This window comes from Haliotis asinina, chromosome 8 (genome assembly GCF_037392515.1).
Source record: "Haliotis asinina isolate JCU_RB_2024 chromosome 8, JCU_Hal_asi_v2, whole genome shotgun sequence".
Classification (NCBI taxonomy): Eukaryota; Metazoa; Mollusca; class Gastropoda; order Lepetellida; family Haliotidae; genus Haliotis; species Haliotis asinina.
Window position 1 is genome coordinate 65123704 of NC_090287.1, and position 104507 is coordinate 65228210.

Genomic DNA, 104507 nt, shown 5'->3' on the forward strand with positions numbered 1-104507 from the left:
TCATGGCAGTGAGTTGGGTTTTAAGCTGCCTTTAGCAATATTCCAGCAATATCATGGTGGAGACACAAGACATGAGCTTCACACAGTATAGCCATAAAGGGAATTGAACATGGTCTTTGGCATGAGAAGCGAATACTTTAACCACTGAGCTACCCCTCCACCCCCTGCTCGTTCAGATACAAATAGACACACTAGCAAAACACTTGTTACTGTGGTTTGACAGATTCATGTTTTTGTTGAAGCAAGCAGATACTAAAGAGTTCCATCACTTTAACAAATAAAAACAAACACAAGCTGATTAGTTTGCAATGTATATTCACTCAAAATTGATTAAAGCATGACAATTGCGTCATAGTTTCCAATTCTGATATTGAAGATAAAACAGACCTAGACGACGATCACCTTAATGTCATCATTGATGACTGTGCAGAAACGTCTGTTGAAATATCACATTTTATCTTATGAAATAAAATCACTGAAAATAGTGTAAAGGAGTTTCTGCACATATACCAATTGATCAGACACAGAAACAGTAAAAAGACAAAATAAAACGTAAGACCGCCTGCTTTGGAGTCATCTTAAAATTATGATGCACACTGTATTCCCAGGACTATTCACCCATGTGAAGTTCAGACAGGGGATGTCAGTCAAAGGTTTTATAAAACAGTCACATTGGCCACAGCTATTCCGATCAGATGTAAATGGCAACGAGTATCTATATCAACACCTAGATATTTCTGGCAGTCACAGTATAATCTTAGATCAGTCTAAGTAAACTTACTCTCAGTGTATTTCGTTACACTCCACCACTGAGTCTAACAAAACCTTATGGGAGGTTGCGTCAGGTAACCTTTGAGATTGACCAATCAGAACACAGCTTACCAAATCGCGAAAGTGCACATTTGCACATACCTATTGAACTTTTCTATCTCAAAGAGGTTCGTCCCCGAACGATTCTGAATGCTATTTAGTGTACGCTCGCTTCCGGGTGATGCACATGCCGTACCTACAACCATGACAACGTTGAGTAAACAGTCGCTGAAAATAGTGTGTTTGGCAAAATTCAAGGATGTTATCTCGCGGAAATATTAGCTAATGGTAACCATGTCAACAGAAACCCCAACACATATATACTGCAGGTCAAATAACTGTGTTATATGCTGATTTTTGTTTGTAGAGAGATCAGTGTCAGTGACCTGAATATTTTGAAAGTCCCTCCTATCCCTAAATAGTAGCTGATTGGTTAAATCTATTTTACCGTCTCGTGTTTGATTGGACGGTCATTGGCCGCTCAGAGGTTATCTGATGCAACCTTCTAGTAGGTTTTGATAGACTCAGTGGTGGAGTGTAATGAAAAGTACTCAGGATAAGCTTACTTAGACTGATCTTAAATTAAACAAAAAATACTTGAAAGGGGCAAGTTCACCTTTCAGTATGTTTGATAGTCAATGGCAAATTTGCACAATTGGATCTGAGTTCTGAAACAAACAACCATTGAGAATGTGGTGAAGAAGTTGTCCTTTAACATATACTACTCAAAACAAGTATAGAACATGTAATTCTTTCAGGTACAGTTATTTTGTCAATCTGACAACAGTTGACGTCCTGACAGATCACCCTTGGTCAGTTGAAAATTAAGTAATAAATTCATGATAATCCAGACCTGTTGGAGATAGTTATGAGAACATTTCTCCTCTCTGGCTAGCCTTGCTTGATGCTGTTGACTGAGGGAGGGAGTTGGACAGAATGCCACTTTAAACACCATTTCTTCTCTGTATCAAACTTGCCTCACATGAAGTTTACCATGGTGGAGAAACAAAGTCTATATCAACAGCATATTTTTATGACCAATATCACATACCAGCAACAAACATTGTAATATCCAAGACATTTGGTGGGCTTATCACATATTTTTCATTCCTAATGTATAATAATGGCTAATAATCTCTTTACGTGAAATGCCATTCATGAGTCACTCAGCTGTTTACAAATTTAGAAAGTTTGTAGGACAACGGAGCAGACTGAGCCGCATGATCTATGATACAGCTCCAAATGATCTACACCCATGGCTGTTACAAAAGAACTTTAGATAAGGACAAAACTTTAAGGATGAGCATTCTTTAATCAGGTGCAATATCTCCCTCACACTTGCTTGACGATACCAGCTGTATGGAAACGTCACTCCACCTGATTAAAGAAGTTGCTCATCCTTAAAGTTTTGTCCTTATCTGATTCATCACCTTCTAAACATGCCTCCTAAAGAAAAATAAAGAACTTTAATATTACTATCCCCCTTACCTCGCTTTCTAGGGTAATTGGAGAATCTGACCAGCCTGATATTCAGTTTATAGAACATACTTCCAGCCAGGTGACCTCATTTTCTAGGGAAATTGGAGAATCTGACCAGCCTGATATTCAGTTTATAGAACATATTTCCAGCCAGGTGACCTCATTTCCTAGGGTAATTGGAGAATCTGACCAGCCTGATATTCAGTTTATAGAACATATTTCCAGCCAGGTGACCTCATTTTCTAGGGTAATTGGAGAATCTGACCAGCCTGATATTCAGTTTATAGAACATATTTCCAGCCAGGTGACCTCATTTTCTAGGGTAATTGGAGAATCTGACCAGCCTGATATTCAGTTTATAGAACATACTTCCAGCCAGGTGACCTCATTTTCTAGGGAAATTGGAGAATCTGACCAGCCTGATATTCAGTTTATAGAACATATTTCCAGCCAGGTGACCTCATTTTCTAGGGTAATTGGAGAATCTGACCAGCCTGATATTCAGTTTATAGAACATATTTCCAGCCAGGTGACCTCATTTTCTAGGGTAATTGGAGAATCTGACCAGCCTGATATTCAGTTTATAGAACATACTTCCAGCCAGGTGACCTCATTTTCTAGGGAAATTGGAGAATCTGACCAGCCTGATATTCAGTTTATAGAACATATTTCCAGCCAGGTGACCTCATTTTCTAGGGTAATTGGAGAATCTGACCAGCCTGATATTCAGTTTATAGAACATATTTCCAGCCAGGTGACCTCATTTTCTAGGGTAATTGGAGAATCTGACCAGCCTGATATTCAGTTTATAGAACATACTTCCAGCCAGGTGACCTCATTTTCTAGGGAAATTGGAGAATCTGACCAGCCTGATATTCAGTTTATAGAACATATTTCCAGCCAGGTGACCTCATTTGAATATTGAGAAGTTATGATACCAAAATTATCAGCTTGATTTACGGCACTGAAAACACTATCCATTTCATGACAAATCATAATATTAAAGTCAACTGAAACAGTCAATTCCATCCATGTACACATTCTCCACACCAAATCACTGCCTACCCGTGTTGGATATCTCGGATGAATGTTCACAGTAGACTGGACCAGCCTGCTTACAACTCCACTAACAACATTGCAATAAGACTTGCATCCTCGTTGTCATAATAATAAAACATACAAATCTGAAGAAAATACAGCTAAAGTTAGAAGTTCCTGCCATACGCAATTCCAGAAAGATACACAACCCAAAATGAAGATTAGTTGTCAAGATATTGAAATGAGGTGTGGAAACATCAGTCTCACACTGGTTCTCTCCTTCCCGAGAAGCAAAATCATCTTCAGTGGTCCACAGTAACTGGCTTTTACATTTGTCCTTCACAATGGTTTTCTAACATTGAAACAAACTTGACAAATCTTGAACAAAAAATACCAGTGTTGTATATTTGTTAGACGTATGGTACCGTATATTAATGTTTTAATACCCACTTCACCATACCGCTGGTCAATATGCTGAATGTGCAAAACTTGGAAACATCAAATCTTTGAAAACCTGGAGTGTGGACTTCCTCAGGAAAAAAAAAGTGAAATGAAAACCAGTAGTAAATTATTCTAAAGCAGATTAGTTTAATTTGAAAAATGGACATCTGAAATGTGCACATGCTGTGTGTAATGAAACATTACTTGTGTCATACATCACTGGGCATCCCGGTTGTCATAACAACCAGTATATATTGATGAAGATGTTGGTGGCCCTTTTATAGCCACAACAGGCAGACCATCTTTCTGGTACACATTAAGAACACTTTGGTATCTGATTATTTTATTTCTGTTTTACAAACATCCTAGGTCAAAATCTTAGGATGCCGGATGGCCCAAAAATAAATGAACAACATATTTTGAGGATTAAACAGAAGATGAGACAGCAGTATAGTTAAGGACATAGGAACTCATGATTATATTTGGGAAAGGATTTTAAATAAATATCTGGTGCAATTTTAATAACTTTTTGTCATAAGCATAGTTTAGTGCAACACAGTTTTTGGTCCTTTGCATGCTTCAAGGTCACTGCATTTGGACAACGTAAAAACTTCACAACCTAGGAAACCACTGCAATTTCACAAGAACCCATTCTAGTCTGTAGGTGAAAGATAAAATAGGGATCTACAAACATACTTTAGACTTTTTTATCACAATGTCAGACCCTGTCGTCATGAGGTCATGCAAGCCAGGTCGGTCTTCCAAGTTTAACTTCTTATATCTTGTAACTTATTTTGCAGAAAATGTAAGTCTGCCTTCAGAAAAACAAAACAAAATGCTTCAGATTCTCTTTTTCCTTACTTCTCACCGAAGTCTTTCCTTGCACAACAATTTTCATAAATACTATGTTACTATGGGTTTCTTTTGACACAATATCAGACAGTCTGATGTTTGATGTTGATGCTCTCAGCATCTGTGCGCCATGATGATGGCAGTCATTACATAACAGAGTCTGGACATAACAAGCCAGTTCTACAATGTCCCATACTTTCAGGGTACGTAGACATCAAGATCAACAGAGTCGCACCACCATGGACGATTTGGTTGCTGGGGACCTATCCACACAGACGAAGATGCATGAAGATCCTTAACTAAATAAACAGCACACTGATTTGATGAGCTGTTGTAGAGATATAATGGTCTGTAAGAGATCACAACAGGAACTGCTACACGATGCAGTACCATGATTAGTTGTCAGGGTAACACATGCAGCTTAATGGTGGAGTGATGACGACACAACAATGTATCAACATACAAAGGGGCTGACACAACACAATACCAATACTCACCAATAACCTTTCAAACTGATCATCCATCACTGGACCATAAGACTTACATGTGGTAATATTGTAATATGTACTGTATCAGCACCTCTGTGTATGTGATATGGATAACAACCCTTCCCTATGAGAGCACACCTCGATACGACCTCAGCTGCAGGTAATACAGGGTGCTATTCTCTGAAACAGGGAATTGTTTTCTAAACATAAAATCAATATTACTGTTGAGACTGTCCCTAGAGATACACAATGCAAAAATATTTACAATTATTAACAGATATCACAAAGATTCCACATGGAACCAGTGATCAATAGGTTCCCGGATGCTCACAAGGTTACCAGTGGAACTGGTTGCTTTGTTACACTTTGGTTACCAGAGCTAGTGGTTCCCATGGTTTCATTACATGGTCTTATATATGCACACTCCATTATGCAAAATACAGGGGCCCATTCTAGTCATTATACATCCAAGCAATATTTCAATGTCCTTTTGGAAGTAACGAGATCTTGATTTGAATGCTCTTGAAACATATTCACTTCCATGACTACAAGAATGCTGCTTGTACTGGTTTATGGTTTTCAGTGATGTCATGTGCCCTATTAATTGATCATCTTTTCATAGTTGCTGACAATATTAACTTGTTACAATATTAGTACATGTTTACATCATTATTCTTTGAATAACTTGAAACGAGAACTATATAAAACAAATTCTCAGGATGGTTAGTTAGTTTACCTTCACCATATTATGAGACTTCCTTGTAAACACAGATGTAAAGATAGAAAACAGTTGTGGATGTATTATCAAATTCGTCCTCATTATGTGCTAAAACTTGTACAAAGTTGTACACAGTTGTACAAACTCTACACAGTTTACCATAGAAGGAAGTTGGTTGTATTGGTCTTAAACCGACTGTCTACTAACCAGCAATTAGTGTTACAGCCTGACAGAGTAATTGCATCCTTTGCACCCCCAAAAGCCTACTTACATAATAACTATTGGGAATCAGTTCAATTAAATCAGACAAAGTGATTTTGGCTAAATTCATTATAAGCTGTAATGAAACCGTACAACTGGTCAGGACAAATCTATGCTTTCCAAGATAGTCATTGTAATGGATTAAACTGGACCAACTGGCATGGTAAGTAAAATCTCATTAGAAAACATGAACTCTTGATGTCCGAATAACGAGAAAGATGCTCACGAGAACCCGTGGGAATTTATCTTACCTCACACATGTGTCACTTTCTCACTGGCTAAAAGCACTTCTACTATTTTCAATGTACCCCACTTACAAGCACAGGTACATTGCAATGTACCCTGCTACCAATGGCAACTCATTCAGTGCTTTGTGGTAGTACTTTTGTCTCGAATAACACTGAATCACACATGATGCACAGAAATTAACTATGTTGAGTGAATGCAAATCGATGAAAGGAGATAACTTTAAATAGGTTTTTCCTGTTTCTTCTGCAAAATCTAGCAATGGCTATGAAAAGATTTGCCTCGCATTCCAATAAATAAATTTTGACAAAAGATTCAAATGTAGTCCCTATAAATATTAAGGTGATTTACACCGTGGCGACTTTAAGACAATACCTGTGAGAAAACAGCAAGATTCAAATCATTTGATTCACACAGGTTGGCTGAAGTGTGCAATCAAATACTCATGTTCCAAACAGTTAAAAAAACCATTGAGGTGTTTGGTAAGATAGATACGTTGTTCACTGGTCACTTGAGCTCAAGGAACATAAAATAATATTGAGGGTACATCAACCCATGCCCTTGTGGTTAAACAAAGGAGCTTTGCCCCTCAAGCCCTTGAGATACAGAGGAAGGCCTTGATGAAACTACAGTGTAGCAGCAGAGATGGCAAGATTATCTGCCCCTTCTTTCTGACTTGCACGACAGAATCACTGCACATCTGTTTTATTTGAGGATGCAGTTTCATCATGAAACGAAATATCATAAGTTAAGAGAAATGCTGGAAGCTGCTGAAATTCGACATTTATCAGATAATGAACTAATTCCACCAGCAGGCAGAAAAAGCGCCTAGCATATATGAATCTGAACCATGATAACAGAATGTGCCTTGATTCAACATATCAGGCACAATGACCACATAAACTTCAACACATGGTACTGTTGAACTAATGGGAAAAAATGGGAGAATTTGTGAGTTTATGTGTCATTATTTTGTTCATACTGCTTGCGTCTGATTGTCTTGGTTTCAGTAATGGTGTCTCTTTTCATGTTTTTTTTCTGTTATCAAATTCAGCAATGGCAAGATTTTTTAATTCCTAGTTTAGAAAATAGAACTGGTTCCTTGTAAGAAGCTTTCGACAACATAAAGCAGACGTTTCAGATGTTTTTTTTATCACTGAAAACCAATATTATCTAAATATATGTGATCAAGTGTGTAGTGTTAACAAAATTACCTTGCATTCGCCTACTGTATACAAAAATGTCTCCTGACTGGAGTTAAGCAGAAAAAGAGTCTTTCCAATAGTTTACATACTGTTATGTAAGCCTACTTAAGTCTAGTCTTGTGTCATTTAATTTAACACCAGTCGTAAACCTTGACAACTCAAACACTAATTTCCAAACCTTCATACACAGTAATATTTAAAACTTGCTGTGATGCAGTTTGCTATGGGATACATTTAGTGCTCTCAAACAATAAAAAGACACAAGAATTTATCATCAGGTATTTTTCTTAACTCTTGCACCAATACTACATGATATACTATCCGACAACAGCAAACCCCCCGACCGATGGTTTTCAGTGCATTTCATACAGAAAACTCAATCCATGGACACACAGTGATTTGTCGGAATACAAGATGTTATGATATATTTTGAAGTTTATGATTCACCAAAAGGCAGACAGAAATTAAGAGGATCTGAAAGGTCACTGCTCCAAGGTTTTCTGCGTCTATGAAACCATAAATCCTTTAATTCCTCAGTTTGTAATTCAAGGGGAGCAGGACCTTCGACCTTCTACTTAATTTCAAACACAGAAAGGTATTTCAAAAACAGAAACGTTTCACGTAATATCAACCTTACGCCCAGTAAGAACAGTAACCACTATAGATCTTCTTGTACAGGTAACCATAGCAACGAATATTAGATATCACATCAAAACTACACATAAACAGCTCATTTTATGTGGTCAAATTCTCCTTGCAAACTTCTTCCATCATTTTGATACCATGAACACTGAGGTTTTCTAGCATGCCCAAGAACACATTCTGAAGTCCGTGTTGGGTGTGTATACATGCTCAGTCACCTTCATCCACATTGTATGAAGGTAACTGCAGAGTGCAATAACCGACTCCGGTTAGACTCCTGGGCAGGGCCCCAACAGTCTCCCAGATGCCAGTGTATATGTCATACTTCGACACCAGCTTCTGTCCTGTCTTTGTTTGTACATTGTAGCCACCAAGAACATATATTTGGTCATTGTACACTACACAAGAAGCCTCTTTATGTGAAATAGACAGAGGTGCTATAATAGTCCATTGGTCTATGGCAGGGTCATAGCACTCAGACTGCATCACTGGTTGTGCTTGCTGATTAACATTTAAGTTGCATCCTCCAAACACAAATAATTTGTCGTGTGTTGCACACATGACATGCCAACCACGTGGTGTCAACATCGGCGCCATGTCTTCCCACTGGTTGGTCTGCGGATCATACCGCTGCATATCAGGTGTAAAATGGTTGCCACTGTATCCACCCGAAATATAAATATGGCCGCTGTATACTGCCCCTGCATGAGCATGATAAGACATCGGCATGGAGGATATCAATTCCCATGTATTCTCTGCAGGATCATAAGCTTCGGCTGTTGCAAGACTGCCATCTTTGAACTTTCCTCCTACAGAATATATTTTATTGTTCAAAGCTCCAGCAAAGAAGTATGCTCTCTTGTTCAACATGGGGCACACCTGAAACCAACTGTCAAACCGTGGATCATATCGTAAAACTGAGTTGACGGCAGATTCGCCATGGGCACACTGAGTGGTGCATCCCCCTAGAACGTACAGGAAATTGTTGTACACCACTACCTGCATATGACTAAGAGCACTAGGCAGGGTGGCAATTTCTTGACGGTTTAGTAAACTGTTGGAAGTAATTTTGGAATCAAAAACTAAAATCTCATCATGAAGACAAGGATTGGGGTGAATTTCTCTTCCACCTACACTGACAAGTCGCTCCACATAGGACCGTAGCTGTACAGTTGAAGCCATAACGAGGGGCTGAGAGTGTGGCACAACATGGTAGTTGAGGGCTCCAAGAACCATCTGCCTTAACTCGGGGTTGGTCATCATCGTCTCAACTCTCTGTACATGTTGTACTAGGTCGGCGGGATTGATGAGAGGAAATCGGATCAGCTTCATAAGAGCTGGAGAGTGGTCCTCCTGTGACTGTGCTGCTGCTGCCGACGCCTGTGACTGTTTCAACCACTCCCAGGTGATGTGGAATATGTCGATCTCACGCTGACACAACTTCTCACTGTTGAGACAGTTCAGCATTTGCTCATATGTCAGCAACTGTAGAGTTCCTTCTTTGGCTATCTGCATCAGATTTTTTGCTATAAACACATCAATCTGCTTCAGGGCATTGTTCATGCTGTACAGCTTAGCTGTGTTGATAAAATCATAAAAGTTGGTAGTGGTCATTCCACTCAGGAAGTTGCGTTCACAAAACTCAATGACTGGAGTCACCTGCAAATGGGTAGCAGCAGCAATAACATCGAAGATGTCATCCCCTTCCAGTGTGGTAGTTGAGGTGTAGATGACTTCAAGGACTTTCTCCAGGCCTTTTGCTGTGATTCCCTTAAGCTCAATCTCCTTCTGAGTGCTCTCTCGCATCCCGCTGGTGAACATAGATCGGAAATAATCCGAACACGACACCAGGATGACTCGGTGGACATCGAACTTGCGTCCTGAAACAATAGAGACCAACACTCCTAAAGACTATTCTAATCTGTATACACATGTCTATTTCAACGAACTGATGTGATATTTAAGGTCAAACATGACAGGGTTATGAATAAGCTCTTTCCTGAAGAAAATTCAGGAGGTTTAACTAATGAAGCTTGAAAAGAATATGAACTACTTGAAATTATCAACGTTTCTTTTAAATGATGTTATCGTTAAATGACCATTTCTTACATTAGAAAAGAAGTATTTGATAAAGAAGAAGAAGACTTTAGTAAAAGATAGAAAAAGAAACACAGATTTCAATCTCTGCCATCTTCACTTACTACAGTTCCCATTACCTTCTGCAATGAGAGTAACGTCACATAGTATCTTATCATTCTTCAGCTTGTTCAGGCCTTGTAGTATTTTCATGCCATGTTCTGGCCGTTCCTCAACACGGAAAATCTCTCCATTCGTGGTAGTAGTCCCTTCCTGACCCTCGGCCATTGTGGCGTGCAGTCTTCTTCTCTTGACCCCCTCAGCCTCATGCATTTAACATTTCCTAGTGAAACAAATCAAACAAGTGAATTACCACATTCACAAATCTATCAAGATCATGATCATAGGTACATACAAAAATTCTAAGACAGGAAATTACAAATCAGACCTGGCAGACAAGATATAAACAATATTCAACGATGAACCATCTAAAACTATATATTCAAACTATTTCTGTTTCCAAAGAAAAGAGGTATTTAGTTAAGAAGTAAGAGTGTTGTTAATAACTTTGGGGAGTCCAAAACCATTACATGAGTCTTTGTAGTACTGTGGTGTTTACTGGTGTCATTTTCATTCACGTCTATTTCCTGAATTGACATTATTCCTTCATGAATTCAATTATTATTCACCATAATTAGAATATAAAATCCATGATTCTTTTCATGATTTTTTTCTTTAGAGTTCACCAAATAAAGTAAACAAAACATCAGTTTCTGCCTCCTTGGCTTGTTGCAGCCCTGGTCTCTACACAACCACTAATACATTTGTAAATTGTTATTGTGAGGGACAATAGGTTTGCATGGGTTTTTTGTTAAAAAATATTCCAGTAGTATCATGAATAGGGGATACCAGGAATAGCCTTAACCTGGTCTTTCAGAATGATAAGCAGACACTTACTTCAAGATATTTCCTTTGCCTTTGATCACTAACGCACGGTATTGGCAATTAGTATAGTTTCAGTCCTATTGGTCCAGCCTACTAAGTATCATTAACAGAGTGAGTAAGCCTTCTACTTTAAATTTTATTGCTGGTTACTTCTATCTTCACATGCCAATGTGTTGCCCTGAATGTGTCACTTATATTACAAAAGCTTTTGACATCAATACATCATGATACATGCCAAAGTTATTTATGACATACGTAGAACCTTTTGGGCATTATTCACTGCAATCAAGTTTGTGTGAACATGATACTTGCATTCAGTAAGTAAGGAAGGATTTGCACACATGGTAAAGGACATAGGGACAAGTAGCACTAAAACTGCCATCAAGTCATATACTGTCACTGACGAGGTCCATTTACAAAAATACACATATTATCTGAAGCTCTGATCGTTCTACAAAAATGGTGTCATCAGGTTCTTGTGTATGTATGCAATTCTGAAGTGAAGGTTTTGACATGTTGACACTCTAAAGCCGAGGACGAGGTATATATTCCTTCCTTTACAGACAACACTAAGCAGAAAGTGTTGACTATTGCACTGTTACAAACAATTCAATGGTTTTCACCATTATTATATAGATCAATGTCAGAAAAAGGGGAATTTCCCCTAACAAATGGTCAGTCATGGGGGTTCCCCTTGTTTCACAAATATCTCTGTCGATAATGAGTCATCTAAACAACAAATGAAGTTATTAAGCATACAGTTCATTGCCAGAGTAGGGGGTAATAATCAGAAAGATTAACGTCCCAAATGAAGATTAGCAGGTGGAATGCACAAAAATCTTAGCTCGAGAAAGTACCATTTTGTTACATATCATTCTCAAAAGTAAAAATAGATATACTATGTCCTACGTATATAACCAGCAAAACACAATAGTATCTTAAAGTAACAATTTGAATACCATATAGTGTGACATCACTTGGGTTAGTAGCCACGCAAATCTGGATGAGGTCAGAGCAAGTTGGGACGGAAGCTATAGACTTGACGACAAAGCAGCAGGTGCCCCGAGATTCTTCGTCTCACCTGTCTATCACTTACCAAACCTTTATAGTGTCAGATTCGATGATCGCAATCTCAACAAAAACATTTCAACCAGAATCATGCACATTATTTTACGCGGTACATTTCCCTGGCTACAATATTACTTATGAGTTGCAGGAACGGCTTTTCCTGTACAAACCGGAAGTGATTTACTGTTAAAATTTGCACATGCGCACGCCGCCTTTCCTCTCGTCGTTGGTCGTCGATATATTTCTCATGACATAGTTGTGAAAGCGATGAAATATAAGTAGCAGTAGTTTTGACTCAATATCTTGATTCATTAATAGAGAAGAGGTTGGTATACGTGTTATTTCATAGCGTATGACTTGAGTTTAATGTTTCGGATAATTTACCCACATTTCTGTCACGCGTGGTCTGAGAACGATTTGTAGATATTGTTGACTGTATATTGTGGTTTCAGACATGTATGGCTAAATCAAATAATATGTCAGTTTAAGAACTTGTACGTCAATGACGATCATAGCCGAGTCACTCTTGTGAAAATGTACGCACGAGATAAAAATTGTATGTAAATTGTTTGGATGTTTTGCAGCGGCTGTAGCTCCGCGGTAGCGCGGCGGGGATTTCTTTCCCCTTGTGGTACGACAAATGTGAGTTCGAATCTTTGCTCCACGATATCGTTGTTTTGTTTTTAAGATAAATCTATTGATCGTTGTCTGTAAGATACGTCTATTAATCGTTGACTGTACGCGAAATTGAATTGTATTTGTAGCTTGACAAAATATATATATTATAATATACAGAGAAAGGTTTCAGTTCATTTTGGTTTTCATTCAGTCAGTCCCAGTATTTTTTTTACTTTTCAATGAAAACACTAAAATGAGACAAGTTATAAATATTATGTGGTGGGGAGTAGTGCACTTTACGGGGCACACTTTTTTTTATTTTGTTTGGGATGGATATATTCGCACCAAAGGTAAACCAACCCTAACCTCTACACACTAACCCTAAGGATTTAGAAAGGGGGTGCCCAAGCCGGCCAAGGGCTAAGGTTCTAGAAGGGGGTTGCCCAATGGTTGAGGATACAGGAGTGCGTTCATCAGCAAGCACTCAGCAGTCCTTTTGTAAGAGGTCCTTTTACAAACTACCGTTATTCAAAGCATACACTGTGATGATTTTTAATCTTTCTATGTTGTTGTCATACCTTATAAAATGTGAAAGGATATCCTTGTCATTTGTATATGTTTTCTTGGAATTTTCACAAGAAAGTACAATTGCAAAAAGATAATTGATTGGACTTTTGTCACAAACTGACAAACACATTGGATGAATATTATTCAACATTTCTTACGAATAGATGATGCTAGTGAAATTTGTTTTTCTTCATTATTTTTTTTGTCCACCATGTTGACTTGTTATTCTGTGGCATTCTGCTTTGTAAAAAATAAAGGAGTACTACTGCATAGAGATTCCTTCTGAAGGTTAATACCCACTCTGTTCCAATGCTTGTGTCAACTGAATTTGATAACAGTGGTTTATATACACATACTTGTGGTGGCACATGGTCCTGTGTATTGAGCTAAGGTCACAATCAGGAGAAGTTAAGTGAGGTTTGGCGAGTTCTTTGATGTCCATGACAGCATGAGTCCCGTGAGGTTCTAGGACTTGAGTCTTGCTTCATGACGAAGCATATTTGATACATGTGATGTCACTGTAGGCAAGTGAGTTTGTTCAGTGTCGCCTCTGTTCACCCATCAGAAAATGGGCATCTGAATCTGAGACTATTGATCTTCTAGTGCCTAAGAGACAGCTTGGGTTATCTGGGGTAGTAATGATCAGATTGTGTGCTTAGCAGGATATCTAGCCAGGAAAAGGCACTTTATGAATATTCTCATTATTATTATACTCATGGAAACAAATAAGGGAACACACGAAAGTACATGTGTTCCTTTATTCTTTTACAGGTTTTTTCACAAGGTATGTATTACAGAGTTTCAGTGAAATTCTGGAAATAAATAAAGGAACACTTGTACTTTCATGTGTTCCCTTATTCGTTTCCATGAGTATATTATTACTAGTCATATAGTCAGTATTGTACAATGGACTCAAATTGTTGATCTGTTTTCTGTGGCATTAATATATATAGTTCTTTGAGTTCTGTTATAAGACAGTGAGATAGCTATGCAATATTATGCTGAAAAAATGAATGTCAAAGAGTACTTGCTTGTCTCAAAATTTCCTTGTCCAAAGTGTTTAAGACATCCTGATTGCTTGAGCAATATACACTGTTGTATATAATATATACATTGCATATGCACCATCATGTATCAACAAATAACAATCATAATATGTATGATAAATATATAATTTTGACTGGCTGTTTAAACAGAATTACATCGATTGTCCCTTTCATATGCACTAAAGTATGTCATATCCTGCTATTCTTCCCCTGTTTATCGTTCTTTTTAAAGATATTAATTTACTGTTGTCTTTGGCCAGAATGTCGAGCAGAGCATGCACCCAGTGTGGGTGTACTGACATCGACATTGATCAGGCCCGAGGTGATGCAGTCTGTACCAACTGTGGATCTGTCCTGGAGGACCAGATCATTGTCTCTGAGGTGCAGTTCCAGGAAAACTCAGCTGGGGGTGCCTCAGTCATTGGCCAGTATGTGTCACAAGATGGTGAGTTCCACCCTACTTTGACTTATACCATGCGTTCCCAAATTATTTCAAGTGAACATTTGACTAGAGTTAGCATATGTGTATGGACGGGTGCCACCGGGGGGCCAGGATACACTCTCCTCCTCTCCTGAACTATTATATATCATCACTATTTCACAGTGATTCGTAAACACATGATAACCATATAGCTGGAATGTTGCAGCGGAAAACTAGAGTCACTCTTAAACACATGCTCTATCTTCATATCGCATAGTGACAGTCACTGGATTGTCTGGTCCAAGATTTGTTTACAACCAACATCGCATACTGCTGAAACAAATATATGTACATGAAAAGATCCCAGTTGTACAATGGGCTCTTTTTACACAGATTTCTTTTGGATGTGGAATGGGATTTGTCACTTCTATTGTGTAACAGTTGATTTGAAATGCATATTATGGATGATAAATAACCTCGTCAGTCGGTAACTCCAATCAACATTGTTAAGTTTGGATGATTACATCGAAACTCAAGCACTGAAACTACTCTACTGTGTGAGCTGAAATAGGTTTGTCTACACGTTGTGACAACACCGTTCTGATAGACTGTATACAGTTGATGTTGCAGGTTACAGAGTGTCTCAGTCTACTGATGCCCCTTTCCATCAGTTTACTTGTAGAGTTTGTCAGTGGGTTCTGCCATACACTTGTATACCCGTATACTTCAACTTGAGAAGTTGTGCAATAACTCAGGCTGTAGTATTTGAACTATTTCCTTACCACCTATCACTACACCTCTTGCTATACAACATGCTTGATCTCATTTTGTCAAACGAATCATTTGAACTGGATGTGATGTTGGCTAGTAGCGGCCTTCTTTGTCAGTAACTATGAATGGAAAGGTTGAATGATGAAACCTTGATGATTTTTAACAAATGTTTTTAATCTGTATAACCAGGAACCAAGTCCCAGGGTCTGGGAGGCTTTCATCATGGCTTTGCCCGGGAGTCTCGTACCATGACGCTGCAGAACGGTAACTAAACCTTCTTTCTTTGAAGTCATCATACATCGCTGTTGGTTCCAGCATTGATAATGTATGGAGCCTTTAAGGGTAATGAGATTTACTTCATTAATGACATGGACTTTACAACATGACCAACATGTTTTCTCGTGGGAAAGGGTGGATTAGTATAAAAACAAATCAGAGTTATCTCCCCTTACATATTACATTACTAGCTACTAAGAGGAATTAATTTTTAACTTACCTTACCATAGGTCTTATGCATATTACCTCAAGCTTCGCTAGTAGAGATCAGACAGACGTTGATTCGCCATTCCCTGAATGGCTACCTCGTATAATCTACGGATGTAGTCACGGAAGTGACGTGATCTCCCTACTCGCGGGAAAGCGAGCCATCCCAAAATTCACTTTTACTTCTAGCGTTCGTCTGATCAGACGTGTTTGTTTCGCTCGGAGTTTTCTATTGTGTTGAATAAAGTTGTCGTTCAACAGGTAGGTATGTCTTGTTTCCCTAGGTGTGTGGTTAGTTAAATTGAATTTAACTTCACTTACCTTGCTACCTCGTGTTGTAAATGTTTCTTTCTTTTTCTCACTTCGATGTGGGTTTGCCTGCGTTGTTTGTGAGGTGTCATGGCGGCCTTGGAGGTTCTTTATTCCGTCAGGAATACTTCCTCCATCTGTTCTGCTATTTTGTATGGTATTTCCTCCCGATTTTTGCCGTTTTCATGTGTTTTTTTTGTCCCACGTGGCATGTTTCACAGGTAGCCATGTTGGTTGCTAGCCGTCGCTGTCGCGAGCTTACAGGCGTACCCACTTTAGGTTGGGGGTGCGCTTTTGCTGCATTTTTTATGTAGGGGTGTTTTTCGTTTCTACCTCTAGCGTTATTGTTTTATTTCACGCTTCGGGTATGTTTTTATCTGTTGCAGTTAACTGTGTATGACTCGGCAGTTTTGTTCTGTCTGCAAGGGGCAGAAGTCAGCCAAGGATCCCCACCCCTGGTGTCCGGATTGTGCATCGCAGACCTGTTCCCTTGTCAGCCGCTGTCAGCATTGTACTAGTCTTTCTGTGGCGGATTTCAAGACCTTTTTAGCTGTCCGTAGAAAGAGGTTTACTCAGCGGAAGAGGAGAATGTCTTCCCCAGCTTCTTCTTTAGGTTCTTTACAGGACGACCCGGAGCTGCCTACCTTTACAGCACCAACGCCGACGTCTGGTTTGGAGCGCTCATCTACGACGCCGGTTCGATCGTCTCCGGAGCCACTTCGCTCGGACGCCTTTGTTGACTTATCCCGTCCGGACGCCTTAGCGCACCCAGAAGTTCAGAGGCTATTACGGTCTCTCCTGACGCCCAGCACTTCTACTAGAGAGCCAGCGCCGACCTCAGCTACTGTGCCAGCGCCCATGTCAGCGCCTGCCTTGATTCCCGAACTAATTTCAACGTCAACGCCTACGCCTATGCCAGCACCGACACCTACGTCAGCGCCTATGCTCACGTCAGCGTCTACAGCCTTGATGGGGACACCTTCACTGGTTCCAATACCAGCACCTATACCTACGCCAGCGCTTGTTCAGACGCCGGCTCCTGTGCCTCCGCCAGCGCCTTACCGGATCCCCAGGATCTCTCACACGCTATCTAGAGAAGAGGTGCTACAACGTCAGCTAGACGAGGAGCGCGCTCGGCGCTTAGAAGCTGAGCGCTCGAGACGCAGATCATGGTCCAGATCTCCAAGGAATCGGCGCTCCCGTTCTCCTCACCGTAGTCGGCGCCGGCGCTCGCGCTCATGCTCACGCTCTCCTAGACGACGGCGCTTCCGTTCGCGATCCAGATCTCCTCGGCACTCTTCCAGAACCCGGCGTTCACGTTCACCAGAGGCCTCGCGAGTTTCACTGAAGGATTCTTCTACTCGGACGCCTTCTACCTCTTCCACCCAGCGGCGGGAATCGACTTCAGTCTCTTGGGAAGATTTGGAGGAGCAACACTTCTGCCCTGACTATGAAGAAGAGGCAGGTGTAGGCGAGGATGATGGCACCTATCTACCACTATCGGCAGTGTTTGAGTGGATTGCTGACAGGCTACCGATCCTAATAATCCGGCGTCCATCCGTTTGTCCCCGGAACTACTAATTCCACCTCATCCTATGGTGGCGGAGGCAGTGTCTCTCCTGGACGAGGATTTTGCCAAGCTGTCTCTGAATCCTACGATCAAGGCGTCTAAGTCAAGGAAGTCGGATTACAAGATCCACAGCCTAGACTTCACAGATAATGGTGCAGCCCAGGACGACTCACTCAAGCGCTTGTCAAGTTCTTCACTCTCAGCTTATAAAGTGCAGGACTCCAAATTAGCAGCTATTGACACGGAACTCAAGCGTATGCTTAAACCCATTTCGGCGTTAGCCTCAGCTACTTCAGCGGCTGCAGCAGACCTATCAGAAGACAACGCCTCCAGGGTGGATCATCTCACGACGATCTTCCAGTGGCAGGGCAAAGTTCTTCATGACTTACTCGGTCACTTACGTGCAGCGTTGGCTATGACAACTTCGGTTCGCCGTTCCGGCTTCCTGGATACATGTAATTGGCAGGAGGAATTTAAGCGCCAATTACTTCGGGCTCCCTTCACTTCCAAGTTTTTGTTCGCCGACAAGATTCCAGATATTTACAAGTCGCACGCGGAATTAACGAACACTGAAGTCGCGCTGTCTACCTTTGAGGCGCTTGGTTCTGCCTTTCGTGGCAGAGCCAGAGGAAGTGGAAAGAAGCGCTATATTCCCAGGAGGGAATCCATCCGCTCCTCCTTTGGGAGGGGACGGGGCCGCACCAAGGATAATGACACTCAGCGGAAGCCCCAGGAGCGCAGCCGGGACACCCCCTCGATGCCAGGGCGAGGCAGAGGCAAGCGCCCCTACTCTGGTCGCTGAAGCCGTGGATGTCTCCGACTGGGACCTCCCACCCCCAGTCGTACCTGTCCATCCGACTCCAGTAGGTGGGAGACTAGGGATCTTCTGGCCCAACTGGTCATTCCTAGAGGATCCGTTTGTAAGCAAGATTCTGAAGTCCGGCTACAAACTACCATTGGTCGAGACTCCACCGCTGACATCTACTCCCCAGTCGCGGATATATCCTCAACACCAACTAGCTCTCCTAGAGTCCAATATCGACATTCTGTTATCCAAGAGAGCCATAGAGACAGTGCTGGAACCCCACCGCTCCCCGGGGTTCTACTCACCCATCTTCCTGGTGCCAAAGAAAGATTCCGACAAGATGCGCATGATTCACAACATGGCGGTCTTCAACAGACAGTATCTGGCCGACCCTCCTCATTTCCGAATGACGTCCCTAGAGCAGATTCGAGCCAAATTGTCTCCCGGGGCTTGGCTAGCCAGTCTGGACCTACAGGACGCTTACCTACATGTTCCCATACATCCGCGTCACAGGAAGTACCTGAGGTTCGTCTTCAACGGAATACATTACCAGTGGAGGGTGCTTCCGTTTGGCATTTCTACGGCCCCGTGGCTTTTCACACGCATCACGCTTCCGGTTACCAGGTTTCTTCATCTAAGGGGAGTGGACTTCGATCCATACATAGACGACTGCCTTCTCAACCACGGCAGTCCTCTACTGCTACGCAAACACTTGGACTTCTCCACCCGCCTGCTGCATCAACTGGGTTGGATGGTCAACACCAACAAGTCACATCTGGAACCAACTCAAGAACTGACCTTCATCGGGGGATTATTTTTAACAAAAGACAATCTTGTCAGGGTCCCTCCAGATCGATGGCTAAAGATTCTGGCGTTTGCGGATCGAGGTCTCTCTCAACCCATGACCCTCAGAGAGTGGCAGTCTCTGTTGGGTCTTTTGACATCGGCGCAGGATCTTACTCTCAGAGGGCGCCTTATGCTACGGCCCTTACAGAGGTTTCTGTCACCATTCATCCAGATGAACGACCTCAAGTCACGGGTTCTTCTACCTCCACATCTACATCAGTATCTCCGGTGGTGGATGGTAGAATCGAATGTCTGCGTCGGCGTCTGTTTGGAAGACTCCAGTCACGACCACGAGTTGTTCGTGGATGCGTCTCTACTAGGGTGGGGCGCCCATCTGGCGGGCCGAACGACCTCAGGGCTGTGGTCCGACGCCGAAAGGTTGTGGCACATCAACAACCTGGAATTGCAAGCCGTCATTCTAGCAGTTCGCCGCTGGCTACCGATTTTGTCCAACACCAAGCTCCTGGTGGCGTCGGACAACTCCACAGTCGTCTGGGTTATCCGGAATCAGGGCACGACCAGGTCCAAGCAACTTCTAGACCAGATGTTCGTGTTAGCAGATCTGCTAGACAGCAACAGGATCACAATCAGGGTTCGACACATACCCGGCTGCAAGAACATTCTGGCAGACGCGTTGTCGCGCCCAGGCAGACCTTCACCGACGGAATGGATGCTTCATCCAGACGTGTTTCGTCAGATTTGCCTTCGCCACGGGAGACCCTTGGTGGACCTCTTCGCCACCAGCTTCAACCATCAGCTACCAACTTACGTGTCTCCCGTACCGGATCCACAGGCTTGGGCAGTCGACGCTCTATCTCTGTCGTGGGAGGGTCTAGACGCGTACGCTTTTCCACCACCCGTTCTTCTCCCAGAAGTGATTGGCAAGATCAAGCAGACACAGAACCTGAGACTGCTTTTTGTCGCGCCCTGGTGGCCAGCCAGACCGTGGTTCCCCGATCTGCGACGCCTCGTCAGCGGAGATCCGGTTCAGCTTCCAGATTGGCCACACCTCCTTCGTCATCCGCACAGCCAACAACTCCATCCAGATCCGCTGAGATTCCATCTGCACGGCTGGACCATTTACAGAAGGCATTAAGGGCGAAAGGCTATTCCTTGCATGTGGCGAATGCCATAACCCGAGCTCATCGGACATCCACCAGATCCCTCTATGATGACAAGTGGCGCTCATTTGAAAGCTTTTGTGCTCAGAGATCACAGGATCCCATGACAGCTTCCCCACAGTTCGTGGCGAATTTTTTGATGTTTCTACGTAATTCCAAGCATCTCAAAGGGAGTACGTTGGGTACCTACTTGTCAGCGTTGAACTCCGTCTTGGCGGTCAAGACGGATCGTCAGATTTCTAAAGTTCCAGAACTGGTTGCCCTGCTGAAGGCGTTCAAGTTGGAGGACCAGAAGGTCAAGTTCCGCCCTCCAGCTTGGGATCTGAATGTTGTTTTGCAACACTTGAGAGGCTCCCCATATGAGCCCCTAGAGGATGCTTCCTTCGAGCTGTTGTCCAGGAAGACGGTCTTCTTACTTGCCCTAGCTACGGCAGCTAGAGTTAGTGAGATTCATGCCCTGGATGTCACACAAGTGCGTTTTGAACAAGCTAGGCATGGTCGAGTCCACTTGGGATTGCTGTGGGACTTCATTGCCAAGAATCAGCTTCCCGGGCAACCAGATAGACGGTTCTCCATCCCGCCTTTATCGACCATCCTCGGACGACATGATACGGAGGAGGAGTTCCTGTGTCCAGTCAGGGCCCTTAGATATTACATCCAAAGGTCTGCCTTGAAGAGACATTCCCGAAAGAGACTGTTTATCCCTTTTTCTTCATCGTGCAAGGGGGAAGTTAATAGAAACACTATTGCTCTGTGGCTTCGTGCGACTATCCTGGCGGCGTACGATGCCAAGAAACTCCCCCATCCGACGGCGAACAACCCCCATGAAATTAGAGCCCTGGCGTCCACTATGGCCCTCCACAGGAACTGTACGGTGCCACGGATTATGGAGGGTTGTTTTTGGAAGTCGTCCACCGTTTTTGCCTCACACTACCTGAGGGACTTGGCTGTCGAGGACATGGAGGGGCTTCAGTCTTTTGGCCCGTTGGTGGTTGCACAGCAACTTACCCAGCCTTCCGCCCATTAGGTAATTGTGTTGTTCTTACCTTTGGTCTTAAGATTAACCTCACCCTCTGGGTGCGTCGGTTTCTCTTTGGAGTTCCCTTGGGTTATCCTTTGTCCTGTTTCCAGGTTTGCCCTGTGACGTTGGCATTGGTCTCCCGGGTCTCCTGTGCATGTGCTTGGTCTGCTGAAGATGTGAAGGTCCTCCGGAGTCCACACCACCGTCCTCTCTGTCGAAGCCATATGCATAAGACCTATGGTAAGGTAAGTTAAAAATTTATTAAAATCTAAATATTTTAGATATTTAAATACTTACCTTACCATAGGGCGGTGACTCCCTCCCAACGCTGGATGCTCCTCCCCACTTTGGACTCATCGGACCTTTCTTTCCTGCTGCCAGTAAAAGTGAATTTTGGGATGGCTCGCTTTCCCGCGAGTAGGGAGATCACGTCACTTCCGTGACTACATCCGTAGATTATACGAGGTAGCCATTCAGGGAATGGCGAATCAACGTCTGTCTGATCTCTACTAGCGAAGCTTGAGGTAATATGCATAAGACCTATGGTAAGGTAAGTATTTAAATATCTAAAATATTTAGATTTTAATAATTTCCACTTGGCCAGGTTTGTAGATAAACGATGTACTGGTACTCCACATTCTATTACCAGATCCTACCCAGATACCTGTTATGTGAATTCCTTACATCAAATTTGTAAGATATGGCAATATATTCTTCAGCTTGGAGGCTTCAATTACGACTTTTTCAATATCCTTACCATGTATTGTATCCAAAAGAGATGACTGCATAATTATATCTAAATCTTCAAAGACAGTACAACCTTTTAATCATGAAAGAATAACATATTTCATTGTTTATTTTATTAGTCACATGATCTTAGTGGGTCTGGGTATTGAGGTCTAACCTGGGTCCAACTCATTATACAGCAGGCCTCAGGTATCAGGGTAACCTGTCCCAGCCCTAATATGTGTATAATGTGATTTTTCCTCCAGATATACTTTGTGAAAGACAGTGAAATAGTTTTGTAACAGAAGAAACTTGGAGGAGTAGCCATTTGAACAAATAAATTAGTTTCCAGTAAATCTAGGTTTTGAGATGATTTTGATTTTGTGTTTAGATATCATTCCTTATGTGAAAGGGGCCTTCTCCCCTGGATAACAGCAGTGTTAGCAGAGTGTGGCATTATAAACTCTAACTCCATTGTACAAGTATATCTACAAGACAACACTTTTTTGTGTGAACATAACTCTGTATCACACACAGACATTTATAGTATGACCATTAATTATTGTGAATTTTAGGAGTATGTTTTATTGAATCTTTAGTATAAGCAACCAAGTGAGTGAGTGAGTTGAGTTTTACGCTGCACTTAGCAATATTCCAGGTATATGGCAGCAGTCTGTAAATAATCGAGTCTGGACCAGACAATCCAGTGATTAACAACATGAGCATCAATCTGCGCACTTTTTGAACCGATGCCATGTGTCAACCAAGTGAGCAAGCCTGACCACCCGATCCCATTAGTCGCCTCTTACGACAAGCTGAGTCGCTTTTAATGGCAAGCATGGGTTGCTGAAGGCTATTCTACCCCAAGACCTTCACGGGTCTGCACTTTTGAACCGCTCTTAGAATGGATGATTTAGAGAAGAGGAAGTTGATTTTAGAATATTGTAACAAGGTCATCAGATCAGCTAAAGTGATTTCTAGTAGAACAAGCATCCCTTTGTCCACTGTTTATCATGTGGCTGTCTGTAAGGAAACAGTTTGAACTGGGCTGAATTCCATCACCAATCATGAAACTTCAACAAAAGGAGCAAATGTTGAACTTGTGCTTACAGCATAGAAATTTTAACTGGGACAATGTGATTTTCTCAGATAAAAGTTGTGTGGCTGGTTTCCAATACATTGAAATTCTGGACCAAACAAACTGAAAAAACCATTGTGTCAGTGCCCATAGTACAGTCCGAAATTTAACATATGGGGTGGTACATCTGTGTTAAGGGCAACACCCCTCAGTATGTTTGAAGGGAATATGAACTGTGAGCGGTACACAGATATTCTTGAGGGACATTTACTTCCATCTGCTCATGTGTTCTATGGATTTTTGGATTTGCCAACAGAGCAACAACCCAAAACATTGTTAAGAGCATTCACAGGCCTGGTTTCAGACCCAAAATATGACGTTATTTGATTGGCCAAGCTATATCCCTGACCTGAATCCAATGAAAAATAATTTGGGACTTATGATGGAAAGTGCCAATAAGAAAAATCTGACACATATTGCTGAAATGAAAGAAGAGGTGGTCTGATATTGGGACAGTATGGATCACAACTTTCTAACTTCTTTGATCAGTAGTATGCCCTACCCCATTGAAGCCTGCTTTGCTGCCCATGGTGACTTGAAAAAAATACTAACTGTTCACCTGTCCTTCAATCTGGAGTTATGTTCTGCTTATATTCACATATAATACATGAGTAATGAGTGAAAAAATTAAAGATGTACAATTTTTAAATTCTCAGTAATTAGTGGTCATACTATAGAATAATCAGCCCACTTGTATGAAGATAGTACGTCCCTTTATCACACATAGACACAGTATGTCACTCCTCTGTCAAGATATCAAAACTTTTATCACACATGTACCTTTACAATATGTTGCATCTCTGTGTGCAGGTAAGAAGAAAATCCAGCAACTCGGTTCACAGATGAAGCTGAACCAACACTGCATTGACACTGCCTTTAACTTCTTCAAAATGGCTGTCACTAAAAGACTGACACGGGGACGAAAGACCAACAATGTCATTGCTGCATGCCTGTATTTGGTGTGCAGGACAGAAGGAACACCTCATATCCTTTGTACTTATATCTAGCTGATGTGTGAAAAAGAGTGTTGAGAAGACTACTGTACTTGTTTCTTTAGATGTGTGTGTTTGTGTAACAGGGATGAAACTGCTCACCTGCCAGTCTTTGGGCACATGCTCTGTCCAGTCTACCAGGACAATGCAGCTTGTGACTGTTTCCTGGATGAGACAGTGTATCTGTATTGTTCTGCCATTATCTTCCTTATCCACAGTACATATGTTGCTGGACTTCAGTGATTTGTTACAGGTTAGTGCAATGTTCTTATTGAAGAATCTCACAAAGTTCATGAGGGGTTGTAGATATGTCTCCTCAAGGGAAGAGCGAACACACAGATAACATTCAACCCTTGTAATGAGTTTTCTGTGTTATTGGTACATGTAGAATTTAGCTTAAGTCCTGTGTTTTTGGATTGTGCGTGTTACCAGTGCCTATGATTCTTAACAAATTTTAATCATGGCTATCACAATTCAAAATTTGTTTTAACCAGTCCTCAAGTCTTTGTTTTGTGTTAGTGTGTGCATGACAGAGAAGAATGTGTGTCTTTAGCTCACAGTGAAATCATTTCTTCCAAAGACTTTGTCAGACAATCAGTCTGTGTATGACCCAGCTTCCCTCAGAATCTGGAGCTGGTGTAGACATATCACATTCATATTACTATATACTGCTGTGTCCCATCATCATCAACCGCACAGTCCTGTGCAAGTTCCAATCATGTCTTTTCTCATAATGTGCAATAGGATCACTGTGTTGATCACAAGGGTGGCATGTCCAGCACTCAGTGGGAACCACAGTAGAAAGCTTATGTTGGAGATATGTGTTACATACACTTTACATTGAAAGTTGGTCCCAGTTATAATTTCAAATCATTCATAATTTGCAATATTTTGGAAATAAACATCATGACCAATTTCTGGGTGTTATGGAGTATTTGAAGCACGGGAATATTTCCTTTGAAACCTTCAGCGTCTAAGGAAATATTCCCGTGCTTCAAATACTCCATAACACCCAGAAATTGGCCAACACATGATGTTTATCGACATTGTAAACAAACAAGTAAACCAAAGGGTTTTACTGTCTGCACTCGTTTACATCGAGTACGGGTACACCAGTGAAGTGTCATCAGCTGGCCGTTTCAGCTGGTTCCCATTGTAGCATCTGGAGTCGCTCATTTGTGATGTCATTCGAACTTTACCTCACAATATGATTTGACTGACATCACCACTGTTGATGACACAACAAAACAATTGTTAACTATGTTTTACGTGTCAATATGCAGCGAATAGTCTTGCAGTTTCCGAGAATTGAATACCGTTTGATCAAGGTTTTCAACCAATCAGATTACAGACTTTTGGTGTACAATGTGTAATAACACTATGTACTCTTTTCCCCACAGATAAATGTGTACTCCCTCGGTAGGACTTATCTTGCCATTTCAAAAGAATTGTGCATCAACATTCCAGCCATAGGTGAGTGTGCTTTCATACATTCATACAGGTGGGCAATGACCGCTTTGATGGTCAGCATTAAAACAGCTGACATATCAAGACATCACGTAAACAACATGTTTTCTCTCCATAGCCCCACTGTATATCAGTGGTGGTCCAGTTGTATAAAGCAGTTTGATATGCAGTGGAGAGTACCAGAAACCTCTCAATCTGGTTAGGTCGCTTGACACATGGATCATGGAGTTAAATCTCCATTGCCATATTTTCTGATAGAGCTTCAGCTTGTCAGAACCATACCTGTACTCATTGCTTTTACCAAAAAGAATTCAACTTGAGGCCTTGTCCTAATCATCCTTGATATCTCCAGGGTATACGTTCCGATAAGTCTCCACTTTACCCTGGATGCATCTACGGCTCTGCCCGATAAATGTATTACCTCCCTTTGCTGACTCCGCCTTCTCACAGTAGCCAATCAGCTAGGCCACCGTTATAACTGAGCTTGCCAGTGTCAACAAAGGTAGCGGTCAGAACTGCAAAGGTTTGCTCGCAGTGCGCCCCAGATTTTAGGGAAGTCATACAAACAAATTGACAGGTCCGAAACTTAAAAACAACATATGCAAGAAAGCCTTCTACCTCTTCCAGAGAACCTCTGTATGGTTTCTGTTGACAAGTATAATCGGTTAGATAATTCAAAAAACGAAAGTGATTTGTGATTGATTCGCTCAACTTCCCAGCGTAGACACCTGACTGGATCAAAAGACAGTTAAGGGAGGTAATAAATTTATCAGGCAGAGCCGTAGATGCGTCCAGGGTATAGTGGAGACTTATCGGAACGTATACCCTGGAGATATCGAGGATGTGTCCTAATATGCAGGGGTGAAATTTGTGCTCTGCCCGTGGCAGCATAAAACTCATCTTGCTCATTCATTGTTTTGTAGCACTCGGGTCAACTCCCCTGGTTCAGTATATACTGCTCAAGAAAACAATAAACATTTTCAATAAAACAATCTTTATTTCCAATTTACTAACAAATCAATATTACAGTATATGAGGGTTTTAACTTTTACTATTAAGGATAAATGAGACTTCTAGTGATATTTTCGTTGGACGTATGAAGCAACTTCAAAATGATTGTCATTTCAAAAAATAATTATAGGCTTTTGAAGGACTAGGTAGGTTGGTTGAAATCTGAGGGCTATTATGATAAAACAAATATGAAGATTGGTTGATTTTCTCTTGGCTACCAACATGACAAATCTGAGGCAAGAAATACCAGTAAGCTCTACAGCATGTACACATACATGATACAGTCACTCATATCATTAGAACTTAGGGTGGGACCCAAACACCCTAAGGACTGTGGTCATTTTGACTGAACATGGCTTAGCAGTATTCAGTATTATCTAAGGCTGCAACGATTCGGTTTGATTCATTGAAAGTTAATGACACCTTGGTTTCAATAGCCATTATCACTTTATCAATTTAATATTTGAATACCTAAGTGAAATCAGATTTTTAACAGTATGAAGAATCAAATTGAATACAGAAAAATGAATATGATCAAGGTCTGGGTGAGTTGTTGCAGCCCTAGTATTATCCTACCAAAATATATTTTACTGGACTCAGACCTTTGAGCTAGTCGCCCTAGTTGCAGGCTAACAACATCAGTTCATTATACCTGATGTACCTCAAGTAAAGGATGAAATATATCATGTACACAAACGCAATATTTAAATTTTCAGGTCGACCACCGATTGGTTGAGATCCTCTTCTTAGAATGCAATATTCATGATTTGTGACAATCAATATATCAAAGTAATTATGGCACTGTTTGAAACATATCTTCTTCATTCAGTAACATTCATATGTAATATTGAGTTCGGTGGTCTAATGGCCAGCACTAGGCTACCTATAAATGTGTCCAGACTCTTGAGACAAGGAAGCAGGTTCGAGTAAAGTCTCCAACCATCAGAAACAAGTCTGCCTCAAGCCATTTCAACAGTCTATTAATAGATGAGACATCACGGCAATGTTTGACACCACCACCAACCTTGGAGCAACACTGGAGTGGGACCAGCACAAAAAATTTGTACGTTTCCAATTGGAGCATTTAGGAGCTGATGTGAAGGGTGCTGACTCCTCCTCATTGTTTCAAATAGAGCATGACAGTCAAGGGTTTTATACTCTAATAACAAAACAACCTAGAATCAAATGCTGAGTGCAAAAATAAATTTCAACACTGTTAACCATCACAATGCTGGTTTGTTTCTACTCTTAAATTCACTTCAGCATATCCAGCATATAAAGACACCATTAGTCCTTGCAGCTAAAAACGGTCCACAGAGCAGCATTGACGTCTGTGGATATTTGGTCTTTAGTTATGATAGTCAGTGATGCTTCTAATGACACTCAATGGTCAGCAGTAGAATATCAGCTCTGGTATCTGTCCCCCCTGTACCCCAGTACCATTTGTGCTGTCAGACGAACACTGGAACTGAAATGTGACCTTGCCACACTGCATTTCTGCAAGTCCCTCTTGACCAAAGTAGCTGAGCTCGGCACCGTCCAACACTGCACTGGCTGTATAGTATACATCTGGTTCAATCTGAATTGGGTTATCAAATATCACAGGAAATGTGTTACTCGATCCATCAGATTTAAATCGGGTTAAATTTTGCCCAAGAATTAGACCATTTTTTTTCAGTTCTATTTTCACCTGATACTCAGAAGCCCCATTGCTGGAGCCGTACAGTCCAAATCCAGCTACAAAGACTCTACGATCGACTGCAAACTGGATGCTGTCGCAGCGCCCCCTGTACCTCCACTGATTGCTGCGATAAGCGGAAGACTGGAACCTATGAACCCTGTACTGCTCAAGTCCTTTGCGGTGTTTTCTGTTGAAGGGTAATTTAGGTTTCACACGGGCAGTGAAATGAAGAAAAACGTCATTGGTTTCCTCCAGTGTGAGTATTCTGGACTGTGCTGGTCCATTTGCAAACTCTTCAATTGTCATAGCTGGCATGCGGATCAGATTGAGACATGACCCCAACACTGACCGACAGTTCTCAGGAGTTACATCAAGCTCTTGACGTCGACATTCAGCTTCAGCCCAGCGGGACACAGCAGAGAAGATATGTATTTCTTGAGCATTTAGGGTTTCACGACTGAGTATTGTTTCAAGTGTCTTGTAATCAATGTCTGTAAAGCCATCAGATTTTAAAGCCTCCTCTGCCTGTGCATCTATTACCTCCCAACACCTCTGCATAAGTTCCACCTCTTCAAACAGGCGACCTTGGCTGAGAAGGACACAAGCATTACGAGCACTGAGACTGGTCTCAAGGAAACGGACACAAGCCTTGGCAAGATGAGGAACAATATACTTTTTTGCAGCATACAGAGTTGACAGAACAATGTCAGCTTCAAGCTTAATTTCATCACAGTACAGATACCTGCAATAAGAGGAAATCATTTGTAGACATTCATGTTCATCAATACTACTCCCTACAATTTGTATGAATCATCATTTGAGCAACACATTCTTCTTAACAATGTCATGCAACTTAGTGTATTAAATAAAGAATATGATATGGTACAGTAGTGAACATAGACAGTAAACATTCAAGGCAACATATGACCGGGTGTATGCTGTGCAGGTAACACTGCCTTAAACCAGGATTTGTGAGTGATCTAGAATTGTCCATGGCGCTTGCTTCCCTCATTCAAGAATTATTAATTTCCAATGACAGAAAAAAACATGCCTTGTCTGCTTTAAACGTAACTTCTAAAAATGTGATAAAATCTGGAACACCCTTCAATTAACTTCAACCTGTGAAGGCCCTGGTGAGAATGTATCTTCAACAACCCATACATGTCATAAGAGGCGACAAACAGGATTGAGTGTTTTTAGGCTCGCCAACTTGGTTGACACATCATCGGTTCCCAGTCATGCAAGTCAATGCTCATGATGTTGATCAATGGACTGTCTGATCCAGACTCAATTATTTACAGACCACTGCCATACAGCTGAAATATTGCTGAGTGCAGTGTAAAACTCAACTCAACTCACTCATTTAACTTCAATTTTTAGGTGTCTTGCTATATCTAAACACCACTGAAGTGTTCCTGAACTGGAACATTGACTAGTGTAATTATTTTGACTTTTTTTTACATGGATCTTACTACATCAAATACTCCTATTCATTGATAAATGACACACGATTAGAAAATTTTGATAATGTATGAAATCTGGGATTTTACTAATAATAATCAACAAGAGAGATTCAATGCAAACTCACCTACCACCTCACAACTTATACTATGCATACCTACATCAGGAAATATAAATAAATGGTCCATAACAGAGACAGATTAAAGGCCCTGGCCAGATCATATCTATACTTAATATTTATGAGCCCTAATTTGAAGTTATTGGTCATGAAGCGACCAGGGTCATGACAAATGATACCGAAGAAAAGTCTACTACATTAATATGATTAGGATATAATAGGATTATAAGGTCAAGTTAGCTAACTTAGTTGACATGTCACTGCATCTCAACGTGCTCATGCTGTTGATCACTGGATTCTCCTGTCCAGGTTTGATTAATACAGACCACCGTCATACAGTTGGAATATTGCTGAGAGTGACATGAAACCAAACTCCCACACACATAGATATACAAGCTCTCATTTTCCTATTATTTGCACCAGCTTTCAGTATTCAACTAAGGCTGCAAAATGAGACAACCACATCTTTGACTCTTGGTTTGAGCTGTAGTCTGGATTTCTCCAGCTATCACCTTACCTGAGCAGGTTCCTAAATGCTACTGGCTCTACATCAGGGATGATTATTTCCTCAGTCTTGTCAGCAAGACCTCCATAGAACATTGCGAAAAACACTGAACTTCCTGTCGCAAGTACATACTTATGGGCAGGAATTTTCTCAACCCCTGGCTCAGTTCCCACTAAAAAGTAGATGTCAGCCATGAGAGGATTATTGAACATGACTGCATTTCTTTCTCGCACTGTGGTCTGCGTGGCTTGCCAGTTATGTTCCTCGCTCTGTTTGGATGTTGGGAGAGGTGGGGGTGGCGGTGGTGGGGTGCGACGACTATTGGATACTGGTTGCCAGGAGATGGGAGGAAGACAGTCAGGGGACCGGGTTTCAACAGACACTGGGGGTTGGGAAACAAAGTTTGGTGGAACTTCCTGATTTATTTCATCATCATCCTTGAGACGTGAGGCAATGCAGGACTTCATGGCCATTATGAGTAGCTGTCAATCCAGCCGAGCTGAAACACGATCAATATACTTCAGCTGAATAAGAATACAACATTGTGTTTCAAGTAAAGACTATGTCCTGATCTGCTGTCTGTTTAGCATTGTGCAGACATTTAGATTCAGGCTTAGTATGGTTAAACTCAATCACTGTCAGTTGTATTTGGACATGCAACATACCTGCTACATATTTATATAAGCAGATCAGAACAAACACACAAGGTTTGGTCGTTATGCTATGTATACAAAAATACATTCCTTCCGTTTTTTCAAATTTACATGTTACTTTTTTTTCATTTCGTCTGTAAATGCCACGTAGCGTGAAATCTTATCTACATCTGTGATCACTACTTCTCTTTTATAAAGAAGCAAAGACCTTGATCTGTCCCATTTGAAACTGGAAAAGCTGTTCTTCACAAAAACTTCACACAATTATCAGCTCGCTGTAATGAATCAGATTTATTTCAAATGCGTCCACTTAAATGCCATAAGGTGTCACTAACAATTCTCATAACTTGAGTGTCTGACGTTCTCACTACGTTGATCAACTCCAAAGATTCTGTTGTTTGGATGTAGCACGGTACCTGTCAAGTTCCAGCCACTTTCAGCGTCATAGACAGTACTACTAATTTTATAAGAAGTATAAGAAAACACATACTTGCGTTTTAGTGAATGTAGTTTAACCTCTTTTTCTGTGGTTGTGAAAGGCTTCTAAACAATCAAGATGTTATTCCCCCACAACTTTCCTCCTTACGTCTTTCACATCCCCCGACTGCGCATCCCATAATGTAGTCCAAAGGGAGGCAACCACGGAATCGCGTTCAATACCACTAGTGGTTTTACGTGATTTCTTGCCCGACCTGTGATTGTGTATATTATCTTTGGTACGCGATGGTATCATGTGATACTTGTCAAAACGTATTCAGGTTTCTTAAGATTCCCATTCTGGCGAAGAACAAACCTTTTTGAAAGAAAGAAATGTAGACATGTGGAGAAGCAGTTAGACTTAATCCATACGGGTGTTAATAAAGTAATGTCTGTGATATCAGAGACCATATAATATCTCTGGTGATATCTACTATGAATATGGCATACGCCTGGCTTATTAAGAAACCCTTCAGTGTGTTTTATATTGGCGTGTATCACAGCTCCTCTTGTGGAAATCCTTGGACAGTGAGAATAAATAGGCAGGACGTTGATCATTTGGTGTGTCAGTGTAAACTGTAATGGTAACTGCGTGTACACTACTGTAGTAGTATGTAACTATCCCCCACGGTCATGTATCACTGTGAAGTAGAAACCCATTTCTGGTGGTGAAGACTCATGAAAGAAGCTCCGGTGACGTCACAATGACTGTAGAAACGTAACACTATAAACGCACGTGCGATCGAAGCGTTCGTAATATATACCAACGGATCCCAAGCTGTGAGCTGGAGTCACTCTGCGGCTATAGTGTCGTGGTGGCGTTTTCATGCTTCGTGTGTCCAACTTATGCTCGGTCTCACAGGCGAGAACAAGTCAATGTTTTAGTCTCATTTCATCAATGACCGGGCAATGAAAGACTTCGGAATGCCATAATGGTGTAGGGGACACATGGGTGGTCTTCGTGTAATTTACAAATTAAAATAACTTTTGGTCGATATTCCGCATACTACCAAGAATATTTAGAGAAATAGTACACACGTGGTCATGTGTTTCTTTAGGTCAATACTTATGAAAAGTAACACGATGTTGTGTACACGTACTCCCATGGTTTCAGACTTTAACGATAATACTAACATTAATGGAGCGGCTGAGAATATTGTGACTAAATAATCGTAGTTCGGATGCCCTAAGGTTTTAACTTGTTTCCTTTCTCGACTAACAGATTTTTGTCGGCAATATTCAGGTGCAGGTAGGTTGAAGAATTTAAAAAAATCACACCCAATTTGAATATTTTTTCCCCATTCACATTACAGCTAATCTAAGTCTGTGGATTCCTGAACCAAATTTCATAGTGTCAGCAAACTGCGTTGGAATTGAAATGCATGTGTAAGGCAAATGGGCTTGTGTAGTTGTGGTAAGTGCTGACTTGTCTTGAGTGTAATATATGTAGCCCATGGTTGACAGGTAATGATGGACTTGTGAAAACGGACTTAGTATACCCACTCATGCAAGAGGTAGTCAAGGCCGATTCGGGAGTATAATCATCAACTCATCAATAAACTGTTTCTGACTTTCAACTAGACCATCAGCCATTCTTTTTACAGATCCATGTTTGTACGTGAGCCGGTTTGCCCACAAGCTGGAGTTCGGTGACAAGACCCACGACGTGTCCATGACAGCCCTGAGGCTGGTGCAGAGGATGAAGAGGGACTGGATGCACACAGGGAGACGCCCCTCGGGGCTGTGTGGGGCAGGTAAGCACTGCTGGTCCTGATATGCTGAAAATCATCTGTATGGTTAGTATTGCCAACATCGTTAGGCGCCAGTAAATGTATACTTCTCACAGAAATAGGCAACTGGAAATAAATTGATTATGAGTCCAAGTGAGGTGGGAGATGCCAGAACCTCGGGTGTGTGTGGGGAGTGGGGGTTGGGGACTTTTGCAGTGTGGAAAGGGCTTGGGGGAAGGGAAGCAGCAGTCCTGTTGTCCCCTTACTCTCTGTTACTGGTTTGTCTAGCTATGCAGAGCTATGTCCCTATACATACAACGGTCCTCTGATTGTGGGTTCGAGTTCTACATTCAACCCAGTCATGATTTCTGTCCCGTTGACACATGTCCATGCTTCCAGTTGATTGGAATCCTCTGGATTATATGAGGTTTGGGTTTTTATCGGTTTGGTCTTAACATTCCTGAAGCAAGATAGTTATCTTTTGAGAAAATTCATTTGCAGAACATTCTGGATTACCTGGTGTATCATATTTCTTTGAGCATACTTTCTGCAAAGTCCTGACATTGATGGAATGGACTGCAGTCCTCAACCTAAGTGGTTGGGTTGGGGTAGCTCTGTGCATTACAATGGCTTGTCTTGCCAAAGACCTATGTAGCATTTCCAATATTGATACAATGTATGAAGGTTATTTCTGGTGAACCCTGCCCAGATATTGCTTAAACATTTCTAAAAGCAGAGTACAACCAGTCTTACACCTATTCCCCAAAAGGCGGACACATCATACAAAATGTTTTATTTTGAATATTTTTCAGCTATCCTTGTGGCAGCCAGAATGCACAATTTCAGCCGCACTGTTCGCGATTTGATCAGAGTTGTCAAAGTTTGTGAAACAACAATTAGGAAACGGTAACTATTAGTTTAAAAACTTGCTTTTCAAAATGTGCCCTGGAAGACGTTTGTTTATTTCAGTTTACAAGTTGATTACGGACACATTTTTATTCTGTGTTCTTCAGAAAAGAGCCATAATGTCCACACTGCTCTAATATCCTGAGGTAGTCCGACATTTTATTACACTGATGTTTGGGAACATGGTAAAGTGCCCTGTAATTAATCCAATGTAGATGTTCACAGACTGACAGAATTCTCGGACACAGCATCGAGTCAACTGACCATTGATGAGTTTATCAAGATAGACCTGGAGGAGGAGCATGACCCACCATGCTTCACAGAGAGCAAGCGGAAGGCCAAACTGGCCCAGGTATAATTCAGATACATTGGGAAGGGCGTGAGCTGATATGATTGAGGATCATAACCATACAACATAATAAAGACTGATCAGAGTTGGCTCAAGCTTGAAAAGGCCTAAAATTTCAATGTAAGGCTTTAAAATTGTTGAATTTGATTGAGCCATGAAAATGCCCTAAAGGGACATAATTTACATGGCGGATATTCGTATATTTTCGTGTATGAACGTTGGTGTTGCATCATGTCTTTAATGTCACCGTGTTTTCTGGGTGGTGACACTGACCCATGTTTCCCTTCCAGCTAGAGGAGCAGAACAAGTTCAGTGACCTCACAGCAGAGGTGAGCAGCCTTCAGACTGAAATTGAGAAGTCCTTGGAGCCGAGAAAACCAAGAGGAATATTTGCCTCATACTCAAGTGAGATACCTCGTTATTTTAGATACCGCTATTAGATATTAAACATATCAAAAACTGTGTTTAAAAGTATTTTCTGAGAAATTTGTTTGCTCCTTTATTTATGTCAGTCAAACTCTATCAGAGAACACAGCCGTGATATGGCTGAAAGAGTGGTGACATTTGGCTATGTCCTGAAACCTGATATACACAAAGAAAATAGGGATTGAAACCCTTTTGTCTTCATTACAAACTAGCATCATCAATTCATACTGACCCAGATTCATTTCACATTTAGAAATAGGAGATGATTGTCAAGAGAATGATGAAATAGTGGCTGCTAGTAACTACCTTGCTGAAGAGGCTGTGAAAGAGGCAACTGTGGGTCTACTGGGTGATGAAGAAGCTGGTGACATGAAGGACATGACTGTTAAGACGGAGGGATGCCGTTTAGAAGTGGAAGAGGAACTGGATGTAGTCAAGCTCGAGTCCAAAGAGAGCCTGACTCGTCGAGAAGCATTGACAGCAAAAGGGTTAACACCGTCTGCAGCCAGTCTGGGCATCAAGGAGGTGGTGGAGGAATGTATGAAGGAGGACAGTGATTCAGGTAGGTGGGGATCACAGGTGAAATATTGATGACAAGACTTTGTAAAAATTTGTTCAACTAAGCCAGATATATGATCTGTTGGTGACGTCAACATAACCAATGGATGTCATCTCTTCCAAGATACTTCATGCTTGAAAAGTATTTTACCTCTCTTCAGAGTCAGTGGTTGTGGGCGTTGATGGGGAATTGGACTTAGAGGGCATCAATGATGAAGAACTTGACTGGGTGAGTTTTCCTTATTTCTTTGTGGAGTGGCACTCAGCAATATACCAGCTATGTGACAGCTCTCTGTAACTAATCGAGTCTGGACCAGACAATTCAGTGATCAACAGTGTGAGCATCGATCTGTGCAACTGGGAACTGATGCGATGTGTCAACCAAACAGAAAGTATAACCACCCAATCCTGTTAGTCACCTTTTGTGGCAACCATGGGTTGCTGAAGATCTATTCTTCCAATGCATTTAACAGAGGTGCCCACCAATACAATTTTGTTTAAATTTGTTATGATTATACAATAAAGATTATGTTATTATGATCTCGATCAAAGTTTGAAGTTTTTAAGTTTTGTACATATGAGTTATAGATACCGGTATTATGAAGGCCCAAATGTTGGTGATTCTATTGTGTAAATGTCATGAATAACACTTCAGCCTGTCACACTATTGGTTAAAAGGCAGAAATATCCAAGGAAATCCCCCTTTGGAAGTTAATCAGCAAAACGAATGCTTGTGATGCAGTAATTGTGTAACTGTTAGAAGAAACATATTCATTGCAAATGGATCAATTAACGTGCTACAGTTTTTACTGATGTATTGGTAGGGGCGGTCACTCGTCATGCCGAAGACCCGGGTTCGATTCCCCACATGGGTATAATGTGTGAAGCCCATTTTCTGGTGTCCCCTGCCGTGATATTGCTGGAATATTGCTTAAAAGCGGTGTTAAACTAAACTCACTCACTCACTCACTCACCCACTGATGTTTTGATATATAATTTAGTCAGCATGTTGTTACTGATAAAAACATATTGACCTTGATGTTTAATACTATCAGGTTTCTGAAAACTGTATGCATGGTAAGAAAAGTTACTGTCTGGAGCTGAACAGGGTTGGTACCTGTTGGTTGATTCTGTTGTTCATACTAAAGCAGACATCTCAGATACTTAAATTGCATGTTACGTTTGTCAGTATGTACATTATCTTACTTATATGCTCAAGCTCTGCAAAGTTTTGTCCCTTTTTTGCCCTGTGTGTCTATGTTAATTTGGATGTAGATATAAGATGCTGTTGTGTATCTGACTAATACTAACAAAGGAGGAAGATTGAGTGATTCTGTGAAATATTAATACACTGACATGTTGTTTTCAGATGATTCTGACCGAGGAGGAGGTGCGAGTGAAGACCATGGTGTGGACCAAGGCCAATGAAGACTACCTGCAGGAGCAGAAAGGTGGGCCAGTCTGCTGTAGTTACTGTTGATTACACTGATCATAATAATCATCTCTGTGGAGCAGAGGGGTGTAGGTAGCCATGTGGCTGAAACATTAGCTGTCACACTGAAAACCCCGGTTTGATTTCCCACATTGGTACAATGTGCAGAGCCCATTTCTGGTTCCCCCACTGTTATATTGCTGGAATGTTGCTGAAAGCAATGTAAAACCCAACTCACTCACACACTCACTCACTGTGGAGCTGAGGGTGAGTAAGTGAGTTTAGTTTTACACCGCACTTGGCAGTCTTCCAGCTATATGGCAGCGGTCTGTAAATAATCGAGTCTGGACCAGACAATCCAGTGATCAACAACATGAGCATCAATCTGCGCAATTTGAAACCGATGACATGTGTCAACCAAGTCAGCAAGTCTGGCCACCTGATCCTGGTAGTTGTCAACAGCACAGTCACCTTTTATGGCAAGCATGGGTTGCTGAAGGCCTATTCTACCCCGGGACCTTCACGGGTTGTGGAACTGAGGAGGCATGGCACGATCACACTAGAATCCGAGTTCTCTCTTTTTGTGACTTCCAGCATTTTATGTTTCATTTGAAAGAGGAGAGAAACAACACATTATAGCTGACATGCATACTATGGTGCATGATTAAAATCCCTGTAAATATATAGAAGGAATATTTCTCTTGTCTTCTTAAAAAATGTGCTGTTAGAAGTGTTAGTAGAACTGGTTGGTCATATGAGGTTATGTTGTAGGCCGAGATGTGTATATTCAGGCTGCTTGATCTCAGATGTATCCATGAGTGGCTTTGATCTGTTGCAGAGAAGGCAGAGAGGAAGAAGAGGGAGGAAGAGGAGGAGGCACTGAAACCGGAGAAGAAGGTCAGTTATGTGACACACTTACAGATTACAGGCAAGTCAATGACATGACGTCAGCCTGTGTCAGTCAAGTCTGGTCCAGACAGACCCATGTTTGATACAACTTATGGATGTGTTCAGTCTGTCCTGTAACCACACGGCAAAGTTTGGTATATGCTGTTGTTACACATGAAATTTGGACTATTCTCATATATGGGTCTGAGATGGTATGACACACAGGATATATGTTGACAGGACAAGATACTTGAAAAGTAATCTGGTCGTCTCAGGTGACAACAATTGTGTATATGGAAATACTGTACCAAGATGTATTTGATCAACAAACAGTTTATTTTTCATGATATCTTTATTTTGTTTTAATTATACACAGTTGCACATGTATATCATTGCTTATTAAATAGCTAGTAAATAGATTAAGATGTCTGTACATTTTTGCTTTGTACAGTGTATTTCGTAAAGCAATAAAAACGTGCAAGTTGTTCCTGGATCATTTCAAAATTTATTGGGTTTTTTTATATGTTCCATTTTTGAAAATAAATTGTTTACATAATATCATTAAAAGATTTATTGGTCCAAAATTGGGTAGCAGAGAGCCAAGAAGTATATTTTTCTTTTTAAGTTTAATGGATAAGTCGGCTTTCTGGTTGACCCATTTTTCTAAATGCATACAGATGGAGCTCACATGGCCACAATACCAAAACAGATGATCCACTTATTCCTGTTGGTTATTACAGTAACCACATAAATTGCTGTCTGCATATCCCATAGACAAACAGTTTATCATTGATGATCTTTATGGTAGTATACATCTTCTGTTTTAGAGGCATTTTGGTCTTAAAATCTTTTAATATTCCAGAAAAAGCGTACCTACAAGAAACGTGTCCAACAGACAGGTGAAGCATCAAGTGCTAGAGAAGCATTGGCTAAGATGTTATTGGAAAAGAAACTTTCAAACAAGATTAACTACGATGTTCTTAATGATCTCAACTGTAAGGCCATGAAGAATGAGACCTTGACTAAGCCAGGTTTGGAGATGGAGCCCCCTCCCACTACAGATGTTCTCACTCCTCCAGAAGTGAAGGTTTCCAAGTCAATACTCAATAGGTAGGAGGGATAAAAATGTTTTTCTCTCCACATTTTCTTTCCACTGTGAGCTAATATTCAAGAATCTCAGTCTTGCATCTTTGATGAAAAAGACATCACTACTTTTCAATAAACATTTGAAACTTCTGGCTTGTGGAGGAGTTGTGAATTGTGTTTGAAAGTTGTTAATACTTTTAGTATTAAAAGAGATTCTGAGATTTTGTTTATCATGCACAGTATTTGAAGTCATGGTATGACGGTGATACTGATCAGCTCCATGTATGAACAGTCCTGCAGTTTGATCCTGTTTCCCTTGCAATGTTCATGGTCTTGTCTCTGTTTGTTACAGATTTAAGAGGTCAAGTATGAACATTGATGTGAAACGAGAAGTTCAAGAGGTAAGAACATTACAGTCTGTCTCCATCATAAAGTTGCAATATTGCTGACAACAAACTTTACATTTCAGTTTTAGAGGAAGTAAATTAGTCTAACTGTCGGCATAAATTTCATCTGCAGCAACCACGTTTTCGAGTCCAGATAGGGATATCGTCTAACCAGAAATATGTATCACTCACTTGATAGCATGAGTTAGAGACTGAACTAGAGGAATTCTTGTTTATCTGGTATCTGAAAAAAAATTGGGGAGTCTGCTTCAGTTTTTGCATATTGATACAGTGTGTTTTTCCAGTATTATTTCTTGGTTTTGAAATGATTTTTTTTATGAGTTTTGTTTCACTGCAGGACAAGGACTCAAAGCGGGTGAAGTTCTCAGTAGATGCAGATGTCAAGCCGGAGGTTGTCATAGAGAGCGGACCTATACAATACGAGACAAAAGGTGAGATGGTTTGGGGGACTGGCCTCGCTGTGGATGACGATCCTGTTGTGATGTTGTGACTGATGCTGTTGTGGAGGTTCTGACTGATCCTGTTGTGGAGGTTGTTTTAACTGATCCTGTTGTGGACGTTGTTGACTGATCCTGTTGTGGACGTTGTTGACTGACCCTGTTATGGATGTTGTTGACTGATCCTGCTGTGGCTGTTGCCTTGATTGATCCTGTTGTGATGATGACTGATCCTGTTATGGTAGTTGTTGACTCATCCTTTTGTGGATGTTGTTGACTGATTCTGTCGAGGAGGTTGTTGTGACTGATCCTGTTCACTGATCCTGTTGTGGATGTTGTTGACTGATTCTGTCGAGGAGGTTGTTGCGACTGATCCTGTTCACTGATCCTGTTGTGGATGTTGTTGACTGATTCTGTTGAGGAGGTTGTTGTGACTGATCCTGTTCACTGATCCTGTTGTGGATGTTGTTGACTGATTCTGTTGAGGAAGTTGTTGTGACTGATCCTGTTCACTGATCCTGTTGTGGATGTTGTTGACTGATTCTGTTGAGGTTGTTGTGACTGATCCTGTTCACTGATCCTGTTGTGGATGTTGTTGACTGATTCTGTTGAGGAGGTTGTGACTGATCCTGTTCACTGATCCTGTTGTGGATGTTGTTGACTGATTCTGTTGAGGAGGTTGTTGTGACTGATCCTGTTCACTGATCCTGTTGTGGATGTTGTCATGACTGATGATTCCATTATGGACGTGGTTTCAGACTCTGATGGGGTGTACATAGTTGATGAAGAGGAGGAAGGGGATTATGAGGAAGATGACTATGGCGATGAAGAAAATGTCAGTGCAGCTAAGCTCCTTGGACATGATGCAGGTAACAGGACCTACAGATGTCCTTATCAGGTGTCATTAAACAGGGGACGCCATACGTGCATACAACACTTTAAGAGTTGTGTAAACACCAGACATGTCCTGGTTACAAGTTTGCAAAGTAAGATGTATTCACATCAGATATTACAAAGTCCCATCATACTGTTGGATGTTCTTCAGTGCCCAATAACACAAATAGTATAGTGAATAACTTCAAGGAAAACTTGGAAATTACAACCTCTTATATTTTTAACATATCAATATTTATTGTGAAGTACTTAAAAAGGAATTAAATTGGAAGATTAAGCACCATGTCTCCCTCAACAGGTGTCCTCACAGACTGGTATTACCTTTTGTTTCAGTCGGGGGCTACGAGGAGGATCAAGATGAATACTATTTGGATGATGACTGACATCAAGGGACTAGTTCTCTTCTTATTTCTGTGATATGAACAAAGTGTTGTCTGGTCAGCTGTGTCTGACCTGAACAAGCAAGAGAGAACCTGTTCTCAGTTGTGGCCCACATCATGGGACTAGCTTGCCTACTTCACACTCCAGGGTGTGAATACTGTCATTGATGTCACCATTACAGGCATCATCTGACAAGTGTTGTCACCAAGGATCTGTGCAGCTAACACACCATGCCTGTGGACTGACACTTGGGATGTGTATCTGCTAGATGCATGCTGAGTGTTGGGTTACAAAACTACCTCACTCTTCCGCACTCAACATGATGCCAGGAAATAATCTGCAGATGGATTGGTTGGACAACAAAACTACCACTGCCTATCCTTACCATATCACCATAACATTTCAATATCCTGTCACACCATAACATGTCACTTGTCCATACCATACTATACCATACCATGTCAATTTCTTGTTAATACCATACTACCATACCATTGTCACTAACCTATCATATCAGACCATCACTCCATGCCAATACCCTGTCAATACCAGTATACCATAACATTTCCTTGTCCATACCATATCATGTCACTATGATGTCAACACGAAACATTTTCACTACCCTTTGAATACCACATCAGTACAGCATCACTACCATTCCACTACCACATTGGTACCACCACCAAGTCATCACCATAACACAAAGGTAAAGGTAACAGTAAAGCAGGTTGTGGAGTCGTTTCCTCCAAACCAGGACCTCTCAAGACATAGGTCATCCAAGAACAGAGAGGGCGTCACGTCACGTGAGACTGCCTCCTGAAACCGTGCCTCCATGGACCAGACTTCCTGGTTATCTGTCAGCAGGGATAGATCAAGAGACAAATCTTGGACAAAATCAGTACTTGAAATAAGTAATCACATTGGCCTGATAGGTGATAGTTTCCAAATTCAGGGACTGAGAATGTATTGTATATTTAGCAAGAGGAACAGGTGTTGATAAATCTCTCAGATATAGCCAGAATTTTATGGCTTGTTTGTGGTTGTAAGTAAAGTATTTAAACTGATGTTATGAAATGGAACCGCTTTTGTGTAGGACAGGCAGTTTCTCTGTGGTAATGGACTTGTGATAAATTTTTATTTTAGTTTTAAGCATGATTATAAAATAGATTTACCAGGAGACACTGCAACATGGATCCATCTGTGGGCATCATAAAGGTGATGCAACACAAGAACTGCCAAGAACCAGTCTGTTAAGATGGGAACTAATGACATGGGAGGGATGTATAATAGAGGTTAGGTAGAGAGACGGTAGCAGGCATAAACATACAAAGATATAATTTACTGAAAACCATCCCACTGCTGTAAAGGGATTTGCCTCAAAAGCTAAAGTGGTCCAAATACATGTATGTAGAACAGGTGACCCATTCATGGCAATGAAGTAACCTAGATTAACAAATCCATGTGTTAATGCATGTCATACTTCAGGATGCCTGGATATTGTTATAGGCAGCATGGAGACTTCCAGTCAAGTGGGTAATGACTACACAGTTACTATGATGAAGACACATTATGAAATGATAGGTATAACAGGCAATTGTATGATTTGTATACAAAATATGTAAGGAATGTTTTTTGAGAATGTTTTGAAGTAAAGAAATATTGCAGTGTCATGAATGAAGATATGATCTCACTACCAAAGAATCATGAATTTGTTTTAGACACCACAGTGATATTGTCATGTGCGCATTGTTTACTGTTCACTGAAGTTGTGAACATGATTAAATGAACATGAGTAAGACCACATGGTTTGTTGTCTGTTCTGTGTACTCATGTAAGTGAGACAACCGACACTTCCAGGTGAGGCGGCTGGGATTAGCCCATGCAGTGTCTGTCCATCAAACTAGAAGCATACACACCTATTCTATGTTAGTAGGTGTACAAACAGGTAGCAGTTACAACTCCTTGTGAAAGGCCAGCTGTGAAGGTAGACATACAAACAGGTAGCAGTGACAACTCCTTGTGAAAGGCCAGCTGTGAAGGTAGACATACAAACAGGTAGCAGTGACAACTCCTTGTGAAAGGCCAGCTGTGAAGGTAGACATACAAACAGGTAGCAGGTACAACTCCTTGTGAAAGGCCAGGTGTGAAGGTAGATGTACAAACAGGTAGCAGTTGCAACTCCTTGTGACAGGCCAGCTGTAAAGGTAGACGTACAAACAGGTAGCAGTTACAACTCCTTGTGAAAGGCCAGCTGTAAAGGTAAACATACAAACAGGTAGCAGTGACAACTCCTTGTGAAAGGCCAGCTGTAAAGGTAGACATACAAACAGGTAGCAGTGACAACTCCTTGTGAAAGGCCAGCTGTAAAGGTAGACATACAAACAGGTAGCAGTTACAACTCCTTGTGAAAGGCCAGCTGTAAAGGTAGACATACAAACAGGTAGCAGTTACAACTCCTTGTGAAAGGCCAGCTGTAAAGGTAGACGTACAAACAGGTAGCAGTTACAACTCCTTGTGAAAGGCCAGCTGTAAAGGTAGACGTACAAACAGGTAGCAGTTACAACTCCTTGTGAAAGGCCAGCTGTAAAGGTAGACATACAAACAGGTAGCAGTGACAACTCCTTGTGAAAGGCCAGCTGTAAAGGTAGACATACAAACAGGTAGCAGTGACAACTCCTTGTGAAAGGCCAGCTGTAAAGGTAGACATACAAACAGGTAGCAGTTACAACTCCTTGTGAAAGGCCAGCTGTAAAGGTAGACATACAAACAGGTAGCAGTTACAACTCCTTGTGAAAGGCCAGCTGTAAAGGTAGATGTACAAGCCTGCAGAAATCATGCTGAAAGGCCACATAGGTTATCAAAAGGAAATGTACACATAGCCTCGTGAAGGGATTGCATAGTTCAACTATAGAGATTGATGGAGAAACATATTGGTAAGACCAGCATATCGCTGACTTATAAGGCGCTGATTTACAAATGCTCACGACAGTGGTGAATACTTTCAAAAATGAAAGCGTGATTACATGACGACACACAAACATAATGTGGGCATGGTGGGCGAGCTGTCAAAGGGGCCAGTGATCCAGTGAACTCGAGGTATGGGGATCGGGCCCTCCAGAGACCGGTTGTAAAAGCCTTGAGTAAAGTCTGTGTGCAGACTGTTTAGGGTGTTGCCACTACCCCCAGTGTACAGTACACACCCTGTGCAGCACCGTGCTCGAAACGTGGACAAAGTACTGTGACCATGTGCCCGAGTCCGCCCAGTTGTGAATGGGTACCTCGGAAGGATAAGAAAACTGCAATGACTCAGTACTCCTAGTGGATGCAAGAATGTTATGATCCCCAGGGAGTTGAGATTGATAACAGGATGTGCTGTTGAGATTAAGACTGATATCTAGTGGCCGAGGGGGACATTCTCAGCACATCAACATGAACTAGTTACAGGATACGTGCGCTATATAAATATGCTGTTTTAAAAGAAGACCGACCTTACCGTTGTCGAGCCGTTAACGCTCATCTGCCCCGCATGATCAAGCACTGCAGGAAGTGACGCAGGCTGTTCGCCAGGAAGAGGTATTGGATGCTTAGGATTCGATAACTGAAGAACATTGCCGTCATTGGTAGGTATAGCCACGTTCTATAGATAGTCAACTTCTTTGTTGCAATGAGTGCGACGTTTCGGTGTAGGTGCTGACAAAATACAAACACTATTTAAACTTTGGAATTTGTAGGACAACTTCTTGGTTGTTTTAGAGCATTTTCAAGTACACTTATATATAGTTTACGGAATTTCCACCGATATAATTTATATAATTAATAGAATCGGCCTGCATGGTCATGCACACCAGGGCAGCTGATCAACATGAAGTTATATCCCCGAAGGTTTAACCTCGCTTTCCCCACACTTGAATGTTTGGGTAAGGGATTAGGAAGTCTGTGGATGTGGACTATTGTCTGTTCTAATTAGTGTCACTGGTGAAGGGCGCTAAGGCCAGTTGTTGAAATCAGTTTACTTATAAATTGTGTACGGTTTCGATAGGTCTTGAAGTAATAATTACTTTGATTTGACTGAAATTCTATCATAGCATATCGTTTTGAAATAATAATTTAACTCCTCTGGATCACGTATGGTCATTCCTGTGCCCAGGTTCGCCCACCTGATATAGAAGGTACCTGGTTTTATGTCATAGAACAATCTAAGTCAGAAGATCCCCGAATCAAGCAGACCATGTGACAGAGCAGTGGATCAATGGCGATAGGGAGCTCTGGAATAACCGGTCATCTGGAAGAGTGGCACTGCAAAACGAAAGAAGCTTGGTCCGGCCATCCAAACATACAGGTTCCTTAACTTTATCAAGACTTAACAAGAAGACATTAAACACATCAGACAACTCGAACCGGGGTGCAGACTTCATGAGGGAGTCATAGAAGAGATCGAAGAACTCGTTGCTCACTACTACTGCCGTGTTAGGAGCTAGACTCATCGACTACTTCAAAACTGTAATGGATTTTGTTGGACTGTAAACTGTCGTACTGTATGTGAAGTGCCACGAATATCATCTGCACCGACTTCGGTTACTATCAGACTGCATATAAATATTTATACAGTTATTACCTCCTGTTACCTTATTTATTGCTACAGATTTTACCTTATCCCGCTTTGTTATCTGATTGGTCATGGCCTGGTGGACCCAGACTTTAAACAACAGATGTGGGGAATATGAGGTGTCCCCTTCCCGAAGCGTTCCGTTTCAGCACAGACCATAATAATAATTCCTGATTTATGTTTGTTGTTAAGTGCCGCACTCAGCAATATTCTTGTTACTTGGAAGATGTCCCGACAAGACAACCCATTCATCAACAGTACGCACGCACTCACTAACACTTTCGTAGTTTTAGATATTATTTAACTTAGGAACTGTACTTTTCCTTGAAAGTACCATCAGAAATATTTGTTTGTTTGTTTGTTTGTAAAGACACAGTAACAATGAAACGATGTTCATAACCGAGGTGGATTCGCCTAAACGCACCAGTTGTCAAACGCGCGGACTTCCGGCAACAACAAAGACACGTGCGTAACACCAGCTCCTGTGCAATGGACTCAAGTCACCTCCATGGGCGAGGACGCCTCAATATAACAGATGAATCGGCTCGAGACGTGGACGAAGATGATTCAAGACACACGTCCTACACAGGCGTCATGTTACAGCTTGCGACTGGGGCAGTTTGTGGCGGGTGTTTTGGGTATGCAGCCGAGAAGGGTAAAGGTACGTATGTCCTACATTGAATACACGATACAGACACAGACTTAGATACACATTGCGCTCATGTTCTCCCCACCACCAGCATGTTAGCCAATGTAGTTGCTGCTGTTACCAACTGCAAGACACAGCAACCGCTACTGTTGTTATCATCACCTTCATTCCCAACAACGCTCCTCATTGTGGTCAGGTCACTATTTTTCAGATCCATGATGATGTTAAAGAAAGATTTATGTCATGTTTTGTTGTAGTGTTTGAACCCGCTGCCGTCACGGCTCAGCTCTTCTTGGAGAGAGTCCTGCTTCTGAAAATGTTGCTTGCTGCCACAGCAACAAGTGAGTCTGCATCTCTCTCAGTGATGTTCCGAAAGAGGATTCTAGAGAAGGGTCCTCTCTTTCTGCAGTTGTACAGTACAATGTGTTTTGCTCAAAAGCTGACCGATGAATTGCAATCAGACTCAAAAGCTAATACACATAAAGTGCTAAAACAAAACCCCAGCTTGGTGTTCGAGAAGCATGAGCACAAGTGCTGACAAAGTTATTGCTTCATTAGCCTGTGCTCTGCTGCCTACATTCCTTTCTTGCACACCTGGCCGTTCCTCTCTTTACACACCTCTCTCTTAACAAATAGTGAACTGTGTCAATGTTTTGATAATAGTTTGTTACACGTTTTCATTTTTAGGGCTTAAATTCTGCCAAAGCCTCAAAGAGTTGGTCTGATGTTTTGATTATGATCATTGTTCTATTGAGCCACTTTTGAGCCAAACAGACGGTACATATTAAGAATGTAGCTGAACTGACTATGTGGATATGTAGAATTTGCACAGGACCGTCTGAAAACATACATACTACTGACATTTAAAATTGAAAAATGAAAATATTTTCATTGTTCTTGTTACTTTTGTTATCCTTTACCTACCATCCTGAATTTTGTGCCCCCAAATCTGTTAAACAAAGGAGGTGCACTCTATGGCCTGTTGATGATGTGGGCTTGGACGGTCATGGAGTTTTCTGTTATCCGTGTCTACTGGATGTAGAGACAGCTATAATTATGTTGCCAAGGACTGCATGATGTCTGATCCTGTAGCTCACCTTCCCTTCCTTTGTGCCAGGTATGTTCTGTCTGTCCTTGTTGGCCATGATCCCAGCTACAAGCGAACACTTCCAGCGATCACGTCATCACTTCCAGCTGCACTTCCTTGACAAGGGCATGGTTACTAGCATCATCGGTGGAGGAATTCTTGGAGCAGGGATGACAGTATCAGGGGCCGTAAGATGGTATTTCAGTATCTGTTCGTGCTAGTCTGAATGGATTTTGGTCGCATGAAGAACAATTAGAACTGGCTTCCAAAAACCCAGGCTTGTTATAAGTAGCAATTATGTTGTTAGAGGACACAACTAGAAGGGGCGGGTAGTCACACTGTATTACTCAGTTAATGTATGACGTCAGGGAGGTTTTGTTTTTTGGAGCCAGAACTACCTGAGCCTCTGATGACATTGATTGTTGAAGCTCATTGGAGACCCTCATCAGTACATTCTGTTGTAGGCCCCAGCCATGGTGGCAGTACAGCTTGGAGCAGGAGTCACATCGGCAGGTGAGATATGGGTGGGGGTTGTGGACTGAGGGTGGGGTGCCGTGTATAATACCCTTGTTGCGGCAGTACAGTTTGGAGTAGGTGAGGTGGGGGTAAATGATCATAGACTACATACAGATAGCTCAATCTGTGAGAGATGACAGGCCGAGATAGTATGCTGGTTGAAACTCATACTCTATAGAGATAATGTCTTTTGGTATCATTGCCAGCAATAATATATCTGTATGTAAGTGCAGTGTTGATGGGGGGGGGGGGGGACCTGTCAATGTACTGTTTACAGGTTCCATTTTCAAAGATGAGTTTGTTTTTTATGCCACTTTTAGCAATATTCCAATGAAGAATTTAACTACTTGGATACCCCACTGCCCCTTCTAAGATGATGTGGGATATCTGTCTTGTTCCTGTCGACACATGGTGTCCAGTCTATTGTGTGTTGTCAGGTTTCACATTGGCTGGATGTTTGGTGGGAGTTGTGCTGTATGGGATTCTGGAGCCGTTTCTCAATAACATGCTGAAGCCAAGACAAGTATACATGCAATATTTGTGGGTGTTTTAACTCGGAATCTGTGTGACATTTCTTGGGGAATGGTATCTCAGTGGATTAGCACCAAAATTCTGGTGTGAATACAGAAGAGTACAGCCCTACCCACTCATGACCAAGCATTAATTAGTGATGTATTTAAGTCATTTGTTAGATAAAAGTACTAAATAAGACATATTTGACCTGTAGTTGTATATTTTCAGCATTACTCTATGACTTAAATTCCTGGGCATGCTTCACTTAAAACTTCGCTCAAAGATGATTACAAAGCCAGTTTAACATATCATTCCTGTAAGCTCAGTAAGGCATGGTGACTTGGTGGTACCCTAGACCAGCGTGTGTTGATGATACTCTAGACTGGTGTGTGTTGGTGATACTCTAGACATGTGTGTGTTAGTGATGCTCTAGACTAGCGTGTATTGTTTTCCAGCCTCCAGGACACACAGGGTGCCCCGTACTTCACGCTGTCACTTCCCCTGGCGGCCATGGTCTCCATGATGGCCTTTGCCCTGGAGCTGCTGGACCCCTGGGACAGGGAGGTGGATGTGTGTAACTTGACCATGTTGTTTATGTTGGCACAACTGGGCAAAATGAATACCAATGTTCAGTGCTTATTGTAGAGTGGAGATGTATGATAAAACTGAAATGCTGTCTCTATTTTCATCATTTGTAAATGATGTAAATAATATATTTCAAAGAAATGCACGAACAAAGAGACGTGTTCTCCAACAGAAATTGAATTGCTTGTTTTATGTTCAGGGTTCATAATGATGGTGTTACTTTGTTGTAGCCCAAGACTGGGTCTGTCAGTGTGGAACTGATGTGGTCCCCCCACCTTTGTGGTGTAGTGATAGGGTTGCTGCAGGTGCCCCTCGTGGTGATACTTCAGGACACTCTAGGTAGGTCTGTCAATGTTAAACTGATGTGGTTCCCCCACCTGTGTGGTATAGTGATACGGATGCTGCAGGTGCCCCTCATGGTGATGCTACAGAACACTCTAGGTAGGTCTGTCAATGTGGAACTGATGTGGTCCCCCCCACCTGTGTGGTGTAGTGATAGGGATGCTGCAGGTGCCCCTTGTGGTGATGCTACAGGACTCTCTAGGTAGGTCTGTCAGTGTTGAGCTGATTTCCCCCACTTGTGTGGTGTAGTGATATAGATGCTGCAGGTACCACTGGTGATGATGCAGCAGGACGCTCTAGGTGGGAATGATAGTGTCTACTAAACTTTAGGATCGGCAGAGCCTGTTAAGAAGAGATACATTGTTTTGATATAATAGCATGTTTATTCTTGTATTGACAGATTGGACGATACATTATATATTTCATTACTGAACAGTCAAATTGAATTTCTTTGCCTGATAATTATCAATATGCAGTTCATTATTCAGCAGTTCCAAGACTTCATTAGTTCAATGGGCATGTTTTCTTCTCCTAGGGGGATCCACCAGCTTCTGTACTGTGATGTCCCAGGTGCTGATGTCAAGATGGATGCGGAAGAAACTGCCGTATCTTGCCAGGTTCCGATCAGGAGTACCACACTGGTGGCAGGTGGGGTGGAAGGTCAACAAGTTGTGACCTCTAAATTATAGTCTATAATGTGTGAGGTACATCCTTGAGGGCATAACATATTCGGATAGACAATAATATTTTCAACAGTGTTTCTTGTCTGCATAGATCACACACTTTTAAATAATAATACAAGGTATTGGTTCTGTGCTGAGTGCTGCATAAAACTTAACTCACTCACTCACTCACGGTTCCAGTTACAGTATGTATATTTGCTATGGTAATAAGTTACAGGTACTTGTAATGAAACACCACTGGACAGAACAAGTCTTATTATTACTTGGTGTAGCCTTGTGGGTGAGGGGTTTGCTCATCACACAAAATACCTGGGTTCGAGTCCCCACATGGGTGAAATGTGTGAAGTCCATTTCTGATGTCCCTTACCGTGTAATTGCTGGAATATTGCTAAAAGTGGTGAAAAGATAAATTCACTCACTCACTCATGATTTTGTCACATGTTTTAACCGAACATTTCTCTTTAATACAGTTTGAATGAGTTCATTTGGGAAGTTAAAAAAAGTTTTACAGTTGCCTGATTTTACATCATGATCATATGTGAGAGACTGACCACGGACTACCTCACCCCAGGAAATAGTGACATGGTCTAAAGTAGGCTTCATAATCAGTGTACAAAAGTTTTTGAGGATGTGGTGAAAATATTCATCTTTCTGATTCTTCTGTCCAGGTCCTGTTTATGTTGTCTGCTGTGATTGGAGCATACACGTCAGCATCAGCCAGTCAGGATGTGCCAACAGGTGTCAGTAAATTGTCAGGATTCATCGGAGGACTGCTAATCATATTCGGGGCAAGACTTGCTTCTGGATGCTCAAGGTTAACACATTTTGAACTAACTGTGAACTCAGGTCGATATGTGGAGGGGCTTTAGCAGTGTATGAAATAAGCCCCAAACCCAGTCAGACATCAGGGCTGGTAACATCAAAATGAAAACATGAAATGCATTCAACCAGACCAGACACCAAGACATTACAAATTTACTCATATGTATTTAACATATAATTTGTTTACCAGACCATCTGATTGGCAAGCTGTTTTGGCTAGTTGAAGGTTTGGATTTACTTATCTTTACTTAACAAGTGCTTCTGGTATTGGCACCCAACCTGCAATGCATCTTGATACTAAATGTTTAGCTAAAACAATATAGTGCCAAGGTTTTGTGCCCTTAAGCTATGAAGCAATACAAATCCTGATACAAGGGCACCAAGAATTTCCAAGACACTTATGAAGGGAAAATTCAAAGCAAAACATGGATGAATCATAACCTATTTGAAGTACTGTATCAGGATATACAACAATGTAAAAGTTTGTATCAGGTCACTGTATTGGCAGCCCATTAATTGATGCGTACCATTGAATCGTCACACCACTGTTACAAGTGAGAGTTTAGTCATCATCACAGATCTTAGCTTACCAATCTGAAGGTTGGTTTTGATTGAGTTATTTCTGTTTCAGTGATCATATAATCTCTGGAATAGGATTTTTGTCTCTCCACTCTCTCGTGTGTGTCCCGGCTATCATCGTTGGTGGTGTTTCTACAGGGTTGATGTTGTCATAGGACACAGGAACATGAATGGGTGGGAATGGAAACTGTTGTGGTGAAGAAGGTTCTTGGTTGTCACAGTGATGACAGAATACATGTCAGAGTAGGTGGTCCTGTTAGTGCTGCTGCTGATGGTGATGATGGACGGGATGTACTGGTGTTAATGTGTGCACACAGTTGTGGACCCAAGTCCTGCCGCTTTTGGTGTCAAGGTCATCGGAGTAGGACAGTGGATGAGAGTGCTTGCTACTCATGTCTGTACACAGATACTCTGAAGGACAGATGGTTCTGTATCTGCTGGTGTCAAGGTCGTCTGTGTGAATGAGCAATCATGCTGATTTGTCTTGCAACTAGTTTCTTGATGATGTTGTTCAAAGATTGTTGTGCAAGTTACTTGCATAATGTAAGCCTTGTTTGTTCTACTTCACAAACATAAGACAAGACAGAAATGCTGCAGAAGCTGTTTTATTGATGTTGGGGAATGACATGATCACTAGTGAACACATGAAATTGAGTAAGATACTATTAAAATGTTAAAACCAAGTAAATTGCACCAATGTTTTATTATCAGCAGAATACCTATGCTACAACTATCTACTGCTTCATTTCAGTATCATGTTTGCATTACCCTGTCCAAGGCTAGCCAAGATCTACAGCACACTGTTTGCTTCTCTCACCACTACAAAGCCTGGGACGATACAGGATTGCATGCAGTGCATTGTGCAGACACAAACTACAATACATAAGAATGAATAAATGCAAATCACACAAGGTACCAATTAGGTAATTAGCAAATGAAATGTGTTTTGCTTTACTTTTGCATGTACTGACAGAGTCTTCATGTAATCTCATTCATCCCTTGTGGTATTTAAGACAAACATGTCTGTGTAGAATTAAGCTATGCTATCCTTCCTTGACCCATATTCATATGCTTGTGAACTGGTCCAGCACTTTCAGTCAACAGTACACACTAATTCAAAGGAGAAAGACATGTTTAAAACTTGCATTTTCCAATTAAACAGTGTATAAAATAGCTGCCTTCCTTCTACACTTCTGTGTAGTTATGAGAAACAAGTGTGATGTGTGAAACTTCAGATGCTTAAAAACCATGGGAGTAAAATACAAAATAACATGGGTATAACAACACGACAATTTTCTCAAAGAATCATAGATCAGAACATGATATATTTGATTATTAACTTGGCTCTACAGAAATGGTTAAACAATGTTACACACTGTCATATAAAGTTTTCTAAACTTCTGTCTCACATACTATTGAATATGTGTAAAAGGAACTGACAAAATCAGAAAAGCATCCATTAATATGTATAGTGATGTAAAACCTACTGCCAAACTGTCCTTGGATACAGGTGTACACATACGGCCGGTAGCTAGGATATGTTCTGGTCCCATAACATGACAAATGCTACAGATGATTCATGAGTAACAGATGGTGCATGACACCCTTATCATACCTTGTCCTTTGATGATGAACAAAGCAGAGGAGAAATTAATTTCATACCACATGTATATGAAATAGTCTGAGGTAAATGAACAGGTAATCTTCAATCAGGTGTCAGTCGTAATTTAAGCAGATGTGTCATTTTGAGTACCTACACAAATAATCCAGAAAAACAATGGATCCACACTGTGTTGTAAGACTGCAGAGGCCCTGTAACAAGTTGTATTAGATGGTAGACAGATGGAGAGAATTGTTCCCTTGTCCGCTTTCCCTTCTACAGAGGGTGAACTACCCAGTACAGTATTTACACAAACATGTGAGCAAACGGACAGCAAATAAGAAATGATTACAGAAATGTTTGAAGGGTCAATGTAGTTACATCTGTTGACAACTTCATACATTCAGATGTCAATACAGCAATTATGTAAAAGATGTCAAAATTGCGTGTTCACTTTATTCAGCTGTCTACCAGGAAGAGAAACCCACTTTTCCTGCATGTCCACACATAACCCTCGCCACCAAACGAAAAGTAAAAAAAAATGTGCAGATGTCTCACTTAAATGACACACTGACAAAGTTCACCACTAAATATAACTGGTCACAGACTATACTGATTTGTAAGCACTATGATAAAAACTTGATGTTTATTGATGGCAATATTTCTTGAAAAGCATGTTCTGGAGGTAAGAAGTTGCATGCTTACCTGGAAATCAAGTCAGCACATCATACATCAGATGACTAATGCATACATAGCACATCTCTAGGTATCTTCTGGTACAGTGAGCATGCTGATAACAAACACATGACATTCTAGTACTTCAAGCAGCCTCTTTCTGCTAACAGCAATAATACTGATGTTTTGTAATGAAGAGGTTATTGCTCAATGCCATTGGATGAATGGACCAACGGCTGGGCCCTGACCCCCCTGACCAACAACAATGACCTTGTCAGGTGACCAAAAACTGTCCAATCAATGTATTGATAACATTTAATGTCAGACTTTAGAAGTAAGTGTGCAGGCTTGTTTGACTTGGTTATTTTTCACCATCGGATCCCACTTGTTGTTCCATAACCTGCTTGTTGTATACTTGGACATGACACAGTGCAAGGATACACATGACAGTTATGTTGTTATTCATTCTGTGTGGAACTATAGGTCCTGGTGCTGGTTGGCAGTGAAGGTAGTTGGTGATGGTGATGCAGTTTTTGTAATGGAGTAACCAATATCACTTTATGATACACATGAATAAACATGATTCAGTCAATGCCCAGGGTTACAATGTCAGATGTGTATGGTGTGTACATCAGGGGTGTATGTAATGTATGTCAGCCATTTATGCTCTGTATGCCAGACATGTATGGTGTGTATGCCAGGCATATATGGGGTGTATGCCAAATGTGTAGGTGTGTATGTCAGAAGTCTATGGGTCAGGGGTGTATGGTGTGTACCTCAGGTGTATGGTGTGTGCATCAGGGGTGTACAGTGTGTACGTCAGGTGAATGGTGTGTACATCAGGTGTGTATGTCAGGTGTGTATGGTGTGAACATCAGGTGTTTATGTCAGGGGTGTATGGTGTCTACGTCAGGGGTGTATGGTGTCTACATCAGGTGTGTATGGTGTGTGTGCCAGACATATATGTCAGGCGTGTAAGGTGAATGTATAGGAACACAAATTTAGGAAAGTCACACGATTTAACTTTTCTCTTTTTACATAGTTTCATGACAAGCACCATTAATTCATCAGTTGACTGATGTTGAATGATGTTACAGAACTCTGATATAATCATAGATATATGAATCTAGGATGCTTGTGAAACAGTCTTTTGTGTAGTTACAGACTGCCAACACATGTACAAACTGAATTCTATTACTGTCATAGAGTTGGCACAATGCTGCTCCCAAAATAACAAGAACCAGATTTTTACTCGGAATTACGGGTTGTTATGGCACTGAAGCAGAAATGTGAAAAAGGGAGCCAAAATGATGCAAACCTTCATCAAAAGGACTCTATTAACAACACTAAATGTGAAATTACTCTTCTAAAATCATCAGTTACGATAAAAACAGTCGACTTGGCCAGTTGCTTCCCCAAGTCTCTGTAATATTGGAACTTTTGTTAAATCACAAACATCGCTGCTCTCTGCTATTGACGTACATGTATTATTGTAATCCAGTATTTTCAGAGCAAACGATCCTTGTCCTTGATGTTCACGAAGGCCCATGTTAGATCAAGTCTTCACCAACTATTGTTTGCCAAAAGAGGAGAATAACCGAATCAGACTTGCTGATATGTTTGATGTTTGTCATTGTATAGCCAACAGTGTAGATGGATGCTGATGGTGTCAATCACTGGATTGTCCTGGTCAGTCTTGATTATTACATTTTGCAGCCACAGAGCTGAAATATTGCTGAGTCCAGCATTTAACAACAAACAATTCTCACAATACTGGTTCTACAGCCCACAAAGCAGTGTGGTGACATGACCCTGCCCATTGCATCCACATCGCCTGCATCCTATGGTGGATTCACTAACATTATCAAAATATATATTCCTTAGTGTCTTAGCAAAGAACTGTTTTATCTTCAAAAATAGATCTACATACATGCATTTTGGAGTGAAGTTAAAGTGATGTTGCTTCAAAAGTCTACATATGCAGGTGACTTAGATGAGCTTGAGCTGTAAGTTCACGTATCTGACAGTCCATTGGATTCATATCCCAGTCCCTTCCTGCCAGGGTGAAGGTAGGCTTGAATGGGATCTTGGATGCCATCTTGGTTTGGTCCAAGACCTGAGCCTGGGTTCCAACCCATACTCTGAAGCATCAAGTTACCAATGTTGTGGTCAGGAATTGGCTCTGCATTCTCACCAACATACCCTGCAAAAGAGTTAGTTTTTCTGCTATTCCATAGTAAATCCAAATTGAACGTGTCAATAGTCTCACTCACCCTCATCCTGGGGTCTAAATGGGGGTGTTTCATGTGTCATTAGTCTCACTCACCCTCATCCTGGGGTCTAGGCAGGGGTGTTTTATGTGTCATTAGTCTCAATCACCCTCTTCCTGCAGACTAGATGAGGGTGTTGTACATGTCAGCAGTTACTCTCATCCTGGGGACTAGATGGGGCTGTTTTATGTGTCATTAGCCTCACACCACCCTCATTCTACGGACAAGATGGGGGTGTTTTATGTGTAAATAGTCTAACTCGCCCTCATCTTGGTGACTAGATGAGTGTGTTTTACGTGTCATTAGTCTCACTCACCCTCATCCTGGAACTAGATGAGGGTGTTGTACATGTCAATAGTCACCCTCATTCTAGGGACAAGATGGGGGTGTTTTATGTGTAAATAGTCTAACTTGCTCTCATCTTGGTGACTAGATGAGTGTGTTTTACGTGTCAGTAGTCTCACTCACCCTCATCCTGGGGACTAGACGGGGGCGTTTTACGCTGCCTCTTGAAGTCTCCTGAGTGAGTGGAGGCTGAGCCTGATGGGCGGGGAGGGAAATAACGACCTTGCATCTGGTTCCACTTTTGTCGATCTTGCAGGAACCTGGTCATTGTGTAGCTTGGCATCTAAGAGACAAATTGTCAACAAAATCAGCATCCTTTCAAATAGCGAACTTATTGTAGATAAAACAATGCAGTAATCTGGTAAAACAGCTGTACATAAAAACAATTTCTCTTAATTCACTGCTCTGATAATGCAGTGATATCTGGGCACCATACAGAAAGAAATGAAGGGATGATAATCTTTGATAAGATTTAATATGAACATGACTTTATATCTCTGAAAAATATATCATAAAGATGTAGAAGAACACAAGTCATATAATACCTTCCCTTTCAGCTTTCTTCTTCCAAGACGTATTTCTCTCCCACTCTGCAAAGCAAAAATACCATCAAAGTGTGTATCCTCTCTATGGAATGAAATGTAAGAGCAAGTTGATCAAAAATAAGGGCCTGAAAAGCTGCACATGCAGAATCTGTTATGTTACATATAGATTTCGTCTTCTCCTTCTTATCCTCAATACTATCATAGTAATTGTTCACCCTAAAACAGGTCCCTGTTCTGTAACAGCATCTAGTCTGCTACACTGTGCTAATTAGATTAATTAGATTAATAAGACTACTTTGAACAGTTGCAGACATCTAATACCCATGGTATGATAAAAACATGTTTGGAACAATATACTAAATGTCTTCAAGACTTCCAGCAAGCAATGACAAAGATTGTTCACATGTCTATCCCAATATTTTCAAACAACAAGGCATGCATGCCACCTTCACAGTTATCATGGTCAAATTTCCAATCCTGCCAAAGGCTAGCACATGATTCACTCCTGCGTCTAACCAAGGCACTCCACTGACACTCAACTTGAGATATCACTCCTGCATACTCCAAACAAGGCACTCCACTGACACTCAACTTAAGACATCACTCCTACATACTCCAGCCAAGGCACTCCACTGATGCTCAACTCAAGACTCACGCCTGCATACACCAACCAAGGCACTCCACTGAAACTCAGCTTCAGACATCAATCCTTCATACTCCAAACAAGGCACTCCATTGATGCTCAACTTAAGATATCACCCCTGCATACTCCAAACAAGGCACTCCACTGATGCTCAACTTAAGACATCACTCCTGCATACTCCAACCAAAGCACTCCACTGAAACTCAACTTAAGATATCACTCCTGCATACTCCAAACAAGGAGTGATTATGTCAAGTCACCAGGTGGAGTGCCTTGATAACAAGGCACTACAATGACTCTGAACTCAACAGAAGTAACATGCTTACCGATGCCATGAGCCTGCTGACACGGGTTTTGAAACTCTGTCTGGAGGATTCTGGCATATGTTCAAAGGATCCTGTGAGGATGCTTCCCAACTGTTTGTCCATGAGCACCTCGCTGTCCGTGACACGCTCGTTCTCCCACCAGGGGATAATGCCAGCGATGCCACATGATGGGCCGGGCTCCAGGAAAAAGTCACTCTGCTCATCATCCGCTGGAGAATTATAGATATTTAAAACATTAGTCATAGTGTAAGTGTTACAAAAGAAATAATAATCACACCATTAGAAATAGTGCAAAACCTTGACATTTACTCGGTTCAGTTTAAGTAACAATCAGAAAGACGACTATACACATTGTTTACACTGGATTCTTATAGGTTTTAAGAATGGGAATCTTGTTTCCTTAGATAATACTGTTTATTCTTCTTATATCAAATGTGAAACGATCTCGCACCTTCTCTCCCTTCATCATTTGTAATCAGCCCCTCACTTTCACTGCTACTTAGAGAACTGCTCTCTCTGCAAGACAAAAGGACATGAGATTTAGTTCATGTCATGATACAGTTACTGTGGTCCTAAATCATGTGTATCATGTTGAACAAACCACAGCCATAGCCAATACACTGGTGTTTTATATCTTGATTGTTTGGCACTTTCTTCATAATAAACACATTCTTGTCTTTTTGTCATTTAACCCTTTTAATGCCTCTCTCAGCAATATTCTGGAATATCCCTTCTGATCTAAATCCCCTCTAGGAATATGTTCTGTCAGAGAGGCTCATGCAAGTTGCAGCATGGTTTGTTATACCAGTACTTTACAACATGACAACACACACCCTAAAGTAGATGTAATTTAGTACTGTTGGTGACAACTAACTGTGAGTATGAAGTGATGTCCATGCCATCGGTGTCCCCTTCTTGACTAGCTCCTCCTCCACCTGGTGACTTGACATAATCACTTCGACTCTTTGTGCTCCTTTTTCGCTTCCCCGGGACGCTTCCATCTGGAATTGTACTTGCTCCGGGCACTTCCCCAGCTGCATCATCCTGAACCACCATATTTGTACTTGTATCTTGGAGAGTTTTGTGTTTGATGGTTTTATGACGTTCAAAGATGGGCTCCACAAAATTCAAATCATCTGCACTTGGAGAATCAAGGGCCATAGTCTTGAATTTCCTTCTTCTTCTCTGAGGCCGAATAGGGGAGACATTCTCAGTGACAGAGTCCGACTCCACAGGAGGTGTTGGATCTGTTAGTGGGACTGTGAGCCGATGGATTCTTCTTGGGGAAATGTCGTCTGAGTCACTGAGTAAAGCTACTGTGTCTATGTAATCTTTCAGTGCTTCATCAATACTGCTTTCAGAGGCTTCACTGATTGTTCCACATTTCCAAAGAGGGCTTGGATCTGATCTGCGGCGTTTTCCTCGTCTTTTTTTGTGCATTCTGCGAGCAAATATTCCTGGTGCGAGGTTTTCCGTTTGAGACTTGTGACCTTTGGAACTTTCCTCCAGCGCATTGGTGAGGTCCTGGACAAGCTCATCCATCCTGATGATATTACGGTTGGAAAACACACGCAAATTCTGAAAATCTTTCACTATGCTGTGATCCATCTGATTAACTTATGTGTCAAATCCTGAAACAAACCCTGAAACATTTTACAAAACCATATAAAGTTAAGTTTGATTACATAAATCATGTAAACCTGGTAAACATTACCTTTGAAATGTAAAACACTGATATACATGTACATCACAAAGAAACACTTTGTTCAGAAACTAACGAAAAATATGAAAATCTTCTAAACCTTTCACCATGCTTACAGGTTTTCCAAGCTGGGTGTTGCAAGATCAGTACATTTTGGGTAAACATGCAAAAATGTAGAAATTTATTACAGATTAATTAACTGTAACTTGTAACTTAAATGAGCACGAAACAGGATATCATGGTCGTTTGTTTGCCTGATATGTTTTATTCTTGTTACTTTTCCATATTTATTCTGCAGTTGTGTTACTGGAGGGAGTGAGTGAGTGAGTGTGTGAGTTTTATGACTCACTCCGCAATATTCCAGCTATATGACAGTGGTCTGTAACTGAGTCTCAACCAGACAATCCAATGATCAACAGTATGAGCACTGATCTGCACAAATGGCCAGGATACTGATGACATGTATCAACCAAGTCAGTGATCCTGACCACATGATCGTGCTTGTCACTTCTTCTAACAAGCATAGTCGCCTTTCAATGAGTTTTATGGCAACCCTGGGTTGCTGAAGGACTATTCTACCCAGACCATCATGGGTCTGTGTTACGGGAATTGTCACTGGCATTAGTAAAAAAATATATCACACTTTCAAGTTTTGAGTTTATACTGGAGGAAATGTGTTATGTTAAACAAACAGAAATAAAGGTTTTTTTTTACATAATATAAAATGTAAAAATAAAATCTACTTGCCCAAGCCATATTGTTTTGAAAAAGTGATGGGAAAAGTGAATACTTTGTTATGTGGCCTAACATTCATGAATTAGTACATTTCATGCTTAACATTCTTAAATGTACACAATAATGAAATATTTGTTTACTCAAATTGCTTTCCTGTAAAATACATCCTTAATGGGGTGCAGAAAACATTCCCAGCATTATGACAGATGTGCTTGGCAGTTGGAGGTGCATCTACACCGTTCTTAACACAGAAAACCATACGTCACTCCACAAACATATGATATATTTCAAAACATCATGTATAAATCGTTGTGGTACATAATGTCACGGGCCAGTGTGGAAGTTTATGGATGTGGTGCTGTGTTTGTATCAACTATCAGCGCAAGCACTTACACTATCACAGTTTAGTAAGAAAACACTAACACTATCACAGTTTAGTAAGAAAGAAAATTAAGCCATAAATCCCATATCAAAACGCTACTGTCTACCTTTCTTAAGAGGTTTATCATCCTCGGCTAACACAAAGATTGACCAGATGTTATCAGAACGATCTGTTGTCAGTGTTTATCCAGATCATGTTCTGACACTGACTGACAGGTCAAGTTCTTCAACTGGTGGCAGACTGACGGGATTTTCACAACCTCATACCTTCTGATTCGTAGTTTATCAAATATTACTTTATACTTACGGTATGCATAATTAAGAAAAACAGAAGATCGGTGTCCGATTGCATTACTTGCGTGAACAATCACTGTCGAAAGAGAGTGACAATGAACGCAGGCAACACACGCACGCCATGATTGTTTTGGTATAACATCTCGTGAGATCTCGTTTTCGCATGTGACGACAGATTACCACGTGACCTCGTCTGTTGTTATATGCTGTGCACTGTGAGGCTTGGTTCACAGTGCAACACGACCATGTCTAAGACAATCGAAACCAACTTTGCCAAGAACTGTTTCACCCACAGTCGGGTGCGGTGAGTGATTTTGTCAGATACAATTTCATTATCCTATTGACAGTATACAATTAATCAAAATATGATTTACGTCCAAGTTCAGCAAACATAAGACCCGTTGCTAAGGACAACCACGATGCTTTAACTAGACTACGTGTGTGTTATGAATTGTTAGACGTAACGTGTTTTTGGGTCTGTTAGTCTGGTTCGGTAACCAGGCTGTGTATCATATGGGTGTCTCAAAACAATGAAATTTAAAATAAGTAGGAAAATGATTAATGCCCCAGTAGTTACTTGATCACAAAATAATTCCAAAGAAGTATGCTCCACCCACTGGGGACCCAGTCTCATTCACTTCAGACGCCTACGACAACTAAGAATACCCCAACGTGCAAAATCCCCATGCTTTCCGAGAAGGATACTGTTTATTTTGAGATTATATTTGCAGTTAGAAACATTTCCTTGGAAATAATGATCAAATGGGTGAATGCCGACATTCCCAGATACTTGGACGATGGTACGAATGCGTCTGTTAATGCAATGGAAAAGTAAATATGGACTGGCGTGCTATCTAACTTATTGCAAGTGTTAACCCGACCTGTGCCGAAACGAAAATCATGAGAGGGGTGGTACATTAATTTGCAATAGGTGTTGTTTTTGTGATAAGAATCTTATCAATGAAGACCGCGAAAGGGCTGGTCGAGGATATTTCATAAAGATAGGGAAACCATTATCTGTAATAGTTCGCAACCTATTTTGAAACACCAGATGTATTTTGCATGGTAACGATGACGTCATCGTTGCCATGGTAGTAAAATAGGTGACACTTAGCCACCCATGCGTCAGTGCTTACCCCAGTGATGTGCCAATATATACAATTTGCTGTGGTATTTTGTATTATTGCCTCCGACGGGCCTTTTGTTATACCGTAGTATTGCTCTGATGGGGTTCTGTGATTTACTGTTCGACTGAATGCAATAGGTAACCGGAGGCAAATGTGATATAATACTGTTGCATTACTCTAAGGAGCATTTGTAATATACTGTAATATTGCCTGCAGTAGGTTGTTGCAATAAATGACTATTACGTTGTATACTGGAGGTTTCATATTGTTTACTACTGACACTCACGTCTCTGTGATGAACCAAGTACAGTTCTAGTTGTCAGGGCTACAGCAGCTATGGTTACCTATGGTTGCTATTTCATTTCGTATGGGTGGCCTATTGAAACGTCTGCTACAGTAGGAGGTAAAGCGGGCAGCTTCAGTTGTCCACATTCTCTAACTGAAGGGCGACTCGGAAACTGACCGGACATTGTTTCTTGCAGGGTGCCCGACTACTCCCGTGCCCACCCGATGGTGCCTCGCCTGTACACACAGGAATGGAAGACCGACATGAAGAACCGGGAACTCATCCTCAAGGTATGACGTCACAGTTACCCACCTCAGATTATGTACCCCGGGTTCGTTCCACAAAGCCATCCAGCTATAATGCTGCAAACATTTCCCATGCTGTACATCAGTTTAGAACAGTCATTAGAGCTGAGGTCGTGTTTAGGAAGGCGAACCAGGACTGACTGAGGTGTCGCTATCAGTCACTACAACACCAAGGCGAATAACGGGATCGCACTGGCTTGTTTTATATCAGTCACCATGTCCAGATTGTCTGGAAGTTTCTTCGGTTAAGCACCCGACTCCATTATTGTAGTGACCACCATAATGTAACGGGGATATTGCCGACTGAGGCGTTAACCACCAAAGAGGCTCAACAGAACGATCAGATTGAACTTGATATCATTATTCCGTAGTGTCTCCCAAAACATAGCCCTTTTTCACAAACATACATAGCTCTAAAATCACCTCTGGGCCCAGAACGTATGACAGAACAGTGAACTCGATAAAGAACGTCCTTGCATGGAATCCCGCGTGCTTGAATACCGTCAACTCTATCGGCGTTTAGTAATGTAGTTGCAATACTCCTGTACGTTAAACAAATTTTACACTCAATCACCCTTTAATATTTACTGTATATGCAGGTACTCCCTTGTGCTGGAATCACTGTATATCATATTTGTATTATATTGTGTTTCAGAATTCTGACTTGGGAGGCATCCCACACTACGAGCACGACGAGAACATGTTCCTGGAGAAACGAGAACAGATGGCCTACAACGTGGAGGTGAGGAACCGCGTGGAGCGCAAGTGCCCGATGCCAGACAGAGCAGAGCTTCTCCGTCCTCACTTCCACCACGAGACCTCCAAGTACCAGAGCTCGCTCATGTATAGAAGCGATAATAAAGACTTCGCCTGATTTGTAGCATGGTGCCCAGAAAATGCGAAACTGCTTTGGATGTATATTGTACTGAATTACGTCATGCCATCCAGGTTCTGGTGTGTATGTTTAAGGCTGTATTGAGGAGTGTGATGGACGAATATGTGAAATGCAGGAGATGCATTTGGAATTCGGTGATCATTCGTTTGTGGAATATATCGTGTGTATATGAACACTTCATGTTTCTCAAATGTTTTGTTTGTTTATGCGTGCCGTTGTGTTTTGTTTATTATTCACGATTTAGTCATCAAGCGTTTGCCCACGTCAGTATTATGACTGCATTGCAGTATAATGTTTTGTTTTAGGAGAGATTGACTGTCTGTCCTGAACAGATCTATGTAACACAATCATGTTTATTTAAATCAAAATACGTTATGCGTTATGTTTAATATTATTTGGATATAAACACATTTCCAGAGTTTCCATTTGTTTGTTTTAAATAATTTATGGACAAATAATAAATAATAGTGTGCTATATTTACACAGTTCTGGAAGGTAGGTACTACAAACTACAACCAATCCTTTTCTGTCCCAGGGATTTGGGGAATTTAATAACATCTTTCTCTTCGGTATATACGCCGATATAACTCTTGCCTCTCACTTGACATCTCAAGTGACCAGAAAATCAGCGTTGTATGTGGGCAAAGTTTGTAAATGTCTGTGATCCAAAGTACACAAAGTTCACTGTTCAGTCCTAAGCCAACAGTAATGGTGACATCAGTATTTGGTGTATCCTCCCCTCGCACGGATAACTGCTGCAACCCTTCATGGAAATCAAACGCCGAATCCGCATCATTGGAATCCTCTGCCATTCCTCACGAAGAGCCCCGGCTAATTCCTGTAGATTTTGGACAGGTGTATTCCTTACTTGAACTTGAGGCCCCAGACGGTCCCATAAATGCTCAGTCAGGTTGAGATCAGGGCTTCTCGCAAGCCAAGGTAATCTGCTAACTGCGTTGTTCTGCAAGTATGTGATAACCGCTCTGGAACGATGGGGCCTAGCATTATCGTCCATAAATACTGGGCGACTGGCGAGGGGGTGGGTATCAAAATGCGGGACAGCAGCAGCTTGCAGTACTTCCTGTTGGTATCTCTGACCATTGAGTGTCCCTTGAAAGGAGATACGATTCAGCTTACAGTCATAGGATATACACCCCTACACCATTACAGGGGCACCACCAAAGGGTTCAGCTGCAGGGATCATCCACTGTTGATAAGCCTCATTACTCCTTCTCCAAACTCACCAACGACCGTCAGTAACACCGCAGAGACTCGTATCGCTTAGAAACAGCGCTCGAAAGACATATGTGTATAGACCCTATCCCTGTACTATATAAAAGGAAAGAGATGTAACGAAGAAACCACCCCATGTTCGATCAAAGTTACATGTCACCGCGTAAACTATTTTAAGGTAACGTCGACGCCAACGGATCGAAAGCCAAATGATTTCCCTACAAAATGACCTATAAATGGTCACAGTCGGATCATTATTTAAAACGTTATACGCCACGAATCATCGATAACAGCTACCTCCGCAATTTCACGCCAAAATCACGGATCACCAAATACGGCGAAAACTCACCTTTCAAATTTGTTTATTAATTCCAGCCACGTTAACAGCACCAGCGTTGGGCTGGATTCGATCGGCTGCGGCATTCTGCTGTCCGGAAAACTTATTGCAACATCTACATATCAGTAGTCTTGTACACAACCTAGCTCGTCGAGGCCCATGACTCAACTCTACACTTGGAAGTCATCGCATTTTAGCTTGTTGCCAGGAACCAGTATAGATACGCATTCGGAGGAACTGTTTGGCGTCAGTTGCTGTACACATATCAGTGTCATGCTCAAACTCGGAAATCTGAATCACTGTTTGGATAATAATTTAAAAATGTCTAGACTTTTGAAATCGTATAAAATATTGTATTTTAATGTCGGTCGGTTAAGCTTCCTGTAGCTTAGACTCATTGCTTTTTAGGCAGTATGTTGTTCGAACATGAACAGAAAACTGATTTGCAACATGTCTTGCTCTCTAGCCACTATTCAGTCTACTAAAAGGTTTCTCACTTTGTTCCCTTGATAATCGTGGCATGCCGAACAGTGAATGAATGATTCTGTGCATGTTCGGCGGCTATTCTGTTAGGGGTGACACCTCGGAATGCACGTGCATTGTCATTTTCATGAAATATGCACAAACATCTCGTCCCGTCATTACTTTAGTAACTGCGTTTTGACATGTTTTTTGTATCAATTACAGAATCTGAAACCAGATTTTCTTGAACATTGGCTACGAACCAGGTCTAGCTAACATATAAAGAGGGAAATAATAACAAATGAAACATATCTGGCACAAAAATAAAATTGGTACGGTGACGTTTCTTTTGCGGTTCAGTACAGAAATGCTCACGTTTCATCACGGACACCAGAAATGGGCTTCATGCAGAGTACCCATGTAGGGAATCGAACCCGGGTCTTCGGCGTGACCCAATCTCAATACAATGACACTAGCTGTGTAGCCATAGTAGCCTGCATTTAAATCAACTAGAATAAGTGACATAAAATTGCAATTGAAACCTATTTCATCTTTGGCCCCTCAACTTCTGTGCAAATCGATTATCACATACTTTGCTTGAACAATACAGCAGGATGTCCGGACTGGGACGACCACGTAGGCTACACCCTTGAACGACCTTCATTTAGCTTAGTTCCACTAACAGCGATTAGGAGGAACTGTTTGGCGAAATATGCCGAAATATTTACTCTGTGTTTGATGCACATTACTTATTCCCAAGTTTCCTCTATGCCAGTTTCATAATGTCTAGTTCGAAATATTTTATATGCATGTCTATTGGTTAACAAGCCCTACATTCAAGTGAACTCACTGGAAGCCACCATCAAACATTCAATATACAATATACATAAAGTTCAGGGCGCGGGTGAGCTTTACAAACACGTTTGGATTCAACTGTAACATTACGCTTCGCTTACTCCAGTCAGCCGACATTTTCTAGCTGTCGCTGGTCTGTGACCTCAAACTGGGATGACTTGCTCATACCTGTCAACTCTCACGCATCCTGCGTGAGTCTCACTCATTTGAGCCTCTTGTCACGCACTCATGCGCTGGTACCAAAATCTCACGCATTGAGAAATTTGACACACCACCCCACCCCCCACCCCCATCCCCCAGTTTTTTAATGTATAATATAATTAAACCGAAGTAAATGTGCGATTAATGTCATCCGAATTGTCAGGAAATTATGTGGATTTATGTCATGAAACCCGGCTTTCCAAAAAATCTCCAGCATTTGGAGCTCTGACGGTTGACCCCTATGCTTGCTCTGTCTAGAAGGTTATTAATATGTATATATGTGCTGACCATCTTGTCTCTTCTATTCTTAACCGCATATTACAAGTTCATGGCAGGAGTTCACGTCTGGGACCTAACGGCTACATGCATGAGTGAGGAAAGCTACAAATACACCGCAGCCTCTGACGTGAAGACACATCAACAGTTCTTTTGCGCAGGCGCATTTTATCCTGGCGGGCGGAACAAATCGTCAAGGGACGCAACCTGACTGTGCACCTGTTTGTGACTGAACTTTAAGACATGGATGGGGGGAACGTTCTGAAAGTTTTGCTGCTTTTCTGCATGTGCAGTCTGGTTTACGGCAAGACAGCAGATAAGCCGATAGAACTTAGCGAGGACAACTGGAGGGATATATTGGAAGGAGAATGGATGGTGGAGTTGTAAGTTGTCTCACGCGGAAGTTCGCTCTGGAACATGCGACCCCTATTTTCGTTATAGATGGCTCACCTGTAAATTAGTTTATCTCTCACATAATTGGTTGTATGTATTTGCAATGAAGCTGTTTTTTATTTGTGATATTGTATAACTTGTGTATGGCATAAGAATCATGTAGGTGAAACTTAGTGGTGATATATGTAGATTATAAATAGTGTGTAACAATGACACGTTGGATCCTCCAAGAGTAGCCAAACTCGTCAGATTGTGCCATCACTGCACACAATCATACTGAAGATGGCTCAACTAAACAGTTGAAGATTAAACTCGCCCAACACCGTTTTCCAGCTTTCGGTCATAATGGGCAAATGGTCTTGTTTGCTGTTACACCCTCAACAGGTTTTTGTGTCAAATTCGCCATTTGTCAAAGGAGGCGTTCTCTGTACAATGAGAGAATGAAATGCATGAATAAGCAACTGTACGGGAAAGTGACATGTTGTATGCAGATTTGTGTCTCACGTCTAGTGACTCACATCTACTGAATCATGTGCAAACCTTCCACTTCTATTAATTGTGGAAGAAATAGGCCTTTGGGTGAGGCCTAATGGTTCAACAGTCTGTCCATCATGTTGATGTCACAGGTTCGAATAGTAACACAGTGGCAGTCAGGCAGTCTTTACCGACAGACAGGTTATGTATCTGAATTTCGTTTCATATATATTTGTGAAAGAACATGGTACAATATATCAGACACCCTGTATTATGAGAGTCTTATACAGTATATACACCACATAAATTATGTGGGTTAAATGCATGGAAAAATCCCCCAAATATGGGATACTTGTCCAATTTGAGCGTTATTTGTTGTTGAGAATGAAGGTTGAAGTGTGTTTATATAAGACTGTAGACTGACCATTAATTATATCTGTGGGCTACTCCAAGTTGAGTAACTTGACAAGATTTGACTTTTCACTGACCTGTCCTCTGTGTCTCTGTGACATTGCATGGAAGTCAGATGTGAGGGAGTATTTGTGTAACATTCCACTTGCTTGTCATCAAATCTTATCATGTGTACAACTTGAGTGAATGCTAGAAATATGCCTCAACACTCTTTTGTTATTCACTTGTGATTTAATGCTACAGATTTACAGTTACTAAAATACTGTTAACAGCATCATTGTCCCAATACACTCAGTCTCTGTAATGACATCTGTCAAAGGACTGAGTTGATTTAGTGAATGAAAAATTGTGAAGACTTTAGCCCTTGCATCTGAAGGCATCTTCACAGCTTACTGATAGTATTACTGTGGATATTACTCATGTTTTGACTTGAAGATCAATGCCTTTATGAAAACATCCTTGAAGTGGAAGTCCCTATATTATTGAATTAGTATGGATAAATCCTTCATGCTTCATGATAATTATAAGTCATCTTCTACAGTGCACAATCTCCAGACACAAAGTGATTGCTAACGGCACTAATGGGTTGTTAAAAATGAATGATTGTATGTAGATAGTAAGTATGTGTCTGACACCCAGCCACTGAAACACCACTGTGGAATTTCAGTCTGTGATTGTTGTTTGTTTCAGTATGGCGCCCTGGTGCCCTGCGTGCAGGTCTTTCAAGGACACGTGGGCGTCTTTTGCCAAATGGAGCAAGGACCTGGATGTAAACATTGGCATAATTGACGTGACTGAGAACCCAGGTATGTGTTCTCATTACAAGCCTATGAAACACTGATGACCGGTGCATGCCATGTTCAGGATGTGCTAGAATGGTGTATTCAACAATACTCCTGCCTCTAGATGGTGTTCACACTGTCGACAACTGGGTTCTGGGGCACACACACACACAGGCACCATAAAATATTTGTTTTGTTAACCATGCCACGCTTGTATACAGAGCAGTTATTGTATTGTCACTGTTGTATATGGAGCAGCTATTATCACTGTTGTATACGGAGCAGCTATTGTCTCTGTCACAGGGTAGCAATAAGAAGCATCTTCCCTAACATCTTTGGGATATCATCGTTGACTCACTGCTCTCTGGCTAAATGCTTTGTCCATCTTACCATAGATCTGGTGAGCTGCACAGAGATGTATGCAGGATAATTATACATGTAGAAAACATATGAGGATAATTTCTTATCAAAGATTCCCATACTTGTCAGCACACTCACAGAAGGCACTGTGTATCATTCCACCAGTGCCATCATTACCATCAATATTAGATCCAGGGGTGTATGTTTGATTATTGTACCTGCTGTCAGTATTGCACTGAATAAGAGTGATTGCCAGTGATTTGCTGTTAATGCTAGCTGTTTTCAATGTCCCCTCTTACCCCTTGAATTAAATACTTGGCTGGACACTTATTTTGTATACAGCTGAAATATAGTAAAGAACGTCAAATTGTAGATATTTCTATAGCTAATCTCATAAACTAATCAATAAATGAGAAGCTGACAGTTTGATGATCATTAAAGATTGCTTCTGCCATATCGCTGGAATATTGCTGAGTGCAGCATAAAACTAAACTCACTCACTCACTGATTGAAGATTACTAATAAGGGTTTCACTTATCTCCTCTCCTATGTGGTTGATGTCTCCACTGTGTTGTCTGTGAGCCCAAGGTACTCCACCCAAACGTCATCACTTCTTTCTTGTTAAATTTCTAAGTGTGACATCTACGTGTTTTCTTTGCAGGTCTGAGTGGTCGTTTTTTTGTGACAGCACTACCTACTCTCTATCAGTAAGTGTGTCCTTGGGATTTCCATGAAGTGCTTTCACCAGAAAGATGATTCTTGTCCCAAACATTAACACAGACAAACAACATTTGTAGCCTTGAGTTCACTTTGTGGAACTTAGCACAGATTATCATTCTACTCTTTGTTGGCTCTGATATCAGAAGAAACATGGTAAAAGGCATACTGCCACACCAGCGTTGGAAATGATATCTTTGTATTCTCCAGTCATTATGTACAAAACTGAATGCCAGCTGTCAAGATTTGTAAAATTATTTTTATTGGTATATGATATGAATTTGAACTTGTCAATGATCTATGGCTTGTGATTGGTCCAGTAGTGAAAGTGTATGTTTGCCTGAGTGCGAGGTTCTATTCCTGCCATGGATAAAGTGTATAATGTAGACACACTACCGGGTTCATCTTTCATCTCCAGTGTCCGAGATGGAGTGTTCCGTCAGTACCATGGGGCAAGGAAAGAGTCAGACCTCATCAGCTTTATTGATGACAACAAATGGCGGGATATTGAGCCGGTGTCGGGATGGTTTGCTCCAAACTCTATACAGTAAGCTGCTTTGTTAAAGATGTGGCCATCATTAATAGCATCCTTCCACTTGCTATCAATTTTGTTTTCAATTTCTGCATGATGATTGGAAATAATACATAGAAAGGGAGAACATTATGGTCATCAACTTCTAAGGTATGAGTAACATGATGTTTCCTATACTTTTCAAAACGTTGTGTTATACACAAATCAGGAACTCCCACCTTTAATCGTTATTAGCCCTTGATGAACATCTAAGAGCACCAGCTTGTATCAAGGTATCGAGGCAAGGTATCGAGGCAACCCGTGAAGGTTAGGGTAGAATAGGCCTTCAGTAACCCATGCTTGCCATAAAAGCCGACTATGCTTGTTGTAGGAGGCGACTAACAGGATCAGGTCGTCAGGCTTGCTGACTTGGTTGCTACGTGTTGTCAGTTCCCAAATGCACAGACCCGTGAAGGTCCCGGGGTAGAATAGGCCTTCACCAACCCATGTTTGCCTTAAAAGGCAACTGTGCTTGTCGTAAGAGGCGACTAACGGGATCGGTTGGTCAGGCTTGCTGACTTGATTGACACATGTCATCGGTTCCCAATTGTGCAGATCAATGCCCATGTTGTTGGTCACTGGATTGTCTGGTCCAGACTCGATTATTTACAGACCGCCGCCATATAGCTGGAATATTGCTGAGTGTGACGTAAACCTAAACTCACTCACTCACTCACTCACTCACTCACTCACTCCCAAATGCACAGATCGATGCTTATGCTGTTGATCACTAGATTGTCTGGTCCAGACTCCATTATTTAGAGACCGCCGCCATATAGCTGGAATATTTGCTGAGTGTGGCGTAACACTAAACTCACTCACTGTACCAGGAAGCATCCATTGACTTTATTTGACTTAAATGTAGGACTGAAGAAAGGAATGTAATAGCCACTTGCTCTTACGGTTCAGTTATGATTTTGTACATGAGGCAAGATGCAAGTCAGATCAATCAATGGCTGTGTTTGCAAGAGCTATGAACATGGCTATTGGTGTATGAATTGATATTTTTGAGTGTCTTTACTTTAGTAATTTATGTGTTGAGTGATTGTCATGTATATTTCAATCATGAGGATGTTGGTATTCCTGTATAGTCACCGCTGGCATGAAGGTGGTGAGGTAGCTAAGCGGTTAAAGTCTTAGCTCTTCACGCTGAAGATATGGGTTTGATTCCACACATGGGTACAGTGTGTAAAGACCCTTTCTGGTGGCCCCTGCTGTGATATTGATGGAATATTGCTTAAATCGACGTAAAACCATAGTCACCCACTGACTCAGCCAGCAGTGATCATTGCTGACAGTGTCAACCACTAGATTGTCTTTCAGTGTCATCATGTAGTTGTCATCTTGCTGAGTCTGACAGAGACAACAGACACATACACCCTTGTGTCACTACAGAAATAAATCATTTCCAATCCTTATTTTACAGGATGTCAACAGTTGGCTTATTCTTCAAGGCAGCCATGGTTATTCGTGTAAGTTGTGCAAGTTTGTCACCTTGTGTGTGTGTGTGTGTGTGCGCGCGTGTGCGTGTGCGGTTTTTTTTGGCTGTTCACCTGATTTTATAGGAAGATGCAGATAGCTGAAGTTGTCAAAGACTGGAGACAGAAACCAGTGTATTTCTGTGCGCTAATGAGTTTCTGTTATGAGTTTCTGTTTCTGATATGCTGGTCCTGACAGTTCCATTTTGCCCTTATTATCATGTTAAATTAATGTTGAAACCCAAACCCATCTCACTCACTTACTCCAGAAGCGACACATGTGTCAATAACAAGGAAGTTGAGAATTCAGGCATGTTGACTTGGTTTATGCATATGTAGAGTTTCAGTTTGAGCTGAATAAAGTAGTACATAGAATAAACATAGTTACATTTTGTCATGTTCAGTGCTGATTACAGATAAACAGCTTACTACTGGATTTGTTGCTAAGATCCTGAATGTTTAAGGCTGCTTTATAATGTTCTTATATCCAGGATAAATTGTATTAGAAGATTGGATAATGAAGTTAATTTATGCTGCTGTTTGTGTTAGTGAAACATGTGGTGTTCTCCCCTCAGTCATTCTACACTACCATGACCTCCGAGTACGGCATCCCGGAGTGGGGCTGCTACCTCATCTTTGCTGTTCTCACCATCATCACAGGCCTGCTCCTTGGGCTGGTGAGTACGGAGGAGACACAGTAAACAACTTGGTTAAATCTGATTGGTTGAAAAGCTATTTTTGATTGGATTTGAATGTTGATAAACTCATTAAAAACAATTTGCACCAATCAAGTGCTCAATAATAGTTGCTCATATCTGCTTATTTTCATTGCATGTCATCATTATATGACAGACAAACTGACAACTGAAACACACAGAAGTTTCTGATCATTATTATTTATACCCACAACCATTCTTCAGTTCTTGTGCAGTGGTTACATCTGAAAGATACTTTGGTTTGTCAGTGTGTTATGAAAAGGTTTAAATGCAAAAGTTTATGCCTCCTTTAATGCTTATGGTATTTTTCTTGACAGTGACATGTTTATTCACTGTTACAGCTGATTGTCTGCTGTTGTGATATACTGTTCCCGCCCAAATACCAGTCTGTGAGGGTCGTTCAGCAGCACCCTCCTGAGATGGAGGATACTCCTGACAGGGAGGACAAGGTAGGTCGACATGACACAGGTATACTCCCAAGAGGGAGGACAAGGTAGGTCGACATGACACAGGTATATTCCCAACTGGGAAGACATGGTAGGTAGATATGAGACAGGTATTCATGGCATGGTTTTCACAGGTGACAGTTTTGGTTATCACAGAGCCAGGTGCACTCCTAACAGAGATGTCATTGTCGGTCGATATGACATGTATACACAGGATATAGGATAAAGTAGGTTCACATGACATGGCACAGAATGACATGACAGTCATGGATGTGGAGAACAGGCTTGTTGCTGCTGTCTAATACTGATTGACTTGACATGGCGTGTTTATAGGCTGTTCTGAGACATGAATGAATTATCAGTTCATGGAAGTGAATAGTGAAAGCTGTAATGTGACTGTATTGTGTATAGTGACTGTATAGTGTATTGTGACTTAATTTTACTTTCAGGATGACGACATCATTGATGACACAAAGCAAACACTCGATGATGATGATGATAAAGATGACGAAACTACCACACGGCGAAGACGAGTAGAGAAAGCTGAATGAGAGGCGGCCATGTTGTGGATGTGTGTATGGATGGTTGTTAAGGAATGAGTGATGTTATTCATGCAGTGTTTCATGGATGCATGTTTACTTCATACATGATTCGGTTAATTACAGTTTTGGATACAGAGTGTGAACATTGAGACCAGACCAGAGTCTTTGACACAGAAACAATCTCAGATTTAGTTATCTACAAAATCTATGTTTGAGGATGACTAACTCTGAGATTATGTAGGTGACACTGGCTGGCTTGCTGGTTGTGTATGAAAGCATGGACCCTGTTCACTGGTGGGGAACTTGGTTACAGTGAGAGTGGAGTCTTTGTGATTTTTGCAGCAGAAACTTTACAATATGTCTGTTTTATCTTAGCATCAGCAATGAGAGGGTAAGGTGTGATGAATGGCCTGTTTGACTTCAAAATCAATATGACAGGAAAGTTGAATTCACATTTATTTACATTAGGTTTCCATCAGGAACAAGTACATATAAATTGTTCAAAAAGTTACTAATAATCTTTTAAAACCATTAATTGTCATGAAATTTATACTTTTTCATAATTAATCAGTATATTATGGCAAATGACCCCATAAAGAAAGTGTAAAAATAATACAAAATGCTCCAATTAGAGTTTATCCTCTTTCATAAAAAAACATGCAGTTTTATCAAGGGCAAAAAACTGTACATATCAATTTCCATGAATTGCTCTAATGTCACAGAAACTTTATAACCAAGTTCCCTACCAGTGCTGATCGTGTAGAAACCGTGGCTTCCCAGGAATTAATGTCAGGAATCACAAACACAAAGGGACAGAACTCTGTTCCTTGCTAATTTGAAAGTTTGATAAGTGTTCTTCCACTAGGATTGTTATCTAGACCAGCTGGGATTGCTGTAGGTTATGATGGTGTGTCAATCTTAGACATACATTGTATTTTAATATGGGGAAAAAGGTGTTTATTATTAGTATTTGACATTCACTTATCAAAGTTTGAGTAATCATCACACAATCAAAAGTTCCAATCCATGACATGCTATTGCCAGCACGAAACATTCTTGAGCCAACAGTACATGTCAGATGAAAATATTGCTTTATTATTTTGTGTTCTTCGACCAAAATGAAATCTGTATTTCAGTGACATCATGATCAGGGATAATTCTCAGTAATTGATTGTGTAACACGTGATGGGGAGATTTATGGCTGTTGAGATGTGAGCTAGACAACAGATGTGAGACTGTTGGTTGATACAGTTGTCAATCATACGTGATGTCATGGGGATCTCCATGCCAAGAATAATGTGTTTTGATCTTGGTTATCTTATATTATCAAATTATATGTTTATATAAAGTATGCTTGAGAATACCTGTGTGCTGTCTAAATGAGTGGTAAAGAGAGCTTTTGAATGAATACAAAGTTGCATGTTTATCGTGAAATATTATTGTTTTAGCAGTCATTTAGATTTTAATCTGTTTCAAAAACTCTTGCCAACAGCATAGGTACCATATTTCAGAGTCCAGCATTAAGAAGGAGTACCAGGTACTCTATTTATACTTGTGTTTTAAGTAAAAGTGACTTTGTTGCAGCTCATTGGGTGGATGGCATGTCTGAGTAGTTGCCATGGTTGCAGGATCCAACAGGACAGAATTAGGCATCATCAGGTTCATCCACTTCGTAATTATTTTCATCTAGTGTGTTTTTATCAGAAAATGCTACAAGTGCCACCATCTTCATCGATCATCATTTTATACCTGAAAGTCAATCACTGCTTGGCTGCAGGTGACACAGGTTAATCTGTGAGAGCCACTCTTTATCTGATATTTTACTTATTTCTACTTTCTGAATTATTGTTCGTTATGTGATGTTTTCAAAGATGAACTCTTTAAAGCAAGCAGAAGTATAGTTCAGGTGACCTTGAACAATTTTTAAAAAAAATATGTAATGGTAAAAAATACTGGATGAAATTCTAATGATCAACTTTGTGTTGTGTAAACATGTGATTGCTAATAGGTTAATGAGTGAGTGAGTGTGTAACATGAACTGCTGTGTATGAGATGTTAGATTGATGTGAGATATCATGCGTGAGTCAACTGGGTGTACCTACACTGCTTCAGACAGTTGGAGTGACACCTCTGTATGTACACAGCGTTCATCTGTGGCAGGTCTCATATTTGCCTGTATTCTGTTGGTGACCTTGTTGGATGTTCAACTTACCTAAGTCATGTTGAATATTCTTTTGCATGGTTTACAGAGAACCACCTATGCAAGAATCAGCTTCACATTTGTTAGTAGCACCATGCTATTATCAACACCAAATCACAGATTTTATCTTCATAAGCGATATTGTCCTTAATGTCTGGATAATAAATACTTATTCCACCGGTGGACAATGTCCACCCAGGAACTGTACCAGTATTGCATCAAATAATGTAAAACCCTAACTCACTCACTCACAAGACATCCGACAAGTGTATGTTTGCTAGCAACATGACAGTGTGGTGCTTATGTTCCCTTCCTAGTGGAGGCGTGCCATAGATGCCAAATTTTGTCATGCAAGGTTAATTCCCCTGGCTACTCCAGGATATTATTGATCAGACAGTCCAATTCAGGCTCATACAGATTGTTGTTTGTTTCAAGTGGTGAACATCTTTGATTAGCTGGACAGTCCTCTCTCTTTAACCTGGGACACTGTGCCATGACTGAAACTCTTTCATTACCACATTCACCTGCAGCAGATTGCCAGATACAGTTCATGACAATAAGTCAGGCGTTTTGGTTATAACTGATACTGATGCTGACCTGTGAGAAAAACCTAATTTATGCAGTTCCTTTGATTTTGTGATTGCCTGTTCAAGTTGTGAGTTAAATCTGATCTACTGAAATATTATTTATTAATCATTAATAATGTTTGTAGCTAAAATGGATGGAATTGTCATGAAACGACCCTCCGGTTATCAGAAATGAGCAGGTAATGGTAATGGCCCACTGATTCCTCAACGGGCCATTGTCAGTTCTGTCAAATGACGTCATAGAAGACCAAGGTCAAATGTCGCTACACTCAACAATGATGTCTTAACCTTTGTTCCTTGACCTAACAGTGTTGGATCAACAGCTCATTGCGAGTTGTTTGAAGTAAAGTTCATTTATGATACTGTTTTGTCTTTTTATATCACAAATTCTATCCATTATATCTAGAATAGGGGTAACACTGTTTTTTTTAAAGAAGGTTATCATTTGTAGAAGCCCTTAACCTTTTCAAATGCACTCCTTAGTTGAGCAGTTAATGGAAGCCATAGGGCTTATGCAAATGATTATACCCTGGAAATAGTATATTGCGTTTATTGCACACTGTCATATCTCCCACTTGAGTCATCTTATACCTTCTATTGGATATGAATGATGTAGAGTTCCTGTTTGGGGTTTTGTGATTTTCCTTGTATTTGTGTAATTGTCATATGTTGATAAAACATGCACAGCATTTTACATGTACACCGCCTTCATTCTGATTCCGACCTGTGAAGGTCCGGGGTATAATAGGCCTTCAGCAACCCATGCTTGCCATAAAAGGTGACTGCTTGTCATAAGAGGTGACTAACGGGGTCGGGGATCGGGTGGTCAGGCTCGCTAACTTGGTTGGAAAATGTCATCGGTTCCCAATTGCGCAGATTGAATGAATGAATGAATATATTTGGAATATTGCTGAGTGCAGCGTAAAACTAAACTCACTCACTCTCCAATTATGATTTTTCTTTTTGCAATAAATGTTTTAGTCTCCTTGAAACTTACAGTAACTTATGAACAATTGTTTAGTGCTAACTTTTTATTTGCCAAACACTGCCTCAGAACAGGAAGAAAAGGTATAAGAACCGGGGAGCTAAATGTATTTGTGCTGAGAGAAAAAAAGGGGATCACTTGAAAGGGCAAGTGTTCCTATATATTTTTCCAGGTTTATTCACAAGCTTTGTATCGGATAGCTGTGAAAAATCGTTTCAGTTACCAAAGACGCTCACAGAAATGGCAGTTACATGTGTGCATGTGTTGATGGACATATTTTATATGAAACTTGCAGCTAGTTTTAGATTGACAGCTTCCACCATTCCTGTTACATTTTGATGTCACGCATCTTCTCTTAATGATGCCAACCAGCAAGTATGCAAGTACCTTGCTTGATAAGCAATACCTCTGAAAGTCGTCAAAGAAAGGCAGAATTCAGGCTGAGTTATTTGAACAGTGTCAAGTTCGAGGTTGTCAGTGCTTTTATTGCTATATTTGTAAATAAAGATATTTTCTATTTTCTATGTGTTACTACATGTCCACCCGTTGTGGTGAAGCAGGACCCGACAGGTCCTGAGAGGGGATCGGGTGGGTACAATGGCAGCCGTGTTGGGACAAGAGCAAGGACGGCCGGCCGGCCGGCTCCACAAGGCAAGATAAGACTCAGAACGAAGGAAAACCAGTTCCATTACGACCATGAAAGGGTTAGTGGTCCCCTCGTTAGCTCTCTCCACCGAAAGATCAGCAGTAACTAGGATATCGTATCATGGTCTCCACATTTTGGTTACATTTCCGATGTCATAGGAAATCCTTGAGTAAACCGTCTTGCCTGGCCAGGATGGGATGCACCAATTGTTTAGTTTAAAATGATATAATAAAAGTCTAATAATGACTACATGGGCAACACCCATGCTGGCAGATAATGACACTTTGCAAAAGAAGGGAGATATGGCACTGATGTATTGTGTCTGACCACTGTTAACTTGCCATATGGACATAGCTGCAGCATTTGGAAAGAGTCTGGAGAATGTTTTAGATGTCAACTGATGGCTGGCTCAACTATCCACTATCAACTATTCTGGTCCTGGCGGAGGCATCTCTATCTCATCGCAGTCGTATTTTAATAGGGAGGCGTTTGGAAGATAAAACAGACTCTGGGAGTGATCCAGGGTTATGCTGCCTAAACAAGTGTTACACTGTGATGCTGCAAGCGTACATCCGGGCTTTAACACAATGACAGAACAGGACCTCAAATGATCATGTCTAGCGAGCTTATGCCGTCAAAAGTGCAATTAGTAACAATGAGTTGTGTCGTACAATGAGTTGTGATGTTACCCCATACCATTACACTTCCTGTCAGAAACTGACGACTTTGAATTGTCCAGAAAGAACTAAACGTCAAGTTTCCTGTCTGATGGGTGTCTTCTGAATCTTTCATGGTGTCATTACACACAGCTTGGCGTGCCAAATGGTGACATGGAAGCGAAATTGGGTTTCGCTGGACATTGGGACTGGGTGATTCTGTTTGAACCTACCCTCACAGTGTATCACCCAATAGAACACGTTTCATAGAACATGAACCTTAAAATCTCGCTCAGAGTTTGTTTCAGTTACTCGGTGTGATTTCATGCAGCTTGTAGCCAGTGCTTAAATGTCTGTCCATAAGCGTATGTTTTTATGGCTGACGACTGAAAGGCATTTTCTAAATGTAAACGGTTATAAAGTTCAACGATCATTTGCACATTTTTTCGATCACATATTTGTTCGTACCTTATTGCATAACATCAATTTGATGGCCAACACTTGAGGGAAAAAAGTGTGGGAAAAGGTCGATGTCATCTTCCTACAGCTTGTTAGTTTCTCTGGATGTCATACACACATACACTATCCTTTCCCGCAACACATAGCAAACCCTTGTCAGCACTAACGAGGCATCTGGGATTCTTTAAGCCATCGGATGTGGTTCTGTACTGTAGGACACTGTCACCACCTTCAGTAAATGCACGCAAGCCTCCCCAAATGTAGTCTGCTACAAACATGTAACCACCCTCTACCACACAGTTGCCGTTCGGTTTCCAGCCAGGACTAGATCCTCGCCATTTTAATGCTCCCTTGGCTGATATAATGGCGATACTTCCTCTGCCCCATTCGCTGAGTAGGATATCCCCCGAAGAACTGATTGACACAGCTGCAAGGGGAAAAGGAGACTCAAATTTGAGAAATGATTGCAGATTTCCATCAAAATCGTAGCGATAAAGGCCTTTTACTCCAGGAATATTTCCAACAACATAACCAGTTCTTTCGGCAGCAGCAAGGCAATATGTGAAGCACTGATTTTCATCTGGTTTCTTCTTACCAACATGTATCTTCTTCTTGAGACACCCAGATGCTGTTATCAGCCAGAGACTGTTACCACTGATAGCCCCTATCTCATTACCAGCAACAGCAACAGCGAAAGGGTTAAAATCCTCGAAGGTGATTTCTCGCTGTAAGTCGCCCCAAGTGTTGAGGACTTTGAGCTTCTTGTTGGCTTTATCCGAGATTATCAGTCCAATACTAGAACTGTAAGCCATACCTTTGATATCAGGTTTATTGCTGTCATGTTTGAACCTCCCTTTGAAGAAATTCTTCAGTGCCAGAGTGATGTTTGTGTACATCGGGGAAGTTTCACGTAGAGTTAACAGGAAATCTGATGATTTACTGCTTTGGGGAAAACTTGATTGACAGTTCTTTCCCACTTCAGTCTGGTTCAGTCCAGGTCCGGGCAGCGAACTCCGTACGGTTTGCAGTCTCTCCATGATCACCGTCTCAAGCATCACAAGCTCGTAGTCCTTGCCCTTCTCCAGGATGCGTTCACAGAAGTCAACACAAGTGCTTGTCACGTTCTTCTTTCGCACAAGCTCCTTTAATTTACTGTCGTGTTCCTTTTCAGCAACTTTCCTGTCATCACTAACTGTTTTCAACAGCTCACATTTTCTGGCATTTATCGCAGCGATTTCTTGTTCAGTAGTTTCTTCAATTAAACGTTTCTGTGCCTCGTCTTTCTCTTTGCCTTTTTTTATCAGGGACAATATATCATTTTCCTGAGCCTTTATTGATGTCAAGTCCTCTCTTATGGCTTCCATCAAACACTTCATGCTTGATTTGAGTTGTGTTACAGCTTCAATTACCGACTGAATGGTGTGACCCTTGTGATCAGTAACAACACAGGATATGCATGATGGCTGGCGGCAGGATTGACAGAGGTATTCCACATCTTTGTCCCAGTGCTGCTGGCAGAGGACCCTCTGGGTCTGTCTAAGTGTTGCATCATATTTTCCTTGCCGGATGTCCCCCAGTGGTACTACCTGATGGTGAAGCGTTAGAGAGGAGGCCGTGTGCCCCGTAGAGCAGTTTGAACACAGGCAATCGCCACAGTTGAGACATTTCCTTTCTGCCGGGGAAACTCGGTTACTCAGACCACATGGTGTGCATTTGCCCTCCTTCACTGCCTTAAATTCAGCCAGGTGCGTGAGTCCACTGATAAAGACATTTTGGTCGAGACAACTTATCTTGTCTGGAAAGGGCTCCTGACACCATAGACATTGTGCGAGACTGTTCTCAGACCGACATGATTCAACATGAGTGCATATGCACTTGAAACAGAAGGTATGAAGGCAAGGCAGGATTCTGGGATCGTCAAACACTTGGAAGCAGATGCCACAAGTGATGAGGTGTTCAGGATGTGTGCTGACGACCGACTTCACCGGTAATGACCCTGCCATGATTCCTACAATAAATAGATACATCTCAACGACTCTAGTGTACTGTCAGACAAATGTCTCCCTCAATGCTAACATTTTTACTTTAATACAATGTATTGCAAACTGCCCGAAAATAGCAGCCCGTGTTTGTTGTTTAAAAGCGGAGACGTAATCAACACAGTCAATGTTCATTTGCAAATACTCGTCTCTGTACCTCACAGTGTTCACATTTACCTCAGTCACAAACAATGGCGTCCTTGCTGCAATCCCATCCCAAATGACAACAGTCCAAACTCCAAAACGATCACATCACATGGCCTGGTGTAACGATCACTTGTGCGGCTGTTATGTTTTTTCGTCAGCTCTGCTCTATTTAGCTTACTGCTCAGGAAGTCTTAAAGTCACAGTGTCTCACATATCCGACAATATTTAGGCCTATACTGTGAAGTTTGGGGTATGTGCATTCACTTTAGCGTGAATATAATGAAAGACTCATCGATTACGAGTGACAGATGAATTATACATCTACAGTATCGTCCACAGGCGAGCAATAAAGTGCTTTCAAATCTGTAATTGTTCATTTTAACCTATAGAGAAAATGTTATTTGGTATGTGTGACACGATTACGTAAAGGGCTTCCTTATCGACGCACGACCCCCGATACGCAGTATCATCATTCTACATGTACAAGGGTCGAGCTCCGCCATATGGCTTCTCAAGTTATCATCTAAGGTCGCAAGCTCTGGTAATCTGCAGAGGAATGTTGTATAGGGGTTTTAATGATGGAAGCCATCTAACGGCATATACCTTTAGTGCCCAAGATATAAACTTCAGTTGTCCAACAAAGGAAATCTTTTATCTAGGTTTTAATCGTCTGGATATAACCTTTTCGTCGTCGCTAATGTAACGTGGGACCAGTTTTGAGCAAGGTGAAGCTCAGTCAGTATAACCTGAGACTGTGACAATATGTGCAACAGGGCGTGTTTGTGTTTGTTATACTGTAAGTTGTTACATGTGAAACTTGAAGTTGGCTGTTACGTACAGACGTGATGATCTCGGGCTGAAACAGTTTACCGGGAATCTGTCCGCGAGAAAAATATGCGTGAAACCAAAAGGCAACAAAGAAACACGCTGTAACTAACAACTGCATTAAAACATGAAGTGAGTATACAATCAAATACCACTCAGTACAAACATAAGACTACAGCAGTTAAAATTCAGAGATAATACGCCTGATGAACAGTATAGGGACTGTAGGAGGAACTCTCCATTCCTTAAACACAATGGTGCCGAGGCACAATATTTTTCAGGAATGGAGAGTAATGAGGATATTACCTGGCAGAACATTCTGGAATACTTTATTTAATCTGTCCAGACACACTGTTTGTCAGCGTCACTGAGGGATGCCTATAATGCTACAAATCTAATTATGGCACAACTCTGCTCCTTACTGACTCGACAGGTATAAAGCTGAAACAATGCTGCATAAGGTATAGCACTACTTCACAAGGTATAACACTGCTTCACAAAGCATAAAATTTCTATACAAGGTATAACACTGCTGCAGAAGGCATGACACTTCTATACAAGGTATAACACTGCCACATAAAGTATGGCACTGCTGCATAAGGTATAACACATTTGTACAAGGTATAACACTCCTGTGCAAGGTATACCACTGCTGCATAAGCTGTAACACTATTGCACAGGGTATAACATTTCTGCACGAGGCATAACACTTAAGCACAAGTAATACCACTGCTGCAAAGGTATAGCACTTCTTACAAGGTATAACACTTATGTACAAGGTATAACACTGCCGCATAAGGTATAACACTGCTGCACAAGGTATAACACTGCTGCATAAGGTATAACACTTCTGTATAAAGTATAACACCGCTGCATGAAGTATGACCCAGCTCCACAAACTATGACACTGTCGCATAAAGTATGACACTGCTGTATAAGGTATAAGACTACTGTACAAATTATAACACTGCTGCATAAAGTTTAAATTTTTTGTGTACAAGGTATAACACTGCTGCACGAAGTATAAAATCTCTGAACAAGGTATAACACTGCCGCATAAAGTATGACACTGCTGCATAAGGTATAACCCATATGTACAAGGTATCAGACTGCTGCATAGGGTGTAACACTTCTGTACTACGTATAACACTGCTGCACAGGGTAAAACATTTCTGCACGAGGCATAACACTTCTGGACAAGTTATAACACTGCTGCAAATGTATAACACTTCCGTACAAGGCATAACACTTCTGCACAAGGTATAACACTGCTGCAAAGGTATAACACTGCACAAGGTATAATACTGCTGCACAAGGTACAACGCTGCTGCACAAAGTCTGAAACTGCTGCACAAATAATGCCGGTGCCTTGTAAAGTCTGTGTAAAGTGAAGGTTGTGAAGGGTGAAATAATGCCTGTGCCTTGTAAAGTCTGTGTAAAGTGAAGATTGTGAAGGGTGAAATAATGCCTGTGCCTTGTAAAGTCTGTGTAAAGTGAAGATTGTGAAGGGTGAAATAATGCCTGTGCCTTGTAAAGTCTGTGTAAAGTGAAGATTGTGAAGGGTGAAATAATGCCTGTGCCTTGTAAGGTCTGTGTAAAGTGAAGATTGTGAAAAGTGAAATAATGCCTGTGCCTTGTAAGGTCTGTGTAAAGTGAAGATTGTGAAAAGTGAAATAATGCCTGTGCCTTGTAAGGTCTGTGTAAAGCGAAGATTGTGAAGGGTGAAATAATGTCTGTGCCTTGCAAAGTCATGTGAAATGCTTTGTGCACGTAACTCCAGATGACGCGCCAGGGGCATAAAGTGGAATACATAGTGGAAACATGTAAATTTTGAAATTATGATTAATGATCTGTTTATAAATTGGCAATGAGATGACATATCAATCATAAAAATTCCAATATCCGTCAACTATTTTGTCCATAACCACGATTAGAGATTAATGCAGACATATTTGAGATGAAATCTGAATCGTGCTAAGGAGAACATCTGGCAGATATTTCGCATTTGTGTGGGACGCAGTTTTGTATCCCCCCGTCCCCCCCCCCCCCCCTCTCTCTCTCTCTCTCACAAACACACACACATACACACACATACACACACAGCCTTCCATCGGAAGATGGGTTTCGATGTAAGGATAGGATAGGTTTCCAAGATCCCATTCCTGTTTTGCTGTTTTGGAGAGTTTGTTTGTGTTTGCCAATTTCAGTTCTTCATACACTACCACGTTACCACTTGGCAGACATATCCGAAACACAAGCAGAGCCACAAGTTCAGATCTGATAAACATACACCTCTCCCTTCTGATCCCCCATAAACAATAGCCTGTTTTCATTAGCGGCAACGTAGGATGGTTTCCGTAAGCCGTCACCTACTGTGTTGTAATCTACAGTGTTTGTTCCATCGATGCTGAAGACGCACACACCGCCCCAGTCAAAATCAGCAACAAAAATAGTTCCAAGAGTAGAGACACAGTTACCTCTTGGTCTCCATCCGGAGTCATACTTCTCGCTCCGCCATTTGTCCCGGCCGTCTTTCGATAGTGACCTCAGACTGCCACTTCCCCATTCACTGACGACTATGTCCCCTGCTGGGGTGACTGACAGTGATGCCAGTGGAGGTCGGGTCCGGCAGTTGACATACCTAGTGAAGGTACCATCCAGCCCAAACAGGCGGAGTCGGTTGTCTCCAGGACTGTTGCCGACCACAAACCCCACGTGTTCCGCTGCTGCCAGACTGTACGTGAAGGGAAGGTTTTCATATGTTTTGTATTTGTTCAACATTGTTCTGGTCTTCAGTGTGCCTGCTGATGTGAAGATGATAAGGAAATTCTCACTGATTGAACCTATGATGTTACCTGCAGCAGCAACATCAAAAGGTTTAAAGATGTCAGTTTTTATTTCTCGAACTAATTCCCCATTGTTTTTGAAGACTTTTATCTTCTTATTGGCCAGGTCTGATACAACAAGTCCAAGTCTAAAACCATATGCCATTCCTTTGATGTCAGGAATCTTTAAGTCCGATTTAATTCTTGCATTAAATTTGCTCTGAAATTTGAAATCGATCTTTGCAGAGTCGGGTTGGCCAAGAGTACAAGTGAGAGAAGTACTGTCATCTTGTGTTGATCCTGGCACTGGTTTGTCCGTGTGAACCTCGTCATTTTCTATCATCTTTTCTTTCTGTTGATTAATTTGTCTTAAAAGTTGTTGCAGTCTTTCTGTGATGATAGGTTCCATCATCAGAACCTCATCATCCTTGGCCTTCTCCAGCATGAGGTCACAGAAGGCCAGACAGCTGCCTAAAACAGTCTTCTGTTGTAACACCTTCTGTAGTCTGCTCGCCTGTTCCTTCTCGCCAGCTTCCATGTCGTCTGTCAGTTGTTTCAAGGAAGCATATTTCCTTGCATTTACTTTGTCAATCTCATGTTTTGCATGTTCTTCAACAAGTAGTACCTTTGCCTTTTCTTTCAATTCGAGACCATTTTTCAAAGATAACAGTTCGTTTTCTTGTTTTGATATCGTGTTTAGATTTTCACGAACAGTGGGCAGCTCTGCTGTTATCTCGGATCTAATGCGCCGCACAGCCTCTGAGATCGGTTTCATGCTGTGGTCCCTATGGTTGATTAGAGCACAGGATATACAAACAGGATCAGAGCATAACTCACAGAAGTATTCCATGTGCATGTCGGGATGATGCTGGCAAACGATTCTCTGCAACTCTCTGATCCTTGAATCGTATTTTCCTTCTTGCAGGTCACCGAGAGTGACGACCTGGTGTTCTAGCGTTTGTGAGGAAGCATTGTGACCCCTAGAACATGCTGAACATAGAAAGTCTCCACAGTCCAGACACTTCCCCGCTGCTGCGGAGATTCTGCCTCGCAAACTGCAAGGAGTGCACTTACATTCAATGGAAGTTTTACATTTCAGTAATTCAGTGAGTCCATCAATAAAAATGTTGTTGTTCTCAAAACTGGTTTTAGTGAAGGGTTCATGGCACTGTGGACAGAGCAGGGACCTCTGTGACGACTTGGCTGATTCGGTGTGTGTGCACAGGCATTGGAGACAGAAGGTATGGAGGCAAGGCAGGATTCTGGGATATGTGAACATCCCGCGGCAGATACCACAGGAAAGGAGGTCATCTTGACCTGAATCAGTCTCTGACTGACAGAGTAACGCAGCCATGCTACCTGAAAAATTGAAAACGTCCCTGAAGAGATTGCCGATAGAAAAACAAAGTGTGAAGCGATATTCTCTTACCCCGCAGGCCTACCATACAAACGGTGAACAAATCATCAAAACTCATATACACCAAAAACAGAACACAAATCACCCCAACTGCAACAATATCCTCTTATACAGAAACACGCCCTCTGTAACGATAAAGTAGTCGTTTGAAATGGAAACAAAACTCGCGTATCAGCTAAAACAGCGCCCAAGAACGGGTCGCCGAGCGCACAAAACGGCAGCCACTGCAACCCGAAACGGCAAAGATTGCATCCTGAAACGGCATAAATATCATCAAAGATGCCGGTGAGAGGAGACGAACAGGCTGTAGTTGATAACGGTTTTCGTCACCATGAGTCTAATCTTCAAAATCTGATATTGGGATGTAGTGCATCAACACCCTATTGTAGTAAGCGTCAAACCTACAAACGTCACCGTTTGTATGGTAGGCCTGCCATGGTGCGCTACGTGTTGTGGTACAAGGCCCTTGGTTCGGTCCGTTTCGATTCGGGTTATGAGATGTGATCATAATGCAGAAAATTGACAACAAGAGCCAAACCTGAGGTTGTTTAATAACATGGAAAAAATATAACCATAATCTTTGTTATTTGGAATGAACAAAAATGTCGTTTTATGACAGAAAAACGGTACAAAAACCGAAAATACCTTCTTTGGGTAATTCCAAATCTTTGGATTGCATTATAGTATACCAGACCCAAGGCAAAATACCGCGGTTCTACCAATACTGCGCTATATCGTTTCACCATTAAGAAAAACAAGGCCTACAGTTTCCATAAGACATCTGATAAAAGAGTCGATGGTAAGATTCCAACACTCTGGTGACCGTGTGTTTGGTGGTTACGGAATGGAATGGAAACACGACTGGAAAAGGAATGTGTTCCTTGATTTCTTTTTTCGCCTAAAATATCATAATACGGTAAAACTGTAAATACAAATTGAACAAAAAAATATGAGGTGTCACATGGCCATTCATGCATCCAAGGTCAAAGGTAGAAACATAGACATAATATCGCGAGTCTCTTCGGGCACTTGTCAGTAGTCATGGCTACCATATTGTCACTGTTGTCGAGGATCAGGACAACTTGGTAAACGTTAAAGCGAATGTTACTGAAAAAAACTACATGTGAAATTTATATTTCTGGACGTCAAAATCAACGTTTAAGTCAAAAGTTTGAATATGGTACCTCCGTACGCGTGCAATAATAATCCATCACAATGGACATCTGTTGTACCCCCCACCTCTCCCTACAGATCTGTTTTTAAAGCATGCGGATTTAAGTTATGCTTTCGATATATTCTGTAGATTCTTTATTCTAAGAGGCACTGACGTATAGCCATTATCGTACGTTTCAAAGACAGTCATACGACTCTTGTCCTACGATATTCAAATACAATTGAGACCACATTTAATGAAATCAGTTTAGGTCTTCAAATCTCTTCAAAGCAGCAGAGGGGACAAGAACATCAGACGCATTAATACGCTCACTGACTGACTGACTCACTCAATGACTGACTCACTCACTCGCGCTCGCCCTCTCGCTCTCTCACTCACTCGCTCACCCACCCAACACCCCACTCAGTCACTCACTCACCTATCCGCGGAGATCTGGTTAGTACACGTCATCAGCAATCCATGCTTGTCGTAAGAGGCGACTGACGGGATCAGCTGGACTGGCTTGCTGACTTGGCTCATGTATGTCTTCGCATTCCATGTGGCAGTGGGATGCTCATGATGTCAACCACTGGCTTGTCGGATCCATATTTTAGTCTTTACATATCACATATGGAACGGTACTCACTCTCTGGATTCAACGGTGCAATATGTCCAGTTTTTGTTGACGAGTGAAGGCGGGTCAAATTGTCTTCTAAACGGATTTACTGCATCCAAGCCCGATTGCGCAACCAGTCTACCCCGCGTGTATATCGATTGCACACGTCAGACACACGGGAATGTATAATTCAAGCTGCATTCGTGCTGGTCACATGCTTCTTGTCCACAGTGCGAGTACCTACCAGTCGGAGTCCAAGGTAACCTGATAAATATCAGTTCATTGTCTACACCTAAAGGGCAAACAAACACTCAGTTGCAGTAAATACCGCTACCAAATAAATGCTGCATGTGACGTTGGACAACAAAGATACAGTTCCATGATAATGCTCTTCCGCTCAACGCCAACAGTTGAGCAATGAAAGGGAGATAACTCTTACACCCGGAAGTGTTTTAATGTTGTGTTGGTTACCGAAAAGACTTTCCCCATAGACATCTACTCCAACGTTATATCTTTAAAAAATATTCATCAGCCATTCCATGTAAACATGGGTACAATTTGGCAATACAGCAAAAACACAAATTATTATCTTAAACTAATCTTCTCAAACATGTCCTGACAGGTAGCTGAACGCATCAACACCAGTTTCACACCAAAAAAGTTAATACTTGAAAATATCTGTACATACATATTATTATGATAATATAAATGTTCCATTAAACACTTAAAATTGTGGCCAGTTTAATTACTGGATGGATGTGCATTTAAACAAATCCCCATAAATGGTTCCATTATGCACTAATATAAGAAGTTATCCAGAGCTCGTTAAGTATTGGGCATCACCAGTAAAGCAGTGTTAACAGGCTGGGCATCACCAGTAAAGCAGTGATAACAGGCTGGGCATCACCAGTAAAGCAGTGTTAATAGGCTGGGCATCACCAGTAAAGCAGTGTTAACAGGCTGGGCATCACCGGTAAAGCAGTGATAACAGGCTGGGCATCACCAGTAAAGCAGTGTTGATAGGCTGGGCATCACCAGTAAAGCAGTGTTAATAGGCTGGGCATCACCGACAAAGCAGTGTTAACAGGTTGGGCATCACCGACAAAGCAGTGTTAACAGACTGGGCATCACCGATAAAGCAGTGTTAATAGGCTGGGCATCACCAGTAAAGAAGTGTTAATAGGCTGGGCATCACCAGTAAAGCAGTGTTAATAGGCTGGGCATCACCAGTAAAGCAGTGTTAATAGGCTGGGCATCACCAACAAAGCAGTGTTAACAGGCTGGGCATCACCAACAAAGCAGTGTTAACAGGCTGGACATCACCGACAAAGCAGTGTTAATAGGCTGGGCATCACCGACAAAGCAGTGTTAACAGGTTGGGCATCACCGACAAAGCAGTGTTAATAGGCTGGGCATCACCAGTAAAGCAGTGTTAATAGGCTGGGCATCACCGACAAAGCAGTGTTAACAGGCTGGGCATCACCAGTAAAGCAGTGTTAATAGGCTGGGCATCACCAACAAAGCAGTGTTAATAGGCTGGGCATCACCAATAAAGCAGTGTTAATAGACTGGGCATCACCAGTAAAGCAGTGTTAATTGGCTGGGCATCACCAGTAAAGCAGTGTTAACAGGCTGGGCATCACCAGTAAAGCAGTGTTAATAGGCTGGGCATCACCAACAAAGCAGTGTTAATAGGCTGGGCATCACCAGTAAGGCAGTGTTAATAGATTGCATACCTCCAGTAAAGCAGTGTTAACAGGCTGGGCATCATCCAGTAATTATCTGACGGAATACACCGTATTTCATCTGAATCAGCATTATCTCCTGTAGGGAGACGCTGGGACAACGGTACGCTGTGCATAGGTACACTGTGTAATGAAATGTAAAAAATCCACAAAAATATTAATTCCTCTCCACTTGCAACAATATAAACACACAAAACTGTTTTCCACCTAATATGTCTCTTTCCGTGAATTCTTTCCAATCCATTGTCAAGGAACTCGTTGACAATGCGTGTCTATTTATCACTCTCTCCTAAAGAAAACAGTGACCGTGTCGAGGCTTCTCAGTGTTTGCTTCCTAGAGTGTACTTGTTCATACCGCCTTTAGCATCAATAACATAGAGTGAACCCAGCTCATCCAGTACTACATGACTGGGACAGTACAGTCCATCAGGTTTAGTTCTGTACTCAAGAGATTTCTCGCCACTGGAGCTGTACACGCGCACTCCTCCCCAGTCATAGTCTGCCACGACAACAGTTCCATCAGCTGACACACACGTCCCATTTGGTTTCCACCCATAATTACATTCTCGACTGGTCCACCTTGCTTTCCCTTCAGTTGACACGACTCTCAGACACCCGCTCCCCCATTCACTGATGACAATGTCCTTAGCAGGACTGACTGACAGAGAAGCCAGAGGGAAGCTCACGTGGAAGTCCAAATATCTGTTCATGGTACCGTTTAAGTTGTAGACGTGAAGTCTTTTGACGCCATGGATATTGCCCACTACAATCCCAACATCTTCAGACGCTGCTAAACTATACGTGAAGGGTAGACTTTCATCTGGTTTTGTTTTTTGGACTTTGACCTTGGTTCTCAGATTACCCTTTGATGTGAAAATACACATATAATTCTCACTGATGACAGCAATGGTGTCGCCCGCAGCAGCAACAGCACGGGGATGGAATTCATCCATTGTGATAACTTGTTTCAGATCCCCCTTGGAGTTGATCATCTTGACCTTACCGTTGGCGAGATCGGATATCAGCAGCCCAGCGCTGACACAGTAGGCCGTTCCTTTAATGTTAGGTTTGTAGGAATCACCTTTAAATTTTGTAGCCAACGTTCCTTGAAATTTTATAGTGTATCTCGGTGAGTCAGTTTTGGTCACTGGCACACTGGATGCAGTCTCTGATTTCTGACCGATGTCTTGTGTTTTGTCCTGTTTCTTGCTGTGCATGTCATCATTTGCAAAAGTCAATGCATCCTTCTGGAGAGAAGCCACGGCATATCCTTTGATGTGTTGGAGTCTGGACATAATCGTTGTTTTCATCATTAGCAACTCCTCATCCTTGGCGGTGTCAAGGATGCTGTCACAGAAGGAGACACAACCACTGATCTTACGTTTGTGTTGCGAAAGCTCCTGCAGCCGGGTATTATGCTCCGTCACTCTTTCTTTCGTTTCAGCCGAAAGTTTATTAATTGCATCAAGTTTTCTGTTGTGTAGTTTTGCAATTTCTCGTTTTGCATTTTCTTCAATGACAGATGTCTCTAATTCTTTTTGGGATTTCAAAGATTCTATCAAGGATAAGATGTTCATTTCCTTTATGGAAATCAAATTGAATTCTTCGCGAACGATCTGCACTTTAGAGCTCATTCTTGATTTAACATGCATTGCAGCCTCTTCGAGAGGTTGTGTGTTGTGATCCTTATGAAGGAGAACAATGCAGCTTATGCACACAGGTGCACGGCAACATTGACAAAAGTAGTCCACATGTTTGTCTGGATGTTGAGGACATCCAAGTCTCTGTGCCTCTCTGAACTGCGCATCGTGCAGCCCTTCCCAGAAATCTTCTAAAGAAACAATCTGATGGCTAAATGTTTGGGTGGAAGCGTTGTGTCCACAAGCACACTTTGAACACAGGTCATCTCTGCAGCTTAGACATTTCTTCGCTGCAAGGGAGAAACGTCCTGTCAGTCTACATGGCGTGCATTGATTCGACTTGGCAGACTTAGATTTGGCAAGTTCAGTAAGTCCATTGATGAAGAAGTTCTTCTTGAAGGAATCCACCTCAGCTGAAATGGGTTCTCGACATTGTGGACAATGTCCTAGCCTCTGTGTACGTAGACAATTAAGACAGATGGAATGGAGGCAAGGCAGGATTCTGGGATCGGTGAACAACTCATGACAGATGCCACACGTCAAGAAGTCACTTTGAAGTGAATCAGCAACTGACGGGTCAGGCAATGCTGCTGCCATCGCGGCTGAAAATGGAGACGGACACATTTCGATAGGAAAATGTCTTTCTAACAACATCTGATTGGTGAAGAGAAGCTGATTTGTTTTGTGGACCTTGCCGGATTGGTTTAGTATATGCACATAAAATAAGCAGTGTAAATGTTATGCTTTTAGAAATAATAAACGTTGGTCGTTTTTCTTATCAACACATGGCCATAACTCAGTTATCCTAACCTCAGCAGTAACAATATTTGACTAAACCCCTAGCCTGGTGGTGGATACAGTCCAAACTAAGGCGGCGACTGGAAGACACTGGATGATTGATGAACAGTCTAGTAGGTGGTGTTCGTTTTGTCAAAAGACGATGTTTTTCACTTTGAGCTAGCGTTACCATCTAGTTCTGGTCATTCCACATCGCCCAAGACATGATCTATGGACGATGTCTGTAGAATCGGCCGTACAGTGATGTCATAATTGCTGCCTAAAACAGTCAGTTTCGACACGTGAAACACCACGCTAATGCGAGTTATTGTTGATGAAGCCGAAGACTTTACATTTGGGTTAGATGTAACTCAGGATACTGGGTGAGCTATTGGCTACCTGCAGCGTGTACAACACAGACTTGTACAACACAGACTTGTACAACACAGACATGTACAACACAGGCTTGTTCAACACAGACATGTTCCATTCCTTATATATAATGGCTTTTCAGTTAGTCGGCCATCTCACCTAAATGCCAGCTTGGACTTTACTTCACTTAACAAGGTGTTCCTGCCGACACCAAAGGAGATAGGTGGATATGGATCTGAGAACATCATCACAGGCACGATAAAGAAACAACATTCCAAGGTTGAGAAGATGCTAGCACGTTGACCAAAGAAGACCTTATATTGGACATGTTCAATGCCAAATAGTTATTGTGGGCAAAATACTCGATATATAACATGTACTTCGATGTTACAAGGAGCATTGAGTATTTTCATAGTCGACGATTAGACATTTTATGTCGTGTGAAGACAAAACCTCTGAAAAATGGCTGGTCAATTTAGTTGGGGTTGACTTTGGGTGCCCTTTAGGTAAATGGTATGTTGTCACCAGGTTTAAGTGCTTCACTGCCTCTGTTATACGTCTCGCCACGAACAGCTGGAACTTGCTGATGCAGCGTATTCATGCGTCCATTGTTACATGTTAACATGTACACGTCGCTCTACTGAACCGAGCCTGAAAGGACTATGTGGATCTCAAAATACTTGCCTGTACACGCCAGGATAGACGCGGTGTCACCCTTGATAACGTTATATAGCTAGCTGTTTCCGTCACGTCACACCTCCCGGAGTAGCTGAGTTGAGCAGCTCACTTACACTGAAATGTCCGGGACTGTAGACACTGAACTCAACTGTATCCACTCACACACGTGTCGCCTTACAGACCCCGATAAAAGGACAGATGTCAGATGTCATATATAAACGTCATACTCTCATAAACCCCATTACATAAGGAATACTACCCAGTTTACCGCATCACAATAATGTCGCGTAATCTCGCCAACCGCTTCGAGTAGTGTCTTAAAACGGGGAGTACGTGCACATTACTACCTTACATGTCACTCCGAAGGTGGCACAATCAGTATTGACTGTCACGTGATAGCCGTTGCATAATGACTTCGTTGCAATCAATCTTCGTGATATTGATACCGGTGTTTATTCATATGTGACCACATCTGTATTGTTTTGATAGTTGATGAGATACACTTCCCGTAAAGATCATCCAAACTCCACCATTTATATGTAATCAACGAGATAAAACTGAGATTGTATAATGGGTAGCATCTGGAACGGGTTAGCGAGCACCGGTCAGGTATTAGTATATTATTAGTTTTGATGTTTGAGTTGCTCCCAACCCGTGCCCAAGACTTGTGCACAACATTACACTATTGAAAGGCCAGTGAGTCAGGTTAGTACGTCAGAGACACTTAATTATCGATCTATAAAAGGGAATATAGTTACCTTTTTTATGGCCTCTGGTGTAGCCAACTCGAAAAATACAACATTTAATAAATAAGACACCAGGAGTTGCTGCCCTTTCAGAGGTCGGTCACTCAGACTCAGTGTTAATGGTGGTAAGGTAGCAGGACAATCTGTATTAGGTAGTACGGTCACAGACATTAAGTACTAGGTATTAGATCCCAAGACATTATGTTGTAAGTAGTGATGGTAGTGTCAGAGCATGTCTTTACACCGTGACCTCTCAGTGTGAAATTCGCCAAGCCAAAGTGTAAAAAATTGTACAGACAGAAATACCAAGAAGTTGAATCATGAATTACGTGATATATAGTAATCACCCCTGTATTCGGACGAAACCTAGGGTGCGGATTACATGACGGTTTTATATATCACTGTTTAACTCTGAGCATGCCCTTGAGGGTTCATGCCATGACCAGTATAGTAATGGCAAAACATCATCAGCTCATTGACACAACGATGTCAGTAAACAGGAGAAAACTGCCGAATGACGATTGTAAATGTTTTGTATCTTTTTTGTTATTGTTTAAATATGCCAAAGTTAGACCACAACGGAAGATGAAGGGATAGAACACACACAACTGAAGGCCTGTATCAAACTTGAAAAAGCAGCTGCCATTCATCTTGGGCACATCTGACCCACATTTGCATGTGGAATTTCAATCAGCTTACAGGATTGGACACATAACCGGAACAGCGTTGATACGAATCGCCAATGACATCCTAACTTCTGCTGACAAAGGACAGATTTTAGCTCAGTTTTAGTTAACGTATCAAAGCACTACAGCGGACCACGAAATATTGTTTACAACTCTTGAACGGGAGCTGAGCATCATTGCCACTGCCACTGCCACTGCCACTGCCACTGCCACTGCCGCTGCCGCTGCCACTGCCACTGACGCTGCCACTGCCACTGCCACTGCCACTGACGCTGCCACTGCCACTGCCACTGACGCTGCCACTGCCACTGCCACTGACGCTGCCACTGCCACTGCCACTGCCACTGCCGCTGTCACTGCCACTGCCACTGCCACTGCCACTGACGCTGCCACTGCCACTGCCACTGCCACTGACGCTGCCACTGCCACTGCCACTGCCACTGCCGCTGCCACTGCCACTGCCACTGCCACTGACGCTGCCACTGTCACTGCCACTGCCACTGCCACTGCCACTGCCACTGCCACTGCCACTGCCACTGCCGCTGCCACTGCCACTGACGCTGCCAGTGCCACTGACATTGACACTGCCACTGCCTGGTTCATATCATACCTGTCTGAGAGGTACCAGAGTATAGCTGTCAACTCTTCAAAATCACCTGCCTGTGAGCTGGGGAGAGGTGTAGCCCATTGTTCAGTATTGGGACCAATGTTGTTTATCCTATACACAAGATTATTTGGTCATGTTGCTGCAAGACATCACCCGATTCAACATCAATATACTGATAACATTCAGGTATGTCAGCTTCCCGTGTGATGACTCAGATGAGTGGAGCCGACATGACCCAATGATGATATCATACAGGTTTAAACTCAACCAAGATAATATTGAATGTACTTTGAAAGAAGTCTTTAGAACTGCACTGCAGGTTTCAAAACATTAATCGATTCAAGAATTGTTGCATCTAACTAACTGAAGAACGCCAGGGTGATATTTGATCAGCAGTACGGTCTGACACGACGCGTGACCCGAATGTGCCAAACAGCCTGTTACCATGTCCCTAATAATGGAAACGATGGCTAACCTGGTACAAAATTCATGTGTGAGGCTGTTGTTTTCTCTTGTCATATCTCGTACTCACTGTAGTAACAACACAACATTGCCAATGTAACAACAGAACAAATGCTGCAACAACAATTCCAAATACAGCCCGAAAGGATCATACTTTCACCGTCCAAATTTACTCATACTTCATCACTTCGAAGAAAACTCCATTGGCTTCCAGTTGCTTCTCGTATTGGTTTCAAGATCCCCTCATGGTTTGCCAGTGTTAGAACCATCTTTCACCGTCATGTTCAGAGAACTCCTACTGGTGTACTCTCCACACAGAGCCCCCGCTAAAACGATCAACATCTCTTCTCAGTTCCAAGATTAAAATCTTCTACTTTTCGACAAATATGTTTTTCTTCATAGCTGCGTCTACCCTTAACTGATTTCCAGGTATCCTCAAAACTACTACCACCAGCTCTTCTTCAGAGCTAAATACTTACTTGTTTGATCAGGACTACGCGGTCCAGCGTTATACTCTCTGCTAGTGCACAGCGTCCATCAATTGAGAATTGCTGTGCTTTATCAGTTCATTCAATTATATTATTAGTAAGATCCCGGACTATCTGTACCAGCTGATGAGGTTCCAGGACATTCAGTACTATGTCGTAAGGTCCCATTACATACAGCACTCTGTTGTAAGATCCCATTACATTCAGTTCTCTCTTGTAAGATCCCATTACATTCAGTTCTCTCTTGTAAGATCCCATTACATTCAACACTCTCTTGTAAGATCCCATTACATACAGCACTCTGTTGTAAGATCCCATCACACGCAGCACTCTGCTGTAAGATCCCATCACACGCAGCACTCTGCTGTAAGATCCCGTCACATTCAGCACTCTGTTGTAAGATTCCCATTACATTCAGCACTCTGTTGTAAGATCCCATTACATTCAGCACTCTGTTGTAAGATCCCATCACATTCAGCAATCTGTTGTAAGATCCCATTACGTTCAGCACTCTGTCGTTAGGTCCCATCACATTCAACACTCTGTCGTTAGGTCCCATTACATTCAGAACTCGTCGTTAGGTCCCAGCTCTTCTACCGGTGAATATGAAGGAATTAGGTTAAGCCAAATGAGGACTCCCTAATCGTGAAAGAGCGATTTCCAAGTGTAAAACTAAAAAGTATTTCATGGTTTCCGTGCACAGTGAGCTGTGTGTATGCCCACAGCTTTACAGTTTTCTCCCTTACACCGTGCGCTATATTTGCTGTCCTCAATCAAACGACCACCGACTGACTACATTGCACGCTTGAATATTTGATGTGTGATACTGACTGACGTGTCCGTGAACGATAAGCTTGATTATTCTTTATGGTTTATGTGTTTGATAGCCGCGTATACTGACAGGATAACCAGGAGGGTGAGCTTTGGTTGGATGCTGTGTTGAAGAGTCTCTAGAATACATTGACAGATGAGCCAGAGGGTGAGCTTTGGTCGGATGCTGTGTTGAAGAGTCTCTAGAATACATTGACAGATGAGCCAGAGGGTGAGCTTTGGTTGGATGCTGTGTTGAAGAGTCTCTAGAATACATTGACAGATGAGCCAGAGGGCGAGCTTTGGTTGGATGCTGTGCTGAAGAGTCTCTAGAATACATTGACAGATGAGCCAGAGGGCGAGCTTTGGTTGGATGCTGTGCTGAAGAGTCTCTAGGATACATTGACAGATGAGCCGGGAGGGCGAGCTATGGTTAGATGCTGTGCTGAAGAGTCTCTAGAATACATTGACAGATGAGCCGGGAGGGCGAGCTATGGTTAGATGCTGTGCTGAAGAGTCTCTAGAATACATTGACAGATGAACCGGTTTCCGTCCACGGATATAACTTCTTAGTTGTCAGAGTATGGATTGGGGATGTAACTAGGGTTGTAGCTACTGTTATGAACAAATGACCTGACTTACGCATGGTTTTTGCTCAGGCCCTCAATATTGTTTAAATATAAAGCTTTGTGTGTTCACAGGAGAAGAGAAGAACAAAATGTCTACGTGAATCCCTGACCACACACGTGCAATGTAGTCTTCCAGCAGCAGATCAACAGGTAACAGAAAACAGGCCATACAACATTACTTTGTGTCTTCTGTCGGAAATACAACATATCTGATTAATGTGATTTATCGTGATATGTATGTAAATAACATTCAACAGGACATTGAACGTTGTCCTCGTGTAATCTATCGGGATGTAACTAAATGCACAAAACATTTAATAAAGCTATTTATATTCATATAGGTAATTAACACACACTAGGACACAGAATATCACATTGTTATCAATTAGAATGTATTATCAGAACGACATTACGTAGTGTAGGGCTTGCGACATGGTGTCGTCTTTCAGATGTAGCTATACACAGGACCACCTGAATCAAGGGCGAGTTTTACAAATTTAGTCCTAAGTGGCGATATTACCCTACCACACTTGAAAACACATGCAATACGCGTGTTCTTCACGCGATATCCCAAGAGCTATGCGTCACATGGTCCCATGCTACGAAGGTGCCAAGCACATGCTTGCTGAACACCGATAGTTAGATAGCGGTAGGTGTTTTCTGAAGTCATAAGAAAGACGACAGTACTAGAAAGCAACTTTCCATGACATGACAAGACCGAGACTTTCAGCGCTAACTTGAGCATTACCCTCGCGGTTTGTAGTGGACCGATCTGGAAAGTGCTGTGCAGACCACCGGAGTGAAGGATCGTACAAGGCCTAGAAGGTTAGCAACATTCCAGCAATATCACGGTGGGACAACACACACAAACTCTCATCTATAATTCAAAATTAATTGACACTTTAAGGGAATTTTATGTTCTGTCACTGGTTGTTATTATTTTCTATACCCCTTGATTTTTTTACCAAAGAATGATAGCATCAATTCTATCGCGAAATACCCGCAGTTGTAAATAATGGGTTTGTGATAATTTATTGCATAACAGGTGCATTTTAACCTTATAACAGAATGTAACAAATGACGAAATATACGATATGGAACTTTAAATATGACCAGCTATCAATATACAAGTAAATAACGACCAAGAGAGAAATGAATATGACATAATATCATTTATCAGAATGTAAGTAAGACTGTCAGTACTTTTCTGTGGTACCCATCTATCGTCTGCCCTGATCTTTCATTCCGAGATGAAATACAGTTTTCCCGCCGCTGAGGAATTTATGCCCTGATGTGTGAAGAAAGACTCCAGACACACACTGACTCGAGCACACTGATAGAAAGTAAATGCATTTCTCTATGAATATATTTATTTTTTACGACCCGCGTTTCTGGTGTTTGAGCTTTAGGCGAGACACGCATTCAAAGTAGAAATTACCGAACAGAATGGAAAAACAGCATAGAGCGCTGAATAATGCCATCTTTAGATTGTAAGTCAACAACGTGGCAGAGGACAGAAAATTAAATCATGGCTTCCATCGGGAAACATACAGAGGACACTTGGCTTTCTTCTGTCATGACAATTTGACATTGAAAGTACTGATTTGTAGACAGAAACATATATATGTAGGCAGAAGCATATATGTACGGGGCTGGGAGTCATCCCAGCATGCATCAGCATCCATTAACGTGACATCTTTCCACGTGGTACACAACAATGATGGTTAGTACATGTTCTGTCTCTGCCTCACGATATCGTTATATATGGTGTCATTAATTATCACTCACTAACAATGCCCGTGTTTTCCATTTCACATCATTAGCACACACAGGCAGATGTTCTGTGTACCTACGTGCTGTTAGGTTTGAAAAAAATATATGTTTATTGTCTATCAAATAAAAAAAATGCTAATGTGATATTTAGGTAGGTTATGCCGCGTTGTGTGCTTCTGTAACTGGAGGATAGTATTGCGATCACTACAGACTTGTGACAAGCCGATCAGTGTTTTCTATATACATGAACTGTAAATTTTCAACATTTCCGTCATGTAATCCACGTCTTCCGCTGAAGTCATATTTGAGTAGATCAGTAAAATGTTTCTGTAATTCCTCAGCAAGAGATCCTGCACACAACAATCCCCTCCGGCCCACGGTAACCAAACACATGGTGTCATGGGTCAATGACTGTCCAGCCAAGTGATCTCTGTATGGCATACATACCACCATTGTGTGAGTGTATTAACCTTTTGAGTACCTGTGTGGCTGAGTTATTGTAACCCTCTATAAGTAAGACCTCCCATGACGTAATGGAATCTGGTGCTGTTGTGTAGAGACCAAATGTGAGTTTGCGTAGGTTTCAACTTCCTTTCATATCAGACATCACAAGCTGTATGTAACACGCAACTGTGATCCACTATAGCCTCTGTCGAATGATGTGAGATACATCTTTTCACTTTCATTTCCGGACTGGGGCAAGCCTCATGCCACGTGTTTACAAGATAGGTAGTTACAACCTTGACTCTGTTTCACAGTCTGCCACACGTGTTTACAAGATAGGTAGTTACAACCTTGACTCTGTTTCACAGTCTGCCACACGTGTTTACAAGATAGGTAGTTACAACCTTGACTCTGTTTCACAGTCTGCCACACGTGTTTACAAGATAGGTAGTTACAACCTTGACTCTGTTTCACAGTCTGCCACACGTGTTTTAACTGCACTGACACCACTATAGTCGAAGTAAGATTGGAGAATGGTGTATTCATACGATCACCCATTGCCAAAAAAGTCGGTTCATCCACTATTGCTTAAGTGACAAGGAAAGAAACACCAAAACCACAATACTTTTTGGGGTTTGCTTCTCAGTTTTAAGTCGAGTCAAGCAAGATTTTCCTTCGATGAGTAAAGGCAATGTGACAGATACCCATGCATTACTTTTTTTCAAGAAGATACTCTTCGCGCTTTGTTAGTGAGTGAGTGAGTTTAGCTTTACGCCGATTGCAGTAATATTCACAAGATGTAGGCTACATATTGTACCCGAGTGGGGAATCGAACCCTGGACTTTGGCGTAGATATCGAACAAATTAATCACTTGGCTACCCCACTGCCCTGACCCTTAGAACCCCAGCTGCATCATATATTACACTGTTAAGGAGTATTTGTTCATGCTAGTCTGTAACCGTGGACCGTGTAAAGCTTGCTAAGCGTATGGCGTAGCTATTGTTGAATTTGCTCGTAAACGTCTTTGGTAAATGATCTTTGTACCCTTGCCCTGGGATCTTTGTAGGCTTGCCTTGGGACCTTTGTAGGCTTGCCTTGGGATCTTTGTAGGCTTGACTTAATTCGTTCTATGTACATAACTTGTATGACTTTTGGGGATGACTTTTCCTTCATGTGGAGCAATGTTCCGCCAGCTTCACCCCTTGGCATCTACGGATCACAACCCTTGAGGTAACATGACATGCAGCATGACGCTTTGTTACCGTAGTATTTGACTGGTACCACGTGCTCCCGACTATTTATAGGTGAACCCATACCCTGCTACATGTGGCACAGGGTATGCTCATCTTTTTGCAAAGACCCGGTATGTGCTAGCGCTTTTTTAATCACGTACGTACGATTAAGGCGAAACGGGATTTTTCGCCTTTACTTACTTTTTTGAATTGTTCAAAGGTCCATATGAACTGTAAAAATGAATTCACTCTGTTCTATATTGTGACCAGTGTTATTCTGGCTACAGTCACTGGTATGACAGAATAATCTTGCTACAGCTGTAGTCAAATATCTACTGCCGCATGTTCATGCTCACACAAACACAGTTTCGGCACAAACCGCCGGATTGTAAGGTCATGTGCAGATGTTTTTTTACTATTGACTAATAACATCCAATGGTTCGGCATGGGTGTGACCGAACTGAAGTTCCGTGGAGAAAGGATATTATCGCGTTGTCGCCTCTTTTCGCTTGTTTTCAGAGGGCGACAACGCAACAATGTCCCTTCTTGGATTCCACAGTTCCAAGATCACTTGGAGGATCTGTGTTCCCGCCATCAAACTACTCTAAGACACGCCTGCTTTGTTGTTGTTGCAAGCTCCGTTGTTTGTTCAAACTCTTCTTCAAATGTCTGGGGTGGTGGGATATACTAGTTGGCAAAGGGTTCGTTCGTCACTGCCAAGACCCACACACGTACGGTTACACTGGGTGAAGCTCATTTCATGTCACCTGCCGTGGTATTACCAGAATTTTGCTGAAGTGGCCATGCTCGTTTGTCTGAAAAGCCTGAAGCTACTGTAACAGCGACTCGAGTCTTGGATTCGGCCAGCCCCTTTTCCTGAACTCAGCTGTTAAGTCTCCTTGGTGCAAGACTCAACATTTATCGTGGATTCTAATTTTTGCCCTTCCATTTCATGTAACTGACAAATTGTCATTATGAAAGTATGGGTACGAATGAATACGATAAAAATGCCTTACGTACAGTCCCCGTAGTCCAGTCACCTGACCCACCTACCATATGATCGCTGTCTTACTACAACGTGTCCACCTTGCTACGTTGTTACCATCACTGATAAATACAATATGTGTCCAACCTATATTGATTCAACATATGTACTACCGAGGCTGTCATCTCAATATCAGCATCACATTCAACATAACGTCAACAATTTGTTTTGTCGATACTGGGGTCAATATATTTGTTTAGTACGAAACGATAAACATATATTTGAATGCTGACAGGATATTTAATTTGAACAGTTCAGACGTAGCGCATCTGTGCATTCCGTCCGGTACTGCCATTACCGATGAACCTGACATGCGCACTGCTCCCACAACTGTCTTTTCTAACAAAGGAAAACGTGTAATGCGTGCTGGCAACTAGAATCAGATATTTGAGATATTTCAGAGTTATTGAGAGTAGGTTAATCACTGTATGTAAATTTGTTTTGTAACATAATGCCTACATGGTTCAGCTAATACATTCACTATCATGAGCGACTTATGGATAGCACGCGTATTGGCCATAACAAAAGTCCATTATTTTCTGTTCAGTTGTTCGACAGAACCAGGGAAGCAAAGATGAATCAAGAGAGATGACGTCATGTTCTGGAGAGATACAGATGCCGAATTCTGTCTTCCAACTAGTCATAATTTATACGTGGTAGACACCAAAATACTGTGCCAGCTGTAAAAGGGTCGTGGTGTCCATCTTTCACGCTTAATTGATGAAACCTTAGGTACGAACTTTTCAATTCTGTTCCAGCGTATGGTGTTACCTACAGTAATCAGCATCAGAAAATCTTCTTGTGTTTTTTTTTCTTCTGAAAATAGTAGTTTTATCTTTGTTACATTTTGATTCCCAGACTCAGACAAGTTGAGCGGCAAATGTGGATTACTGCCGTTGATAAGGGGAAAATACCATCATATAACTGCTGTCACGGCCCGTTATATATAATACCTCTGTATTTGTCATTGCAGGTCATTTTGGTCTAAACAAAACTAGCGTTGGTCTAATTTGCACCATGATGTGATTAACATAAGGAATACGTGTGTGTCAAATGCTTGAAATTTCCAGCAACAACATTGCAACCGATTCCAGCATTAAATGAGCCTTTCAGCAGGGTCTTCATTGATTGTATTGATGTGTAAACTTGTTAATTTAAGAATACAATAGTTTAATTTCACATGATTCCTTTGTGGTTTGTTGGCCTCACATCTGGTTTTTAATAAATGCCAGTTAACATGTTAGTTTCCCCTGGGATGTAACATGTAACATGTAACAAGACACACTATCCACTACAGCATATTGCATGATCAGTACTAGTAATCGACTAGCCTGGGACAATGAACCATATTGCAGTTGATATATTCAACTCGAAATTACATCGTTTTTTCTTTGTTTCCGATTTGGGCTGATTCATCGATCACATATTGTGCTAAACTGAACCAGGATAATGGTATGACTGGTTGGTACAGGTAGGGCAGGG

At 41.6% G+C, this 104507-nt stretch overlaps 10 protein-coding genes across 14 annotated transcripts; 4 read left to right on the forward strand and 6 right to left on the reverse strand.

Moving 5' to 3' along the window:
- Positions 1-4094: 4094 nt before the first annotated feature.
- Positions 4095-12464, reverse strand: LOC137293606 (kelch-like protein 9). 4 transcript variants are annotated; one of them, XM_067824247.1, is made up of 3 exons: positions 12298-12464; positions 10382-10599; positions 4095-10060 (listed from the first exon to the last, which is right to left on the reverse strand). In XM_067824247.1, the coding sequence occupies exons 2-3, from the start codon at positions 10587-10589 to the stop codon at positions 8391-8393; spliced, it is 1878 nt and encodes a 625-aa protein (XP_067680348.1). In that variant the 5' UTR covers positions 10590-10599; positions 12298-12464; the 3' UTR covers positions 4095-8390. The 4 variants fall into 4 exon arrangements, with proteins under 4 accessions (XP_067680348.1, XP_067680349.1, XP_067680350.1 ...); XM_067824248.1 differs by having other exon boundaries at positions 10397-10599; positions 12161-12451; XM_067824249.1 differs by having other exon boundaries at positions 7364-10060; positions 10397-10599; positions 12298-12433.
- A 51-nt stretch (positions 12465-12515) lies between these two features.
- LOC137293605 (transcription factor IIIB 90 kDa subunit-like) lies at positions 12516-43368 on the forward strand. Its single transcript, XM_067824245.1, has 20 exons — positions 12516-12594; positions 12854-12911; positions 14761-14945; positions 15882-15956; positions 24522-24694; positions 24924-24956; positions 26104-26176; positions 33681-33830; positions 34619-34712; positions 34938-35064; positions 35352-35466; positions 35741-36049; positions 36207-36274; positions 37415-37496; positions 38316-38374; positions 39228-39475; positions 39804-39852; positions 40196-40289; positions 41054-41164; positions 41523-43368. The coding sequence occupies exons 3-20, from the start codon at positions 14762-14764 to the stop codon at positions 41570-41572; spliced, it is 2094 nt and encodes a 697-aa protein (XP_067680346.1). The 5' UTR covers positions 12516-12594; positions 12854-12911; position 14761; the 3' UTR covers positions 41573-43368.
- LOC137293607 (BTB/POZ domain-containing protein 6-B-like) lies at positions 27148-32242 on the reverse strand. The gene is made up of 3 exons (XM_067824250.1): positions 32090-32242; positions 30959-31445; positions 27148-29604 (listed from the first exon to the last, which is right to left on the reverse strand). The coding sequence occupies exons 2-3, from the start codon at positions 31417-31419 to the stop codon at positions 28572-28574; spliced, it is 1494 nt and encodes a 497-aa protein (XP_067680351.1). The 5' UTR covers positions 31420-31445; positions 32090-32242; the 3' UTR covers positions 27148-28571.
- A 1073-nt stretch (positions 43369-44441) lies between the features above and the next one.
- LOC137294047 (thiosulfate transporter TsuA-like) lies at positions 44442-52635 on the forward strand. The gene is made up of 11 exons (XM_067824977.1): positions 44442-45190; positions 46547-46837; positions 47083-47166; positions 47943-48100; positions 48377-48425; positions 48866-48968; positions 49397-49511; positions 49757-49865; positions 50404-50516; positions 51220-51365; positions 52005-52635. The coding sequence occupies exons 2-11, from the start codon at positions 46666-46668 to the stop codon at positions 52105-52107; spliced, it is 1152 nt and encodes a 383-aa protein (XP_067681078.1). The 5' UTR covers positions 44442-45190; positions 46547-46665; the 3' UTR covers positions 52108-52635.
- LOC137294046 (G patch domain-containing protein 2-like) lies at positions 52542-61612 on the reverse strand. Of its 2 annotated transcripts, none has more exons than XM_067824974.1 (7): positions 61482-61612; positions 59231-59987; positions 58808-58872; positions 58357-58565; positions 57388-57432; positions 56966-57125; positions 52542-56430 (listed from the first exon to the last, which is right to left on the reverse strand). In XM_067824974.1, exons 2-7 carry the CDS (start codon positions 59962-59964, stop codon positions 56240-56242), a joined length of 1404 nt encoding a protein of 467 aa, XP_067681075.1. In that variant the 5' UTR covers positions 59965-59987; positions 61482-61612; the 3' UTR covers positions 52542-56239. The 2 variants fall into 2 exon arrangements, with proteins under 2 accessions (XP_067681075.1, XP_067681076.1); XM_067824975.1 differs by having other exon boundaries at positions 59231-59999; positions 61482-61605.
- A 35-nt stretch (positions 61613-61647) lies between these two features.
- On the forward strand, positions 61648-64502 carry LOC137293804 (sperm-associated microtubule inner protein 10-like). The gene is made up of 3 exons (XM_067824552.1): positions 61648-61772; positions 63078-63171; positions 63842-64502. Exons 1-3 carry the CDS (start codon positions 61672-61674, stop codon positions 64058-64060), a joined length of 414 nt encoding a protein of 137 aa, XP_067680653.1. The 5' UTR covers positions 61648-61671; the 3' UTR covers positions 64061-64502.
- A 3113-nt stretch (positions 64503-67615) lies between these two features.
- LOC137293803 (thioredoxin-related transmembrane protein 1-like) lies at positions 67616-78627 on the forward strand. The gene is made up of 8 exons (XM_067824551.1): positions 67616-67828; positions 69414-69529; positions 70527-70572; positions 71001-71129; positions 72580-72625; positions 73207-73308; positions 73689-73796; positions 74243-78627. The coding sequence occupies exons 1-8, from the start codon at positions 67689-67691 to the stop codon at positions 74342-74344; spliced, it is 789 nt and encodes a 262-aa protein (XP_067680652.1). The 5' UTR covers positions 67616-67688; the 3' UTR covers positions 74345-78627.
- On the reverse strand, positions 78144-82188 carry LOC137293802 (E3 ubiquitin-protein ligase TRIM56-like). The gene is made up of 2 exons (XM_067824550.1): positions 82085-82188; positions 78144-81876 (listed from the first exon to the last, which is right to left on the reverse strand). Exon 2 carries the CDS (start codon positions 81869-81871, stop codon positions 79961-79963), a length of 1911 nt encoding a protein of 636 aa, XP_067680651.1. The 5' UTR covers positions 81872-81876; positions 82085-82188; the 3' UTR covers positions 78144-79960.
- Positions 82189-85122: 2934 nt separating this feature from the next.
- Positions 85123-89309, reverse strand: LOC137294582 (E3 ubiquitin-protein ligase TRIM56-like). The gene is made up of 2 exons (XM_067825629.1): positions 88714-89309; positions 85123-87063 (listed from the first exon to the last, which is right to left on the reverse strand). Exon 2 carries the CDS (start codon positions 87056-87058, stop codon positions 85151-85153), a length of 1908 nt encoding a protein of 635 aa, XP_067681730.1. The 5' UTR covers positions 87059-87063; positions 88714-89309; the 3' UTR covers positions 85123-85150.
- Positions 89310-90955: 1646 nt separating this feature from the next.
- Positions 90956-92872, reverse strand: LOC137295354 (E3 ubiquitin-protein ligase TRIM56-like). Its single transcript, XM_067826668.1, has one exon. The coding sequence runs from the start codon at positions 92870-92872 to the stop codon at positions 90956-90958; it is 1917 nt and encodes a 638-aa protein (XP_067682769.1).
- Between the last annotated feature and the right edge of the window lie 11635 nt (positions 92873-104507).

What these genes read in the sequence shown, in the direction of transcription:
- LOC137293606 (XM_067824247.1), bottom strand. Translation starts at nt 10,589, where the DNA reads ATGCATGAGGCTGAGGGGGTCAAGAGAAGAAGACTGCACGCCACAATG. An exon ending in AGAAGGTAATGGGAACTGTA is followed by an intron (nt 10,061 to 10,381) that starts GTAAGTGAAGAT and finishes CTATTGTTTCAG; the next exon opens with GACGCAAGTTCGATGTCCAC.
- LOC137293605 (XM_067824245.1), top strand. Translation starts at nt 14,762, where the DNA reads ATGTCGAGCAGAGCATGCACCCAGTGTGGGTGTACTGACATCGACATT. An exon ending in CATCAACATTCCAGCCATAG is followed by an intron (nt 26,177 to 33,680) that starts GTGAGTGTGCTT and finishes TTCTTTTTACAG; the next exon opens with ATCCATGTTTGTACGTGAGC. An exon ending in TATACAATACGAGACAAAAG is followed by an intron (nt 40,290 to 41,053) that starts GTGAGATGGTTT and finishes ACGTGGTTTCAG; the next exon opens with ACTCTGATGGGGTGTACATA.
- LOC137293607 (XM_067824250.1), bottom strand. Translation starts at nt 31,419, where the DNA reads ATGGCCATGAAGTCCTGCATTGCCTCACGTCTCAAGGATGATGATGAA. An exon ending in GCATTTAGGAACCTGCTCAG is followed by an intron (nt 29,605 to 30,958) that starts GTAAGGTGATAG and finishes CTCTTATTGCAG; the next exon opens with GTATCTGTACTGTGATGAAA.
- LOC137294047 (XM_067824977.1), top strand. Translation starts at nt 46,666, where the DNA reads ATGGACTCAAGTCACCTCCATGGGCGAGGACGCCTCAATATAACAGAT. An exon ending in CAAGTATACATGCAATATTT is followed by an intron (nt 48,969 to 49,396) that starts GTGGGTGTTTTA and finishes ATTGTTTTCCAG; the next exon opens with CCTCCAGGACACACAGGGTG. An exon ending in CTTGCTTCTGGATGCTCAAG is followed by an intron (nt 51,366 to 52,004) that starts GTTAACACATTT and finishes TTTCTGTTTCAG; the next exon opens with TGATCATATAATCTCTGGAA.
- LOC137294046 (XM_067824974.1), bottom strand. Translation starts at nt 59,964, where the DNA reads ATGGATCACAGCATAGTGAAAGATTTTCAGAATTTGCGTGTGTTTTCC. An exon ending in GACATCACTTCATACTCACA is followed by an intron (nt 58,873 to 59,230) that starts GTTAGTTGTCAC and finishes TTTGTCTTGCAG; the next exon opens with AGAGAGCAGTTCTCTAAGTA. An exon ending in GAAGAAAGCTGAAAGGGAAG is followed by an intron (nt 57,126 to 57,387) that starts GTATTATATGAC and finishes TTTGTCTCTTAG; the next exon opens with ATGCCAAGCTACACAATGAC.
- LOC137293804 (XM_067824552.1), top strand. Translation starts at nt 61,672, where the DNA reads ATGCTGTGCACTGTGAGGCTTGGTTCACAGTGCAACACGACCATGTCT. An exon ending in TTCACCCACAGTCGGGTGCG is followed by an intron (nt 61,773 to 63,077) that starts GTGAGTGATTTT and finishes TGTTTCTTGCAG; the next exon opens with GGTGCCCGACTACTCCCGTG. An exon ending in ACCGGGAACTCATCCTCAAG is followed by an intron (nt 63,172 to 63,841) that starts GTATGACGTCAC and finishes ATTGTGTTTCAG; the next exon opens with AATTCTGACTTGGGAGGCAT.
- LOC137293803 (XM_067824551.1), top strand. Translation starts at nt 67,689, where the DNA reads ATGGATGGGGGGAACGTTCTGAAAGTTTTGCTGCTTTTCTGCATGTGC. An exon ending in TGACGTGACTGAGAACCCAG is followed by an intron (nt 69,530 to 70,526) that starts GTATGTGTTCTC and finishes TTTTCTTTGCAG; the next exon opens with GTCTGAGTGGTCGTTTTTTT. An exon ending in GCACTACCTACTCTCTATCA is followed by an intron (nt 70,573 to 71,000) that starts GTAAGTGTGTCC and finishes TTTCATCTCCAG; the next exon opens with TGTCCGAGATGGAGTGTTCC.
- LOC137293802 (XM_067824550.1), bottom strand. Translation starts at nt 81,871, where the DNA reads ATGGCAGGGTCATTACCGGTGAAGTCGGTCGTCAGCACACATCCTGAA.
- LOC137294582 (XM_067825629.1), bottom strand. Translation starts at nt 87,058, where the DNA reads ATGGCTGCGTTACTCTGTCAGTCAGAGACTGATTCAGGTCAAGATGAC.
- LOC137295354 (XM_067826668.1), bottom strand. Translation starts at nt 92,872, where the DNA reads ATGGCAGCAGCATTGCCTGACCCGTCAGTTGCTGATTCACTTCAAAGT.